Consider the following 123,018-nt stretch of genomic DNA (forward strand, 5'->3'; position numbering starts at 1 on the left):
GGCTAATGAATTACACATGTAACATAAGTACTCACACTGCATTGCCCACAGAAACAAACTTTCCTCAAACATAAGTGTTTTGTATACAAATAAAATTAAGTTCCTTTTCTTATATTTCTTTTGACCAGAAAAAAAGGAAGAATGACATGAAATGACTGACTCATAAAATGTCATGACAATTATAATTTTACAGCTTACATGGAATGCTGAAAAAAAGGATACACAACTCATCCAATGGTGATTTTTGCTTTTTAACAGACCAAAGGCACAATATGTTTTATTTGAACTGACCAAACATTCACATATACCAAATCCTATGGTAAGGCTGAAGCATTTCTGAGTATGAATGTTAAACTAGTGAGCCTGACCAACTACTACGGCCAGTTGAAGACGATACTGAATTGGGAAGCAGCTGAGCTAGTGATGGTACCATTTCATTCAACGATCTACACACTGAGCACGGAGCCTAAAATGCTTCTAAAAATAAACAATATCACAGATTAAAAAGTTAAGAAAAGTCAACCCACAAAACGTATATTGAGCTCAGGTGGAAAGCATGTTTGTGCTATCATTATACCAACTCCTTGTCGCTCAATGTCATGCCAAATGTTTGGTCCCAAATCTGGGACCAGGTTAATAAACCTATATATTCATCTACATGCACTATTCTTGTCTGATTGACTCCTTATTTCCGGGGAGGCCTCGATTGCCCCTGTCTCCATCTCCATCTTCCATCTTCATTTCCTCCATGTCCTTTGCTCTGACAGACAGTCTATGGTCCTAAGGCCCTGAGGTGGGCTGCTCTACAGCAGTGGAGCTGTTTGAGCTGCGGTCGTCAGGTTCAAACGCTTTCCATACAACAATCCCAATGATGATGGCTGCCACGACAAACCCTATACCGGACAGCAACACTTTCATTTTCATGTGTTCCCACCACTTCTGTTGTTTAACTCTTCCAGCAGACTTTGAGAAAGCCTTACTCTGAAAACACATAATAAGATGTTAATATTAAGATAGTAGGATGTTAATACCAAGACTCTATGCATCTATATCTGTCAGAATATGGAGGAGGGGGGGGTCTGCTTTATCCGTGCAATTGAGGTCATGGTGCATTGTACATATTTTAAAATCCAGAAAGAACTATTCTGTCATGATACTTGACATTTTCTGACAATTTGCTAGACAGAAGCCTTTAGTTACAGTGCACACTACTTTCCCAATGATCTTCCAATGAATCGAGACTGTTCGTTTTTCTTGACGCTTCTGTTTTATTTTTCCCAGTAACCGAGTCAGCCAGCCAGTCCTCAGATAACTATGGCTGTGTCCCATGTGGGCTCTAGTCAAAAGTAGTGGGATAGGGAATAAGGTGCCATTTGGGATGCAACCCCAGTCAGCCACCTAGCGAGTCCTCAGAGAACTATGTGGTTGTTGTGATGTAACAGCCTGGCTGGGGAGAAATGTGGGAAAGCTGTGACCTGGTTGGTTGACCCCAGGATGGACCATTACGGACATGCACCCTGTGGCACATCCTGGACACCCCTCTCTCTATACCGAGGGAGACTAGTGGGTTTAATTCATCTTACAACAATAGGAAATACCTTTCTAAAAATATCACCTTAAACCACAACCAGGATGTAAATTGTACATTATTTCCCCTCTCCAATTCCACCTAAAGTGTATTTGTAAACACCAATATGACATTTCCTGCCTATTCTCTGGACTTGTTTTGGACCATGGAACATTGGAAAACACTTTCATGAGACACCAAAGCTGGAGAATCCAAAGGAGAACCCTATTGTGCTATTTGTGTATGATAGCATTGGAATCATCAAAGTAAGACCTTCAAAGTCAGTGTCTTCATATTACGAATGCTTTGTTTTAAGTCATGATTTGGTTCCATTAAAGACATATATTATTACATCTAGGGTACATCCCAAATGGCACCTTATTCCCGATATAGTGGACAATTTTTCACCAGAGCTCTCTGAGAATAGGGCTCCATTTGGAACATAAACTTCAATCACCTTCTCCAGAAGTTCATCGGCCCTGTTCTCCAGTTCTCCCAGCTTGCCTGACCTCTCGTCAGCCTTGTTGAGATTATCTAGCATGATCACCTTCACCTCTTCCACCTCCTTCTGGGCCTGCTGCAGGCGGTTCTTCCCATTCTCCTGAACACACAAAACATTTTTTTGTAGAGATTGATGTATTTCTCGTAAAAGGAATTTCAAAGTGGAAATTATAAACTTTAGAAGCCTTTTTAAACCTCAAATACACTAAATGTTTTACATTTTGCAGGAAGGTTATCCTGCAAAAGGGTGATCAAATTAAGATAATTACAACTGTAGCTCACACATTTTTCTTTATAGATTTGTCCCTATCTTTGTGTCACCATGTTCAAGGTAATATTTTGTATTTACTATGTTGTGTAACCTATGCAATGCTTAACAGTAGTACATTGTTAACACAGTAACATTAATCATTAGTCATATTGGCTGAGATATTACATTTCCATAGAGCAAACAAGACAGAACAGGAATTTGACACCCAACAACTGAAGTGGGGCAGGTTTTCCTGGACATCTGGATTACTCTGTTTTCTGTAGCCTCTGAGTCTGTCTGGAGGAACATGGCGGCACCCTACAGCTCTCCAAACAAATGAAGCACTTTACCCTGGGGCAACGAAGGTTGAACAACCCACTGTGACAATGACACTATTGGAGGCCACCAAAATCTACTATAAACTATAAGGGCCGAATCCTAACTGAGATGTGCACACTTAAATCATGTATTGATATCAACGGAAGACGCAAATCTCAAGTTACTAAAAATGTAAACAGGATATTTAATAATAGGTTGTGCAGAGCTTGATTTATATCCTGATGGGACTGTCCGTGACCTTTTGCCCTCTGAGCCGGGCAGGGAAGTGAGTGATTCAGGAGTCAAGGATGCTGAGTGCTCTAACACTAAAGCTCAGACACACCGGTAGGATTGTCAAACGTTTTCCCGCCGACAGTACTTAGCACTTCTGAACAGAATGTAGGCAGTCAATCTCTTTTGTGTTCATCGTTAGCCACTCAAACCAGATGGTGTCAGTAGCATTGTTTGGCCTTGCATGTCCGTGTGTGTTGCTTAGTTTACGGTCTAGATTCCAACGTTAGCTAGCTAGCTAATATTGTTATTTTGTAAAAAGCCATTGTTGAAACTTTCCAGGTGGCTATAGCTAGATAACGACCTAGCAAGATAACAAAGAAACAATTCAATTCCCTCTCCATAATCCCAAATTGTCAGTGCCAGCCAATAGCCAAATGTTTATCTAGCTAACATTAGCATATCCATTGTGATTTAAATATAATGTCAATACTAGCTAGAGTGGTTAGCTAGCTTTGAGGAAGTATTTAGGTTTGTGTGCATTGCGGATGTATATTTATATTATATTTTTTATTTATATTGGAGAAGCAGTTACTGCCTATCTTCACACTGTACTGTCTTTGGTACCACTTTTGTTCTAGCAAGAGAAGGAATGGCCTCACACTGTGAGTACTTCTCTGCAGTGAGATTCTCTGTTTCATGCAGGAAACCAAGAGACTGAACAAAACAAGTGCAATCTCAGCGAATCTGATGATTTCATATTTCACTGTCATTACTTCCTCGACACCCTTTCATACACACAAACATAGTGGGATATGACGAGGTTAGAACACTAGTTCAGTGCCCCCAGTGACAAGTTAGGACTAGCTGTTATAAGTTACCGGTCAATGCACCATGAGTTATACAAGCTTTAGTAAAAGCTGCTTTTCTTTCCCATTTATATTCACTATTACAGCTGTCATATGGTGAATAATACTACATCTGGATTGTTGTAGTTAAATTGGATATGCATGGCACTGATTTAGTTCGCACCACCAGTTAAGTTTTAATAGCTGAACAATAGTCGGTTTAAAAATCAACTGGCGACAAAGTCTTCACACAGGAACTGTTGCCCCTTCCAGGAAATAGGAAATCTTAAGTCTTATTACATACAGCCGGGAAGAACTAATGGATATAAGAGCAACGTCAATTTACCAACATTACGACTAAGAATGCGACTTTCCCGAAGCGGATCCTCTGTTCGGACCACCACCCAGGACAATGGATCTAATCCCAGTAGCCGACCCAAAACTACGGCGCCGCAGAAGGGGCAGACGGAGCGGCCTCCTGGTCAGGCTCCATAGACGAGTACATCGCTCACCACACCAGACTATACTACTCGCCAATGTCCAGTCTCTTGACAACAAGGTAGACGAAATCCGAGCAAGGGTTGCCTTCCAGAGAGAAATCAGAGACTGTATCATTCTCTGTTTCACAGAAACATGGCTCATGGATATGTTGTCAGACTCAGTTCAGCCACCCGGCTTCTCCATGCATCATGCCAACAGAGATAAACACCGCTCTGGGAAAAAGAAGGGCGAGGGTGTATGCTTTATGATTAACGGCTCATGGTGTAATCCTAACAACATACAGAAACTCAAGTCCTTCTGTTCACCTGACCTAGAAATCCTTACAATCAAATGCCAGTCATTTTACCTACCAAGAGAATTCTCATCAGTTATTGTCACAGCTGTGTACAATCCCCCTCAAGCAGACACCAAGACGGCCCTCAGGGAACTTCACTGGACTCTATGTAAACTGGAAACTATATATCCAGAGGCTGCATTTATTGTAGCTGGGGATTTTAACAAAGCAAATTTGAGAACAAGGCTACCTAAATTCTATCAGCATATTGATTGCACGACACGCAGGGCTAATACTCTCGACCACTACTACTCTAACTTCCCCACCCTCCCTTCGGCAAATCCGACCACGACACCATCTTGCTCGTTCCATCTTACAGGCAGAAACTCAACCAGGATGTACCAGTGACGAGAACCATTCAACGCTGGTCTGACCAATTGAAAGCCACGCTTCAAGATTGTTTTGATCACGCGGACTGGAATATGTTCCGATCAGCCTCAGAGAACAACATTGACCTATACGCTGACTCGATGAGTGTGTTTATAAAGAAGTGCATTGGAGATGTTGTACCCACTGTGACAATTAAAAACTACCATAACCCGAAACCGTGGATGGATGGCGGCATTCGTGCAAAACTGAAAGCGCGATCCACCGCATTTAACCATGGAAATAGGTCTGGAAATATAGCTGAATATGAACAGTGTAGTTATTCCCTCCGCAAGGCAATCAAACAAGCAAAATTCTAGTACAGGGACAAGGTGGAGTCACAATTCAACGGCTCAGAGATGAGACGTATGTGGCAGGGTCTACAGAAAATCCCGGACTACAAAAACAGCCACGTCACGAACACCGACGTCACACTTCCAGACAAACTAAACACCTTCTTTGCCCACTTTGAGGATAATACAGTGCCACTGTCGCGGCTCGCTAACAAAGACTGCGCCCCCCCTCCCTTCTCCGTGGCTGACGTGAGTAAAACATTTACGTTTTTAAACTTGTTAACCCTCGCAAGGCTGCTGGCCCAGACGGCATCCACAGCCGCGTCCTCAGAGCATGCACAGACCAGCTGGCTGGTGTGTTTACGGACATATTCAATAGCTCCCTATCCCAGTCTGTTGTCCCCACATGCTTCAAGATGGCTACCATTGTTCCTATACCCAAGAAGGCAAAGATAACTGAACTAAATGACTACTGCCCCATAGCACTCACTTCTGTCATCATGAAGTGCTTTGAGAGGCTAGTCAAGGATCATATCACCGCCACCTTACCGGCCACCCTAGACCCACTTCAGTTTGCATACCGCCCCAAAAGGTCCACAGATGACGCAATCGCCATCACACTGCATACTGCCCTAACCCATCTGGTCAATAATAATAGCTATGTAAGAATGCTGTTCATTGACTAGAGCTCAGCATTCAACACCATAGTACCCTCCAAGCTCATCATCAAGCTGGAGGCCTTGGATCTCAACCCCACCCTGTGCAACTGGGTCCTGGACTTTCTGACGGTCCACCACCAGGTGGTGAAGGTAGGAAACAACATCTCCGCTTTGCTGACCCTCAACACTGGGGCCCCTTCTGTACTCCCTGTTTATCCACGACTGCATGGCCATGCACTCCTCTACCTCAATCATCAAGTTTGCAGACGACACAATGGTAGTGGGCTTGATCACCAACAACGACGAGACAGCCTACAGGGAGGAAGTGAGGGCACTTGGAGTGTGATGTCAGGAAAACACCCTCTCACTCAAGGTCAACAAAACAAAGGAGATGATCGTGGACTTCAGGAAACAGCAGAGGGAGCATCCCCCTATCCACATCGAAGGGACAGCAATGGAGAAGGTAGAAAGTTTTAAGTTCCTGGGCGTACACATAACAGACAAACTGAAATGGTCCACCCACACAGGCAACGTGGTGAAGAAGGCGCAACAGCGCCTCTTCAATCTCAGGAGGCTGAAGAACTTTGCCTTGTCACCCAAAACTCTAACAAACTTTTACAGATACACAATCGAGAGCATCCTGTCGGGCTGTATCACAGCCTGGTACGGCAACAGCACCACCCTCAACAGCAAGGCTCTCCAGAGGGTGGTGCGGTCTGCACAACGTATCACCGGGGGAAAACTACCTGCCCTCCATAACACCTACAGCACCAGATGTCACAGGAAGATCATCAAGGACAACAACCACCCGAGCCACTGCCTGTTCACACCGCTATCATCCAGAAGGCGAGGTCAGTACAGGTGCATCAAAGCTGGGACCGAGAGATTGAAAAACAGCATCTATCTCAAGGCCATCAGACTGCTAAATAGCAATCATTAACTCAGAGAGGCTGCTGCCTACATTGAGGTCCAATCACTGGACACTTTAATAAATGGATCACTAGTCACTTTAAACAATGCCAGTTTAAATAATGGCACTTGAATAATGTTTAGATATCTTACATTACTCATATCACATGTATACACTGTATTTTATACTATCTATTGCACCTTGCCTATGCCACTCGGCCATCGCTCATCCATATAAATATGTACATATATGTACATATTCTCATTCACCCCTTTAGATTTGTGTGTATTAGCTGGTTGTTGGGGATTTGTTAGATTACTTGTTAGATATTACTGCACTGTCGGAACTAGAAGCACATACACTCACATTAACATCTGCTAACCATGTGTATGAGACCAATAAAATGTAATTTGAGGGATAGTCTGCTTATGGACTTCAGAGATATTTAACAGAGCTGGGTCTATATCTGTTATTAAATAAGAGTAAATATAGTAATGTCATAAACAAACATAAAAATATCTAACCATTTAAATGTGGTTGATTGATAGGTTAATATCCTACACTAAATTATTACCCTGGCCCTCTGATGACATTCACAAACCATTTTCAGGTTTGTATGCAGGTTTGGGGAGTAACGGATTACAAATAACGGTAACTGTAATCAGTTACGTTACCAGCAAAAATGTTGTAAACAAGTCACAGACTACTATGATGACACGCTAAATGTGTTTGATGGATCGCGGGAAAATCAGGCATACGTTTTTGTAGGCTACAGTCCAAGCTATGTCTTCCAATGGTGCAACTGCTGTTGGCATCCAAAGATGATCCAATTTGAATAAACGCTTGGAGGTAAGGACGACAGCAGTGATGTAGTCTATGGCGATACAAATATCACTTTTTATTGATATCCACATAGCGCATTGATGTGAGTCACACTGCTGCTCTCTCATTTAGCTGGTGGTTGTTGTGGATGGCTGTTCACAAATATACATTTGTATTTGAACCCAATAATGGTTTAATTAAAGAATTTTAAGCTGCCTATCAATCATTGTTTTTGAAACCAGTGGACAGCCAGTGGAAAATGCACTCTTGCAACAGCTGAATAGTGCGGATCCCAGCCTATGGAATGAAAGTGGGGCTATGATTGCTCAATCTAATTCATTCTGAGAAGAAAAAATATCCATAGGCCTAATGGACACGTGCTCAAACTCGCACACTTTTGATAGATTTAAGGGGCAATCTGTAATTGCTACATCCATTTTAGAATAATAGTGAAGACAATAGAGTTATGAAATAACACATATGGAATCATGTAGTAACCAAAAAAGTGTTAAACAAATCCAAATATATTTTATATTTGAGAATCTTCAAATAGCCACCCTTTGCCTTGATGACAGATTTGCACACTCTTGGCATTCTCTCAACCAGCTTCACTTGGAATGATTTTCCAACCGTCTTGAAGGACTTCCCTCATATGCTGAGCAGTTGTTGGATGCTTTTCCTTCACTCTGCGGCCTGACTCATCCCAAACCATCTCAATTTGGTTGAGGTCGGGGGATTGTGGAGGCCAGCTCATCTGATGCAGCACTCTGTCACTCTCCATCTTGGTAAAATAGCCCTTACACAGCCTGGAGGTGTGTTGGGTCATTGTCCTGTTGAAAAACAAATGATAGTCCCACTAAGCCCAAACCAGATGGGATGGCGTATCGCTGCAGAATTCTGTGGTAGCCATGCTGGTTAAATGTGCCTTGAATTCTAAATAAATCACAGACAGTGTCATCAGCAAAGCACCCCCACACCATAACATCTCCTACCCCATGCTTTATGGCAGGAACTACACATGCAAAGATCATCCGTTCACCCAGAATGCTTCTCACAAAGACACAGCGGTTGGAACCAAAAATCTCAAATTTGGAATCCACACCAAAGGACAGATTTCCACCAGTCTAATGTCCATTGCTCATGTTTCTTGGCCCAAGCATGTCTCTTCTTATTATTGGTGTCCTTTAGTAGTGGTTTCTTTGCAGCAATTTGACAATGAAGGCCTGATACACAGTCTCCTCTGAACAGTTGATGTTGAGATGTCTGTTACGTGAAGCATTATTTGGTCTGGTAACTCGAATGAATTTATCCTCTGCAGCAGAGGTAACTCTGGGTCTTTCATTCCTGTGGCGGTCCTCATGAGAGCCAGTTTCATCATAGCACTTGATGGTTTTTGTGACTGCAATTTTGTTCCGTATTGACTGACCTTCATGTCTTAAAGTAATGATGGACTGCCGTTTCGCTTTGCTTATTTGAGCTGTTCTTGCCATAATATGGACTTGGTCTTTTATCAAATAGGGCTATCTTCTGTTTTTACCAAAACAAAGGCGGGGTGACAGTTTTGTTATTGTTTCATCTGTTTCATCTGCATATTATCAAGATATTAAAGTGTCACCAACAAAAAGGTAAACAATAGGCCTATAGCAAATGCAGAATATGGCATATATTTTTCACATATAAACAGCACTTTTCAATATGGCTCAAAGCACGTCATTCCATGAGCGCAGCATTATTTTTCAACTCAAATCAATGAGCCCAATCAGTCCGCCATGACAACAAAATCATAAACAACAGAGTAGGGCTGGTGGCTAATAAGTCCTTGATTTTGATATTTCCATATTTCCAAGTCCTATTCTTGAAGATCAAGGGGTATAACATTTATTGGAATGACTGGAATTCTGATAGACTTTGGTTTTTATTAATGTAAAGATATAACTTGTAACTTAATCGTTTTATTATGTGAAGTAGAAGGCGATGGGTTAGAAAAAGCCTAAATAACCAACCCATAAAGTAAAATGTAACATTCATATATGGCCAGCTATGTAAACTTCAACAAGTTAAGTTACTTATTACAATTTTGGACAGGTAACTAGTAACTGTAACGGATTACATTTAGAAAGTAACCTACCCAACCCTGTCTGTATGAAATAATCTATTTGCATGAATTTGTTTGAATTGTGTTTGATCTCTCATAAGTCAAACCCAAATCAAATAAAAACTATAAAAGGGAATATTTAAAAGTATAATTCACTGTATCACACGATGTAGGCTACATAACAGTCAAGTTCAATGTAGGAAAACGGTCTAACGCAATTCAAAGCCAGGCAGTAGCCTAATATAGGCTATACACATACAGTGATAAAGGAACGCTTCTTACAGGTCTGTGCAATATTGAGGTTAATAAACTAAATTATGAATACATAAACATATATAAATATAGTATTTCTTAATCCTTTATTTGTCCAAAAAAATAATAGAAACTTACCATTGCTTTCACGTTACTATCTCTATTCCCGTCGTAAACTGTCACTGAACACAATGCATTGCGTCTTGGCATAAACTTTGTGTTCAAACAAATGTTGTCTTTATCCAAGATGATTTTCCGATATGACAAACTTTTATTTTAACCTTATCTCATTTGCAGTTGGCTACAGTTCGTTGCAATCTTTCTTTTAGTCGATATTCTTTATTTTTCCTGATCTACTCTCTTCCACTTTCACTGAAGTCTACTGGTCGGGTCGGGTGACATCCACCCCTTTTCTGGAAGTCAGCAGAACAGACCCTGTGACGTCGCGGCCGTAATGTCACTGAATTTAAATGCTGATCGGTAATATTAGATGCGTGATACTACATAAGTGAAAGGGCAAAACCGTACACCTTCCCTATCATTTGAAAATCTACAGATTTTACAGGCTTTTGACGAGTGTTATAGTGCCTTCATTATATATTCATATTCAGCCATTGCCTTTCACTTTCACCTAGGCTTACAATGCAGTGGTGTAAAGTACTTACGTAAAAATACTTTAAAGTATTACTTAAGTCATTTTTTGGTCATCCCTACTGCCTCTGATCGGGCGGAATCACTAAACACAAATGCTTTGTTTGTGAATTAATGTCAGAGTGTTGTAGTTTGCCCCTGGCTCTCTGTTAAATAAAAATAAAAACTACAAATAAATTGTGCTGTCTGGTTTGCAGAAAATATTGAATTGGAAATTCTTAATACTTTTACTTTTACTTTTGATACTTAAGTACATTTTAGCAATTCCATTTTCTTTTGATACACAATTATACTTAAAACCAAATACTTTTAGACTTTTACACAAGTAGTATTTTACTGGATGACTTTCACTTTTACTTGAGTCATTTTCTATTAAGGTATCTTTACTTTTACTCAAGTATGACTTTTGAGTACTTTTTCCACCACTGCTACTATGACAGTAGCTAGTCTAATGAGTGGGCTATATGACCATGATTTGCCTTTTTAGTAGAGGGGATTGAAAACAAAAACTGCATTTTATGACAAATTGGCCCACATTCAACAGGCTCCAAAACTTAAACAATGGGTGCTTGTCTGTGTTCACTGTCAGTAACGGTCAGTAGCGTGGCTCTGAAAAAATTTAGTCATGGACTACCAACTTCCATCCCAAATTCCTTGTGCTTCTAGTGTACACCCTGTTCTGTTAATACTGTATTTCAATTATAGTTTAACTCACAGCCTTAATCTGTATTTATTCAGTTATAATACATAATAAATAACGCTCACCATAAGAGTTACAGTTGATGTAAACCTACATTCCACTTATGACAACTGACATAGCACAGTCATAATATGAAACTTTCATGCAAGACATCTAGGAAAGGAAGGGAGGAGTGGGGTGAGAGAGCACAAACCCCACAAAAAAAAAGAAAAAAGAAAATTGAAAGTGAAGTAATACATGCGAGAGGAAGTAAAACTTTTCTCACAGTAAAATAAACTTAAAAATGTATATTCCATTTTGTAGGGAATTCACAAGTTTTCAGTAGGAAAATGCAGTCTGAGTAATTTGATCACTGAGCTGAATGCACATTCTTACATTATTTCATCATTACAACTATTTCCATCAAGGTTTTGTGACATGAAACCAGCACAGAAACATGCATGTGAACGGAAACCACACTTTTTGTCTGAGTGCACTGTGTACCTGTATGCTTAGTATATTTGTAATTAAGGTCATGCAGGAATATCTGTTGTCCTCCATCTTACCAATATGACATTAAACCAACCAACACTAACGTCATGTTTTCATACATTTTCATTAACTGTCCTTTAACTGTAATAAAGAAATCATAAATGGGTTACCTGGGAAGGCAGGATTTTCTCTTTATCGCCTTCATCTGTCAACATTGACTTAATGATAAACATGAATAAGAAGTAAGCTATAACCCTGGTTGCCTGCCTTGGCTTTATCAGAGCATACTAGAGCTGTGCCCAGTGTTGGGGCCCTTAATTGTGTATGGGGGCAGGTATGGACTGGGACCACAAATCGGCTAACACATTGCCCATTTTTTTCCCTTGAGGCCCCTACATTTGGCAAATAATTATCATTCTGCACAAAACCCCCAATTTAGAACGGTCCACTGGGTTAAATATGGACAGGCCCATCCGGCATTTACCCAAACTGCCCCATTTCCAATCCATTTCTGTATGGGGGCAGATGACAGCCACCATGTGAGGCTGTGTCAGGTCGTGTGGTACTAACCAGACTCTCTCAGGCCTAGTTAACAATGGGTCAAGTCTGGGTCCGTTCCACACCAACACAAAGAACATATTCAGTCCACTCGGCCCTCCCTCCTTATCATTATGTAATATGGAGGAATGAGGACTCACATCCACATGACTTCCAATCAGAATCCGGACAGAATGCCTAGATACCATTTCCTGTCCAGTATAAATGGGCTCTTTTAGTTTCTTACATTGGAATCTGTTGTTTCAGGAACACATGGTTGGTCATAAGGATTGCAAATGTAAATTGTTATGTGAGAAGTACCTTGGTAAGATAAGATTAGCATTTTTCATGCTTTGTTAAAAACAATCACATTCATTCTTTGGGATAAACCAGAACTACTCTACTCAGTTTATTGTTTACCATATATCCTGATTCCTAGTCACCTTACCAATATACATATACCTTATATACCTTAACCCCTATACCACAGGAGGTTGGTGGTACCTTCATTGGGAAGGGCGGGCTGGTGGTAATGGCTGGAGCAGAAACAGTGGAATAGTATCAAATACATCAAACACACGGTTTCCATATATTTGATGCCATTCCATTTGCGCTGTTCCAGCTATTATTATGAACCATCCTGCCCTCAGCAGCCTCCACTGCCCTATACATATCTACCTCTATCGATCCAGTATCCCTTCCAATTAGTGGAAAAAATATCAGAATTGGATTTCCTGTGTTAACGCAGCCTAAGGAGATCAGATCCAAACAACCTGGACCCCCTTCCCGTATGTGAGATCTGCGCTGTGAGATATCACACATGGATGGAGATTGAGATGTCTTTGCATGGCGAGTACAAATTGCAAGATGTTAACACTGTTTATGCCCTCTGTGAAACCTAATATACAGTCCAAGTAAATACTGTTAATGCTTCCAAAGATATCAAATATTAGATTAAAACTCTGGGAACCTTGACTGTTCTGGTAATGGCTCAACTGTTCTTTTCTGTTGATTCAAGATAACGCCTTCACAAAGTAAACACTTAATCAAGACCCCCCCATTAGCGTATTGAGAGATCCCAGCAGTTAGAACACAGTAAAACAACCTTTGGGTTTTCCCCATGATCCTTTGAGCAACTACACCAACCTCTTTGTGTTAGTGTGATGTGTCTCCCTCTTGTGACTTTACGATCAAGCAAATATCATTTGAGACAGTACGAAAGAACAAAACTAAATCACTGAGTAGGGTAATACTATTTATTATATAACGAATCAGAAACAACATAGTTGAACTCTATCAATGAATGAAAAACAAATCATTCTCCAGCAATTGTAACTGGCCCAAATTCCCAATACATCCTACTGGTCTAAAATATCATATCTCTGGCCCGGCGCCCCACGGCTACACATATCTGACCTTTATGATCGGACTATAGCAAGGCACATTATGGTGGCAGCCTTATAATTTTTTAAATTTTTTAATATATTTTTTTATGTGCTCATACTTTTAATTAAGGGATTAAGGCAAAATTGTACTTCAATAATTTCCCATTATAAAAGGTGTCAGGCATTTTCTAAGTATGTAGACACTTTTTAATCCAAGCATGTCATATCATACTCCTTCATTGGTATTGTTGATTAAAAATAACATTAATACAGTAATATGAAAAACAAAAGATGTTCAGAAGAGATGACAAATAGCCTTAAATGAACCTCAATGTTACACTACTTGGATGGTTTACAAATGTACTAACAGGTGAAAAAACTAAACATGAACTATATACACGCATGGGAGTTAACCCCTTGACCTCTCCAAAGCTCAGATGGTATTGCACCATTGGAGTGGGCAGTGGGACAAGTTAAAAGGCTAAAGTAGCTAAAGAATACATGTACCAAAAGCTACTCTGCAATTTATCGTTTTAATGGAGTCAAGATTACATTACCAGAATTAATACATTTTGGGGGAATTAAGATTAAAGTGGGCAAAGAAATAAAGGGGAAGAAATAGGTAAGCAATGACTGAATTACAGTACATTACAATTGAAAGATAGTGTCTTCCTAAAACAAGGCAGTAACTAAGCCATGTCGTGACAGCAGTCATAGGAGCTTCAGACATTAGTTTAGACCAGCAGGGGACTTGTTAGCTGTTCAATCATCCCTCTCTCACAGCAGCTTGACTGGAGTTAGCCAGGGTTTCCAAGACCTGGGTGCATGGAACATGATAACAAGCATAGGTCCTGACAAGAGTTCCAGCAGGTTATGTATGATGGAGTATCAGAAGGTCATGGATAGAGGTGTAAAGACCTTTCACTTCTCCAGAGTCTCCCACCATTCTCTCTTTCCCTCTCTCAGTTCCCACCAGCCTGTGTCTCGTCTGTGGCCTCCGATGCTTTCTTTAACTGTAACATTGCAAGTAAGAAAATCTGTTCTCCCATCTTTCAAAACCAAAACACTGTGACAACCGTTCTAGTAACCAGCTCAGCTAAAACCCATTCAAATACGGTGAAAAAGTGAGAAAAGACTAACTATACAAACAATTTAAAATAAATATCAGCAACAATGACCATGACAAACACATCTCTACAGCACAAATCTTTTCATATCTCCCATGTTCACCCATTCAAATCTGTCCTGACCTTCGACCTCTTGGAGGCTTAACTCCTTACCCCTGACTGTGTGTGGATCACATTACATACCCTCAAAACACCAAATTAATAGAAACCATAAATGCCAAATAAATACCAGCATGAATTTAGAAATGTGTCACAAATAACATTATATAGGCTACAATGACAATATCTACCCCTTAATTAGTACTTTGGTCTTCCCTGAAAAATATTTGCGGCCCAGCATTAACAGAGATGGGGGAGTTAGTCGTTTTTTTTCTTCAAATGAACCATATGGTGTTTGAATGGCCAAAGACTGGTTAGATGGAGGGTGTGAAGCAGTACAAGAGTTGAGACTGATGTATTTAAGAAAAAGGGAGAAAATGTGCAAATAAGTGAGGGTTATTCATAAAAGCCAACATGCATCATTTCAAAGTGATGACGCATTGTTGAACTATAGAGTCAACAGTAGCTATTGATCATGAGCCAAGTTGGTCTCGAAGTTGGGCTTCTCTTGAAAGAAATTGCTCAGGTGGTAAGTAAGCTAACAAGTATGTGAGTGTGTATGTGCGTGTGTGTGATGTACTGTAAATATGTGTCTCCGCCATGGGGGGGTTATTGCGCTTTTGTGGGTGTGGGAAGAGGGGGAGCAGGCGAGCTAGTAGGGATGACTCCAGTGGCGAGCAGTACAATGATGAGGATTATGATGAGGACGATGACCACTATCACCACCCACAGCTTCATGTTCTTCCACCAGTAGGAACGAGCCACCTTCTGAGACGTGTGCTTGAAGTTCTGAGCCTAAGGGAGAGATGGGATGCTATTAGAAATATGCTAACAAAAATCATACCATTTGCATTGTTTTGCAGTAACCACTGCTTTGCAAACTGTGTGTGTGTGTGTGTGTATAATGCATTTTGTTTTACTGTAAAGTGTATTGCGAATTTTAAATGCAAGTTTGATTTCAATTGATTTGTACATTTCAATGAAACATGGTGAAGCCCCAAAATTGCCCTTGCTAGAAGCATGTGTTTCAGACATAAGGAAGTGGATGGCTGCAAACTTTCTACTTTTAAACTCAGACAAAACAGAGATGCTTGTTCTAGGTCCCAAGAAACAAAGAGATCTTCTGTTGAATCTGACAATTAATCATAATGGTTGTACAGTCGTCTCAAATAAAACTGTGAAGGACCTCGGCGTTACTCTGGACCCTGATCTCTCTTTTGAAGAACATATCAAGACCATTTCAAGGACAGCTTTTTTCCATCTACGTAACATTGCAAAAATCAGAAACTTTCTGTCCAAAAAATGATGCAGAAAAATTAATCCATGCTTTTGTCACTTCTAGGTTAGACTACTGCAATGCTCTACTTTCCGGCTACCCGGATAAAGCACTAAATAAACCTCAGTTAGTGCTAAATACAGCTGCTAGAATCCTGACTAGAACCAAAAAATTGTATCATATTACTCCAGTGCTAGCCTCCCTACACTGGATTCCTGTTAAGGCAAGAGCTGATTTCAAGGTTTTACTGCTAACCTACAAAGCCTTACATGGGCTTGCTCCTACCTATCTTTCCGATTTGGTCCTGCCGTACATACCTACACGTACGCTACGGTCACAAGACGCAGGCCTCCTAATTGTCCCTAGAATTTCTAAGCAAACAGCTGGAGGCAGGGCTTTCTCCTATAGAGCTCCATTTTTATGGAACGGTCTGCCTACCCATGTCAGAGACGCAAACTCGGTCTCAACCTTTAAGTCTTTACTGAAGACTCATCTCTTCAGTGGGTCATATGATTGAGTGTAGTCTGGCCCAGGATTGGGAAGGTGAATGGAAAGGCTCTGGAGCAACGAACCGCCCTTGCTGTCTCTGTCTGGCCGGTTCCCCTCTTTCCACTGGGATTCTCTGCCTCTAACCCTATTACAGGGGCTGAGTCACTGGCTTACTGGGGCTCTCTCATGCCGTCCCTGGAGGGGGTGCGTCACCTGAGTGGGTTGATTCACTGATGTGGTCATCCTGTCTGGGTTGGCCCCCCCCCCCTTGGGTTGTGCCGTGGCGGAGGTCTTTGTGGGCTATACTCAGCCTTGTCTCAGGATGGTAAGTTGGTGGTTGAAGATATCCCTCTAATGGTGTGGGGGCTGTGCTTTGGCAAAGTGGGTGGGGTTATATCCTTCCTGTTTGGCCCTGTCCGGGGGTGTCCTCGGATGGGGCCACAGTGTCTCCTGACCCCTCCTGTCTCAGCCTCCAGTATTTATGCTGCAGTAGTTTGTGTCGGGGGGCTAGGGTCAGTTTGTTATATCTGGAGTACTTCTCCTGTCCTATTCGGTGTCCTGTGTGAATCTAAGTGTGCGTTCTCTAATTCTCTCCTTCTCTCTTTCTTTCTCTCTCTCGGAGGACCTGAGCCCTAGGACCATGCCCCAGGAATACCTGACATGATGACTCCTTGCTGTCCCCAGTCCACCTGACCGTGCTGCTGCTCCAGTTTCAACTGTTCTGCCTTACTATTATTCGACCATGCTGGTCATTTATGAACATTTGAACATCTTGGCCATGTTCTGTTATAATCTCCACCCTGCACAGCCAGAAGAGGACTGGCCACCCCACATAGCCTGGTTCCTCTCTAGGTTTCTTCCTAGGTTTTGGCCTTTCTAGGGAGTTTTTCCTAGCCACCGTGCATCTACACCTGCATTGCTTGCTGTTTGGGGTTTTAGGCTGGGTTTCTGTACAGCACTTTGAGATATCAGCTGATGTACGAAGGGCTATATAAATAAATTTGATTTTATTTGATTTAATTGGATTTAAACTGAAGTACACTACACAAACCCAAACTGTGGGTCACAAACTCTAAGTCCATAGACTACTTTAAATCCAATTATGGATACCTAATTTGGATTAACTATGAAATATATATTTTTTAAAAACAGTAGAGGAGCACACAATAGGGGAAGAACAGTGTTGTAGGACTGACCCCAGCCTGCAGGTCCTCTGACTTGCCCATCAGGTCATCCAGCCTCTCACCCCGGGCCAGGATCCGGTCCACGTTCTGGGTCATTATGTCCTTCACCCCATCCACCTGAGATTGCAGGGTCTTCACCTTGTCCTGCTCCACCACCTCACCCTTCTCCTGGAGAAAAACAGAGACAGACAGTGATAGAACATGAGAGAAAGAAAGTAATAGAACACGAGAGAGAGAGAAAGAGCATGAGAGAGAGAGAGAAAGAGCATGAGAGAGAGCGAGAGAGGTCAATGAGGATAATACGCTTCTGCACATGTTTTTGGAAACTGGTAATATCTGCGTGAGTTCATTTGTATTCTCTTACAAAAGCTTTATCAAAAATCAATTTACAACAGTAGGCAGGGGACCCTGTGGAGCAGATTTACACCTGTATGTGCTGTATCTTTAGGTCATATCTACAAGTCATAACTGCCTTTTAATGATGACGTAAGACCTGCACACAAAAAACAGGTGTAATCATTGGTCCAAAAAGTTTTGCAAGGGCAACCGTTCACTCCAAATTGAGAACATTTTGCAACGAAAACGAGAGTTTCTATTGGACAAATTCAAATCCATTTGCTTCCGTTTGGAATACACCCAACGATCCAAGTCAGAATCAGGAACATATGCATCTTTCAACTAGGCCTATTTTATTGCCAGGAGGTGTACATGAAAGAAAGGCCCCTGTAACTGCATTGCCAGGAGGCGTATATGAAAGAAAGGCCCCTGTAACTGTTCATCACTCCCCATGTTTTTTTATTTGCATAGTAGTTTGTGCATATGTAATTTCCGTTCATATTTCAGACAGCTTGCTGTGTGAACTTTGACACCTTGAAGTGTAAAAGATGCTATAAGGCGTTGAAGTGTTATGCCAATACTATACGTACAGTGGGGCAAAAAAGTATTTAGTCAGCCACCAATTGTGCAAATTCTCCCACTTAAAAAGATGAGGCCTGTAATTTATCGTATGTACACTTCAACTACGACAGACAAAATGAGGGAAAAAAAATCCTGAAAAATCACATTGTAGGATTTTTTATGAATTTATTTGCAAATTATGGTGGAAAATAAGTATTTGGTCAATAACAAAAGTTTCTCAATACTTTTTCACACACTGTTGCTGGTATTTTGGCCCATTCCTCCATGCAGATCTCCTCTAGAGCAGTGATGTTTTGGGGCTGTTGCTGGGCAACACGGACTTTCAACTCCCTCCAAAGATTTTCTATGGGGTTGAGATCTGGAGACTGGATAGGCCACTCCAGGACCTTGAAATGCTTCTTAGGAAGCCACTCCTTTGTTGCCCGGGCAGTGTGTTTCATCTCCAATGCCCTTGCTGATGGTAGGCTTTGTTACTTTGGTCCCAGCTCTCTGCAGGTCAATCACTTGTTTGTAGGTGACCAGATACTTATTTTTCATCATAATTTGCAAATAAATAAATTTTAAAAATCCTACAATGTGATTTTCTGGATTTTTTTCTTCTAATTTTGTCTGTGTACCTATGATGAAAATTACAGGCCTCTCTCATCTTTTTAAGTGGGAGAACTTGCACAATTGGTGGCTGACTAAATACTTTTTTGCCCCACTATATGTGAGAGAAGGGGGGGGGGGGGGGGGGGTGTTGCACATTTCTTCCAAACCCCGTGAGCCCTCTGGCTCACAAACACAGGAATCTCTTCTTTCTTTCTTTCCACTCGGTGAGTCTCCTCGCTCTCTCCTTCACAACCTGCTCTCTCCCGGCACAGGGCTCTGCCTGCATGAGGCATACTGAATGGCAGACTGCTATCAAATGACAAGTCCCATTGAGAGCGAAACATTACATACTGATGAACAAAGGAAGTTCACTGATGATAGAGACACTAGTAGGCTACATGCAGTATTACACAGAATCTTACTCAAATATACTTGAGAAGCAAGCCCTTTTGAAGCTCGTTGAACATCTAATTATAAAATCATGGGCATTAATATGGAGTTGGTCCCCCCTTTGCTGCTATAACAGCCTCCACTCTTCTGGGAAGGCTTTCCACTAGATGTTGGAGCATTGGTGCGGGGACTTGCTTCCATTCAACCACAAGAGCATTATAATGGTTGCACACTGATGTTGGGCAATTAGGCCTGGTTCGAGGTTTGTATGTGGAGATTGCATGGCTGTGTGCTCGATTTTATACACCTGCCAGCAACCGGTGTGGCTGAAATAGCCAAATCCACTGATTTGAAGTGGTGTCCACATACTTTTGAATATATAGTGTATGTCTGTCTGCTCTGATAGAGAAAGTACATCCAACAGATAATCCCTTCGCTAACATAAATGATTAATTATGGATCTTAGGTCAGTAAATAAGTGCCAGTCTGTGCTATCATGCCAAACATGTTTGACAATTACAGCAACAAACAAATCTGGGACCAGGGCAAGCTATAGATAATAATGATGTTTGACAGCAAACTAATTCCAGTTTCCTTTCTCAGATAACCTTCACTAAATTAATCCCAGTCTGGTCAGAGGTTGCCATCAAATCATAGTAAATCTGTTTCAGAGAGTAGCTCATGTGTACATGAACCTGAACGAACAGTTGTTCATCTGGGATAACTACTGTGAACTAAGAATAAATTAATTTTTGTGTGAGAGTATAGGCTTGAACAGGGCTGAAGAATGTTATGTTCCATTGAACCTCTATCATAGATTGCTCTAAAATGTACTTCTAAATGCCAAGTCATTTCCCTAACATGTTGGTCAATAACATTGTAGCCTATAAGGTTTTAATTTCCCAACCATCACCAAAGATTCTGTTTTAAAATACATCTCAGGGACGTTGTGGATTTATGGAGCTACTGTAAGACATTGATGTTGAGCCTAGAGTGGTCCGTCTACAATGTACCCTTCACGACCATACAGACCTGGCAACTAACACAGTAAAAGTACCTACCAACTTCCTAAACTCCGGCCAAGATTAGACCGTTTGACTTTTTCCACATTTTGTTAGGTTACAGCCTTATTCTAAAATGGATTAAATAGTCCCCCCCTAATTAATCTACACACACAATACCCCAAAAGCAAAAACAGGTTTAGACATTTTAGCAAATACAGTGCCTTGCGAAAGTATTCGGCCCCCTTGAACTTTGCGACCTTTTGACACATTTCAGGCTTCAAACATAAAGATATAAAACTGTATTTTTTTGTGAAGAATCAACAACAAGTGGGACACAATCATGAAGTGGAACGACATTTATTGGATATTTCAAACTTTTTTAACAAATCAAAAACTGAAAAATTGGGCGTGCAAAATTATTCAGCCCCTTTACTTTCAGTGCAGCAAACTCTCTCTAGAAGTTCAGTGAGGATCTCTGAATGATCCAATGTTGACCTAAATGACTAATGATGATAAATACAATCCACCTGTGTGTAATCAAGTCTCCGTATAAATGCACCTGCACTGTGATAGTCTCAGAGGTCCGTTAAAAGCGCAGAGAGCATCATGAAGAACAAGGAACACACCAGGCAGGTCCGAGATACTGTTGTGAAGAAGTTTAAAGCCGGATTTGGATACAAAAAGACTTCCCAAGCTTTAAACATGTCCATAGGACAACAATCAGTCGTATATTGCACAAATCTGGCCTTTATGGAAGAGTGGCAAGAAGAAAGCCATTTCTTAAAGATATCCATAAAAAGTGTTGTTTAAAGTTTGCTACAAGCCACCTGGGAGACACACCAAACATGTGGAAGAAGGTGCTCTGGTCAGATGAAACCAAAATTGAACTTTTTGGCAACAATGCAAAACGTTATGTTTGGCGTAAAAGCAACACAGCTCACACCATCCCCACTGTCAAACATGGTGGTGGCAGCATCATGGTTTGGGCCTGCTTTTCTTCAGCAGGGACAGGGAAGATGGTTAAAATTGATGGGAAGATGGATGGAGCCAAATACAGGACCATTCTGGAAGAAAACCTGATGGAGTCTGCAAAAGACCTGAGACTGGGACGGAGATTTGTCTTCCAACAAGACAATGATCCAAAACATAAAGCAAAATCTACAATGGAATGGTTCAAAAATAAACATATCCAGGTGTTAGAATGGCCAAGTCAAAGTCCAGACGTGAATCCAATCGAGAATCTGTGGAAAGAACTGAAAACTGCTGTTCACAAATGCTCTCCATCCAACCTCACTGAGCTCGAGCTGTTTTGCAAGGAGGAATGGGAAAAAATGTCAGTCTCTCGATGTGCAAAACTGATAGAGACATACTCCAAGCGACTTACAGCTGTAATAGCAGCTAAAGGTGGCGCTACAAAGTATTAACTTAAGGGGGCTGAATAATTTTGCACGCCCAATTTTTCAGTTTTTGATTTGTTAAAAAAGTTTGAAATATCCAATAAATGTCTCCATGTCTCATAAATGTCTTCCACTTCATGATTGTGTCCCACTTGTTGTTGATTCTTCACAAAAAAATACAGTTTTATATCTTTATGTTTGAAGCCTGGAATGTGGCAAAAGGTCGCAAAGTTCAAGGGGGCCGAATACTTTCGCAAGGCACTGTATATATAAAATAAAAAAACTGAAATATCACATTTACATACGTATTCAGACCTTTTACTCAGTACTTTATTGAAGCAGCTTTGGCAGCGATTACAGCATTGAGTCATCTTGGGTATCTCCCAGTCCCTGCTACTGAAAAACATCCCCACAGCATGATGCTGCCACCAGTATGCTTCACAGTTGGGATGGTGCCATGTTTCCTCCAGACATGCCGCTTGACATTCAGGCCAAAGAGTTAAATCTTGGTTTCATCAGACCAGAGAATCTTATTTCTCATGGTCTGAGTCCTTTAGGTGCTTTTGGGCAAACTCCAAGCGGGCTGTCATTTGCCTTTTACTGAGGAGTGGCTTCCGTCTGGCCACTCTACCATAAAGGCCTGATTGGTGGAGTGCTGCAGAGATAGTGGTCTTTCTGGAAGTTCTCCCATCTCCACAGAGGAACTCTGGAGCACTGTCAGAGTGACCCTCGGGTTCTTGGCCATCTCCCTGACCGAGGCCCTTCTTCCCTGATTGCTCAGTTCGGCCGGGCACCCAGCTGTCGAAAGAGTCTTGGTGGTTCCAAACGTGTTTCATTTCTGAATGCTAGAGGCCACTGTGTTCTTGGGGACCTTCAATGCTGCAGAAATGTTTTGGTACCCTTCCCCAGATCTGTGCCTCGACACAATCCAGACTCGGAGCTCTACGGGTAATTCCTTCAACCTCGTGGCTTGGTTTTTGCTCTGACATGCACTGTCAACTGTGGAAACTTATATAGACAGGTGTGTGTCTTTTCAATTAAATTGACCACAGGTGGAATCCAATCAAGTTGTAGAAACATCTCAAGGAGGATCAATGGAAAGAAGGTGCACCTTAGCTCAATTTCTAGTCTCATAGCAAAGGGTCTGAAGTTATTTCTGTTTTTTATTTTAAATTGATTTGCAAACATTTAAAAAAAAAACTTTTCACTTTGTCATTATGGGGTATTGTGTGTAGATTTTAGAATAAGGCTATAATGTAACAACAATCAAGAGCTATGATGAAACTGGCTCTCATGAGGACCGTCACAGGAAAGGAAGACCCTTAGTTACCGCTGCTGCAGAGGATAAGGTCATTAGATTTAACTACATCTCAGATTGCAGCCCAAATAAATGCTTCAAAGAGTTAAAGTAACAGACAACTCAAAATTAACTGTTCAGAGGAGACTGTGTGAATCAGGCCTTCATGGTTGAATTGCTGCAAAGAAACCACTACTAAAGGACACCAATAATAAGAAGAGACTTGCTTGGGCCAAGAAACACGAGCAATGGACATTCGACTGGTGATAATCTGTCTTTGGTCTGATGAGTCCAAATATGAGATTTTTGGTTCCAACTGCTGTGTCTTTGTGAGACGCAGAGTAGGTGAACGGATTATCTCCAAATGTGTGGTTCCCACCGTGAAGCCTGGAGGAGGTGTGATTGTGCTTTGCTGGTGACACTGTGATTTATTTAGAATTCAAGGCACATTAACCAGCATGGCTACCACAGCATTCTGCAGCGATACGCCATCCCATCTGGTTTGCACTTAGTGGCACTATCATTTGTTTTTCAACAGGACAATGACCCAACACACCTCCAGGCTGTGTAAGGCTATTTTTACCAAGAAGGAGAGTGATGGAGTGCTACATCAGATGACCTGGCCTCCACAATCCCCCGACCTCAACCCAATTGAGATGGTTTGGGATGAGTCGGACCGCGGAGTGAAGGAGAAGCATCCAATAAATGCTCAGCATATGTGGGAACTCCTTCAAGACTTCTGGAAAAGCATTCCAGGTGAAGCTGGTTGAGTGAATGCCAAGAGTGTGCAAAGCTGTCATCAAGGCAAAGAGTGGCTACTTTGAAGAATCTAAAATATATTTTGATTTGTTTAACCCTTTTTTGGTTACTACATAATTCCATGTGTTATTTCATAGTAGAGGTCTTCAATATAATTCTACAATGTTGAAAATAGTCCAAATAAAGAAACACCCTTGAATGAGTAGGTGTGTCCAAACTTTTGACTGGTACTGCATATTTGACATTTGTATCTTAAAGCTTAATTGAGGAATAATCAATTGAAGTTGGAACATTTGTAACATTTTGGTCTTACCCAGACATTCTCTAAAGCTGAGATCCGCGATAGGCGCAACAGCGTCACCCCAAGCGCATTTGTTATTGTTTTGAGGGAATGAGCATTCAGCATCATGGTAAAATATGAAATGTGTACTCTGATGTTCTGTTATAGGTGCAATGATGTCCGACGGGGAAAAAAAAACAGTGTTTGTTGTTTGAAGTAGCATCTTATTTGTTGTCATACCGCAAACGGACGTGGCAGTTTCAACGCTATGAATTCCAGATCTAATGTTTCATCTGTAGGTGCTACAAAGCAAAAATTGTTGTCATTTGAATCTTTATTGCTTGCTCTGTAATAGGAGTAGTATTTCATTTCAATAACAATTGTCTTACATTAATTTATGAATACTGAAAAATATACACGTGAATATTGTTGAACATAATAAATTGATCTATGGGCATATCAAAGTTCCAGTGGGATCTCTGCTAGTTTTAAGGTTATGGCCCATTTTATAGAGAAATTGGCATAGTAAGCAATGTAACCAATCACAGCACTTCTTTTACTTGTACCATTGCACACCCTGCAAATAACCAGCAGAGAGCTAGCCTTTTGAATCCATTTATACATTCACTATGTTAGTAACGCTTACAAATTGGACCATAACCCTAAAAGTAGCAGGAATACCACTCAGGAACTTTGATATGCCTGTAGAGTATATTATGTTAAACAATATGTAGAACATTTGCAAAATCATATTTTATCCATGAATATATTTTCAATATTCAATATACTACTAATATTACAGAGTCAGCGGTAAAGCTTCATATGACACACATTTTCGCTTTGTAGCACCTACAGACAAAAAATTATGTAGTCTTAAAGGGTAAAGCCAAAATGTCACAAATATACCTCTTCAATTTATTATTTTTTTCAATTATGCTTTAAGGTACAAATGTCAAATATGTCAACAATCTTTCCTCCAAAAGGACCCTTCTATGGATTATATTTAATGGAAATACAAAAAAAAAATGTTCCTTTTAGGAATCATCCCTTTAGTCAATTGTACACTGAACAAAAATATAAATGCAACATGCAAAAATTTCTAAGATTTTACTTGAGTTACAGTTCATATAAAGAAAATCAGTCCATTTCAAATGACTGGGAATACAGATATGCATCTGTTGGTCATACATACCATAAAAAAAGGGTCATGGATCAGAAAGCCAGTCAGTATCTGGTGTGACCACCATTTGCCTCATGCTGCCCGACACATCTCCTTCGCATAGAGTTGATCGGGTTGTTGATTGTGGCCTGTGGAATGTTGTCCCACTCTTCTTCAATGGCTGTGCGAAGATGCTGGATATTGACGGGAAACGGAACACGCTGTCGTACACGTTGATCCAGAGCACCCCAAACATGCTCAATGGGTGACATATCTGGTGAGTATGCAGGCCATGGAAAAACTGGAACATTTTCAGCTTCCAGGAATCGTGTACAGATCCTTGTGACATGGGGCCGTGCATGAAACATGCTGAAACATGAGGTGATGGCGGCAGTTGAATGGCACGACAATGGGCCTCAGGATCTGGTCACTGTGTCTCTGCGCATTCAAATTGCCATTGATAAAATGCAATTGTGTTCGTTGTCCATAGCTTATGCCTGCCCATACCATAACCCCACTTCCAACATGGGACACTCTGCTCACAACGTTGACATCAACAAACCGCTCGCCCACACAACGCCATTTTCTGCCATCTGCCTGGCCATCTGCCTGGTACAGATGAAACCAGGATTCATCTGTGAAGAGTACACTTCTCCAGTGTGCCAGTGGCCATCAAAGGTGAGAATTTGCCCACTGAAGTCAGTTAGGATGCCCAACTGCAGTCAAGACCCTGGTGAGGACGATGAAACAGTTTCTGACAGTTTGTGCATAAATTCTATGGTTGTGCAAACCCACAGTTTCATTAGCTGTCCAGATGGGTAGTCTCAGACGATCCCACAGGTGAAGAAGCCGGATGTGCAGGTCCTGGGCTGGCGTGGTTACATGTGGTCTGCGATTGTGAGGCCAGTTGGATGTACTGCCAAATTTTCTAAAATGACATTGGAAGTGGCTTATGGTAGAAAAATGAACATTAAATTCTCTGGCAACAGCTCTGGTGGACATTCCTGCAGTCAACATGCCAATTGCACGCTCTCTCAAAACATAAGACATCTGTGGCATTGTGTTGTGTGTGAAAACTGCACATTTTATAGTGGCCTTCTATTATTCCCAGCACAAGCTGCACCTGTGTAATGATCATCACGTTTAATCAGCTTCTTGATATGCCACACCTGTCAGGTGGATGGATTATCTTGGCAAAGGAGAAATGCTCACTAACAAGGATGTAAACAAATGTCTGCACATAATAAGAGAAATAAGCTTTTGTGCACATGGAACATTTCTGAGGTCTTTTATTTCATCTCATGAAACCGACACTTTACATGTTGTGTTTATATTTTTGTTCAGTAAACTTCAAGACTTTATTACATCCTCTCCTGAGGAGGAAGCACAGTAAAGTATTCCACAGTAAGTTCATACGGGGTTTTCCAGTATTCTCCCGTAGAGCCCATAAAGAGTAAGGTGTAGTATTTGAGTTAGCCTTGTATATTTGACTATCATATCCTTCAAATTTACACAGTTGAAGCTTCATGCTGAGGTTGTCTTTGAGGTGTTAACTAATTACAGTTTTCTTGTAATATTGTCCAAGATATTGTTTCAAGCTTTATTGTTATTGTTGTTTTTATTGTTGTCTAATAAATAGATTTGGCTACATTCAAGTGTGATTATCAAATCAAACTATACTACCCAAAAGTAACAACTGTTGCGCAGGCGCCAGTAGAGAAATGTACAATTTTAACACTTTGGTCCATTTCCTCAAAAACGACATTGCCACGACATCTTGGTCAGAAAGAATTTGCGGTGAGGGCAAAACAGAACCTTTTCATTACATAATATGAAGCCCAAACAGGAGACGAAATTATCAACCTGATACATTTAGATTCTCAAGTGAGAAGGATAGACTGTGTGGACTCGACTGAGACGGGTTATAACGCTGTAATGTTTTGTTTTCTATACAAAACAAAATATTTCAAGCACATCAGAAAATAACGACTGGTCCAGCACCTACCATATCATTAGACATGTTGTTGGAAAATGGAGTCCTTTGCCACCCGAGCGATAACTTATTTGATCCTGATGCATTAAATGTGTCGAACTTTTGTATTGAGTTTGTGGTCCCCGTTCAACAGCCGATTACGTTACCTACTTCCTGGGTTGTTGTTTTCTCCCTCAAAGTGAATCGCTTCGCTTTGACCCTGCTCGAATATTTCGCTTCCACTTGCATCCTCGTGAGGGCGTAAAACGCGGCCTTCTAAGGTACACCTGCCGCAAGTAAGAAAAAGTAGACCCAACTCAGGAGAATGTCGTTGATGCTGGTTGACCCACACACTTTCACATCAGCATTCTTGATAATAGTTATGTGTTCATATGCTGGGGCCTGGAGATTACAGTAAAGAACATTTTCCTTTTTACCTGCAATTTATCTGTGTGCATGCACTGTATAATATACAGCAGCAGGTGGATTGACATCTCACCCCTATCAGCTGTCATGCCCATAGGGGGCACAGGGGTACGTGCCCCATCAGATTTGTCCTGTTTCAAAAAATAAAAAAATATGTACATTTTTGCTTGTTTCTCTCAGGGTTTGGAACCAAAAATATTTTTGAGGTTTTGTTCCACTGTTTCAACTAGCAAAATAAAGTTCTGAACTGGTTTCCAAACCCCCAAAAAGTACTGGTTTATATATATATATCCTTCCTTTCTGTTCATTTTTTTACTTGTGAAATCAACAGTTTTTACATTTAGTTCATTAAATTACTTCACCAGTTGGTGAGGATAGAGCAGGCAAGCTAGTTGTTTAAATGCGTAAACAAAAATGTTGTAGGTGTGGAGAGAATGAGTGTTGAGAAGAAAGCTTGAAGCTCTGGGCATCTTGTTATGACATGCATTACATGAATTAGTCAGTGGAGGAAAAAGTACTAAATTGCCATACTTGAGTAAAAGTAAAGATACCTTAATAGAAAATGACTCAAGTAAAAGTGAGTTACCCAGTAAAATACTACTTGAGTAAAAGTCTAAAAGTATTTGGTTTTAAATATACTTAAGGATCAAAAGTAAATAGAATTGCTAAAATGTACTTATGTATCAAAAGTAAAAGTATAAACCATTTCAAATTCTTTATATTAATCAAATCAGATGACATTTTTTATTGGCGGATAGCCAGGGGCACACTCCAACATTCAGACATAATTTACAAACAAAGCATTTGTGTTTAGTGAGTCCGCCAGATCAGAGGCAGTAGGGACGACCAGGGATGTTCTCTTGATAAATGTGTGAATTGGACCATTTTCCTGTCAAAATGAAATTAGTAATTTTGGGTGTCAGGAAAAATGTATGGAGTAATAAGTGCATTATTTTCTTTGGGAATGTAGTGAAGTAAAAGTTGGCAAAAATATGAATAGTAAGGTAAAGTACAAATACCCCCCCAAAAACTACTTAAGTAGTACTTTAAAGTATTTTTGCTTAAGTACTTTACACCACTGATTACAGTGCATTCGGATAAGTATTCAGACCCCTTCACTTTTTCCAGATTTTGTTACGTTACAGCCTTATGGATTAAATAATCCCCCCCACCCCACCCAATCAAACAACACACAATACCCCATAATGACAGAGAAAAAAAATGATTTTACATTTTTTTAGCAAATGTATAAAAATACTAAACTGAAACATCACATTTACATAAGTGTTCAGACATTTTACTCAGTACTTTGTTGAAGTACCTTTGGAAGCTATTACGGCCTCGATTCTTCTTGGGTATGACATTACAAGCTTGGCACACCTGTATTTGGGGAGTTTCTCCCATTCTTCTCTGCAGATCCTCTCAAGCTCTGTCAGGTTGGATGGGGAGCGAAACTGCACCGCTATTTTCAGATCTCTCCAGAGATTTTCGATTGGGTTCAAGTCCGGGCTCTGGCTCAGCCACTCAAGGGCTCACTCAGAGACTTGTCCCGAAGCCACTCCTCCTTTGCTCCGTAAATTTTTCCCTCGATCCTGACTAGTCTCCCAGTCCCTGCCGCTGAAAAACATCCGCACAGCATGATGCTGCAAGCACCATGCTTCACCGTAGGGATGGTGCCAGGTTTCCTCCAGACGTGCCGCTTAGCATTCAGACCAAATAGTTCAATCTTGGCTTCATCAGACCAGAGAATCTTGTTTCTCATGGTCTGTGAGTCCTTTAGGTGCCTAACTAGCATTGAAAAAGTTATTCCATTCTTCTCTAGCTAATGAAAAATCTCTCCCTATCTTCTGAATCAAGCGTAAATGTAATGTCAGTGGCCTATGCTTCAGAGGGGGGAGGGGCAGGTAGCCTAAACACATACCGGCATAGATTTTCAGCTTGCAGGCAGAGACTGGAATACATTTTTGAGTGAGGGCTTTGCAAAGGCAGTTTGTTTGCCGGGAATGTAAAATACAATTATTAACTGTTTCCCATGCTTTTAAAATAAAGGCTATTTTCCGGAACAGTATGGATCACTTTCTTTCAAGGTTCCATTTCTGTTCCTTGAATTAAACATTTATTTATTTTTCAGATTTTCAGTTCTGTTCCATGAACCGGCTTCAAACCCTGGTTTCTCTGTAATACTACGAGCCACCTAGAAATTGTATGGTATTAGGTTCCCAATCTAGGCTAGCTAAAGCTATCTCCCAACTAGCTACCAAGGAGCTATTTCAGGTTATCAATCAAGTTAGAGTAGCTAGCTTGTCTAACTATATTAGATGGCAAGGTTGGTATATTTCAGAAAAGTAAGCAATTACTAAATGTACTAAATAAGACTCACATTCCTTTCAATCTTTTACCCAGATTTTTAGCAGATGCAGAGAAGCATATTTAGTAAAAATAAAACAAAACACCAGTCAGGAGGATACAGACAGCTCAAGAGGTATGCTTAGACATGCAGGTACATTTACATACATATATATATTCTTTACATACAATTAAGCATGATGGTTATGGCTTTAGATTGCAGTTAAACACGGTTTCAGGTGTTTGAAAAAAGCTACATTCTACAATTTACAGACGGAGGGCCTAGCCCTCTGGACCACCCCCCAGTTATACTCACATATTTGTGCCCCCTCTGATTTTCTGGGGTGCATGACTCCCCTCTTAACATCCCAGTGATAAAGATGGATGTTGTCTAACAGGATGGATCTCACATGCTGAGATGGGCTACTATATCTGACGGCGGTTCAGACAAGCTTTTAGGTCGACAGTCTTGTGCTGCTACTGGTAGGCTGTTTGCTGTAAGCTTTTGATGCTTATAGACAAGTGTCAAGCTAAATCTCCTCATACAGCACGTTATGTGATACCCCGTTAATGCTGAGTGGGTCTATGGAAAGCAATTATTGCATTTACATTTGTCCTTTAGCAGAGGCTCTGATCTAGAGTGATTTATAGTAGTCGCATGCATACATTTTTGCAGTGCACTTTCAGTCATTATCTGCTTTTAAATTCCAAATGTAGTGTGTCAGTCAAGGTATGGAATGCGATGCCCTGCATTCATCATTCAGAATGATATATGGAATGATGCATTCATCATTCCATATAGAATCATGTTGAATAGAGTTTGAGGCAGTGTAACATGTATACAAAATATTCTCAGACTATAACCTTGCAAACATCCCTCTACAGCCAGCCATGTGTGCGTGATTGGACCCAGCCCAGTCGCACCTGCTGTACCAGTCATGCTGATGCAGTATCACCCAGCCCATCTGCACTGCTAACCCTGACCAACCGGTTTTAACCATGTGTCTGCGTAACAAATGGCACTTTATTGCCTTAAGGCTCTGGTAAAAGGTAGTGCACTATGTAAGGAAAAGGGTGCCATTTGGGACACAACCTCTCTGTGACAAGGCTGCAGGGAGTTCGCTACAATCCAATGACGTCTGTTTACTGTAGAATAAGGTGCAGCATAAATAACCATTCGCTAAAAAAGGGCTACCCTGCAGTTTGCTTTTGTTTGTACACAGGAAACAGGTCATTTAGAAAACAAATGTTTTATTTGTTTTGGTATGTATGTACATTCCACCGTTGTGAGGAAGGCAGGAGTGAAGGATTTATATTATCTACACACAATAGACGTAGAGGGGGGGGGGAAAAGGACAGATTAAACAAAGTACAGGTAAATGTTTAAAACACTTCAGGTAATAAAATAGATGAGTCATTTTAAAAGGGCCACTTATTATACATTTGAGAAATAACATCTTTCACAGGCTCAAAATCTAAATGTGAGGGTGCCTTTGCTTGACATGAATGGCCCATAATTCATCATATACACATAGAAAAAGTGAAATTGTCCCATTGTCTATCCCTTTTCATTGACCTTGCTTGATGATGATATCTGACATGTCGTCCACCTTGATGAGCTCCAAATTCTGTTGAATGAAACAATGAATGAGTGAGTGCTGTGATGAACTCTTCACACTCAACAAAGTGATAACAGTTGATACCGATGACTATCTGAAATTAAAGACTAATTTCAAGTTTATTTGGCTGCGTTTACACAGGCAGCCCAATAATTGTATTTTTTTTGACCAATCAGATCAGCTCTGAAGAAGATCTGATATGAAAATCTCATGTGATTGGTCACGTGAAGACCAATTAGTGAATATCAGAATTGGGCTGCCTGTGTAAACGCAGCCTATTTAGCACAGCCAAGATCAATTAAAGTACACCATGATTCCTTCCAAAACCCCTCTCAACTAATAAAACCTCTAAATATTTGGTTTGTTTGTTAATAATGTAGCTTTGTACAACTACATGTTATATGTCAACATAATAACCATGTCTAGAACCAAATTATTTTAGGAATGCTATGATGCTGGCAGTCAGAGGAGTAGCTACTCACCTTCTCATTGGCCAAGTGCAGCAGGGCGACGAACGCCAGGGGCACGGACAGGTTCTGAGCCATGTTGGGGGGCAAGCTTAAGTGACAGGAGAGGAAGGAGAAGACATGGGGTTTATTACATTATTTATCAGCACGCATGTCCTATCTACATCCATTTGAGCAAGTGAATGTTTGGACCATCCAAAGGCCCTCAGTTGGCAGCAGTCTAAATAAATTATTCATGTCCATCTAGCTACTAGTTTAAGAAAAAAATAAGAAGCAAATCCACCACAATTTCCAAGTTGTTCTCCAATGGCAGCTGAGAAAGAACACTAGAGCCATTTGAGAATGGGCCCAGTGCTGATATTAAGGCTGGGTACCTTTGACGCAGGGTCTGTGTGGTCTGGCTGAAAAGCTTCTCCCCAGACACTTCTGAAGTCTCCACATTTTCAACCTCCTGCTGAGAACACAACACTGTTAATCACAAGGAAGCAGTCCTGGGTTCAAATACTTTTCAAAATAATTTCAAATACTTCATCTGAGCTTGATTGCGCTTGCCCGTTACAATGGTACCAATAGTAAAATGCAAACACTGCCCACCTGGCACTCCAGGCAGACTTAAGCAAACACTTAAAGTATTTGAACAATTTTAAATAGTATTTGAACCCAGGTCTGTAGGGAAGAGGCATTGAGAAAAAACAACAAAAAACATTTGCAGACCACATAATACAATCAATGAGACCTGGTGGGAAAGAAACACGGAAAGACTTCAAATTAACTAACCTTGGCTGGTTTTTCCAGACTGTCAGTCAGAAGATTCCACATGGTGTTCTTGAGCCTCTTCATGTCCATCTTCTTGGCTGTCTTGGCGTAGTTTATCTCAATCTTGTTCACCTGAAATGAAAAGTAAAGCTAGGCTTAACATTTAAAAGGGATAATTCAGCCAATTTAGAAAACAAGATGTTGGTTCCCATGCCATGTAAGCAGTCTATGGACAAGGTAAGACAGCAAAACATGCTTTGGTCTTGTTTATCTGGCCACGGTCTTCAAATGCAAACTTTTCAAAAACACACTTGCTAAACATTGGCTTCCCCTTCCCTCCAGTCTTACCCTGTATGGCTCGGGCACCAGGTTATCCTCCCCATAGGTGGACACGTCGTCATGGTCTTGTGAGGAGGCGGGTTTACCATCCACAGAAGGCTGGGCGTCATCTGTACCCCCACTGAACCCTTCACCATCATCATCACTTTCACCACCCTTATATATATTATATATATAGATTGATAGAGATGTAGAGAGAGATTACCCCATTATTTGAAGCAGCTACTAAACAATTGAGGGTCCAAAATGTGGCATTTTATGAGGGATAAATAATGCTGTTATAATGGCTACTTATTACAAAGGTGAAATAAAGGTATCCGAGGGAAATGAAACGTTGAAAAAGACAGTGTGAGATTAACAGTCGGGTGGTTTCAGACCTGCAGTCCGGGGCAGAAGTTGGCTGTGTCATTGGCATTGTTGTAGTCATAGTCTCCGATGCCTTCCCCCAGCTCTCCAGACAACCTCTTCTGACCCTCTTTACATAACTGACGTAGAACACACAAGTTAACTGACATAGAGCACATCACGTGTGTGAGTGGCATCACAATTCTCACTTCTAATTGGTCAATGTTCACCATCAAGGTTCTACATTAAATGTGTCATTTTCCCCTCTTTGTGTGTGTGTGTGTGTGTGTAAGAACAGTGAGAGAAAAAGAAAAGGATTGAGGGGGATAGGTCAAAGGGGTAATAAATAGGGCAGAGAGAAAGTGAGAGAAGGCGTGCGAATCAAAACTGTTAATAGTACAATGGACAACATTGTAGCAGCATATCAGTTCCAGTCAGCTACGGTGATGAGGGTCTGATTGGTGGCGGCTGCACATAGTTTTAAGCACACCACTGTCCCCCTGTATCGCCATAGACACGCGCGACAGGGTCAACTGGTGTGGAGTTACATTTATTTCTATGCTGTTTATTCCTTGCTGGTTGTTGGGATAAAGAGAGTGGAAGGGAGACCGTACTGTGCTGGCGGGCTTAAGGCTGAGTTGGGACAGGGTCTCAGGGGGGAACTGGAAGTCTGCAGCCAGAGTGTTCTTCTTGTTTCTTGTGCTGAGGGCTGACTTGGTGTTAGTGGTAGCGGCCTGGGAGAACAGAAAGGAACATAAGACAGAAGTGAGAGAACTGTTTGAGTCCATTTATGAATGGTGGGAAAACTCCATCAGCAACTACAATCACACTTCCTCTGTTGCAGTGACTAACATGAAACTGCCTCACACATAGCCTGGGATTGTTAAGACACTTGACCCACGTATTAGCATCAAAACAAACGTACACAATTGTCACAATGGCAATGCCTCAGAAAACTGGCATTTAGTGAGTGATATTCTTGGGTACGGATCAAACAATGAGGATAAATTGAGAGGGATTGCATCAGCGAACTACAGGGGCAACCAAGGGCTTACTCTAGTGGTGCGGAAGTAGGTGTCAAAGTTGACATCGTCATTAAAGTCGATTTCAAAGGCCTTCTTTGGCTTTCTCTTGCGACCCTCCTTCTCAGGCACGTTGTCCTCTAAACACACAGAGCGAGACAAGAGAGCAAGAAGGGAAGAATTCAGATATATTTGGAGGGCAATGCTGTTAAGGGAATATCCCAAACATAGGTAAACAACATCTACAACATGGCTCTCTGTGTACAACCACCACTCACTTTTGTGCAGAGGTTTGAAGCGCCAGTAGCCAGGGCCTGCCCAGGTAGCCATGGTCCTGGGGCTGAAGTAGGAGTACTCTCTGGGCTGATCGGACAGCTGCAGACACATGGTGGCTATGTCCCCCTCTCCGATGGGAATCACATCCCTGTGAACAGTCATAACATCACAGAACCATGTTCAAATTTATTTGAGATGAATTATAATAAGAACTGATGTTTTGTCTTTTTAAGTCTAGGCTGAAAAAAATGAACGGCCCCATTTGTGTAAAATAACAAATTAACTAACTTACTAACACATCATCAGTTCTGTAAGACAAATTACTTCTGCTCTGATAAGTAACTAAATTCTAAAGCTTTATGTCTGGACTGAAGTTCAAATCAAAGTTAAGTAGCTCATAGCCAGTCGTAGATCTGTTTCTATCCAGAGTCATCCTGACATCTAAACTGGATATTTAAAAGGGGTAACTTTTTTCCCCTTCTTATAAATGAATGATATACACTGAGTGCACAAAACATTAGGAACACTTGCCCATTTCATGACAAACTGACCAGGTGAAAGCTATTATCCATTATTGATGTCACTGGTTAAATCCACTTCAAATCAGTGTAGATGAAGGGGAGGAGACAAGTCAACAACAAAAAAGTTCAGCCTTGAGACATGGATTGTGTGCCATTCAGAGGGTGAATGGGCAAGACAAAATATTTCAGTGCCTTTGAACGGGGTCAGTAGTAGGTTCCAGGCGCACTGGTTTGTGTCAAGAACTGCAAAGCTGTTTTCAAAGCAGTTTTCATGCTCAACAGTTTTCAGTGTGTATCAAGAATGGTCCCACCACCCCAAGGACATCCAGCCAACTTAACACAGCTGTGGGAAGCATTGGAGTCAACATGGGCCAGCATCTCTGTGGAACGCTTTCAACACCTCGTAGAGTCCATGCCCCGATGAATTGAGGCTGTTCTGAGGGGGGGGGGGGGGGGGGGGGGGGGGGGCTGCAACTCAATATTAGGAAGGTGTTCCTAATGCTTTGTACACCCAGTGTATACCCATTGACTCTTGAAGAACGTAACTTATAAATGCCTCATGAGCTAAGTTCAACGGTCATAGCCCATCAGAACATTAAATATACGCTTGTTTTACTCCAATGTCTGTAAACAAAATAGCCTCCAAACATGGTTAAAACAAATGTTTCTGGTCAGTCCCTGCATCCATAGCTCTCTCTATGAATTTGAGAGTGGTTACATTTCTCCAGCCTCATCACTCAGCTTTTTGTTATCGTTTCAACTGCTGACAGACGCTTTACTGGGTCTGAGTGTGTTACTGCCATAAAAAATGTTTTAACACTCAGGAGATCATGGTAAAAACTCAAGACAGATCAAAGTCACTTCAAGCTACCTGACCCATTTAGAAATGGAATAACCCTTGGTGCCTCATGAAACATCCCTGGGATCCTCTACAGGGATAGACAAGCAGAGCACCAAAAAAATAAAAGTACTCAGTACATTACCCCTAGGTTGTTAACACCCTGTAAAAAAAGAAAAGAAAAAAACTCAATATCCTCACCTTCCTCTCCCGGGCCCTCCAGCCTCACAGCGATCCTTGTGTTCCTTGGAGCCGTCGCCACCGTGTTCCTTGGAGCCGTCGCCACCATGGTCCCCCTGACCCTCCTCATAGTCTCCATCAAAATCATCCCCAAAGTCCTGACACTCCTCCTCGTCTGCCTCCGCGTTCACGTCAAACACGTGATCCCCCTGCTTTATCTTCTCCAGCATCTGGTTTATGGTCTGTATAGGACAAGAGTTTATATAGAGACTGTGGTTAAGATACTCTGAGGCTGTATAGCTACCGTTTCAAACTATACATCCAATCTGACCATCTGTATCATTTCCAAACAAAAATAAAGACATGTGTGTCCCAAATGGCACCCTATTCCCTATATAGTGCACTACACTACTTTTGACCAGTGCTCTATAGGCCTTGGTCAAAAGTGGTGCACCATATAGGTAAAAGGATGCCATTTGAGACACAGGCTGTGTATATGTTGCTCTGACCTGGTCAGGGTTCCAGCTGGTGAAAGAGAAGTCTGCCAGGGAAGGGCAGATAGAGCTCTTCTCCTGGATCCGCTGGAGACCACCTGTCAATCACACAACATCTTTACATGCTTGATACTATTATCGGAACATGTAGGCCAACTGCCAATACCTTAGCTTACAGCATCACTCAATGATCAGTAGAACCAGATGTGTCTGCTAAAATCAAGAGATACTATGCTAGTCCATTAGGGGGTAGTACACAACAAAAACAGCCCAGGAGCTGAATTTATCATGCATATAAGATTAGAAGTGCTGATGATATCAGGCTCCCCTTATTCATATTATTTAAAAGGAAAAACTGATCCTAAATCAGCACTTCTACTCTGAGGCGCTTGCTATATATGGCTCAAAGTGTGACGACACGGTCAGTGTTACCTGTGAAGGGCGTTGCAGGGACGTGCTGCGGTGGAGGCTGGGAGTAAGCGGGCCTGGAGTGCAACAGGGTCATGTGGGAGGGAAAGAGGAGCTCACAGCGACTGTCCTCACTGAACAACACTGACAGGAAGACACCTGCCGTGCTGCTCTCATCGAAGGACGACGCCATGCGCTGGAACATGGGGTCCACCTGGAGTTGGAGGGACGATAACGAGGAGGGGGATAATATGTGTGAGTTTACCATGAATGAGCTTTGTAGAAACTCACAACCCAGACTGGATCCATACTCTCAGTAAATATGATAATAAGGCCTCACATTAAATCAAGGCATTCCTAATCAATTCCATCTCTATTCAGTGTCTGGCTATCAATCTCAAAGATTTCCAGGTGAATCCACAATGAACACAAGCGTAGCCTGGGTTGCATCCCAAAGGGCACCCTATTCCTTAAATAGTGCACTACTGTTGACCAGATCCTTCCCTATATTGCAGGTGTAGCATTTTGCTAGACCAGCAATATACAGTATGTGTATGTGAACAATCAAATGTGATATAGGGAAGAGGGTGCCATTTGGGACTCAAGCACCGTTTGGCTACCAGTCTCGAAGACCCTTACCTCACACTTCCTCTCAGACTCAGAGCTGTTGATGTTGCTCAGGTTCTGCTCCACAGTCTTCTTGGGAGGCCTCTTCTTCTTCACCACCTGCTTAGCAGCCAGCTCACCTTCAGCCCCCTCCTCCATCTCTCCTCCTGCCCCTGCTCCATGCTCTACACACAGACAGACAAGGTTCAAACAGAAGCTGTTGATATTTTATTAAATTACAGAAAGTCAGTGTTGCACCCTATTCCCTATATAGTGCACTATCCTATGGACCCTGGATAAATGTAGTGCACTATAGGGGGAATAGTTTGTCATTTGGAAAAAACGGGACAGTTTATAGATGTTATAGTTAAGAGGTGATCACCTTCCCCAGGCTTGGTCTCAGCACCCAGTCCTCCCAGCACTCTGTAGGCATCAGCATGGACAGCATCCACTCTGACCGCGTAAATCTTAGTGCTGGCGTCCAAGGTACCCGCTGCCACCTTGGCAAGGACAGATAGAAATAGTATGAGATGGTTACTCTCTCATACAGCCAACAGACACTAGGCCAGTAAAGTTAAATGAATAGTCTATCATAAGCTTAATTATTTTGGAGTAGGCCTATAAAAACAATGACTATCTTAAGTGGTTGGGCTATAAGTGCATTTCTTCTCTCTCGATTACCAGATTATACTTTCATCTCCTGAACAGTAGCACACATCTGAAGAAAGTCTTGTGTAAAAAGGAAATTCAAAGAGACAAATAAACAGAAACTACAATGGAATAATTTTTGTCTAAAGCAATACCTTGAAATTTGTGAGCTCAGAATCTTTCTGTTTGAGGATGTCAGCCATGTAGTCAATCAGGTGGAGACCAAATGCATTCTTGGTGGTAATTTTCTACAAAAATAGAAGAAGGCTTTGTACATCTGAGATGCCAGTTTCTAATAACTTGCATGGTTGGAGATATGATGTAATTTTTTTATTTATTTTATTTTACCTTTATTTAACCAGGTAGGCAAGTTGAGAACAAGTTCTCATTTACAATTGCGACCTGGCAATAAGACATGAGGAGGGAGAGCAACAACATTTCCTTGGGATGGATTCTGACCCTCTTAGAAGTGGCTGTTAAAGATAGTAAATATGTGAATGGACATTCTGCTTACATTTTCAGTGGAAAGTTTGATGCAGGTGGAGTAATGCTCTGAGATCTGTGCATTTGACAGCTTAGGCACAGCGGCAGGGGTCCCGGTGGTGCTGAATACAAACACGGATTGAATCTTATACAAAGGTCTAACAAATCAATATGACACCTGTAAAGATCGAGTTAACTTGATTACTAGCAAAAAGAGGGTCTGGGGTGCCCTACCTATGAGAGGTAGATTCATTAAACGAAGAGTCAGAAGCGGCTTGCAGATCAATGACCCGGGATCTGCGCCTCTGACGCCGCTCCAGCTCATCATCGTTGCCCGGGAAAGATGCGAGGAGCGGTGTGCTGATGGCGGCAGGAGAGGCGCCCTTGTGCTTCAGGGACGGTGAGGCCCACTGACGCACCCGGGAGATGGGTGTGGAGGATGCGCTCATCGTGACTGTCCGGGGGAGAAACGGACACAGTGATGCACTTTCAGTTCTCTATTCCTCTCTGCTTCCAAAAGTTGCATGTAGACAAGTTATACTGTAACTAGCTACCGTTGCCATTATCTGTTAAATTCAACAGTTAAATGTAGGAACCTAAGCTAACACTACCAATGCAAAGAAGGTTTGATTTGACCATCAAAGCAGTAATAACATTTTGTTGTTGGCAAGTAACCGTAGCTAGTTAGCAGGGCTGCAAGCAAAATCCAGCCTAGCTAGCTAATGTTAGCTAGATAGAGCAAGGTATCGTTTGTTATTGTTGTTACGGTTAGCAGTGATACCATCGTTAACTAACCAACGATGTAGCTTAAAGACATGACACGCTGGATTAGTTTGCTAAATTGCTATAGGTATCTGACATCTTTGAGTGAACTAGCTAACGTTAGCTAACTTGCTATCCTACAAAACATGTTTTAGCTTACGCTAGCTAGCTACGAATGCTGGATGAAAACAAAAAAGCTGTAGCTCGATTTCATACATTACCTCGATTATATCCAACGCTTCTGCAACAGTGAACGTATCTTTCTTAATATAAAGATTAAACTGCCTAAATTAACATAAAGCGTGTTTTACTTTGTACTGATGCACTTTTCTTCCTGAGAACATTTGAATTTTTGCGCCGAACGGTTTACGTAACGACAGTATACGTCACCACGTGGAATCAAGAACGTAAACACTCAACTCCGCCCATACCCACATTTTGGGCAGAGAGGTTTCTTGTGCATGCCGCGACCTACTGTGCTGGCATGTACGATCAATCACGAACTGCCCCTATACTACCATTCTGTACTACCATGAAAATAAATTCAAAACCAAATAAATCCCTAACTTCTACCATACCCTCCCCCAACGCAATTAAACGTTATCTATATCATGCTGAAACACTCCACCCTTAGGATTGCTAAGCATGTCAACAACAATTTCTTTTTTTTTTGTACTTTGTTTATAGATTTTCAGATATAACAACAAAAACAGCACAACCCCAACCCCTCATCCTCCCATCCATCCATCCCCTCCCTCCCACCAAGGCATCTATAAACACAAGTTAAATAGGAATGAAAAACAGAAACAAACAGTAATAGAAACAAAAACAATGGGGAAAAAAGTTAAATAAAAATGCTTTTCTGCACAAATGGCTACTAGAACAGACATTACTGCTTACCAAACTATGCAAGTTACACTAAGTAGAAAACAGACTCTCCACGTATTGTATTAATGGGGACCAGGTTAAGCCAACTCTAAACGGCATGAGAGGACCTTAGTGAGAAAGTTATAATCGCAGCACAAAAGGCTTATAGGGCGGTATGAGCCACAGTCTAGGGGATTCTTGTCTTTTTTAAGCAAAACCGAATTAGTCGCCCGGGTAAGTGTCTGTGACAGTTTCTGACTAGAAAGGATTTCATTGTACATTGAGCTGAGGATAGGGGATAATTTAGAGAATGGTAAAAAAAATGTAATAGGGAAGCCATCAGGCCCAGGGGCTTTACCGCTCTGCATGAACTGAATTGCCAGAGTAGCTTCCTCATCACTTATTGAGGCATCCATGTTGGTTTGTTCATCTGAATTGAGACAGGGGATGTCCAGATGTGTCAGGAAGAGCCTCTGACGAGTAAAGAGCAAAATAGAATTGCTTAAATAAATTATTTTTTACATTTTATTTTATTTCACCTTTATTTAACCAGGTAGGCCAGTTGAGAACAAGTTCTCATTTACAACTGCGACCTGGCCAAGATAAAGCAAAGCAGAGCGACACAAACAACAACACAGAGTTACACATGGAACAGTCAATAATACAATATGGTTCTGCTATCGTCCGAGATCCCTAAAGATTGGAAAGCTGCCGCGGTCATCCTCCTCTTCAAAGGGGGTGACACTCGAGACCCAAACTGTTACTGACCTACAGTTGAAGTTGGACATTTACATACACCTTAGCCAAATACATTTAAACTCAGTTTTTCACAACTCCTGACATTTAATCATAGTAAAAAAATCCCTGTCTTAGGTCAGTTAGGAACACCACTTAATTTTAAGTATTTGAAATGTCAGAATAATAGTAGAGAGAATGATTTATTTCAGCTTTTATTTCCTTCATCACATTCCCAGTGGGTCAGAAGTTTACATACGCTCAATTAGTATTTGGTAGCATTGCCTTTAAATTGTTTAACTTGGGTCAAATGTTTCAGGTAGCCTTCCACAAGCTTCCCACAATAAGTTGGGTGAATTTTGGCCCATTCCTCCTGACAGAGCTGGTGTAACTGAGTCAGGTTCATTGGCCTCCTTGCTCACACACACTTTTTCAGTTCTGCCTTCAAATCTTCTATAGGATTGAGGTCAGGGCTTTGTGATGGCCACTCCAATTTCCTTGACTTTGTTGTCCTTAAGCCATTTTGCTACAACTTTGGAAGTATGCTTGAGGTCATTGTCCATTTGGAAGACCCATTTGCATCCGAGCTTTAACTTCTTGTAACGGCTGAACCCCTAGACAAGACAAAAAAAACACATACATCACCCATGTCACACCCTGACCTAACCAAAATAACAAGGAAAACAAAGAATACTAAGGTCAGGGTGTGACAATACCCCCCCCAGACTCTCGTCCGCACACCTAAACCTATAGGTGAGGGTATGGGTGGGTGCCTGTCCATGGTGGCGGCTCTGGCGTTGGACGTGGACCCCACCATAGTCTTTGTCCGCTTTAGTCTCCTCCTAGGAACGGCGACCTTCGCCGTCAACCTAGGATTGGCAACCCTACTAAATGGCCCCACTGGACTGAGGGGTAGCTCCGGACTGAGGGGCAACTCCGGACATGAGGAGCAGCTCGGGACTGAGGGGCAGCTCGGGACTGAGGGGCAGCTCCGGACTGAATGGCAGCTCCGGACTGAATGGCAGCTCCGGACTGGCTGACGACTCTAGCGGATCCTGGCTGACTGACGACTCTGGCGGATCCTGGCTGACTGGCGACTCTGGCGGATCCTGGCTGACTAGCGGCTCTGGCGGATCCTGGCTGACTGGCGGCTCTGGCGGATCCTGGCTGACTGGCGGATCCTGGCTGACTGGCGGCTCTGGCGGATCCTTGCAGACTGGCGGCTCTGGCGGCTCCTTGCAAACTGCCGGCTCTGGCGGCTCCTTGCAGACTGGCAGCTCTGGCGGCTCCTTGCAGACTCCTTGCCACTCTAGCAGCTCTGGACAGGCGGGAGACTCTAGCAGCTCTGGACAGGCGGGAGACTCTAGCAGCTCTGGACAGGCGGGAGACTCTAGCAGCTCTGGACAGATGGGAGAATCTAGCAGCTCTGGAGAGACGGGAGAATCTGACGGCGCTGGAGAGGAGGAAGGCTCTAGCAGCGCTGGACAGGCGAGGCGCACTGTAGGCCTGGTGCGTGGTGCTGGCACAGGTGGTACTGGGCCGGGGACATGCACCTCAGGGCGAGTGCGGGGAGGAGGAACAGGGAGTACTGGGCTCTGGACACGCACAGGAAGCCTGGTGCGGGGGGCTGCCACCGGAGGGCTGGTGCGTGTAGGTGGCACTGGATAGACCGGCCCGAGAAGGCGTACTGGAGGTCTCGAGCACCGAGCCTGCCCAACCTTACCTGGTTGAATGCTCGCCGTAGCCCGCCCAGTGCGGCAAGGTGGAATAGCCCGCACTGGGCTGTGCAGGCGAACCGGGGACACCATGCGTAAGGCTGGTGCCATGTATGTCGGCCCAAGGAGACGCACTGGAGACCAGATGCGTATTGCCGGCTTCATGGCACCTGGCTCGATGCTCAACCTAGCCCCTCGGTGCCTGACCAGTATGACGCCCTCTCTCACTCCGGTAAGCACGGGAAGCTGGCGCAGGTCTCCTACCTGCCTTAGCCACACTCCCAGTGTGCCTCTCCCCAAGAAATGTTTGGGGCTGCTTCTCGGGCTTCCAGCCCTGCTTCCGTGCTTCCTCTTCAAACCACCGCCTCTCCGCTTTGGCTGCCTCCACCTCTGCCTTGGGGCGGCGATATTCCCCCGGCTGCGTCCAGGGTCCATCTCCATCCAGTGTCTCCTCCCAAGTCCAATAGTACTGATTGCGTTGCTCCTCCTGCCGCTGCCTGTCACCACGCTGCTTGGTCCTGTTTTGGTGGGTGATTCTGTAACGGCTGATTTCCTCCTCTTCGTCTGAAGAGGAGGTGTAGCAGGGATTGGACCAAAATGCAGCGTGGTAGTGTCCATAGTTGTTCTTAATGAAATAAACCAAAACACAAAAAAACAATAAACAAAACGTGGATAACCGAAACAGTACCGTGTGGTGAAACAAACACAGACACGGAAACAATCATCCACAAAGTACCCACAGAATATGTCTGCCTAAATATGGTTCCCAATCAGAGACAACGATAGACAGCTGCCTCTAATTGAGAACCAATCTAGGCAACCATAGACATACAATATACCTAGAAAGGAAACAGCCCATAAACATACAAAACCCCTAGACAAGACAAAAAACACATACATCACCCATGTCACACCTTGACCTTGTCACGTTCTGACCTTTATTTCCTTTGTTTGTATTTATTTAGTATGGTCAGGGCGTGAGTTGGGTGGGCAGTCTATGTTTGTTTTTCTATGATTTGGGTATTTCTATGTTTCGGCCTAGTATGGTTCTCAATCAGAGGCAGGTGTCATTAGTTGTCTCTGATTGAGAATCATACTTAGGTAGCCTGGGTTTCACTGTGTGTTTGTGGGTGATTGTTCCTGTCTTTGTGTTTGTTGTCACCAGATAGGCTGTTTAGGTTTTCTCACATTTATTGTTTTTGTTAGTTTATTCATGTATAGTTATTTTTAATTAAAGAATCATGAATAACCACCACGCTGCATTTTGGTCTGACTCTCCTTCCCGTCTGCCCAGCGCCATCTGAGCCACCCGTATGCCCAGCGCCGCCTGAGCCACCCGTCTGCCCAGTGCCGCCTGAGCCACCCATCTGCCCAGCACCGCCAGTGCCGCCAGTCTGCCCAGCGCCGCCAGTGCCGCCAGTCTGCCCAGCGCCACCAGTGCCGCCAGTCTGCCAGGGGCCGCCAGTGCCGCCAGTCAGCCAGGGGCCGCCAGTGCCGCCAGTCAGCCAGGGGCCGCCAGTGCCGCCAGTCAGCCAGGGGCCGCCAGTGCCGCCAGTCAGCCAGGGGCCGCCAGTGCCGCCAGTCAGCCAGGGGCCGCCAGTCAGCCCAGAGGCGCCAGATCCCCTCAGCCCAGAGGCGCCAGATCCCCTCAGCCCAGAGGCGCCAGATCCCCTCAGCCCAGAGGCGCCAGAGCCCCTCAGCCCAGAGGCGCCAGAGCCCCTCTGTCCCGAGCAGCCGCCAGAGCCCCTCTGTCCCGAGCAGCCGCCCCTCTGTCCCGAGCAGCCGCCCCTCTGTCCCGAGCAGCCGCCCCTCTGTCCCGAGCAGCCGCCCCTCTGTCCCGAGCAGCCCCTCTGTCCCGAGCAGCTGCACCTCTGTCCCAAGCTGCCCCTCTGTCCAGTGGGGTCATTGAGAGGGGTTGCCATGGTTAGAGAGCCACGGAGGCGGACAATGAGGCGGACTAAGACAATAGTGAAGTGGGGTCCGCGTCCCGCGCCAGAGCCGCCACCGCGGACAGACGCCCACCCAGACCCTCCCCTATAGGTCAAGGTTTTGCGGCCGGAGTCCGCACCTTTGGGGGGGGGGGGGGGGGGGTACTGTCACGTTCTGACCTTTATTTCCTTTGTTTTGTATTTATTTAGTATGGTCAGGGCGTGAGTTGGGTGGGCAGTCTATGTTTGTTTTTCTATGATTTGGGTATTTCTATGTTTCGGCCTAGTATGGTTCTCAATCAGAGGCAGGTGTCATTAGTTGTCTCTGATTGAGAATCATACTTAGGTAGCCTGGGTTTCACTGTGTGTTTGTGGGTAATTGTTCCTGTCTTTGTGTTTGTTGTCACCAGATAGGCTGTTTAGGTTTTCTCACGTTTATTGTTTTTGTTAGTTTATTCATTCTTTATTAAAGAATCATGAATAACCACCACGCTGCATTTTGGTCCGACTCTCCCTACTCTTCACCGCAAGAAAACCGTTACAGACCTAACCAAAATGACAAGGAAAACAAAGAATACTAAGGTCAGGGTGTGACACTTCTTGACTGATGTCTTGAGATGTTGCTTCAATATATCAACATAATTTTCCTTCCTCGTGTTGCCATCTATTTTGTGAAGTGCACCAGTTCCTCCTGCAGCAAAGCACCCCAGCTACCCCCGTGCTTCATGTTTGGGATGGTGTTCTTCGGCTTGCAAACCTCTCCCTTTTTCCTCCAAACATAACGATGGTCATTATGGCCAAACAGTTCTATTTTTCTTTCATCAGGCCAGAAGACATTTCTCCAAACAGTACGATCTTTGTCCCCATGTGCAGTTGCAAACCATAGTCTGGATTTTTTATGGCGGTTTTGGAGCAGTGGCTTCTTCCTTGTTGAGCGGCCTTTCAGGTTATGTTGATATAGGACTCGTTTTACTGTGGATATAGATACTTTTGATCCCGTTTCCTCCAGAATCTTCACAAGGTCCTTTGCTGTTGTTCTGGGATTGATTTGCACTTTACGCACCAAAGTATGTTCATCTCTAAGAGACAGAACGCGTCTCCTTCCTGAGCGGTATGATGGCTGCGTGGTCCCATGGTGTTTGTACTTGCATACTATTGTTTGTACAGATGAACGAGGTACCTTCTCGCGTTTGGAAATTGCTCCCAAGGATGAACCAGACTTGTGAAGGTCTACATTTTTTTTCCCCCCACAATGTCAAGCAAAGAGGCACTGCGTTGGAAGGTAGGCCTTGAAATACATCCACAGGTACACCTCCAATTGACTCAAATTATGTCAATTAGCCCATGAGAAGCTTCTAAAGCCATGACATAATTTTCTGGAATTTTCCAAGCTGTTTAAAGGCCCAGTCAACTTAGTGTATGCAAACTTCTGACCCACTGGAATTGTGATACAGTGAATTATAAGTGAAATAATCTGTCTGTAAACAATTTTTGTAAAAATTACTTGTGTCACGCACAAAGTAGATGTCCTAACCGACTTGCCAAAACTATAGTTTGTTAACAAGAAATTTGTGGAGTGGTTGAAAAACAAGTTTTAATGACTCCAACCTAAGTGTATGTAAACTTCCTACTACAACTATAGGTCAGTGGATAATGACTCCACCTTAGCCAGCACAGTCTGTTCAGATTTAATGATAGCCGCCATTACCATGGCTAGTTCAGAGGGATCAGAGTCCGTGTCAGGTGAGCCCGAAGCTTCAGCAGAGACCTGCTCCTTTGTGGCCCGTGGCCATTGTTGTCTCAACATTTTACAATTAAAAGGCCAAACATTTCAGATTAGTAAATTGGGTTTGATTCCAAATGAAATGTTACAAAATTAACACATGGGGAGGTGTTGGTCAAGTATTAATATTAAATTGTTCACCCTGGATCAGAGCACAGAGAAAACGCAGCTTCACATGTTGCTGCTCACCAGCGTCCCCGTCAACAACCATTTATACAGTAACATCTGTTATTCCCAACATCTATTTTGCCGTCTCCACAATAACCTTCAACCTGGCATTTCTGCTTTCCACAAGCCCTTCGTACATCAGCTGATATCTCAAAGTGCTGTACAGAAACCCAGCCTAAAACCCCAAACAGCAAGCAATGCAGGTGAAGAAGCACGGTGGCTAGGAAAAACTCCCTAGAAAGGCCAAAACCTAGGAAGAAACCTAGAGAGGAACCAGGCTATGTGGGGTGGCCAGTCCTCTTCTGGCTGTGCCGGGTGGAGATTATAACAAAACATGGTCAAGATGTTCAAATGTTCATAAATGACCAGCATGGTCGAATAATAATAAGGCAGAATAGTTGAAACTGGAGCAGCAGCACAGTCAGGTGGACTGGGGACAGCAAGGAGTCATCATGTCAGGTATTCCTGGGGCATGGTCCTAGGGCTCAGGTCCTCCGAGAGAGAGAAAGAAAGAGAGAATTAGAGAGAGCATATGTGGGATGGCCAGTCCTCTTCTGGCTGTGCCGGGTGGAGATTATAACAGAACATGGCCAAGATGTTCAAATGTTCATAAATGATCAGCATGGTCGAATAATAATAAGGCAGAACAGTTGAAACTGGAGCAGCAGCACAGCCAGGTGGACTGGGGACAGCAAGGAGTCATCATGTCAGGTAGTCCTGGGGCATGGTCCTAGGGCTCAGGTCCTCCGAGAGAGAGAAAGAGAGAAGGAGAGAATTAGAGAACGCACACTTAGATTCGAATAGGACAGGAGAAGTACTCCAGATATAACAAACTGACCCTAGCCCCCCGACACATAAACTACTGCAGCATAAATACTGGAGGCTGAGACAGGAGGGGTCAGGAGACACTGTGGCCCACTCCGAGGACACCCCCGGACAGGGCCAAACAGGAAGGATATAACCCCACCCACTTTGCCAAAACACAGCCCCCACACCACTAGAGGGATATCTTCAACCACCAACTTACCATCCTGAGACAAGGCTGAGTATAGCCCACAAAGACCTCCGCCACGGCACAACTTAAGGGGGGGGGGGGGGGGGGCAACCCAGACAGGATGACCACATCAGTGACTCAACCCACTCAGGTGACGCACCTCCTCCAGGGACGGCATGAGAGAGCCCCAGTAAAGCCAGTGACTCAGCCCCTGTAATAGGGTTAGAGGCAGAGAATCCCAGTGGAAAGAGGGGAACCGGCCAGGCAGAGACAGCAAGGGTGGTTCGTTGCTCCAGAGCCTTTCCGTTCACCCTCCCACTCCTGGGCCAGACTACTATTGATAACCTTACCAATAAAAGTTATGAAGTCAACTTTATTCATTATCAAAGTGTCCTTTGAAACCACACCTTCATGAGCACAAGATTTCTGAACAGGCCTCGAAACTCTGCCAGGACCATCAGAAGCACCACCTACACTTACTACAGTTACATCTATGTAAGCTCCTCGCTCCTTGCAAACTTAAGTTTTCCTTTTTCATTGGCAATCTGAAGTGCTGCTGTGTTTAGGAAAAATGCAACAAATCCTCATAAAAAGTTGTGAATGGATGAAAACCTTGAGATATCACAAATAAAAAGGGACACGTTACAGTTCTCTAAAGGAAGAGGACTAAACATTTCCCATTGGTCAATGGGAGGGGCAGGTCCATCCTGGCTGTTCTTAATGTTCTTAAAGTGGAAGTTGATCTAAAATGAAAACATTTCCCAAGTGATTCCATACATTGAAACTAGTTAGGTGGAATTTGCCTTTTCCCCCTCTCTCTCCCTTTAGTCTAGAACTGGAAAGCTGCAAAAACAGGGTCACGTGACTCGTGATGTTTCTTTGTGCACTGCTAGCTCTGCTCCATTGTTAGTCAAAGAGTGATTGGGAAATATGCTAATTAGAGACAAATTCTTTGTGTTAATGGCGTACGGCCAAATTCGCTATTTTTATCAAAAGTACTATAGGTCAGGATTTTGTAAACTTTTCCACATAAAACAAATGCAATTATTTTATATCATAATTTTATGTGGCCAACCGCAACAACAGCGGAGATATGTAACAACTGTGCATGTGCGTGCTCGTGGGGAAATCCCTTTACGTAAAAACTGCACGTAAGGCCCTTATTCGAACCATAGGTCGGCTGACGTCGACGGCAAGTCAGAGGAAATGGCGACTGTGCTTGAATTACGAAAGTGCGGCAAGTGAAATGTGTGATGATGAATGGTAAATAGTCAAATCAAAGAATGGAACAAAACAAGAAAAAGTCGTAGTAGAAGACAAGGGTCGGTCCAATAATGCATTTCATATTGGGGTGCGTTTTTTGGACGAGGAGATTCAATTGGGAAATGCATTTGTAATATCGAGGACTGTGAAGAAAGCAGTGGGAAAGATGGATTCAATCAAGGTGATGGGCTTGTTATGGTTAATTGTGTTGATGAAGAACAGAAGAAGCGTGTACTGGATCTGACAAAATTGTTCACTTCGGAAGTAACATGTATTGATTTTCGGAGCAGGGTGCCTGCCAAAGCAGTTATAGCTGGAGTCTTGTTGGATATAGTTGATGAGTACCTTAATCAGAAAATCCCATTAGTGGTCAGTGTACGTCGTAAATGGAAGAAAGGAGAAAAGCCTGTCGATATTATTGTTGTTTGAAGAGACTCTACCTGTGAGGTTTGTGGTGAGAGCATTTGTGTCCAAAACCATTACAGTGTAGACATTCTAAAGGATATGGTCACATGTCAAATGTTTGCAGACGGGAGAAGTATAATATTGAAGAATCTGTGAATGGAAAATGTTGCAACTGTGGTGGGGATCATCCTCCAGACTTCCTTGAGTGCCCTGTTAGGGTGAAGGAGGTCGAGGTGTCAAGGATCAGGGCCACACAGTGGATCTCTTATGTGGAGGCGGTGAAGAGAGTTGAAGGGGCAAGAGGCAACAGTGTTGAAAATATGGTGGTGGATGGATTGCAACCTGTTGATAGTGTTTTAAGTCAATCGGGTGATCTGGATACACTCATTACTTATTAAAAACTTAAAAATAAAAATTATACTCATTGTGAAGGTGGATTTTGTGGCATTTATAGCCACAGTGATTCATTGTACAGCACAAGTGTCTAAGTCAAAGAATCTGGATATCATTATATCTGCAGCCAAGAAGTTTTTGGGACTCCAAGACCTCACGGCAGAAGCAAGGACTTTTGTTGATAGGAAATGGCTTCTGAGGCTATTTTGGGACCTGATTAGAATGAGATTTTTACAGAAAAGCAGGTTGATTTAATATGGGGAGGGGCGCCGATGGTGTCGTCGAACTGTATTTGAGCCTGAGTATTCTGACAAAGAATTTAGGGAAATTGAGCTTCAGATGGCAGCCACTGCTGTAGCCACCGAGACCCCAGCCCCAGGATGAATGCAGATCGGTGGTGCAGTTGTGCTAACTGGGCTCCAATACTGACAGAGAATTTAATTACATGACAGGAACTTATTGATGATGAAGAGCAGTTTGTTTGCTTTCACGACCACAGGGATTTGCCCACATCAACTCTGGTGTCCTGTAAAAAAAAAATCTGTATCCCAAAAAGAAATTGGAGACGTTCCACCATTTGGCCCAATTCCACCTGGGCCAAATGGACAATTATCAGACGACTAAATATCTGAACTTTACTTTATTGAATGATCGCTTATCATAATCCTCCATGAGCTGGACCGTTGTGGGTTTATGTTTTTAGATTAGCCCAAACACTGCCCTGATATGTTTTTGGCATATTTTACTTCAGTAGGATATAGAAAATATAGGCCTACACACTGAACTTGAAATAACAGCAAAATCTAAGAACAGAAAATAAGAACCTAATTTCGTCAAAAAATAAAATGTATGTCTGCTGCCTCAGATTCTCAAATCTTTAATCTACACGGAACAAAATAAAAACGCAACATGTAAAGTGTTGGTCCCATATGTTTCATGAGCTGAAATAAAAGATCCCAGAATTTTTCCATCAAAAGTATTTATCTCAAATTTAGTTTACATCCCTGTTAGTGAGCATTTTTCCTTTGTCAAGATCATGTATCCACTTGACAGGTGTGGCATATCAAGAAGCTGATTAAACAGCATGATCATTACACAGTTGTAATAAAAGGCTACTAAAATGTCACACAACACAATGCCACAGATGTCTCAAGTTTTGAGGAAGCGTGCAATTGGCATGCTAACTGCAGGAATATCCACCAGAGCTGTTTCCAGAGAATTGAATGTTAATTTGTCTACCATAAGCCGTATCCAATGTCGTTAGAGAATTTGATAGTACATCCAACCTGCTACACAACCCCAGACCACGTGTAACGAAGCCAGCACAGGACCTCTATATCCGGCTTCTTCACCTGCGGGATCGTCTGTGACCAGCCACCCGGACAGCTGATGAAACTGTGGGTTTGCACAACTAAAGAATTTCTGCACAAACTGTCAGAAACAGTCTCAGGGAAGATGTCCTCACCAGGGTTTTCACCTGACTGCAGTACGGCGTCGTAACCGTCATCAGTTGGCAAATTCTCACCTTCGATGGCCACTGGCATGCTAGAGAAGTGTGCTCTTCACGGATGAATCCTAGTTTCAACTATACCGGGCAGATGGCAGCGTGTATGGTGTGAGCAAGTATGTGAGCAAGTGGTTTGCTGATGTCAACGTTGTGAACAGAGTGCCCCATGGTGGGGTTATGGTATGGGCAGGCATAAGCTATGGACAACGAACACAAATGCATTTTATCTATGGCAATTTGAATGCATAGAGATACTGTGACGAGATCCTCAGGCCCATTTTCGGGCCTTCATCCGCCATCACCTTATGTTTCAGCATGATAATGCACGGCCCCATGTCGCAAAGATCTGTACACAATTCCTGGAAGCTGAAAATGTTCCAGTTCTTCCATGGCCTGCATACTCACCAGACATGTTTTGGATGCTCTGGATCGATGTGTACGATAGCATGTTCCAGTTCCCGTCAATTTCCAGCAACTTCGCACAGCCATTGAAGAGTGGAACAACATTCCACAGATCACAATCAACAGCTTGATCAACTTTATGTACTGCATATGGCAAATGGCGGTCACACCAGATACTGACTGGTTTTCTGATACACACCCCTAGCTTTTCTTTTAAGGTATCTGTGACAAACAGATGCATATCTGTATTCCCAGTCATGTGAAATCCATAGATTAGGGCCAAATTAATGAATTTCAATTGACTGATTTCCTTACGAAGGGAAATGAAAGGGAGATACCTAGTCAGTTATATATTAACTGTAACTTGGTGAAATCTTTGAAATTGTTGCATTTATTTTTATGTTCAGTGTATAATTGTCATTCCAGACAGTTCTTATACCTCATAATTTTGGAGTGGGTCCTCCGCGGTGAGACACTGGGTCTAGGAGTCAGGATTATTTTCCCATCCTGCGTGGTAAACGCCATCTGAGCCAAATATCCATCACCTACACTTGTTTTCAGGAAGTGGAAGACTCCCAGCACTTGTGAATAGTCAGTTACAGATTTATGCTGCTTCCAGCCTGTGATGTGTCAGTTTAGGTACTGTGACTGCAAAAATAATTAATTCAGAGTGCAGTTAGACATCTTTACATGGCAGACACACATTCTTATTCTCAAATTTTATGTTTCACAAATTACAGTTAATTTATGTTGTATCAGGAAAGGTGGTTCTTAATATTATGATAGACATAATGTATTCAAAGTGTGATGTACATGTCTGATACAGTGCCTTCAGAAAGTATTGACACTCCTTGACTTTAAAAAAATGTGTTACAGCCTGAATTTAAATGGATTAAATTGAGATTTTGTGTCACTGGCCTATACACAATACCCCATAATGTCAAAATGGAGTTACGTTTATTTGACAAATTAATATAAAAAAATATATATATACAAGTATTCAACCCTTTTATTATGGCAAGCCTAAATAAATTCAAGAGCAAAAATGTACTTAACACATAATATAAATCTATTTTTTTCATGTGCTTTATGCTATTTACCTCATGACTCCTGCGGGCTTTGTTGACTATGAACTTGCTTGTTTACCCGACCGTGGGACAGACTATGTTTGCTCCCACACTCGGGACTCTGACTCTCTATTGGTTTCACGGACACTTGGCCTCTCATCCTATTCTAACCACCTCTCGCCGGCTTTGTATTCATGTTACCTGATGAAATTACTGTACAATATGATCTTGTTGCCATCTAATGCACATTCCAATGTCATAAATCAACACTGCAGAGCTCTACCTGTCCTCTGCCGTGCCATGATTGTATTACTGTTGATATCTGGAAATGTGCATGTAGACCCTGGCCCATCTACTGTTGCTAGCCCCAATTCTGACTTGTGCTCGGATATCGGCTTCACTGATTTCTGCCCTCGTAAAAGCCTGGGTTTCTGCACCTTAACACTAGAAACTTATCACCTAAAATTGATCAATTGAAAGTGTGGGGTCACAAATCCAATCCAGATGTGGTGGTCATTACTGAGATGAGGTTATTAAGAAAGAGTGTTTTGAACACTGATGTTAACCTTTCTGGTTATAAACTTTTTCGGCAAGACAGATCTTCCAAAGGTGGTAGATTGGCAATCTTTACCAAGGAACCCCTTCAGTGCTTGGTTGTCTCCACCAAGTCGGTCCCCAAACAATTTGATGGTTTTAAGCATTAAACTTTCAAATAGTTGCAGGGGTGTTATCGGCCACCAGGGTGTTATCGGCCACCATCAGCTCCGGCCTGTACCCTAAATGCCTTAAGCTCTCTCCTGGCCCCTTACACTAAGTCTGAATTTGTCCTGCTAGGTGACCTAAACTGGGACATGCTTAGACCACCTGACCAAATCCTTAAGAAATGGGACTCCATAAATCTTTCTCAGATTATTACCAATCCCACAAGGTATGACTCCAAACACCCAGAAAGGGCTACTCTCCTCGATGTTATGCTCATAAATAATCCTGATAGGTATCAGTCTGGTGTTTTCTGTAATGACCTTGGTGATCACTGTTTTACAGCCTGTGTTCGTAATGGCTGCTCAATGAAATGACCTGTCCTGATTTGTCATATGCTAAAAAACTTTAATGAGCAAGTCTTCCTTCATGACCGGGCCTCTGTAAATTGGTATAGAATCAGCTTGACCCCCTCTGTCGAAGGTCCTTGGACCTTCTTTTTCTATATTTTCAGTGGTATCGAATCCTTGAGGTAAGGTAAAAATCTGTCGTTCTGCCCCTGAACAAGGCAGTTAACCCACTGTTCCCCAGTAGGCCGTCATTGCAAATAGGAATTTGTTCTTAACTGACTTGCCTAGTCAAATAAAAATAAATAAAATTGTTAACAAACACACCCCCATAAAGAAATGAGAATTAATAACAGGTTCAGCCCCTGGTTCGACCGTGATCTTGCAGAGTTACTCCACCTCAGGAATTGCATTTGGCGAAAGGCTCAGCACATGAATACTCAGGCTGACTGGCTCTCGTTCAGGCAAATGAGAAATAAATGCACTCAGGCTATCTATCCGGAAGGCCAAAGTTAGTTACTTTAAGGAGCAGTTCTCGCTATGGGTCTAACTGCTAGAAGTTCTGGAAAAGTGTTAAAGACCTGGAGAATAAACCCTCTTCCTCATAGCTGCCCATGTCCCTTAATGTAGAGGATGTGGTTGTTACTGACAAGGAGCACATGGCTGAGCTCTTTAATCACCACTTCATTAAGTCAGGATTCCTATTTGACTCAGCCATGACTGTCCAATATTTCCTCATCTCCCACCCATTCTAATGCGACTAGCCCCAATGCTCCTCCCTCTTTTTCTATTGCCCCGCTACAAAGTTTCTCCCTGTAGGACTCCCTGAGTCCGAGGTGCTAAAGGAGCTCCTGAAACTTAACCCCCAAAAAACATCTGGGTCAAATGGTTTAGACCCTTTCTTCTTTAAGGTTGCTGCCCCTATCAGCACCAAGCCTATCTCTGACCTTTTTAACCTGTCTCTCCTCTCTGGATATGTTCCTATTGCTTGGAAGGCAGCAACGGTGTGTCCTTTATTTAAAGGGAGAGATCAAGCTGATCCTAACTGTTATAGGCCAATTTATATTTTGCCCTGTTTATCAAAAGTGTTGGAAAAACTTGTCAATAATCAACTGACTGGCTTTCTTGATGTCTATTGTATTCTCTCTGCTATGAAATCTGGTTTCCGCTCAGGTTATGGCTGTATCCCTGCAACCTTAAAGGTCCTAAAATATGTCACCATTTCTCTTGATTCTATTGTGCAATGTTGAGCTGCTATTTTTATTGACTTGGCCAAAGCTTTTGATACGGTAGACCATTCCATTCTTGTGGGCCGGCTAAGGAGTATTGGTATCTCTCTGAGTGGTCTTTGGCCTGGTTTGTTAATGAGTGTTCAACAGGAATCTGTGTGTGTGGCCTCACATGGTGCCCACACTAAGTAGCTGCAGAGTACTTTATGCTGAAAAACATGAACGGACACACGAGGACAAACAATATAGCGTAGTTATAGAAATAATGAAGTGTCTTACTATTCTCCATGGTTGGCCCTCTTGCCTGTTCTTTGAAGGTGGAAGGAGTCACAGTTATACACCTGAGCCTGCTTACTGCACAACACAATCCATCAATCAGATTGATACATGTGTGTGTGGGTTATAGGGTGTCTAATTGTTCTAAATTTTTTCAATATGGGTGACTTAAAATAGCCTATTTTGTTTTTCTACAGACATCACACCCTTATCTAAACAGCACCCTCACCTGAGAAGTAGAACTCAAAGGGAGGGAAACTGGGAATTGAATAACTGCAGTTGACATAGCTAAGTAAATTGAAGAAAATTCTTATTGCAATGTGGATGGCTCTTAAAATAGCCTTTAGTTGTGCATAGTGTAGTCTATGGTGTTGCCTGGGAACAGCACCCTTTTTGAAGAAGTAGGAGGTGAAGATCCCCCGCACACGGATTGCCTCTCATGCTGCGTTGCTGGACCCCAACCTTGAAACATCCCGCAGAGCACCAGACTTCTCCTCTGGCACACTCCGGCAAGCTGCATATCCCCTCCTGGCCCTCGTGTCCATCCTCATGAAGTTATGCAGGACACAGGTAGCCTTCACATGCCTGAATTTCTCCAGGAGGCAGTCCCAGATGGCCCTGGTCACCCAACCTTGCAGTGCCCTACACGGTAACTGTAGGCAATCGTTTTGAAGGAATCTCCAGTTACAAGGTATCTAGGAATATGGAAAATAATGTTATTATTAGACTTTTACATCACCAGGTAATTGTGGATTACTAAAGTATAATATCCCTTATAACAAATCATGATAACATTGGATTGAAAGATGCATTGGCACACATATGTGAATGTGTAGCATGTGACAATAACAGGATCATATCAAGGATAGCATCACAAATGAATACATAAATACCACTTGAAGATTGATGATGAGTTGATCATTTGAATCAGCAGTGCAGTGCTAAGGCAAAAACAAAAATGTGCACCTCTTTGAGTCCACAGGACCAGGACTGAGAACCACTGCTCTTCATTGAGGCCTCTTCATCTGTAGACAGGCTTTCATAACTCTCTTAATCTGAGGACAGAAAACCTCACAAGAAACAGACTTCATTATACTCAAATTACACTGCACTGAATATTATATTACTATTATCTTCCCCACTTCTAGGGACTGGAACTACACAAAAGTACCTGCCCTATCAAAAGTACCTGCCCTAGCAAAGTTTGTCACCAGAACGTTTTAGAGCATATTACTATTGAACTATTTACCTATTTAATAACCAGACCTTCATACAAACTTGCTATGCTGAATTCTTGACGCACAATCAAACATGCATCTATTCTGCCATATGCTGCCAGCACACCCACAAGCGAGTCACAATGGGCGGCCTAAGTGGCACGCTGCAATTTACCGCTTGCTAGTGAACATGCCACGTCACCCGCACTCTCCGCTCCTCACCACTTTCCTCCATTGAAAATGAATGGGAAGCAGTGTTTCACCACGTGCTAGTGTACACGGGGCATCAAAAGGCAAACTCCAACTACATAGTTTCAATGAATGGAATCGCTTGGTAAATTTCGGTACACTTCCCCTTTAACTAACGTCCCCATCAGTCAGATCCTCTGAAGACAGGGATGCTCTATGTCTTATTTGAACAGGCCGAGGGCCGGAGCCCGGAGCACACGCCTAAATATCCTCCTCGTATTATCAAGCAATAATTTGAGGACGTGTTTTGGCTCAACACAGGCAACATGACGTAACACTGCTCTTAGCAACATGCTACTGAATGTGGGGATAAATGTCATACCGAGTCATCTGCTCCAGTTCCTTTCTGACAGGTGCCTTTGTCTGGGTGGCAGAATATTTTTTCTGCGGGACAGGTGCCTTTTTTGGAAGGGCAGAATATTTTTTTCTGAGAGGCAGAAGACCCACTCTGATCTTCTGTTAAATCCTATTTGCCTGCTCCCTTTTCACAATATCTATTAGAAAATAATATAATTGTTGCCCATGTCATGATTAAATGCACTGTAACCTCTCTTTATTTAAACTGAATGAAAGTAAAAACCTATTGTAGAAAGCCAAAGCAGAGAGGTTTCCCTGGCCCCTACCACAGGAAATAATCTGGAAATGCAAGAGCCATGAGTCTGCTCCTCTCTGCAGTCAAATGTCTTATCTGAGGCCACACACTGCATGGAGTGTGTGGCCTCAGATAAGATGTGAGACTACAGAGACGAGCAGGCCATTATGCTGCCCATCATATATTGGATAATGACATTATAGTTTTGAATAACCCATGGTATGTTAGATTTTCATACAGAATACTGAATCAGGCTTTCATGACATTTATTCATTTTACATTTTAGGCAGACAGTCCAGAGCGACTTATAGGAGCAATTTGTCACACCCTGGCCACAGAGAGGTTTTTATTCTCTATTTTGGTTAGACCAGGGTGTGACTAGGATGGGCATCCTATGTTCTTTATTTCTATGTTTTGTGTTTCTATATTTTGGCCGGGTATGGTTCTCAATCAGGGACAGCTGTCTATCGTTGTCTCTGATTGGGAATCATACTTAGGCAGAATGTTTTGCCACCTTTAGGTTGTGGGATGTTGTTTTTTGTTAGCTCTGGGTAGTGTACGGAACGTGACGTTCGTTGGTCTTTTGTTTGGTGTTTGGATTTAATAAAGAATCATGAACACTTACCACGCTGCACCTTGGTTCACTTCTTCCGACGAGCGTTACACAATTAGGGTTAAGTACATTGCTCAAGGGCACATCGACAGAGCCTTGTCGATGTGCCCTCAGTTACTGTCCCAACACTCTAACCGCTAGGCTATCTGCCACCGTACAACATCACATTAGTCTTGTAAGAATTTTCTTGTTAGTTATTTCACAATGTTGTGGGAGACATTATCTTGCACCACCAGACTGTAACATTTAAAAAAAAAAACTTAACAGTACCTGTTAAAAGTTTGGACACACCTACTCATTCAAGGGTTTTTCTATATTTTTACTCTTTTCTACATTGTAGAATAATAGTGAAGACATCAAAACTATGAAATAACACACATGGAATCATGTAGTAACCAAAAAAGTGTTGAACAAATCAAAATATATTTTAGATTTTTTCAAAGTAGCCACCCTTTGCCTTGATGACAGCTTTGCACACTCTTGGCATTCTCTCAACCAGCTTCATGAGGAATGCTTATCCAACAGTCTTGAAGGAGTTCCCACCTATGCTGAGCACTTGTTGGCTGCTTTTCCTTCACTCTGCGGTCCAACTCATCCCAAACCATCTCAATTTGGTTGGGTGATTGTGGAGGTCATCTGATGCAGCCCTCCATCACTCTCCTACTTGGTCAAATAGTCCCTACACAGCCTGGAGGTCAGTTTTGGGTCATTGTCCGGTTGGAAAAAAAATGATAGTCCCACTAAGCACTAAACCAGTGCGAATGGAGTATTGCTGCAAAATGCTGTGGTAGCCATGCTGGTTAAGTGTGCCTTGAATTCTAAATAAATCAGTCTCACCAGCAAAGTACTCCCACACCTCCAACGTCCTCCATGCTTCACGGTGGGAACCACACAGTGAAGGAAAAGCAGCCAACAAGTGCTCAGCATAGGTAGGAACTCCTTCAAGACTGTTGGATAAGCATTCCTCATGAAGCTGGTTGAGAGAATGCCAAGAGTGTGCAAAGCTTTGAAAGGTCTTCCGTTCACCTACTCTGCATCTCGAAAAGGAACTAAAAATCTCAAATTCGGACTCATCAGACCAAAGGACAGATTTCCACCGGTCTAATGTCCATTGCTCATGTTTCTTGACCCAAGCAAGTCTCTTCTTCTTATGGGTGTCCTTTACAGCCAGCAGCATATCATCCTGCATCCCATTGCTGGCTTGCTTCTGAAGCTAAGTATGTTTGGTCCCTGGATGGGAGACTTGGGGCATTGGGCACCCTTTCCCAATGCCCCAGGTCAGTGATTGGGGACATTCCCCTGTGTAGGGTGCCGTCTTTCAGATGGGATGTTAAACGTGTGTCCTGACTCTGTGGTTACTAACGAGCCCATTGAACTTATTGTAAGAGTAGGGGTGTTAACCCTGGTGTCCTGGCTAAATTCCTAATCTGTCCCTCATACCATCATGGTCACCTAATCACCCCCAGCTTACAATTGGCTCATTCCTCTCCCCTGTAACTATTCTCTAGGTTGTTGCTGTAAATGTGTTCTCAGTCAACTTCTGGTTAAATAAGTAGTGGTTTCTTTGCTGCAATTTGACCATGACTGACCTTCATGTCTTAAAGTAATGATGGACTGTCGTTTCTCTTTGGACTTGGTATTTTACCAAATAGGGCTATCTTCTGTATACCACCCCTACCTTGTCACAACACAACTGATTGGCTCAAATGCATTAAGGAAAGAAATTCCACAAATTAACTTTTAACAACACACCTGTTAATTGAAATGCATTCCAGGTGACTATCTCATGATAGTCACCTGGATTTTGATTACTACATGATTCCATATGTGTTATTTCATAGTGTTGATGTCCTCACTATTATTCTACAATGTTGAAAATAGTACAAATAAAGAAAAACCCTGGAATGAGTAGGTGTGTCCACACTTTTGACTGGTACTGTATATATTAATTAAAATCCCATTCACAGAAATGTTTGGTTTCTTGGAAAATAATAGGATAACAATTGAATCAAGGATAAAAGCTAGTTTATTCAAGTTTATATTTCATGTAGTAAGCTATTTGAATGTACAATGTGCAAATGAAAAAAACAAACCATCCCACAGGTAAGACAGTTATCATTTCTAAAAAGACATGGCACATTTTTCAATACTTTTAAAGCCTGAGTGATTGATTCACTACATTATTGCTATCTGAAAGCGTGATTCCCTTTATACTTGATAATTCAGAACATATACAGGTACAACAAATCAATAGCAAGTATTCATATTGCATAATCGTTGCTTAATGCCTGCCTTCCCCCATTAAAAATGCATTCTCTTTGGTCCAACATCATGCCTTTTAGGCCTCCGAGTCCAAGGTATATCGAATCAAACCTTTAGCTTTCTCTTTAAGACTTAACCCAAACAGAATACAAGTATTTAAATTTGTATCCACTTAGAAGTAGTGCTGAGCAATTAGTGCTTTTTGAGGCCGGTTCGGTTTCATTTAAATTCTTAAACAATAATCCCAGTTTTCGATTTCGATAATACATTAAATGCATTATGTGGGTTGAATGCGGTAACACAAAATAAAACAATCATTAAAAGTCCCATGATGGTAGTGACTGCCCATAACTGCTTATCACTTATTAACCATAATTTATTCACATTACTTTAAACAAATATTTGCATTGTGTATATTACATTTGTTTTATTTTGATTACTTATAGAGCTTCTGCCTATGCTGTCTGACAAAATCAAAATGTTAGTAGTTCTTCAAAGTAAATAAGACATAGAGAGCAACTGCTCTCTACCCCTCTCGATCGAGTGTTCTTCTGTCTCAAGTAGGATTCTGGTCATGGTAGTTAATTACCACGTTTTCTGCACTAAACTACGTAGAATTTTGTCCTGTTGGAAACTACAACTCCCTCCTACTTTGCAGTTCGGCATGATCTGGTTTATCTCTAGAGAAAATGTGCATAAAGGGAATTCAAAATATTGAACCGACATAGGTAATTTAGAAATGTTGTGTAAATGCGCAGCACTACTTAGAAGTCCAGTAAACATTGTGCACATAGCTAAAAAGGTCCCACAGGATACACAATCAAGTCATAGTAATGTCTAGACAACAATATCAAATCAATGTGGAAAGTAGAGATCTTTGGTCAACATAGACACAATGCAAGGGATCTGCTTTTTGGCAGTAAAGCCAGGCATGTTGGACATAGACTCGAAGTCAAGTGCCACCATGTGGTTGACACGTGTCATGATCTGCATGATCTCCAGCTGTTTGCCGTACCTTTGTAACATCTCACAGAGGGCCTGCACGAACCAGGAGCCTTTCTGGGTGTTCCTCCAGGAGTAGTAGCCTATGGAGAGGCATGGACGTCACAAACCAATCAGACCAACCAATCACTAATCTCTCTAAAGCACATACATGGTCGTTTTTGTACATGGTACAGTGCAATTACCATACAATGGCTATAGTAGTAGGCTTATAGTCTACTGTCATACCCGTTTGCAGTTTGTGTGTAAAAGTTATAACATATATCAGTACTATGTAACATACCAATGTACCATGTAAATGTAACATATGTAGTATGCACGACTGCAGACGTTTTTTTCTCAATACCAAATAATTTCTTGGTAACAATTAAGTAACTTACTGCGATTGTTTTCAATTAAAATGGTGATGTCACTAGGCTGGCAAAACTCTATCCACCAAAACTTTTCAAACAGCTCTTACACTAAAAAGGCATTATCATTTCCACAATTTCAATTATTACAACCTCAGTGTGGAAATAAATATAAAGAAATCACATTTTTGACTGCCATGGGCCTTTAAAGTATGTCAAAGTGGGGCATTAATAAAACAGGGTTTATTACCTGGAGCTGTAGAATAAGCGTAGAGAAAGTCTGCCTCAACAGGAATCCTCTCTGGAGAGTCATCAGCAACGGAGTCTGTCTCTATGCCACCATCCAGGTCATTGCCACGGCACGCCTACTCACCAGATCCACAGAAAGGATCAGGGGTTAAGGGCCAGGGGACGATAGGCTACTCTTAGCAATGTACCACTGAATATCAGTCACGCAAATACATGTTCATCACTTCAATACAGAAAGTTTGAACAGGCAGCTAAAACCTTACAGTACCTGGATGAAGAAGAGTTTGGGCTTGCCCACCAGCGTTTTGCAGCGGTCGCCCCTAAAGAGACCAGTGAGCTTCTTGAGTTCTACGTTGCCATCTGTGCCATAGAAAACCCCCTCGTCTCCATGGCTCAGCATCACACACACAAAGGAGGCCGACTGGCTGTGGTCGTCTTGAGACACTGAAAATGTCACACGCACGCACACACACAGTGGCTCTTGAAGTCAATCGAACTTAACATTAAAAAGAGATTTCCTTCAGTTGATCAAATTTTGCCAGATGTCACATCACTACTACCAACACTAGTGCAACTTATTTGTAGACAATCAGAAAGAAACTTCTCAAAGGACTCCACAAAGAAAGACAATCTAACTCGGACACTCACATCACAACTGCTGAGCTTACCTTTGCAAAGCAGCTGTTGTATCTGTTGCACAGTCTGGTCATTGGCAACCTTCACTTTGTACCCCAAACTCGAGAACACTTTGATCGCATGTCCTGCATCCACATCTGTTCCATTGCGAAAGCTCATTCCTTTAAAGGGAAACAACCAATGAAGTGTATATAACAAAAATCGGACATTCCATCATAACCTGAACAAGTGAAATGGACAAAAATACATCGTACAAACTTAGGCCTACCTGTGTGCTTGTCAAAGTTCTTGTTGTTGATGATGACACACTGTCCAAGGCTGGGGTAGTTCATCTTATATGTGTACATGTCAGCCGGAGGCTTAGCGTCTACTTCAGGATTCTCTGTCGTAAACCTTTGCACTGAGGGACTGCCCAGCCTGGAGCAAAAGGAAAAAGTTCCTTTTAACACTGAATCGGCTGCGGCACAGTGGGCAGACAATAACACATTGCAGAAGTCCTTGCACAGTGATTAAAACGTCTACATTCACTTTTCACTGTCCATGTTAAACTGGCTCCACAGGTACGTTGAAAATGCATGTTGTTTGGCTAATGAAGCCAGCTGACATGCTTGAAGGCACAATGACAGCAGGTTTTAGCTTATGATCAGACACGCAATGTCACATTGCATTCTAATGCAGATGAGAGGATAATTTGTCCGACCCTATTCAGGGATGAAATTACGTTAAAAGATGCTTTCACAGAATGTGACAGCTGATAGAACTATGTAAAAAGAGGCTCACTCGCCCCGTGCATGCCACCCAAATGGGTATCTAAATAAAAAATCTGAGTGCAAACTAATAGAATAAAATACAGTGCCTTCAGAAACTATTCACACCCCTTGACCTTTTCCACATTTTGTTGTGTTACAGCATGAATTTAAAATAGATTGAATTGAGATGTTTTGTCACTGGCCTACACACAATACCCAATAATGTCAAAATAAAATATGAAAAGCTGAAATGTCTTGAGTCAATAAGTATTAAAAAAATGTGCTTAACAAGTCACATAAGTTGCATGGACTTACTGTGTGCAATAATAGTGTTTAAAATGATTTTTTTTTTTTTAAATGACTGCCTCATCTCTGTACCCCACACATACAATTATCTGTAAGGTCCCTCAGTTGAGCAGTACATTTCAAACACAGATTCAACCACAAAGACCAGGGAGTTTTTCAATGCCTTGCAAAGGGCACCTATTGGTAGATGGGTAAAAAAAAGTAAAAGCAGACGATGAATACAACACATTACTGAGTACCACTCTCCATATCTTCAATCGTAGTGGTGGCTGCATCATGTTATCGGTATGCTTGTAACGTTAAGGACTGGGGAGTTTTTCAGGATAAAAAATAATTGGAATGGAGCTAAGCACAGGCAAAATCCTAGAGGAAAACCTGGTTCATTCTGCTTTCCACCAGACACTGGGAGAAAAATTCACATAATCTACAGTGGAGTTACTTACCAAGAAGACAGTGAATGTTCCTGAGTGGCTGAGTTACACTTGACTAAAATCTGCTTGAAAATCTATGGTAAGACCTGCAAATTGTTGTCTAGCAATTATCATCAATCAATTTGACAGATCTTGAAGAATTTAGAAAATAATAATAGGCATATGTTGCACAATCCAGGTTTGGAAAGTTCTTAAGATGTAGCCAGAAAGATTCACAGCTGTATTTGCTGCTAAAGGTGCTTCTACAAAGTATTGACTCAGGGATGTGAATACATATGCAAATGAGATATTTCTGTATTTCATTTTCAGTAAATTTGCAAACATAAAAAATAAAGTTTTCATTGTAATTTTTGGGGCATTGTGTGTAGATGGGTGACAAAAAATTAAACATTTTAAATTCGGGCTGTAATACAACAAAATGTGGAATAAGTCAAGGTGTATTAATACTTTCTGAAGGTAATGTACATTTGATTTTGATGCCCACCCTCTATTCTTTGGGTAGATGATAGGGTTGACAGGAGAAATGCATTGCCTTACCCTTGTGCAGCTATCCCTTTGGCATCCACCAAATCAGACATGGTATCAGTCTCAGTAGCGCAATCACTCATACAACACCTATAGTTGTACTGAAAGAGAAAATAATAAGTTAATCACACACACACAAGTTCCAAAGTTGAATCCACACAGGAGACAAGCCATAATCTAAGTCAACTAAATTAGTTAACCTACTATCAACTGTGGTTCAATAGTGAATGTAGCTAGCCATTTATTTTTACAGTAGTACTGTTAGATATTATGACATGTAACACCAGCTAAATAACTAGCTAGTATGCTAACGTTAATAGCTAGCTAACGTTAGTTACCAAAGTCTGTTTAGCTAACTTTCAGTTAGCTAGCTAGCTACTCTTATCAAATTTAGCGGATACGGTAGCTAGTACAATATATATATAACGTTATGAAGTAGCAGTAACCTCGTAAATTAATGTTAACGTTACCAAGTTGAATTTGAAAGTGAAACGTCTCCTGTTCTTGTGTATATTACAGTACATTACATAAGGTATCAATGAAAGGTGTAAAAACTTTAAACATAATTACTTCGCATTAAGGCGTTGAAATACACCGGTGAGGGAGTAAACCTGAAGACTTCTCTGCAACTAAACGAGGTTATCTGATACTTGTTCATGTGGTGTCAAAGAAAAAACGTATCATTGTGCAAAGCAGCCAATCAAACACCGTAGTTTATTTCCTGTGTGGGCGGCATAAAGGACACACCTTGACCAAAGCCGGTCATAAAGTTTCCAGAGTAGTGTGACTTTCCTGAGAATGAGGCAGGCAGGTAAAGACAAGCGAAAGATGGCGGTAGCGGATGAGTGGGTTCTGAATAGAATTGTGGTAGAATCAAGGAGAATTGGAGTGTTGTCCAAAAGAATGGAAAACGGAGCAAAGTAGTGTACAGTGATGAGAATGACCTTTCGTATCTAGTAGGAGTACGGTTTGTTAATGAGGAGCAATTGAGCAGAGTACCAATCTTGAAAAAAAACATTTGAGTTATCTAACTGGTGGAGAGAGTGCTGGGTAAAGTGAAGGCTGTAAGGATCTTGAGAGGCGGGCTTGTTTTGATTTTTGTTGAACTTCTGCGGATCAGAAGGAACGTGCCTTTTGTGTCTTTTGATACGTTTAAAATGTCGTGTGTGTCTCTTCGGAACTGGGCACCCCTCAAGGGGGTTATATCTGGCGTCTCGTGGGCTGTCGAGTTTTGAAGAGATTCAAAATATTCCTGGAGTGATTGAAGCACGTCGGGCGAATCGTGTGGTGAATGGTGAAGAGTCTATCTGTTCTGTTCTTTTGTTTTTGGATATGGAGTCTCTCTCTACTCAAGTGCAGTTATCATATATTAACTACAGAGTCCGAGCATTTATCCCAAGACCAATGCAGTGTGATCTGTGTAAAGCTGTTGGCCATGTCGCAAATGTTTACAGAAGGTAGAAGCAGAGATGTCCAAGTTGTGGAAAGGATCATATTATATGTTATAAAAGTGATGAATATGTGACTTGATGCCATGTCTTCTGAATGCCCCATAAGGGTGAAAGAGAATCAGATGGCCAAAGTCAGGGTTTTACAGAGCATTTCATATGTAGCAGCTGTGAAAAGGGTTGAGGGTTTGAATGGCGCACCAGAAGAGTCCATGGTAGTGGATAGGCCTACACTGCAGGATACAGGGGTTGACATTCACCAGCAGGATCCTGACATTTTAAAGATTACGAAGGTGGACTTTGTGGCATTTATAGCTATGGTAGTTAATGGCACTGCCAAGGTGGAGAGAAGGTCCAGGAAGATAGAAATCATTGTGATTGCGACAGAGCGTTTCCTGGAGCTGAAAGATTTCTCAGCGAAGGACTTGCATGCAATATTGGCACAAGCCGTTACCACCCTCTCAGTTCCCACAGCCTGAGAAGGGAGATATGGAGAACTAAAAGTAAGAAGAGGTGGTAGTTTTGTTTGTTTTGGCAATGTACTATTTTTATTAGGGTGGATTAAGTTAGTTTCACTATTACGTATGGATTTATTTATATACCTAACAGCTAATCAAAGGGCTACCCAGACCACTCTTTTACGTTTCTGCTACATGTACATATTACATCAATTACCTCGACTAACCGGTGCCCCCGCACATTGACTCTGTACTGGTACCCCCTGTATATAGCCTCGCTATTGTTATTTTACTGCTGCTGTTTAATTATTTAATTTAAAAACAAATATTATCTATTTTTTACTTTTTCCTCAAACTATGTTGTTGGTTAAGGGCTTGTAAGTAAGCATTTCACTGTAAGGTCTAACTACACCTGTTGTGTATTTGGCTCATGTGACAAATAACATTTGATTTGATTGTAGTGAAGAAAAATTAAAGTACAGATACCTCAAAAACGACAAAAGTATTTTTTACTTAAGTACTTTACACCACTGGATAAGGTACTCATTACTCAAACATATATTTCAAAAACCATAGGCCGACCGTACTTGAGAAATCTTATATACATTCTCAAAAGGACCATTTATAAATGGTGAATAATCACAATTTTTAACAACTGTAGCATAATTCAAATCTGATACAACCAATAAAGTATCTTAAACTTTTATGAACATGCAGTATAACTGGAGAACATAGAGTATCAAACTACTGTACTTGATAAGTGCATTTATATCTACCCCTCTCAAAGTTTCATTGCCAGGATTATTAATTTACACCAGGAATGGACAACTTTGATGAGGGTGGTTGCACAAAATAATCTGAACTCATGAGGGGCTGCAGTGGCCGGAGGATCTGCATACCCACACATGCAGTCAGAGCCGTCCATAGCCTTTTGGGGACTTTAAGCAACATTTTGTTGGGGGGCACCGCACCTTTCAAGCTAAAATGTTAGTCCCCCCACACCTTTGAAAGCGGGAAGAAAAAAATATTTTAGAGTTAATTTCTTGAAATTCTACAAATTTTGCCATGTGGCTTTGATAAAATGTTGTGGTTTTAAAGCAAGTTTGCTGCAATTCTACACATTTTGCCATGGGCTCGGAGAGGAGATTTAGCAATTTTATAACTAATTTCATGCAATTCTACTCATTTTGTATTTGTATTATGGATTCCTATGGATCCTGGGGTCCAGCAAAATGAAGGCAGTTAAATACCATTTTTTTTTAAAATTACTATACATTTCACAACACATTAAGTGTGTCCCTCAGGCCACTACCCTACTACCACATATCTACAACACATAATCCATGTGTACCTGTGTGTATTGTTACGGTGCGTGAATGAGGACCCAAAAGCGAATCAACTTAAACAGAGCTTCTTTAATTACCAAACATAGGTAGGCTCAGATGGACCGGCAGATTCCGACAGGACAGGACAAGGTTACAGCAAACATGACGACAGTCTGGTTCAGGCATGAATGACACAAACAAACAAGAATCCGACAAGGACAGGAGCAGAAACAGAGAGAGATATTGGGACCTAATCAGAGGGAAAAAAGGGAACAGGTGGGGAACGGGGTGAATGGGTAGTTAGAGGAGACAAGGGACAGCTGGGGGAAAGCGGGGGAGAAAAGGTAACCTAACACGACCAGCAGAGGGAGACAGGGTGAAGGGAAAGGACAGAGACAAGACAACATGACAGTACATGACAGTACCCCCCCACTCACCGAGCGCCTCCTGGCGCACTCGAGGAGGAAACCTGGCGGCAACGGAGGAAATCATCAATCAGCGCACGGTCCAGCACGTCCCGAGAGGGAACCCAACTCCTCTCCTCAGGACCGTACCCCTCCCAGTCAACTAGGTACTGATGACCACGGCCCCGAGGACGCATGTCCAAGATTTTACGGACCCTGTAGATAGGTGCGCCCTCGACAAGGATGGGGGGGGGGGGGGAGACGAGCGGGGGCGCGAAGAACGGGCTTAACACAGGAGACATGGAAGACCGGGTGGACGCGACGAAGATATCGCGGAAGAAGAAGTCGCACTGCGACAGGATTAATGACCTGAGAGATACGGAATGGACCAATGAACCGCGGGGTCAACTTGCGAGAAGCCGTCTTAAGGGGAAGGTTCTGAGTGGAGAGCCAAACTCTCTGACCGCGACAATATCTAGGGCTCTTAGTTCTACGCTTATTAGCAGCTCTCACAGTCTGCGCCCTATAACGGCAAAGTGCAGACCTGACCCTCTTCCAGGTGCGCTCGCAACGTTGGACAAAAGCCTGAGCGGAGGGGACGCTGGACTCGGCGAACTGAGATGAGAACAACAGAGGCTGGTACCCGAGGCTACTCTGAAAAGGAGATAGCCCGGTCGCAGACGAAGGAAGCGAGTTGTGGGCGTATTCTGCCCAGGGGAGCTGTTCTGACCAAGACGCAGGGTTGCGAAAAGAAAGACTGCGTAAGATGCGACCAATAGTCTGATTGGCCCGTTCTGCTTGACCGTTAGACTGGGGGTGAAAGCCGGAAGAGAGACTGACGGAAGCCCCAATCAAACGGCAAAACTCCCTCCAAAATTGAGACGTGAATTGCGGACCTCTGTCCGAAACGACGTCTGACGGAAGGCCATGAATTCTGAAAACATTCTCGATGATGATTTGTGCCGTCTCTTTAGCAGAAGGAAGCTTAGCAAGGGGAATGAAATGAGCCGCCTTAGAGAACCTATCGACAACCGTAAGAATAACAGTCTTCCCCGCTGACGAAGGCAGTCCGGTGACAAAATCTAAGGCGATGTGAGACCACGGTCGAGAGGGAATAGGAAGCGGCCTGAGACGGCCGGCAGGAGGAGAGTTACCGGACTTAGTCTGCGCGCAGACCGAACAAGCAGCCACGAAACGACGCGTGTCATGCTCCCGGGTGGGCCACCAGAAACGCTGGCGAATGGAAGCAAGCGTACCCCGAACGCCAGGGTGGCCGGCTAACTTGGCAGAGTGAGCCCACTGAAGAACGGCCAGACGAGTAGGAACGGGAACGAAAAGAAGGTTCCTAGGACAAGCGCGCGGCGACGGAGTTTGAGTGAGTGCTTGCTTTACCTGCCTCTCAATTCCCCAGACAGTCAACCCGACAACACGCCCCTCAGGGAGAATCCCCTCGGGGTCAGTGGAGGCTACTGAAGAACTGAAGAGACGAGACAAAGCATCAGGCTTGGTGTTCTTAGAGCCCGGACGATAAGAAATCACGAACTCGAAACGAGCGAAAAACAGCGCCCAACGCGCCTGACGCGCATTAAGTCGTTTGGCAGAACGGATGTACTCAAGGTTCCTATGGTCAGTCCAAACGACAAAAGGAACGGTCGCCCCCTCCAACCACTGTCGCCATTCGCCTAGGGCTAACCGGATGGCGAGCAGTTCGCGGTTACCCACATCATAGTTACGTTCCGACGGCGACAGGCGATGAGAAAAATACGCGCATGGGTGGACCTTGTCGTCAGAGAGGGAGCGCTGAGAAAGGATGGCTCCCACTCCCACCTCTGACGCGTCAACCTCGACAACGAACTGTCTAGAGACGTCAGGTGTAACAAGGATAGGAGCGGATGTAAAACGATTCTTGAGGAGATCAAAAGCTCCCTGGGCGGAAACGGACCACTTAAAGCACGTCTTGACAGAAGTAAGGGCTGTGAGAGGAGCTGCCACCTGACCGAAATTACGGATGAAACGACGATAGAAGTTCGCGAAGCCGAGAAAGCGCTGCAGCTCGACGCGTGACTTAGGGACGGGCCAATCAATGACAGCTTGGACCTTAGCGGGATCCATCTTAATGCCTTCAGCGGAAATAACAGAACCGAGAAATGTGACGGAGGAGGCATGAAAAGTGCACTTCTCAGCCTTCACAAAAAGACAATTCTCTAAAAGGCGCTGGAGGACACGTCGAACGTGCTGAACATGAATCTGGAGTGACGGTGAAAAAAATCAGGATATCGTCAAGGTAAACGAAAACAAAGATGTTCAGCATGTCTCTCAGGACATCATTGACTAATGCCTGAAAGACAGCTGGAGCGTTAGCGAGGCCGAAAGGAAGAACCCGGTATTCAAAGTGCCCTAACGGAGTGTTAAACGCCGTCTTCCACTCGTCCCCCTCCCTGATGCGCACGAGATGGTAAGCGTTACGAAGGTCCAACTTAGTGAAAAACCTGGCTCCCTGCAGGATCTCGAAGGCTGAAGACATAAGAGGAAGCGGATAACGATTCTTCACTGTTATGTCATTCAGCCCTCGATAATCTATGCAGGGGCGCAGAGACCCGTCCTTCTTCTTGACAAAAAAAAAACCCCGCTCCGGCGGGAGAGGAGGAGGGGACTATGGTACCGGCGTCAAGAGCTACAGACAAATAATCTTCGAGAGCCTTACGTTCGGGAGCCGACAGAGAGTATAGTCTACCCCGGGGGGGGGTGGTTCCCGGAAGGAGATCAATACTACAATCATACGACCGGTGTGGAGGAAGAGAGGTGGCCCTGGACCGACTGAACACCGTGCGCAGATCGTGATATTCCTCCGGCACCCCTGTCAAATCACCAGGCTCCTCCTGTGAAGAAGAGACAGAGGAAACAGGAGGGATAGCAGACATTAAACATTTCACATGACAAGAGACGTTCCAGGAGAGGATAGAATTACTAGACCAATTAATGGAAGGATTATGACAAACTAGCCAGGGATGGCCCAAAACAACAGGTGTAAAAGGTGAACGAAAAATTAAAAAAGAAATGGTTTCACTATGATTACCAGAAACAGTGAGGGTTAAAGGTAGCGTCTCACGCTGAATCCTGGGGAGAGGACTACCATCCAGGGCGAACAAGGCCGTGGGCTCCTTTAACTGTCTGAGAGGAATGTCATGTTCCCGAGCCCAGGTCTCGTCCATAAAACAGCCCTCCGCCCCAGAGTCTATTAAGGCACTGCAGGAAGCTGACGAACCGGTCCAGCGTAGATGGACCGACAAGGTAGTGCAGGATCTTGAAGGAGAGACAGGAGTAGTAGCGCTCACCAGTAGCCCTCCGCTTACTGACGAGCTCTGGCCTTTTACTGGACATGAAGTGACAAAATGACCAGCGGAACCGCAATAGAGACAGAGGCGGTTGGTGATTCTCCGTTCCCTCTCCTCAGTCGAGATGCGGATACCTCCCAGCTGCATGGGCTCAGCACCCGAGCCGGCAGAGGAAGATGGTAGTGATGCGGAGAGGGAGGCGACGGAGAGCGCGAGCTCCTTTCCACGAGCTCGGTGACGAAGATCAACCCGTCGCTCAATGCGAATAGCGAGTTCAATCAAGGAATCCACGCTGGAAGGAACCTCCCGGGAGAGAATCTCATCCTTTACCTCTGCGCGGAAACCCTCCAGAAGACGAGCGAGCAAGGCCGGCTCGTTCCAGCCACTGGAGACAGCAAGAGTGCGAAACTCAATAGAGTAGTCTGTTATGGATCGATTGCCTTGACATAGGGAAGACAGGGCCCTGGAAGCCTCCTCCCCAAAAACAGATCGATCAAAAACCCGTATCATCTCCTCCTTAAAGTCTTGATACTGGTTAGTACACTCAGCCCTTGCCTCCCAGATTGCCGTGCCCCACTCACGAGCCCGTCCAATAAGGAGAGATATGACGTAGGCGACACGAGCAGTGCTCCTGGAGTAAGTGTTGGGCTGGAGAGAAAACACAATATCACACTGGGTGAGGAACGAGCGGCATTCAGTGGGCTCCCCAGAGTAACACGGCGGGTTATTGATTCTGGGCTCCGGAGATTCGAAAGCCCTGGAAGTGGCCGGTGGATCGAGGCGGAGATGGTGAACCTGTTCTGTGAGGTTGGAGACTTGGGTGGCCAGGGTCTCAACGGCATGTCGAGCAGCAGACAATTCCTGCTTGTGTCTGCCTAGCATCGCTCCCTGGATCTCGACGGCTGAGTGGAGAGGATCCGAAGTCGCTGGGTCCATTCTTGGTCGGATTCTTCTGTTACGGTGCGTGAATGAGGACCCAAAAGCGAATCAACTTAAACAGAGCTTCTTTAATTACCAAACATAGGTAGGCTCAGATGGACCGGCAGATTCCGACAGGACAGGACAAGGTTACAGCAAACATGACGACAGTCTGGTTCAGGCATGAATGACACAAACAAACAAGAATCCGACAAGGACAGGAGCAGAAACAGAGAGAGATATTGGGACCTAATCAGAGGGAAAAAAGGGAACAGGTGGGGAACGGGGTGAATGGGTAGTTAGAGGAGACAAGGGACAGCTGGGGGAAAGCGGGGGAGAAAAGGTAACCTAACACGACCAGCAGAGGGAGACAGGGTGAAGGGAAAGGACAGAGACAAGACAACATGACAGTACATGACATGTATAGTGCATATTTTATTATGTTTCTGTGTATGCGTATCTGTGCCTGTGAGTGTCTCTTCACTGTGTGTGAGTCACTTCACAGTCCCCGCTGTTCTTTAAGGTGTATTTTTTATCTGTTTTTTAAATCTGATTTTACTGCTTGCATGAGTTACTTGATGTGCAATAGAGTTCCATGATGTCATGGCTTTATGTAGTATTATGTGCCTCCCATAGTCTATTCTGGACTTGGGGACTGTGAAGAGGCCTCTGGTGGCATGTCTTGTGAGGTATGCATGGGTGTCTGAGCTGTGTGCTAGCAGTTTAAACGGACAGCTCTGTGCATTCAACATGTCAATACTTCTCACAAATACAAGTATTGATGAAGTCAGACTCTCCTCTACTTGGAGCCAGGAGAGATTGACATGCATATTGTTGTTATTATCTCTGTGTACATATAGGGGCTATCCATGCTGCCCTGTTCTGGGCCAATTGTAATTTCCCCAAGTCCCTCTTTGTGACACCTGACCACACGACTGGACAGTAGTCCAAGTGCAACAATACTGGGGCCTGTAGGACAACGTTTTTAGTTTTTGAAATATTTAGGACTAAGTTATTTATTGCCACCCATTCTTAAACTGACTGCATCTCTTTGTTAAGTGTTTCAGTGATTTCTGTGGATGCCAAAGGGGTTACTATGGTAGCTGGCCTGGATATGGTTGAGTCATCAGCATACATAGACACACAGGGTTTAATCAGAGCCAGTGGCAGGTAGTAAATATTGAAAACAGTAAGGAGCCGAGACTCTGACTCTACCCGATTATGTTTGAGAGGCTTCCATTAAAGCACACTCTCTGTGTTTTGTTAGAGAGGTAACTCTCGATCCACAATATAGCAAGGGATGTAAAGCCATAACACATAACACAGCAGCAGATTATGATTCATACTGTCAAAAGCTGCACTGAATTCTAATAAAACAGCACCCACAATCTTTTTATTATACATTTCTCTCAGCCAATCATCAGTCATTTGTGTAAGTGCCGTACATGTCGAATGCCCTTATCTATAAGCGTGCTGAATATCTGTTAATTTATTTACTGTGAAATAGCATTGTATCTGGTCAAACACTGTTTTTTCCTAAAGTTTACTAACTTTTTTACGAGTAAGTTCCAAATATCTATTTTTTCATGCGCGTGATGTCAGAATGCTCTCACTGTTCCAAAATATGAATGTTATGCAACAGGACAGTTACCCACCCTGCCCACAAACCAAGGCACGCTGCCTGCTGATTATCTATAGGCTATGTTTCAACTTGTCAATTTCAAATTATTTTCTAACAAGTTGTATTTTCTAACAGTTTGAATTGAGGTGTGTTCCGCCTCCTCGTTAATTCACGTAAGAAGTAGCCCATTTCACTGTTGTGGATCATATATGTTTGAGGCTTTACTGAGCCAGACAAACTTCGAGAGCCCAAGCACTTCCCTAGTTTTTCCCGAGATCAAGATTGAAGATATTGCGCATCTCTAGTCAGAACAGGCCTTGCACAAAGGTTTTCCCCCTTACAAGTTGGACTTTGGATATATGTGCGTTCCTATCAAAGTAAGTGGCTTATTTTCTGTATATTGTGTTGTCGTTTCTGCTGTAGCAAACCGTATGTATGTATGGATCATAATGTCACGTTCTGTGGCACTCCGCAGAAGGAGCAGTCATCCATGGGAATTAATGGAATTCTACAATATTTCAATGAAATGTTTCAAGGACAAAATTACATATATTTAAAAAAAAAAAATTGTTCTAGAGGGGAAAGTAACTTAAGTACTCTAACATTTCTACTTGATGAAAAATGTTATTGTTATGTTTACCTCACACAATATAATAAGTATGCATTAATGTGTATGTAGTAGAATAAATGTGGCATAAACAAATGTAGACATTAGTAAATGCATTTCTATGGCTTCCAAAATCTTTTATACAATGGAGGAGTAGTACAAAATGGAGGTGCAATGGCTTTAAAACAGTGCCTCTTGACAGCCATCTAGTGTATCATTGGGTTCAACAAAGTTTTTTTTGCTGTGAACTATCTAAATGCTTTGTTGTGAAGAAGTGGTTTGTTTTACCCACATTCATATATGAAGTAAATGTTAATAGAAAACATGAGCTGGCTCAGAGTAATAGCCTATTTTTGAAAATACAAGGTTATGGCCTCTACCCAGGGACCTAACCTATCCTTTGTAGCGAATTGAATTTAGGTTAGCCTATTAAAATAATTTCTCTATTTCCATCATACAAACATATGGTGGTAACCTGTGAAAGAATTGCTCAATTAATTCAAACATTCTCAAATACAGTACTGATATTAAATATTTTATCCATATCTTACACTAGATGGCAGTATTATAAGAGAACAGAATCCATGCATTGCATTGGGTAAGTTTGTGGCCCATTCCAATATGTGTATTTTAGAGTTCCGTATTAAATGGTGATCAGGACTGTGTATTAGGATGCTGTAAGTGTTGTTTGACAGTGAAATTGTCTGCACAGATATTTGGTTTGAACTTTTCTCCGCTTATGAATAAACATACAACCATTTCATATGTGTACTCTTTCAAAAAACTTTTATTTCCTGTCTTTGGGTCTCACCATTATGTAGTCTATTCTAATTTAAATTGTATCTATGCTGACTTGGCCTAGTGCCCATGACCTCTCTTTATGTTTTTCTTTCTCTGCTAAAGCTTACCTATTCCTTAAATACCTGCGTTGAGAACTCTGTTGTTCACTCCCATGTTCAGTCTAAATGCCCTGGCCTGCACTACTTTCCCCCTGTCCTTGCTCCTGTATTGATGTGATGTATCATCTGGCTAATGCTTCTGCAGAGAAGTGCCCCAATGATATATGGTTATGGTCTATAGAGGAAACCGGAAAATAAACACACACACACCATGAGTAGAAAACAGAAAGAGTGCCTGGGAGGATGGATTGAGGGGGAGAAAATAAGCCATTTATCTTTCTAACAGGAGGACCACCAAATTTGAGTCTACCCCTATTGTTATTATTGGGTGTTGTTGTTCTTTGTTGGGAGTTTGTATAGTGATTACATGCAACGATAGGTATGTCGACCATCCCTGTCTGTGTACAACTCTTTCATCACAGTAGTTCATCATTTTGACATCGTTCACTGACTGCCCCCCAAACAGGTTAACCAACAGCAACGGGGACGCTGGCACTTTACTCTATTACTTCCAATCAAATTTAAAAATTGGCCTGGACTATGAATTGGTAATGACTTTGTACTGTGTATGTATTGTAAGTTGAAGGTCTGGGAGCTGTTGTGGGTGTTGTGAGGGCGGCCATAGGAGCAACAGTTTGTTGCGCCCCAAATGTGCACTAATTTTATGGGCCCTGGTAAAACAAGTAATGCAAAATATAGGGAATAGGGTGGCATTTGGCATCTCAGAAATGAAACTGGATAAACATCAGAAATAGAGGAAGGCCAGGACTAAAAACAAACTAAATATAACTATTTTAAAATGGATTGTGTCCGTGAAATGTATAAAGTAGGTATAAGCTGGAAGTAGAAGCCTAAATGTTATTGTTTATTAGTTTACTCCAATTAAGGGAGGGTAGTAGAGTTTGCAGGGATGAATGAAGGAAATACTATTTAAGAAAGATGTGTGTGTGTATATACAGTGGGGCAAAAAAGTATTTAGTCAGCCACCAATTGTGCAAGTTCTCCCACTTAAAAGGATGAGAGAGGCCTGTAATTTTCGTCAATGGTACACTTCAACTATGATAGACAAAATGAGAAAAAAAAAAAATCCAGAAAATCACATTGTAGGATTTTTAATGAATTTATTAGCAAATTATGGTGGGAAATAAGTATATACAGTTGAAGTTTACATACACTTAGGTTGGAGTCATTAAAACTAGTTTTCCAACCACCACAAATTTCTTGTTAACAAACTATAGTTTTGGCAAGTCGGTTAGAAGCTTCTGATATGCTAATTGACATTGTTTGAGTCAATTGGAGGTGTACCTATGGATGTATTTCAAGGCCTACCTTCAAACTCAGTGCCTCTTTGCTTGACATCATGGGAAAATGAAAAGAAATCAGCCAAGACCTCAGAATTTTTTTTAGGTCTCCACAAGTCTGGTTCATCCTTGGGAGCAATTTCCAAACGCCTGAAGGTACCACGTTCATCTGTACAAACAATAGTACGCAAGTACAAACACCATGGGATCACGCAGCCTTCAAACCGCTCAGGAAGGAGACGCGTTCTGTCTCCAAGAGATGAATGTACTTTGGTGCGAAAAGTGCAAATAAATCCCAGAACAACAGCAAAGGACCTTGTGAAGATGCTGGAGGAAACAGGTACAAAAGTATCTATATCCACAGTAAAACGAGTCCTATGTCGACATAACCTGAAAGGCCGCTCAGCAAGGAAGAAGCCACTGCTCCAAAACCGCCATAAAAAGCCAGACTACAGTTTGCAACTGCACATGTGGACAAAGATCATACTTTTTGGAGAAATGTCCTCTGGTCTGATGAAACATAAATATAACTGTTTGGCCGTAATGACCATCGTTATGTTTGGAGGAAAAAGGGGGACACTTGCAAGCCGAAGAACACCATCCCAACTGTGAAGCACAGGAGTGGCAGCATCATGTTATGGGGGTGCTTTGCTGCTGGAAGGACTGGTGCAATTCACAAAATAGATTGCTTATTGAGAATGAAAATTATGTGGATATATTGAAGCAACATCTCAAGACATCAGTTAGGAAGTTAAAGCTTGGTTGCAAATAGGTCATCAAAATGGACAATGACCCCAAGCATACTTCCAAAGTTGTGGCAAAATGGCTTAAGGACAACAAAGTCAAGGTATTGGAGTGGCCATCACAAAGCCCTGACCTCAATCCCATAGAACATTTGTGGGCAGAACTGAGAATTTGGCACCAGAGTGCCAAGTCTTGGACAAAAAGGCTTCTCAACAGTTTTTACCCCCAAGCCATAAGACTCCTGAACAGGTAGTCAAATGGCTACCTGGACTATTTGCATTGTGTGTGTCCCAACCCCTCTTTTTACGCTGCTGCTACTCTCTGTTTATCATATATGCATAGTCACTTTAACTATACATTCATGTACATATTACCTCATTTGGGCCGACCAACCAGAGCTCCCGCACATTGGCTAACCGGTCTATCTGCATTGTGTCCCGCCATCCACCACCCGCCTCTTTTACGCTACTGCTACTCTCTGTTCATCATATATGCATAGTCACTTTAACCATATCTACATGTACATATTACCGAAATCAGCCTGACTAACCGGTGTCTGTATGTAGCCTCGCTACTTTTATAGCCTCGCTACTGTATATAGCCTGTCTTTTTACTGTTGTTTTATTTCTTTACTTACCTATTGTTCACCTAATACCTTTTTTGCACTTTTGGTTAGAGCCTGTAAGTAAGCATTTCACTGTAAGGTCTACTACACCTGTTGTATTCGGCGCACGTGACAAATAAACATAGATATGATTTGAAAAAAGGTGTGCGAGCAAGGAGGCCTAAAAACCTGACTCAGTTACACCAGCTCTGTCAGGTGGAATGGGCCAAAATTCACCCAACTTATTGTGGGAAGCTTGTGGAAGGCTACCCGAAACGTTTGACCCAAGTTAAACAATTTAAAGGCAACGCTACCAAATACTAATTGAGTGTATGTAAACTTCTGACCCACTGGGAATGTGATGAAAGAAATAAAAGCTGAAATAAATCATTCTCTCTACTATTATTCTGACATTTCACATTCTTAAAATAAAGTGGTGATCCTAACTGATCTAAGACAGGGCATTTTTACTAAGATTAAATGTCAGGAATTGTGATACTGAGTTTAAATGTATTTGGCTAAGGTGTATGTAAACTTCTGACTTCAACTGTGTGTATATATATATATATATATATATATATATATTTACCCCAAGTATATAGGAGATTGGAAATTATGCAGACAATTACATTGATGGAAGCTACAATCTATCTGCAATATTAAAGCTGATCCACCCCCCTATACATATGCAACAAAAAAGGTCTCAGTGGAGCTTGGTGAAAACCATGAATTGACTACCAGATACTTGTTATCTCCATTAAATCAATTTCCATCCTCTTCTCTCCTGTCATTGTTTCATCTGTAACAAATTACCCGTGGAACACTCCAATCACCTTTGTTGACCGTGTAAAGGTTGACACACAGATAATATTGGGTATTTTTGTGGCGAATATATGAATACTGATAGCTTTTACTGAGCAGGTGGGACTTGAAATATTGATTTAATTGACAGATTAGTTAACATATGTGTGATTAGCATGACTGACATCCACTTATTTACTATGGGAGCCCAGGAAAGCACACTAGATCTTCCTTATTGGCTATCTCCAGGCTAGAAGATATGGGCCTTCAGGGTGTCAGAGTTGTTGATTTTATGACAGACGTGATAGAAATCAATACTCTATATTGGATATAAAGCCTGTGTCTGTACTCTGTGAGGCTAAATCCTCTTTTAGCCGGAAAGTCCTCAGCGTTGATTGCCTCCAGACCACTCCATCCACACTGACATGTTTAGGTTATCATCGATGTTATCATGTCAACATAATCATGTAGTATCAAAGATAAACAGCTGTTTTACTTAATACTCACATCAGAATGTAGCCTAGCTATCCTGCTACTCTATGTTGCTCTGCTAAGATCCATAATTGCACACTAGGAATCTGACTCCCCTGCCTGTTGGTTTTGGAATTTAACAATGATTGAATGTATTTCACAGCTGAAGAGGAGGTAAAGAGAGAGAGCGAGAGAGAGAGATAAGGAGGAGAGAGAGAGAGCGAGAGAGTGATAAGGAGGAGAGACAGTAAGAGAGGGGGAGAGTGAGCGAGGGAGAGAGGAGATAGGGAGGAGAGAGCAAGAGAGAGAGAGGAGATAAGAAGGGAGGGAGGGAGAGAGAGACATAATGGAACAGCTGGCTTGTGTGGAGCCACAGCCTTGGACAAAAACAATGCCTTTGTCTTGTTCGCCAGAGAGCAGTTTTAATCACAAAAGGGCTTGCAAGCATTGTTGTGTTGCTACCATTACAACTTTTATACTGTGTTTTATTTCTGTAGAGCGGGCTGCAACCACCAAAAACTTGCTCTGTCTTGGCTACCTGCACTAACCTGCGCTGTCTAGACTGCCCCAATAATTACTGTTGTTGTCACGTTCTGTTGCATAATTAAACAAGTGTGTCAACAGCAGGATACCCTCGGATTAAAATTCAACACGCCTGGCGTGTTACACCTATCTATACATATAGACTATATATTACACCTATCTATACATACTTTGCATTGTTTGTGAGATCAGACATAATATCACTATTTCAGCCGATACCCAGTGGTGTAAAGTATGAAAGAAAAGTATGTACTTTTTACTCCATACATTTTCCCTGACACCCAAAAGTTTTTGATTACATTTTAAATGCTTAGCAGGACAGGAAAATTGTCATATTCACACACTTATTAAGAGAACAACCCTGGTCATTCTTATTGCCTGTGATCTGGCGGAGTCACTAAACACACATGCTTCATTAGTAAATTATGTGTTTAAGTGGCTATACATTTGTGCTTTCTAGTTTGCTTAATATAAGGAATTTGGAATGATAACCAGTTACCAGTGAACATATACCCAAAGCCTCCAATGGCAGTTTTGTTTCCATTTAGGTAGTACACCCAGAGAGATTGACAGTCAGGGATGGACTGGCCATCTGGCATTTCAGACAAATGCCAGATGGCCTGGTCCAGTTTTAGCCCAGTGATCCTGTCTCACTTGGGTATTTTATGCAAAATGACCATTATCTAGCTAATAATGGGGGCCTCAGGGGAAAAAATGCGGCAGTGTGTGGGCCTCGAGGGAAAAATTGGCCTCGTGTGTTAGAAATGCCAGGGCCATTTTTGGTCCCAGTCCGCTCCTGTTGACAGTGGTTGATTAAGCTGTGTGTGTGTGTGTGTGTGGTTCCTCAAGTATGGTTTCTTCAAGTATGGTTTCCTCAAGAGAATAAATTACAGCACAAATTGCCTTGTAAATAAGAGTAAATAAGCATCAGCCTCTGTCAGCAGCATCAGCATTCAGTGGGTGTCAGATTAATTCAAAGTGGGATTTCAGGTCTTGATCTTTTAATGGTGCCTTCCCACCTCCAACAATAAGTTTCAACAAATCAAAGGAGCTTTTGCTACAGACATGTTTAACTATGCCATCATAGCTCTATTGAGCTAGGCTACGTCCCAAATGGCACCCTATTCCCTAGTGCACCACTTTTGACCAGGACCCATGAGGTTTTATTTATTTAGTCAACCTCTCGTATTAACTTTGCGACACAACCAAACAAAGCAGTTATTTACAGCGGAGATTCTCTTTGGTCTGTTGTGTAGGTAGGCGACCGTCGGTTTAATGTTCTGCCTGCCATGTATTCATGAAAGAACGTGTCATGTTGTATGTAGCCTATGTGCTATGTCCGCTTGCCTGCGATTCTGTTTTGGAAGGACAGAGTATTTGAAGCCTAGTATGAATATCCCATCCTTCACCTCTAGATCTCAGGCCGTGGTTAATGGATAGACGAACCAGAAGACATCCTTTATACTGTAGAGAGGTCTATTGCTTATAGTTTGAGAGAGGATGAGGATGTTAAATCAAATCAAATCAAATGTTATTGGTCACATACACATATATAGCAAATGTTATTGCGGGTGTAGCGAAATGCTTGTGCTTCTAGTTCCGACAGTGCAGCAATATCTAACAAGTAATCTAACAATTCCACAGCAACTACCTAATACACACAAATCTAAGTAAAGGATTGGAGTAAGAATATATCCATATAAATATATGGATGTGCAATGACCGAGCGGCATAGGCAAATGCAGTATAAACATATGAGATGAGTAATGAAAGATATGTAAACATTATTAAAGTGGCATTATTAAAGTGACTTGTGATCCATTTATTAAAGTGGCCAATGACTTCAAGGCTGTATGTACAGTCAGCAGCCGCTCTGTGTTAGTGATGGCTGTTTAACAGTCTGATGGCCTTGAGATAGAAGGTATTTTGATGCACCTGTACTGCTTTGCACCTGTACTGATGCACCTGTGCTGCTAGCTTTGATGCACCTGTACTGACCTCGCCTTCTGGATGGTAGAACAGGCAGTGGCTCAGGTGGTTGAGGGCAGGTAGTTTGCCCCCGGTGATGCGTTGTGCAGACAGCACCAGCCTTTGGAGAGCCCTGTGGTTATGGGCGGTGCAGTTGCCATACCAGGCGGTGATGCAGCCCGAAAGGATGCTCTCAATTGTGCATCTGTAAGAGTTTGTGAGGGTTGCGCCTTCTTCACCACACTGTCTGTGTGGGTGGACCATTTCAGTTTCTTTCACATACGTCTCGTGTCTGAGCTGTTGAATTGCGACTCCACTTTGTATCTATACTGACATTTCGCTTGTTTGAGTGCCTTGAGGAGGGAATAACTACACGGTTTGTATTCTGTAATATTCCCAGTCACTTTTCCATGCGTAAATGCGGTTGTTCGCGCTTTCAGTTTTGCGCGAATTCCGCCATCTATCCACGGTTTCTGGTTAGGGTACGTTTTAATAGTCACAGTTGTTACAACATCTCCTATGCACTTCCTTATAAACTCACTGACCGAATAAGAGTATAAATTGATATTATTCGCTGAGGCTACCCGAAACATGTCCCATTCCGCGTAATCAAAACAATCTTGAAGCGTGGATTCCGATTGGTCAGACCAGCGTTGCATAGTCCTTATCACGGGTACATCCTATTTAAGTTTCTGCCTATAGGAAGAGAGAAGCAAATGGAGTTGTGGTCAAATTTGCCGAAGGGAGTGTGGGGGAGGGCCTTGTATGCATCGCGGAAGTTATAGTAGCATTGATCCAGTTTTTTGCCAGCGCAAGTGCTACAATCAATATGCTGATAGAATTTAGGTTGCCTTGTTCTCAAATTTGCTTTGTTAAAATCCCCAACTACAATAAATGCAGCCTCAGGATATATAGGTTTGCATAAAGTCCAGTGAAGTTCCTTGAGGGCCGTTGTGGTATCAGCTTGTGGGGCGATATACACGGATGTGAGAATAACCAACGAGGATTCTCTTGGGAGATAATACGGTCGGTATTTGATTGTGAGGAATTCTAGGTTAGGTTAACAAAGGGACTTGAGTTCCTGTATGTTGTTACAATTACACAATGAGTAATTAATCCTGAAACATACACCCCCGCCATTCTTCTTCATGGGGAGATGTTTATTTCTGTCGGCGCGACGCACAAAGAATCCTGGTGGCTGTACCGACTCCGACAGCATATCCCGAGAGAGCCCGAGAGTATGTTACAGACCCTGATGTCTCTCTGGAAAGCAACCCTTGCCCTAAATTTGTCTAGCTTGTCACCTAGAGAATGGACATTAGCGAGTAATATACTCAGAAGCGGTGGGTGGTGTGCGCACCTCCGAAGTCAGAGCAGATGGCCGCTCTGTCTACCTCATCTGCGGCGACGTTGTTTTTGGTCAGCCTCTGGAATCAGCTCAAATGCCTTGGGTGGTTCGCACACAGGATCTGCTTCGTGAAAGTTGTACTCCCGGTCGTAGTGCTGGTAAGTTGACGTCGCTCTGATATCCAATAGTTCTTTCCGGCTGTATGTAGTAACACTTAAGGTTTTCTGGGCTAACAATGTGAGAAATAATACATAAAAAAACAAAATACTGCAAAGTTTCTTGAGGACTAGAAGCGCCATTACACCATAAATGTAATACACACTAATCTAATAGTAAAAGAATGGAATTTAGAAAAATATAAATATTAGATCGAGCAATGTCAGAGTGGCATTGACTAAAATACAGTAGAATAGAATACAGTATATACATACTGTATGAGATGAGTAAAGCAGTATGTCAAATTATTTAAAGACTATTAAAGTAACTCGTGTTCCATTATTAAAGTGGGTAGTGATTCCAAGTCTATGTATATAGGTGAGCAGCCTCTAAGGTGCAGGGTTACGTAACCGGGTGGAAGCCGGCTAGTGATGGCTATTTTAACAGTCTAATGGCCTTAAGATGGAAGCTGTTTTTCAGTCTCTCTGTCCCAGCTTTGATGCACTGTACTGTACTGACCTTGGGTGGTGATGTCCATGATGATCTTTTTGGCCTTCCTGTGACATCGGGTGCTGTAGCTGTCCTGGAGGGCAGGTAGTTTGCCCCCGGTGACTCGTTGGGCAGACTGCACCAACCTCGGGAGAGCCCTGCGGTTGTGGCGGTGCAGTTGCTGTACTAGGTGGTGATACTGCCCGAGAGGATAGTCTCAATTGTGCATCACAAAGTTTGTGAGGGTTTTAGGGGCCAAGCTTTCTTCACCACACTGTCTGTGTGGGTCGACCATTTCAGATCGTCAGTGATATGTACATCGAGGAACTTGAAGTTTTCACCCTTCTCCACTGTGGTCCCATCGATGTGGATAGGGGCGTGCTCCCTCTGCTGTTTCATGAAGTCCATGATCAGCTCCTTTGTTTTGTTGACATTGAGTGATAGGTTATTTTCCTGGCACCACACTCCCAGGGCCCTCACCTCCTCCTTGTAGGCTGTCTTGTCATTGTTGGTAATCTGTTGTGTGGTTTGCTTTCCAATGGTGCCTGGCAGCTTTTTGTGAAGCAGCTGATCAAATCATATCAAAGTTTATTTGTCACGTGCGCCGAATACAACATGCCTTACAGTGAAATGCTTACTTGCAGGCTCTAACTAACAGGGCAATTTTAAAGTAAAAAATATGTATTAGGTGAACAATAGATAAGTAAAGACATACAAGGCTAATAAATAAGAGGCTATAACAGTAGCATGGTTGTATACAGGCACTGGTTAGTTGGGCTAATTGAGGTAGTATGTACATGTAGGTATGGTTAAAGAGACTATGCATATACGATAAACAGAGAGCAGTAGTAGCGTAAAATATGGGTTGGCGGGTGTTCAGTAATTTTGTAATCAATGTTCATAAATTCCAATGATCTTTATCTGTCTGATACCCAGAGGTTGTAAAGTTCTGGTCTTAAATAAAACAGACAGAATTCCCAGCTCACAATTGATCAGATCCAGGTTTATTTGCGAGAGCTCTCACGTGCATACACAAACACATTCCTTTTATACCATCCTAACCTACGCACATACATACACACCAACATAGGGATTTTCTCATGAGTCTCACCACAGTTTATAACCACTCAGCTGACAGTTCCAGTCTCCCCCAGATACTAAAGCTCTGGAGGGGCTCTCCTTGTTCTATCTTATCTCTCCAGAATTACAGCCAGGTCGGTTCAAACATAGGTTAATGCACCTCTTCATTCTCTTTCTACACCCACATACAGTGCCTTGCCAAAGTATTCGGCCCCCTTGAACTTTGCGACCTTTTGCCACATTTCAGGCTTCAAACATAAAGACATAAAACTGTATTTTTTTGTGAAGAATCAACAACATGTGGGACACAATCATGAAGTGGAACGACATTTATTGGATATTTCAAACTTTTTTAACAAATCAAAAACTGAAAAATTGGGTGTGCAAAATTATTCAGCCCCCTTAAGTTAATACTTTGTAGCGCCACCTTTTGCTGCGATTACAGCTGTAAGTCGCTTGGGGTATGTCTCTATCAGTTTTGCACATCGAGAGACTGACATTTTTTCCCATTCCTCCTTGCAAAACAGCTCGAGCTCAGTGAGGTTGGATGGAGAGCATTTGTGAACAGCAGTTTTCAGTTCTTTCCACAGATTCTCGATTGGATTCAGTTCTGGACTTTGACTTGGCCATTCTAACACCTGGATATGTTTATTTTTGAACCATTCCATTGTAGATGTTGCTTTATGTTTTGGATCATTGTCTTGTTGGAAGACAAATCTCTGTCCCAGTCTCAGGTCTTTTGCAGACTCCATCAGGTTCTTCCAGAATGGTCCTGTATTTGGCTCCATCCATCTTCCCATCAATTTTAACCATCTTCCCTGTCCCTGCTGAAGAAAAGCAGGCCCAAACCATGATGCTGCCACCACCATGTTTGGCAGTGGGGATGGTGTGTTCAGCTGTGTTGATTTTACGCCAAACATAACGTTTTGCATTGTTGCCAAAAAGTTCAATTTTGGTTTCATCTGACCAGAGCACCTTCTTCCACATGTTTCGTGTGTCTCCCAGGTGGCTTGTGGCAAACTTTAAACAACACTTTTTATGGATATCTTTAAGAAATGGCTTTCTTCTTGCCACTCTTCCATAAAGCACAGATTTGTGCAATACAGTGCCTTGCGAAAGTATTCGGCCCCCTTGAACTTTGCGACCTTTTGCCACATTTCATGCTTCAAACATAAAGATATAAAACTGTATTTTTTTGTGAAGAATCAACAACAAGTGGGACACAATCATGAAGTGGAACGACATTTATTGGATATTTCAAACTTTTTTAACAAAGCAAAAACTGAAAAATTGGGCGTGCAAAATTATGGTGTTTAGGTGTTTAGTCCCATGGTCCTTAGCTTAGTGATGAGCTTTGAGGGTACTATGGTGTTGAACTCTGAGCTGTAGTCAATGAATAGCATTCTCATGTAGGTGTTCCTGTTGTCCAGGTGGGAAAGGGCAGTGTAGAGTGCAATAGAGATTGCATCATCTGTGGATCTGTTTGGGCAGTATGCAAATTGGAGTGGGTCTAGGTTTTCTGGGATAATGGTGTTGATGTGAGCCATTACCAGCCTTTCAAAGCACTGCAAAAGTCTGACGTGAGTGCTACGGGTCTGTAGTCATTTAGCCATGTTGCCTTAGTGTTCTTGGGCACAGGGACTATGGTGGTCTCCTTGAAACCTGTTGGTATTACAGACTCAATCAGGGACATGTTGAAAATGTCAGTGAAGACACCTGCCAGTTGGTCAGCACATTCCCAGGGCACATGTCCTGGTAATCCGTCTGGCCCCGCGGCCTTGTGAATGTTGACCTGTTTAAAGGTCTTACTCACATCGGCTACGGAGAGCATGATCACACAGTCGTCCGGAACAGCTGATGCTCTCATGCATGCCTCAGTGTTGCTTGCCTTGAAGCGAGCATAGAAGTGATTTAGCTCATCTGGTAGGCCCTTTGTAGTCTGTAACAGTTTGTAAGCCCTGCCACATGAAACGAGCGTCGGAGCCGGTGTAGTACGATTCAATCTTAGCCCTATATTGATGCTTTGCCTGTTTGATGGTTCGTCAGAGGGCATAGCAGGATTTCTTATAAGCTTTCGTGTTAGAGTCCCGCACCTTGAAAGCGGCAGCTCTACCCTTTAGCTCAGTGTGAATTTTGCCTGTAATCCATGGCTTCTGGTTGGGGTATGTACGTACAGTCACTGTGGGGATGACGTCCTCGATGCACTTACTGATAAAGCCAGTGACTGATGTGGTGTAGTGTGGTGTACTCCTCAATGCCATCGGAAGGCATTAAGGAGTACACTGATGGTCTTGCTCTATAAGAGTTGAGGGTCTCAATGAATGAAGAGCAGTCAGTCTCTAGACACTATTCGGAAATGACAGTAAACATTCTTAATAGACAGGTCTGTTACAGTCTGCTCTGTGTGGAGCACCAGACATTTTCTCAGCTTCTTAATCTTTCAATGAGAGATCTTTACTGTCCCAAATGGCATCCTATGCCCTATATAGTACACTACTTTTAACCAGGGCCCATAGAGTGCTCATGTACTGATTAATGAATTTGTGGGAAATAAAATAGTGTGTGTCTCTCGTTTCTTTTTGCTAGCAGCAGGGCTTAATTTTTGTAACTCATCCTCTCTGTTAATAATAACACTCTGTAAGGGAAGAGAGATGGTTGGTCAGAGGACTGCTGTTGCTCTGTACTTTCTGAAACATTCACCTTTGCTTTCTCCTCAAAGATGCTGAGGAGTCTCTCCGTCTCCACATCTGTGTCCCAAGTGGTACCCTCTTCCTTATATAGTGCACAAGTTTTGACCACAGCCCTATGGGTTCTGGTCAAAAGTAGTGCACTACATAGGGAATAGGGTGCCATTTGGGATGCATACCATACCTGCTCATGTAGTTTTCTTTCCAGTTGTGCCTGGCTGGAGGGGAGCTTTTTCAATGTTCTTTGATTACAGTGGGTGTGTGGATAGGCTTCTCACCTCAATCACTCCCATGGTCAGACCAGTGGAATTCTCCGGAATGTGAGCGAATCGAGTGGCAGAGCAGACTGCATTTAGGCCAGAGGTTAGGTATAGAGAGGTCCTCATGCGTGCACCCATCAAGTTCTCCCTACTGCTGAGCTGACCAGTAGATTAAACTTTAGTATGCAATTCTTGAACCTTGGGGTTGCGGGAGCACATACAGAAATCAAGAGAAGGAACAAAGTCCTTCATCAAATCTACATAAGATGTTTTCTTTATAGATCTGAGCTACTTAATGGAGGGCAATGAGCTGAAAAAGACCCTGATTTGAGCTCCAGAGAGCACACGTGATGAGAGATGTGATTATAGAGAGTTGGGGGCTTGTATGGGTTATTGACCAAAGCTAATCATATGATCTGCTCATAATAACACCACTGCCCCCTCTTTGTGTATCTCTCTTACCATAAGGTGCATCCTAAGGATGGCTGCATTTGACTGTCTCATCCTTCTCTCTCTTATCCCTCTCTTGCCCACTACCTACTTATCAGGTATTGGATTCATATTGGGGTCTGGTTATTAATGTGAGAATATCGCGGCCCACCCTGTCGACATTTGTGCTGGCTGCTTGTGAATGCAATCGCTCATCTCTCATTATCCATCACCCTCTTTTTTACTCCCTTTACTCCCTGCGCCTCGGGCTCTGTGGCTGGTTTGTCTTGGCTGATGCATTTATTTGTCAGCGGCCCTACTTTTCATTTGTGAAGGCTGCTCTGTTAGACTGGAGATGGCAGGACAGAGACACCTCACCCTGCTATAATCGCTTCCAGGAGCTGTCAACTTGATCACACAGAAGGAAAAGTGTTCTGTCAAAAGGAAAGATGAGGAGGATTCCACCACTTTTCCCCTGCAGTGATGCCAAATGTTGCCCACTGGGTTTGGATTATTGGCTAATGTGAGTTCACTTTGCAGGGTTACCCTGCTTTGAGGGGAACCATGCCTGTTGCTGTGATAAAGAAAGCTATTGACATGGTTCTTTATACACATAAGCTGCAGACACTCTGATTAGGCAAACTGTTGTACTCTAATCAGAAATTGGCTTGGTTCCCAATGACTTCAACAAACAAATTCACACACTGGCTCTCAAATTCTCCAATGAATTGGCAACCACACATAGTCACTGTGGTGGTCCACTGAATCCTATATCCCTAGATTCTCTGCTGTCCCTTCAGCCTAATGTGCATGTTTTTCATGATATTATCTCTGAGCTATCCTACTATCTTACCATTCGTTCTCATGCTGAGTGTAATTTCTCCCATCCCTTCTGGGTGCTGATGAAATCCGGAGTGGTGTCAGGTGTGCATCCCAAATTCTACTCTATTCCCTACATAGTGCACTATTTTTGACCAGAGCCTTGGTCAAAGGTAATGCGCTACATAGTGAATAGGTTGCTATTTTGGATGTTCACAGGAAGAGTGTATTACACAGATAACAGGGAGAGCCCGTATAAGTAGCCTCTTCACCTGCATCATGACTGACAGGTGCTAAGTGTTATGGATGGCCAAGGCTGATAGAGTCTGATGGATGGCCAGGCTCACGTCAGGCTCATGGAAAAGATTATCTGAAAACAAATTTACCGTTCTCATTCTCTCTCCCTCTCTGTTTCTCTCTCTCTGGTTTTCTCTCTTCTCTCAATATCTGTCATTATGTCACTCACTGTTTCCCTGCCTCCTCTTTCTCTCTCTCTCTCTCTCTCTCTCTCTCTCTCTCTCTCTCTTTTTCTCTCTCTCTCTCTGTCTCTCTCTCTGTCTCTTTCTCTGTCTCTCTCTCTGTCTCTTTCTCTGTCTCTCTGTCTCTCTCTCTTTGTCTCTCTCTTTCTCTGTCTCTCTCTCTCTCTCGCTCGCTCGCTCGCTCGCTCTCACTAATTTGCTCTCCCTCCCACTCATCTTCCACCAGTTAATCTCTGCTGCCCAGACAGCCAGTCCATAACAACGTCAAGATTCTAATCTAGTCATCTTCAGCATCTTGACTGATCCAGCTCATAATGAGAGGTGAATAGCCCATCTCCCAAAGGCAAAGCACATCCATCTTCTCACCAATTTTTGTTTTACCCTACCTGCCCATGTCATGAAGCGACCAGTGGTGTCATTAGGCTTCCGGGGCTTCAGTCCCGGATGTTTTTGGTCCAGCCCAAACATTTTCATGGTCCCCCAAAAAATAACATTATTATTACTTTTATTATATGAATTTTTTTCCGTCTGATATGAGTCTCCGTAACCAAACATCACTCGGTGTGTGCTCAGTGCAAGGCTCCTAGGCACCTGCCCAGAGGGAAATTACAACCCCTTCCCGTTCCTCAGCGGCCTTGGTCACACCTGTTGGTGGACTTCCTGACCGATCTTCCTCCGTCACAGGGCAACACCACGATCCTGGTCGTTGTGGATCAGTTTTCTAAGTCCTGTCATCTCCTCCCTTTGCCCGGTCTCCCTACGGTCCTACAGAGGCCCTGTTTACACATGTGTTCCGGCACTACGGGGTGCCTGAGGATATAGTGTCTGATCGGGGTCCCCAGTTCACGTCCAGGGTTTGCAAGGCGTTCATGGAGCGTCTGGGGGTCTCGGTCAGCCTTACCTCAGGTTTTCCCCCCGAGAGTAATGGGCAGGTGGAGAGAGTAAACCAGGATGTGGGTAGGTTTCTGCGGTCGTCTTGCCAGGACCGGCCAGGGGAGTGGGCGACGTTCATCCCATGGGCAGAGATGGCCCAGAACTCACTCCGCCACTCCTCTACTAACCTATCACCCTTCCAGTGTGTGTTGGGTTATCAGCCGGTTCTGGTACCGTGGCATCAGAGCCAGACCGAGGCTCCTGTGGTGGACGAATGGGTGAGGCGCTCGAAGTAGACCTGAGAGGCCGCCAACGGGCACCTTAAATGGGCCGAAGGGTGGCAGAAGGCGAGCGCTGACCGTCACCGCAGTGAGGTCCCAGTGTTCGCACCGGGGGACCAGGTCTGGCTCTCGACCCGGAACCTGCCCCTCCGCCTGACCTGCCGGAAGCTGGGTCCGCGGTTTGTGGGGCCATTTAAAGTCCTGAGGAGAGTAAACGAGGTGTGTTACAGGTTACAGCTTTCCCCTGATTACCGTATTAACCCCTCGTTTCATGTGTCTCTCCTCAGGCCGGTGGTGGCTGGTACGCTTCAAGAAGCTGAGGTGCGGGAGGTTCCTCCGCCCCCTCTGGACATCGAGGGAGCCCCGGCATATGCAGTTTGGTCCGTACTGGACTCGAGGCGTCGGGTGAAGGGCCTTCAGTACCTCGTGGATTGGGAGGGGTACAGCCCGGAGGAGAGATTCTGGGTACTGGTGGAGGACGCATCGATGCTGAGGGAGTTTCACCGCCTCCATCTGGATCGCCCTGCACCTTGTCATCCGGGTCGTCCTCGATGCCGGCGTCGGTGCGCAAGGAGGGTGCACAAGGAGCGGGTACTGTCACGAGGACCTCTATACCAGGCGGTGTCAGAGGAAGGCCCTAAAAATACCTACATGTACATACTACCTCAACTAAACGGTGCCCCCGCTCATTGACTCTGTATCGATATAGTCTCGCTATTGTTATTTTACTTGTTACTTTTATCTCTTATTCTCATCCGTATTTTTTGGGAACTGCATTGTTGGTTAAGGGCTCGTAAGTAAGCATTTCACTGTAAGGTGACTAATAATATTCTATTCGGGGCATGTGACTAATAATATTTGATTTGATTTGGCTGGACAATAATCAAGATCAGACAAAACATGAGCCTGCAGGACATGCTTTTTGGAGTGTGGTGTCAAAAAAACGGATAATCTCTTTATTATGGACAGAACTCTCCCCATCTTTACAACCATTGAATCTACACAGAACGAAAATATGACCACAACATGTAAAGTGTTGGTCCCAAGTTTCATGAGCTGAAATAAAATATGCCAGAAATTTTACATATGCACAACATGCTTATTTCTCACAATTTTTGTGCACAAATTTGTTAACATCCCTGTTAGTGAGCATATGTCTTTTGCCAAGATAATCCACCCACCTGACAGGTGTGGCATATCAATAAGCTGATTTAAACAGCATGATCATTACACAGGTGCACCCTGTGCTGGGGACAATAAAAAGCCACTCAAAATGTGCAGTTTTGTCACACAACACAATGCCACAAATGTCTGTGGCGGACAAATGTCAGATGTCTGCGGCAAACAAACATCTAGGCAGTAGGTACGCCGACCTCTTCCTCCTGCTCGGGGAAGAGCGGGGACTGATGCCTCAGGGAACACTCAAACGGAGATGAGAAGGGAAGGGTGTTGCGGGCGTATTCGACCCACACCATCTGCTGGCTCCAGGAGGTGGGGTTGTCAGAGACCAGGCAGCGCAGAGTAGTTTCAAGATCCTGGTTGGCTTGCTCCGACTGGTCATTGGAACCCAGAGGACAGGCTGGCCGATGACCCAATGAGGGCGCAGAACGACTTCTAGAACCGGGACGAGAACTGAGGTCCCTGGTCGGAGACCATGTCCACGGGCAGTCCATGGATCCGGAAGACGTGCTGCACCATGAGCTGGGCCGTCTCCTTGGCCGAGGGCAGTTTGGGGAGAGGAATGAAGTGAGAGGCCTTGGAAAACCGGTCGACCACAGTCAGGACGGCAGTGTTGCCCTCAGACGGGGGAAGATCTGTGACAAAATCCTGGGATATGTGGGATGGTGACGGACAGGCAGTGGTTGCAGGCGACCAGCCAGAGCTTGCCGAGGAGTCTTATTCTGAGCACAGACTGTGCAGGCGGAGACAAACACGGCGACATCTGTAACCATCGTAGGCCACCAAAAGGTCTGGGTACGATGAGAGCCTGGGTGGCAGGCAAGTCTGGAGGACTCTACAGGACCGTAGAGCTGACAGCGTTAGGCACAAACATCCGATTATCAGGGCCCCCCCAGGGTTCTGCTGGGACCGCTGTGCCTCCTGGACCTGTTTCCCTATACCCCAGTTGAGTGTCGTCACCAGGCACGAGTTGGGAAGGATGGTCTCGGGCTCCGGGGTGGTACCCCTTGGGCTATAGCGGCTGGACAGTGCATCCGGCTTGACATTCTTGGATCCCAGCCGGTACGAGAGGGGGAAGTTGAACCGTGTGAACAGCAGGGCCCATCTGGCTTGCCTGGAGTTGAGGCGCTTGGCGGGGGGGAGATACTGCAGGTTCTTGTGGTTGGTTCACACGATGAATGGATGTTCATAGTTATTTTCTGGTTGAGGCGGTGGGAGAAGAAGGCACAGGGATGTAGCTTGATGTCCAGGGCAGAACGCTGGGACAGGACAGCCCCCACTCTGACATTCGAAGCATCGGCCTCCACCACAAACTGATGGGAAGGGTCCAGATGAACCAAGATGGGAGCTGTGGTGAAGTGATGTTTGAGGTCCCGGAACGCCCGGTCAGCACCTGGAGACCACGTCAACGGAATCTTGGGCGAGGTGAGTGAGGACATGGGGGGAAGCCAGTTTGCTGTAACCCCGGATTAAGTGGCGATAGAAGTTGGCGAACCCCAGGAAGCATTACGGGGCGGCAGGGTAGCCTAGTGGTTATAGCGTTGGACTAGTAACCGAAAGGTTGCAAGTTCGAATCCCCGAGCTGACAAGGTACAAATCTGTCGTTCTGCCCCTGAACAGGCAGTTAACCCACTGTTCCTAGGCTGTCTTTGAAAATAAGAATTTGTTCTAAACTGACTTGCCTAGTAAAATAAAGGTAAAATAAAAAAATTTAAAAAAAATTACAACTGTACACTGGAAGTAGGCTGGGGCCAATCCACCACCGCTCTCACCTTCCCGGGATCCATTCACTCCCTGCTGCGATGATGAAACCCAGAAAAGGAATGGTAGAACAATGGAACTCGCACTTTTCTGCTTCTCTGCCAGGAGGCGTTGGCGTTGGACATGTTCTTGGGTGGAATGGGAGAAGATGAGGATGTCATCTCGGTAGACAAAGATGAACCGGTTCAACATGTCACGGAGAACATCATTGACCAGAGCCTGGAACACGACAGGGGCATTGGTAAGGCCAAATGGCATGACCAGATACTCGTAGTGAACGTGATGATGAAGGCGGTCTTCTACTTGTCCCCTTCACTTATCCGCACCAGGTGGTAGGCGTTCCGTAGATCCAGCTTGGAAAACACGGTGGCCCCCTGGAGCGGCTCGAAGGCCGAGGAGTTGAGTGGTAGCAGATAGCGGTTCTTCACCATTATGCCGTTGAAACCCCAGTAGTCAATGCATGGGTGCAGGGTTTTGTCCTTCTTCTTCACAAAGAACCCTGTGCCGGTGGGAGAAGAAGAAGAATGGATGAATCCTGCAGGAAGGGAGTCCCCAATGTAGGTATCCATCAGCCTTGGTCTCTGGTCCCGACAGAGTGTACAGTCGTGCTAGAGAGAAGGTCTATCGTGCAGGCATAAGGTCAGTGCTGCAGGAGTGCCCTGGGCCTTGCTGAACACCTCCCCGAGGTCCTGGTACTCCGCAGGAATGGCTGAGCGGTCCAGGGCACCTTCTGAGCCCCCTGGAAGAAGTCCTGGGGCAGGTTGTGCTGACTTCAGGCAATGGGCGTGGCAGAACAGGCTCCAGCCCATGATGGCACCAGTAGACCAGTGAATGAGGGGATTGTGTCGCTGGAGCCAGGAGAATCCCAATGCCATGGGAATCTGAGGGGACTTGATGAGCAGGAACTGGATAGCCTCGCTGTGGTTTCCTGATACATGCAGGTTGATGGGAGTGGTGTTGTGGGTGACCGTCGGGAGCTGACTCGGAGGCAAGGTGGGATCTCTGGGCATGCGAGCGAAATCCAATTTCCTCTCCCACTGTCGTTTCCGTAATCGCCCATCGATACAGATGGTCAAAGCTAATAGAGAATCGAGCTCCTTAACGAACTCCCGGGCAGCGAGCTCGTCCTTGACCTCCTCCGAGATGTCGTGCAGGAACATATCTTGGTTCAAAGCACTCTCTGCTGCCAACGTGCGGAAATCCACCGCATAATCAGCTACACTGCGGATTTCCTGCCAAAGCTGGATTAGCTTCCGGGCGGCCTCTCTCCCAGAGAATGGGGCATCAAAAATCTTCCTCACTTCACCCAAGAACCCCTCCAGACTAGAGCATATGGTCGGCTGTTGTTCCCACACTGCAGTAGCCCAGGTGAAACACCTCCCAGACAGCAGTGTGATGAGGTAGGCCATCTTGGAGTAATCTGACGGGAAGGAGGAGGGCTGAAGCTCGAACGAACCTCCGACAGGTGCTCGGCTCTCCATTGAAGCGTACCGGAGGAGGTAAGTGGGTCTCCCAAGAAGATGAAGTGACCGATGAGACGGCGCTGCTAGCAGCTTAGTCGCTGTGGGGTTATCACCATGGTAGGCGGCCTCCCAGACATCCCGTGGAATTGCTCCAGCAAACTGTCAAACATCCGGTCATGGCATTCAGCAAATGTTTGGACCCCCTCCATATGGCCACGAAGCAATTCCTCGTGCCCACCGATGGTGGCTCCTTGGGTTGAGATGGCGTTGCGCAGCTGGCCCGGGTCTGCTGGGTCAGTCATGGCTAGTTTGTACTATCAGGAATCAAGGTAAGACCCAGATACAGACACGTCGAATTAACAATGGTTTAATAATCCAACAGGGGCGGGCAATGCACAGGTCAAGGCAGGGAGGGGTCTGTAAACCAGAGGTGGGGCAACAGTAATGGATGGCAGGCAGGCTGTGACAGCTTCAGGATTATTTATTGTGTTTTATTGTGATAAGACACTCAATGGTCAGACTTTTGCAGAACACTTCATCAAAATATTGTCATTTCATGGAATTATTTAAAAAACACCACTCACGTGTATGACGGATGCATATTTTGCATATATTTACAGATAAAATTACACTTAAAATCAAAACAACACAAGATATCAAAAAAGCATCTGTAAAAGTCTGACTATAAGACCTAAGAACCTGTGTGTGGAATAATGTGAATGTACGTCCTTTGAAGACTGAGAAAAATGAATTGGTGCACGGGAAACGTCATTTTGAGAAAATGGCAGATTAAAGACAGGCTAATGAAATTCAAATGTATTTTCCATAGATATGACCATTTATGTCACATTAATGAATATCTTATTCACATATCACTTCTAAACTGACAAAGAAACATCAAATATACCTTTTACAAATACATTAGCACATTTAATACATTTATTTCATGCAATAGAGCATATGCTTTATATACTGGTCTGTTAGGCAAATCTGCTGTTTTGGGCAAATTATCATATCACTTTGCTAAATTTTTCACATACAAGGCTTTTGTATGTTGTTGAAATGTGCAGAACATTAATCAGCTATGCCTACCCCATATGTAAGGCCCTCTTTGAGTTGTTGCTGGTGCCGTTTACTTTCTTTTGACTGTGTAGTGGGACCTGCGCCTACGCTTGGCACACTCCATTGAAGCAGCATCAGGTCTCACAACACACCTCGCATCCTTCTCTCTGATTGCTTCCAGTGCCACCAAAGTGCTGTCAAAACCACAATTTGTCCATCACATTTGATATAGCAGTGGCTCCCTCATTGAACGTGGCTACTGCCATACTGACTGCTACAGATACCCCCAAAAACTACTTAAGTAGCACTTTTTTGGTAACTTGCAACATAACCGTGGCCCCGATATGCAATGTCTCCAAACCCCCTCTGATTTTAAATCTACATCTGGTTTTAGTATTTTTCATTTAAATGTACGCAGCCTGTTGTCAAAAATTGACAGGGTTAGGATTTGGGTTAAATCAACTGATGCTGATGTAATTGTGTTTTCTGAAACCTGGCTCAGCAAGTCCGATCTTGATAAGGATATTTGTATAAATGGTTACAATATGTATAGCACTGATTGTGTTAAGAAGAATGGGGGTGTGGCTATATATTTAAAGACTAAATTCCTTGTGAGAGTGGCAAAGTCTGAAACTATTTGTAAACAGTTGGAATTTCTTGCTTTGAATATTAAGGTTTCAAAGGGTCTCTCTATCAAATCAAATCAAATCAAATGTATTTATATAGCCCTTCGTACATCAGCTGATATCTCAAAGTGCTGTACAGAAACCCAGCCTAAAACCTGAAACAGCAAGCAATGCATGTGTAGAAGCACGGTGGCTAGGAAAAACTCCCAAGAAAGGCCAAAACCTAGGAAGAAACCTAGAGAGGAACCAGGCTATGAGGGGTGGCCAGTCCTCTTCTGGCTGTGCCGGGTGGAGATTATAACAGAACATGGCCAAGATGTTCAAATGTTCATAAATGACCAGCATGGTCAAATAATAATAATCACAGGCAGAACAGTTGAAACTGGAGCAGCAGCATGGCCAGGTGGACTGGGGACAGCAAGGAGTCATCATGCCAGGTAGTCCTGAGGCATGGGCCTAGGGCTCAGGTCCTCCGAGAGAGATAAAGAAAAAGAGAATTAGAGAGAGCATGCTTAAATTCACACAGGACACCGGATAAGACAGGAGAAGTACTCCAGATATAGCAAACGGATCCTAGCCCCCCGACACATAAACTACTGCAGCAGAAATAATGGAGGCTGAGACAGGAGGGGTCAGGAGACACTGTGGCCCCATCCGATGGTACCCCCGGACAGGGCCAAACAGGAACTGTTCTATAACTGTGATTGGCTGCTTTAGACCCCACTCTGCTCTCGGTGATGCATTTTCTTCTCTGATGCACCTTATGTCTAAACTTCTTTACAGTGAAATTCTCTTGATTGGTGATCTCAACTGGTGTTGGTTAAAGCCAGTGTCTGATGATTTAAAAATGTTTTGTAATTCTATGAATCTTACCCAGTTGATTAACTCACCCACTCGCCCAAATCTCAAATGTCCAGAGAAATCTACCCTGATTGATTTGATATTGACAGATTTTCCACATAAATATTCTGCGGTTGGTGTTTTTTGTAATGATTTAAGTGACCATTGTGCTGTTGTTGCTATTAGAAATACTAAGGTTCTTAAGACAAACCCACATATGATTCGTAAGAGACATTTGAAGAGTTTCGATGAGCAGGCTTTCTTTCATGATTTGTTTTATTTTGACTGGAGCAAGATTGAGCTTATTCCTGATGTAGAAACTGCCTGAAAATTCTTTCATTATGTTTTTCCCGAATAGTAAACAAACATGCCCAATTCTGCAGGTTCAGAGATAAAGGGCAGGATAATCCATGGTTTTCTTCTGAGCTGTCTTGTATTAACAACAAACGTAATCTAGCCTGGGCTAAAGCTAGGAAATCATGTTCTGACGCTGATTGGCTTATTTTTAGGCAGTTATGAAACAAGTGTTCTTTTCTTCTCAGAAAGGCCGAGTCTGAATATTTTATGTCTGATAATTATCATTCAGATAATCTGAATGATCCTAGAAAGTTTTGGAAGGCCATTAAGTCTATGTCTGGAAACAGTAATGTTAATGAATTACCGTTGTGTGTATTGAAGGACTTTGTTGCTGTGTATGACAAAACTCAAATGCTGAATTGTTTCAATGAGCACTTTGTATCATCTGGTAGGCTGTTTGATTCCGTGTCTTCTGTCTCTGTACAACCCTGTGTGGATGAACCAGCGAGAGCTGGTGCTGGAGCCCTGAAATCCTTAGATCAGAGAAAGCCTGCAGGTCTGGATTTTCTTGATCCCTGCTTTTTAAATCTGGCATCTGATTTCATAGCTGAAACACTTACATGTCTGTTCAATCTAACGCTGGAATGTAATGAATTTCCAAAGATCTGGAAATCAGCATTTGTCCTACCACTTTTAAAAGGGGGAGATCCAATTCTTTGAAATTATTATAGGCCAATCTCAAAGCTGTCAACCCTGGTAAAAATACTTTAAACCCTTTTGAGTGAACAGCTAAAAGGCAACGAGGCAATGTCAATGTAAAGAGACTAGCACGGGAGGAATAAGATCACATTTTTTGGTTCTAGTCAGGATTCTAGCAGCCGTGTTTAGCACTAACTGAAGTTTATTTAGTGCTTCATCCGGGTAGCCGGAGAGTAGAGCATTGCAGTAGTCTAATCTAGAAGTGACAAAGCATAGATTAGTTTTTCTGCATCATATTTGTACAAAAGTTTCAGATTTTTGCAATGGTAGGAAGATGGTAAAAAGCTGTCCTTGAAATATTCTTAATATGTTTGTTAAAAGAGAGATCAGGGTCCAGAGTAACGCCGAGGTCCTTCACAGTTTTATTTGAGACGACTGTGCAACCATCAAGATTAATTGTCAGATCCAACAGTAGATCTCTTTGGTTCTTGGAACCTAGAACTAGAATCTCTGTTTTGTCCGAGTTTAAAAGTAAAAAATGTGCCGTCATCCACTTTCTTATGTCTGAAACACAGGCTTCCAGGGTAGGCAATTTTGGGTCTTCACTATGTTTCATCAAAATGTACAGCGATGTGTCGTCCGCATAGCAGTGAAAGTTGACATTGTGTTTCCAAATGACATCACCAAGAGGTAGAATATATATATAGTGAAAACTATAGTGGTCCTCAAACAGAACCTTGTGGAACGCCGAAACATACAAATGATTTGTCAGAGGACAAACCATCCACAGAGACTAACTGAGTTTTTGGGCTAGAATAACCATCCTCACATTCATATCAAATGGCACATCTCCACTGGAGCACTCCTAGAGCCTGAAGGAAGTGTAAACACTCCTCCTAAATGCATCACTATCATCTTCACAGCATGCACATTCTATCATGACAGAATGCCAGAATCCCTAGTTGGTGGGGTCTATGGTGATTTTCAGTCCAGTGTTTAGATACTTATGGCAAATCAAATCATATACAAGTTGGTTTATTTGTGACATGGAATAAAAGCCACTGTTGGCTGTCTGCTGTCTGGTTGATCGCTGGTAGCTCTCATCTTCATCTCAACTAATTTGCTTCTCGACGCGCTGCTGCCAGCTACCTCATTTTCCTCCTCAACCTGTACTGCCACTGGCTGCCTTGATCAGTAGATCAAGCATTTTTTTGTTTCATTCACTGCTTTTCTCACATTGGCTAACTGAGTTTGCTTATTTTTATTCACATACTGTAGGTATATTCTTCAAGATTTTTCATTTTGTCTCTCTTTACGGGGATTCTTCACAGGAGATATTTTCAAACAAGGAAGTGCATTTGAACCAATCAGGTTGCCGGAAAGGGCCTTTAAATGCCAGTAACCAATCAGATGTCAGGACATTACTAATCATTCAGCACGAAGCACTACATCTACAAATAGCCATGTATGGACTAGCTAACAATATGCTCTGGAAAACAAGCTTTGAATGATATATGATTCAACATGGAGAGTTTTAAAAATAGCGGTTGAAGTTCTACATTAAACATGCTAACAAGAACAAAATGTATGATAGGTGTAGCTGACAGTTGGGATACAATTATACAAATCAAGTATTTATATACATTATTGTTGATTTAATTGTATATTTTATGAAAATAGGGAAGTTATTTTTGCAAAATAGACCAAAATTGAAAAAATTGACAGATGGAAGCAAAATCAAAAATTTTGAATGTGGTGTCTGGCCTTAAAATAAATGGCTACATCAAATGGTTTTGTATTGAATAAGCCATCTGATTGGATGAAAGATGGAGTGTTTCTGCCCATAATTTAATTTAAAGTACTCCAAAGTCCCCCCCCCCCCCCACATTCTTTACATCATTGATCTTGGCTTCATAATATAGTTTCTTCTTCTTTTTGTAGAGTTTAGTCACATCATTTCTCAATTTGCAGTAAGTCAGCCAGTCAGATGTGTAGACAGACTTATTAGCCACTCCTTTTGCCCCATCTCTTTCAACCGTACTGTTGTTCAATTCCTCCTCAATCTATTGAGCCTTAACAATTCTAACACAGTTTCTTAACAGGTGCATATTTATCAGTAATTGGAAAAAGCAATTTCATGAATTCATCAAGTGCAGCATCTAGATGCTCCTTATTAATCACACCAGACAAACAAATATTTGAAACATCATCAACATAAGAGTCACAGCAAAATCTTTTTATACACTATTTTTAGGCCCAGTCTTTGGAACTTTGGCTTTCCTGGATATAGCCACTATATTGTGATCACTGCATCCAATGTATACAGCTTTATAACAAAGTTCTACAGTATTAGTAAAAATGTGATCAATACATGTGTATGATCTTGTTCCTGTAATGTTTGCAAACACCCTGGTAGGTTGATTAATAGCCTGAACCAGATTACAGGCACTGGTTACAGTGAGATGCTGTCAAGGTGTGGGTGTAGCTGGTGCATTGGAAGTCAGGCGCAGGAGAGCATAGGTGAGTGGACAAGGCACTTTACTGAGGCAATATATTAATAGAACGCAACCACATTCTTGTCACAAAAACAAATGGCCACAGAACAAGTGAGGCAGCACTAAGTACAAAAATAACAAGGTACAAAGTATAGGCTGTCAAAAAGCACGGGTGTAAAATATAACCCAACGCAAACCAGCCGGAAGAGTGCCGACCTGACAATAAACAATTACACACACAGACATGGGGGGAACAGAGGGTTAAATACACAACATGTAATGAGGGAATGAATACCAGGTGTGTGGGAAAACAAGACAAAATAAATGGAAAATGAAAGGTGGATCGGCGATGGCTAGAAGACCGGTGACACTGACCGCTGAACGTCGCCCGCACAAGGAGAGGGACCGACTTCGGTGGAAGTAGTGACAGATGATTCCTCTTGAGAGGACAGCTTTATGAGAGTCAGTCAATATTCAGGTCCCAAAGAAAGAATAACTCTGTTTACATCACATGACTGTTAGCACTTGGTGGCCAATAGCAACACCCCAAAATAATAGGCTTTAGATGAGGTAGGTGAACCTGGAACCACAGCACTTCAATAACACTTGACATAAGATCTTCTCTAAGCATTACAGGGACATGGCTGTGAATATCTATAGCAACACCTCTCCCATAAGCAGTCCTGTCTCTTCCATAGGTGTTATATCCTTTTATTGCCACTACTGTATCATCAATGGAAATATCCAAGTGAGTATCATAAATGGCTAATACAGTATATTAATGTTATTTGATGTTAGGAAGTTATTGATTTCATAAACCTTATTGCTAAGGCTACATATATTATTATGAGCTATTTTCAGCCATTTCCTGTAACGACGTTCGTCTGTAGAAGGAGAAGCGGACCAAAAAGCAGCGTGGTGGTTACTCATGTTCTTTAATGGAAAATGAACGATACATGAAATAACTTAAATCTACAAAACAACAAACGGAACGTGAAAAACCTATACAGCCTATCCTGTGACAACAAACACAGTGACAGGAACAATCACCCACAAACACACAGTGAAACCCAGGCTACCTAAGTATGATCATCAATCAGAGACAACTAATGACACCTGCCTCTGATTGAGAACCATACTAGGCCGAAAACATAGAAATGCCCCAAAACATAGAAAAACAAACATAGACTGCCCACCCAACTCACGCCCTGACCATACCAAATAAATACAAAACAACGTAAATCAAGGTCAGAACGTGACATTTCCTGTGTAGCTTCTCAGAGATAGACATACAGTAATATGGAATAGAACAAACAAAGCAAAAACAAAACATTCAGCAGGCCATTAATCAGTTGGTGTGTGTAAGTGTGTGTGAGTGTGTTGCAGGGTTGAAGCTATGAACCCATAGGCTTGGCTTGCTCATCCCTTCCAGGTTTTTGGGCGGGAGGGTGGACAATGAGCCTGGCATAGTGGATGTAAACAACGTCCCCATGCGCTCTGGCAGTTTCATTGCCGGGATAAGTTATTTTCTCTTCTGGCACACATCTTCAGGATAGTCCTTGTTGAGGAAAATATACCTTCCTTTCAAGTTCTTTGCTTTTTCCAGAACAGCTACCTTGTTCTTGAACCTCAGGAACTTGACCACTATTGGCCTGGGCATGTCACCTGGGCCGGTGGTTTGTTTTCCAGTCTTGTGGACACATTCCACCTCAATCTTCCTGTGGTCCATCATTAGTGTTTCCGAGATCATTTCCCTAATTTTGTCCTCACGTCCAGGTATCATGTGGAGATTCTGCAATTCCGTCCTCAGCAATGTTGTTCCGCCTTGATTGTCCCTCAAGATAATTTGATTTATTTTTCATTGCTATAATGGTTTCACATACAGAACTGATGTCCTCTCTCAATGACCTACAGATTGTAAGCTTATCAGATCCTTGGTCGACAGCATCCCTGGACAGAATGCAGCGGTCCCAGCAACTGATGCCAACCGCGTCACATGATCCAAATTTAAAAGTAACCAAACTTTTTCAATAGAACACTTTTTCAGAAACGTTCAAAACATTCCAAAGCAAATAAACCAAGCTCTCGCTCGTTCCGAGTTTAATAGGGTTCCCCAGTGGCGCAGTAGTCTAAGGCACTGCATCTCAGTACTTCAGGTGTCACTACAGCCCCTGGTTCGATTCCAAGCTGTATCACAACCGGCCGTGATTGGGCGGCACACAATTGGCCCAGCGTTGTCCGATTTTGGGTTTGGCCTTAACTGAATTGCCTTGTTAAATAAAAATATGGGATTACATGATATGACAAATAAACAAACTTGAACCTAGAAGGGAACACATGCTAGAAAGGGAGGAGAAAAGATGGCCAGTTTTGTGGTTAGATTGTTATGTAATCTAAAAATATACCATTAGCTGGTAGAACTGATGAAATGAAATTAATCATAGACGTCTTTTAACTTATTCCATTCTACAGGTCCATTTTTTGGGCTCTTGCATCTTCATTTCTGTATAGGCTAGAGGCTATGTATCTTCTTATCTGTGGAGTTGTGTTGCTCTGTTATGAGACAGTTGGATTTTTCTTTACAGTTGAGTTGCCCTGGTCGTGTCAGTGAACAGTAACTTTCAAACTAACTAATGACATGTTGCATGTCGACCCTGCACCAGAACATGTGTTTGTATAGTTCATTGTGTTCTCCTGCGTGCTCCTTGTCCTTTGACCAGGCTTAAAAGAGATAAGTCTGAGCTTTTGACTACTTCTGGTCTGAAGTAGTGCACTATGTAGAGAATTGGGTTCCATTTGGGACATAGATCAGCACAGATCTGCAGAGGACAAAGTTATGATTTGAAAGTTCTGTTTGATTGTTTGAACATTCATTTTATGAGGCTATTTGCATTCTTATTCACCGTTCCAAGCTACTTTGACTTTATCCCATATTACTCACTCTGTATTGCACTCTCTCTCTCTCTCTCTCTCTCTCTCTCTCTCTCTCTCTCTCTCTCTCGCTCTTTCTCTCTCACACACACTCTCGCTCTCTCTCTCCACATAGACATACACAAACACACACCCACACATTATACAAATACGTAATCCAGTTGAGATTTTAACAATGCAGTCTTTTAAACCGAAGAGTAATTGAGCAAAATCTGTTTAATCCATTTTCACTGCACCATTGTGTCAGAGCTAAAACATTGTCATGGGTGTTAAGCCTCATATCTATAAGAGAGCACACAGACAGCGAGACATACACACAGGGGCGGCGGATATCCTAGCGGTTAGTGCATTGGGCCAGTAACAGTCACTAGTTCGAATCTCCAAGCCGACAAAGTGACAAATCGGTCGATGTGCCCTTGGGCAAGGGACATAACTCTTATTGCTCCATGGTCGCAGTTGATAATGGCAGACCCTGGCCGTGACCCAACTCTTTGAGGGTGTCTCAGGGGGGGTTCACACATGTGTATAAACCACACTTGTACATGTGTGAAGTAGAACAAATATAAGCACACACTCAATTATTATTATTATTATTTGTTTATTTATTACAAACACTTGAATCCTTACCTGACTCTTTCGTCTCTGATTAGCAGTTTTTCTTTGCGGCCCAATCTATATATCTAATCTAAAATAAGAACGACTTCATCAGGGGTGGTGTGTATTATTTGGAAATTAGGAGGAGAACACTGTGTAGAAATCACCCCCAGCCGTCAGCACAGGACACCAGGACACCCACCGTGCTGCTCCGCCAGTTCACACCTGCTGCATAGACCACTGAGCAGGCAACATACCAATTTCCCACCTGTCAGTCTAAGAGCAGTACACTGAGTATAGAAATGGTGAGGGACCGGCAGTTACCAAAACCCGCTGTCCCCTTTGCCCCCACAAACTGCTTCTCTTCCCAATCTGTCTCCTATACATACTATGAAGACAGTAGATGGCACCATTTAAATCAAATCAAATCAAATTTATTTATATAGCCCTTCGTACATCAGCTGATATCTCAAAGTGCTGTACAGAAACCCAGCCTAAAACCCCAAACAGCAAGCAATGCAGGTGTAGAAGCACGGTGGCTAGGAAAAACTCCCTAGAAAGGCCAAAACCTAGGAAGAAACCTAGAGAGGAACCAGGCTATGTGGGGTGGCCAGTCCTCTTCTGGCTGTGCCGGGTGGAGATTATAACAGAACATGGCCAAGATGTTCAAATGTTCATAAATGACCAGCATGGTCGAATAATAATAAGGCAGAACAGTTGAAACTGGAGCAGCAGCACGGTCAGGTGGACTGGGGACAGCAAGGAGTCCTCATGTCAGGTAGTCCTGGGCATGGTCCTAGGGCTCAGGTCCTCCGAGAGAGAGAAAGAAAGAGAGAATTAGAGAGAGCATATTTTGGGTGGCCAGTCCTCTTCTGGCTGTGCCGGGTGGAGATTATCAGAACATGGCCAAGATGTTCAAATGTTCATAAATGACCAGCATGGTCGAATAATAATAAGGCAGAACAGTTGAAACTGGAGCAGCAGCACGGCCAGGTGGACTGGGGACAGCAAGGAGTCATCATGTCAGGTAGTCCTGGGGCATGGTCCTAGGGCTCAGGTCCTCCGAGAGAGAGAAAGAAAGAGAGAAGGGGAGAATTAGAGAACGCACACTTAGATTCACACAGGACACCGAATAGGACAGGAGAAGTACTCCAGATATAACAAACTGACCTTAGCCCCCCGACACATAAACTACTGCAGCATAAATACTGGAGGCTGAGACAGGAGGGGTCAGGAGACACTGTGGCCCCATCCGAGGACACCCCCGGACAGGGCCAAACAAGAAGGATATAACCCCACCCACTTTGCCAAAGCACAGCCCCCACACCACTAGAGGGACAGGATGACCACATCAGTGAATCAACCCACTCAGGTGACGCACCCCCTCCAGGGACGGTATGAGAGAGCCCCAGTAAGCCAGTGACTCAGCCCCTGTAATAGGGTTAGAGGCAGAGAATCCCAGTGGAAAGAGGGGAACCGGCCAGGCAGAGACAGCAAGGGCGGTTCGTTGCTCCAGAGCCTTTCCGTTCACCTTCCCACTCCTGGGCCAGACTACACTCAATCATATGACCCACTGAAGAGATGAGTCTTCAGTAAAGACTTAAAGGTTGAGACCGAGTTTGCGTCTCTGACATGGGTAGGCAGACCGTTCCATAAAAATGGAGCTCTATAGGAGAAAGCCCTGCCTCCAGCTGTTTGCTTAGAAATTCTAGGGACAATTAGGAGGCCTGCGTCTTGTGACCGTAGCGTACGTGTAGGTATGTACGGCAGGACCAAATCAGAGAGATAGGTAGGAGCAAGCCCATGTAATGCTTTGTAGGTTAGCAGTAAAACCTTGAAATCAGCCCTTGCTTTGACAGGAAGCCAGTGTAGAGAGGCTAGCACTGGAGTAATATGAGAATTTTTTTTGGTTCTAGTCAGGATTCTAGCAGCCGTATTTAGCACTAACTGAAGTTTATTTAGTGCTTTATCCGGGTAGCCGGAAAGTAGAGCATTGCAGTAGTCTAACCTAGAAGTGACAAAAGCATGGATTAATTTTTCTGCATCATTTTTGGACAGAAAGTTTCTGATTTTTGCAATGTTACGTAGATGGAAAAAAGCTGTCCTTGAAATGGTCTTGATATGTTCTTCAAAAGAGAGATCAGGGTCCAGAGTAACGCCGAGGTCCTTCACAGTTTTATTTGAGACGACTGTACAACCATTAAGATTAATTGTCAGATTCAACAGAAGATCTCTTTGTTCATTTATAGTGCACTATAGGCCCTGGTCAAAGTAGTAAACGACTGTATGTAGGGAATAGGGTGCCATTTGGAATGCAACCAGTGATGACAGTCTGTATCCTTATGCAAATGACTCTATGTGCCATAAGTGTTGTGTTATGAGGTGGTGAGTGAGTGGCACAGGTAGATATGGGTTGGAGGGAGGGAGGGTTAGTGTGAAATTTCCAACCTACTAGGAACTGAGTGAGAGACCTCCTGCGGCTCCCTGACATCTGCACTCCCAATCAAGACCTTTCTCCCCTTCCTGCCTCTCTCTCTCTCCACCCACACACTCTCTCTCCCTTTTCTCTCTCTCTCTCTCTCTCTCTCTCTCTCTCTCTCTCTCTCTCTCTTTCTCTCTTTCTCTCTCTCTCTCTCTCTCTCCACCCAACACATGCTCTCTCCCTTCTCTCTCTCCACCCACACACTCTCTCCCCCTTTTCGCTCTCTCTCTCTCTCTCTCTCTCTCTCTCTCTCCCTTTTCTCTCTCTCCCTTTTCTCTCTCTCTCTCTCACTCTTTCTCTCTTTCTCTCTCTCTCTCTCCACCCAACACATGCTCTCTCCCTTCTCTCTCTCCACCCAACACATGCTCTCTCCCTTCTCTCTCTCCACCCACACACTCTCTCTCCCTTCTCTCGCTCTCTCTCTCTCTCTCTCTCCACCCAACACATGCTCTCTCCCTTCTCTCTCTCCACCCAACACATGCTCTCTCCCTTCTCTCTCTTTCCACCCAACACACTCTCTCCCTTCTCTCTCTTTCCCACATCCCCATTCTCTCACTATCGCTTAATTTTTTTAGCTCTCTCTTTCCCTCTCTCTGACACAAACACACACAACCATTCTTCTGCATACAAACATTCTCCGTCTCGTGACTCCTCTTTGTGCTCACACTAGTCCAACAACAATTACACTAACTCATACACAAATTCATAGTTTTTGTTTGGATGCATCCTCAATACAAATATACTCAGCCCGTGGTTGATGCGATCCTGTAGTTCCAAACCAACTCCCCGTCAGAGTGTAATTGGCTGGGTGACTGATGTTGATGCCTTCCTCTGGCTGGTCACCTAAACCACCGTGCTCTCCCTGTGAGCCTGTTGAGCCTGTCATTATTCTGAGACCCACAGATCCGGGGACAATTAATCGGAGGCCAGTAATGGATAATGACTGGGGCTGCTATGACATTCAATTTGCGTCCCAAATTTCATCCTATTCCCTATATAGTGCACTACCTTTGACCAGAACCCATTGGGTTGAATGATTGATCCTGTAATTTCAATGGCTGACTGATTCTTTCAATACGGTCTCTTTTTTGTTTGAGGCGCGGCTGCCCGGGGGAAGGTGCAGGTAAGAAGGAAGTTTCCATGTGCTGGTTGGTAGTGTTTGACTGTCTGACTAAGTTGAGAGAATGTATTTTATTTATCTTGATTTGAAAATGAAATAATTGTCACAATGTTCGTAATAATGGTCGGACCAATGCGCAGCGTACGCTGAGTTCCACATAATTATTTATTAAAGAAAGTGAAACTTAGAAAAAACCAACACAATCAACGAACCGTGACGACAATGCAGTGCTAACAGGCAACTAAACATAAACAATATCCCATCACCCACAGGTGGAAAAATGCTATTTAAGTATGATCCCCAATTAGAGACAGCGATAACAAGCTGCCTCTAATTGGGAATCATACAAATCACCAAAATAGAAAATCAAACCTAGAACCCCACATAGAAAATATAAACTAAAACAACCCCCCAGTCATGCCCTGACCCACTCTACCATAGAAAATACAGGCTTTCTATGGTCAGGACATGACAGTACACCCCCCCCCCCCCCCCCCCCCCCCCCTCTGCAAAACCCAGACCGCAAAACCTGAAACAAAAAGGGAGGGTTAGGGGGGTGTCTAGTGTCGGTGGCGGCTCTGTTGCGGGGCGATAAACTCGCTCATCCTGCGGATCCAGCCATGGACCCAAGCTGAACACTGTGCCTAGACTGGACCTAGATGCTGAGGAAGGCTCCTGCCTTGGAGCATGACTGGACGCCGTGTCTGGACTGAACATTGGCGCAGGGGAACGCTCCCACCATGGAGCGGGACTGGACGCTGTGCCTGGACTTGGCACCAACGCCGGAGAAGACTCTGGCCTTGGAGCTGGACTGGACGCCGTGCTTAGACTGGGCATCGGTGCAGGGGAAGGCTCCGGCCATGGAGTTGGAGGTTCCGGATCGTGGACCATCGCAGGAGATTCCGGACCGTGGACCGTCTCAGGAGGTTCCGGACCAGGGACCGTCACAGGAGATTCCGGACCGGGGACCATTTCAGGAGGTTCCGGACTGGGGACCGTCTCAGGAGGTTCCCGACCGGGGACCGTCTCAGGAGGTTCAAGACTGGGAACCGTCGCCGGAAGCTCTGGACTGGGAACTGTCGCCGGAAGCTCTGGACTGGGGAGGCCACTGGAGGCCTGTTGCGTGGGGCTGGCACAGGTGGTGCACCTGACTGGAAGCTCTAGACCGGAAGCTCTGGACTGGTGACACGCACTTCAGGGCGAGTGCGAGGAGCAGGCACAGGACGTACCGGGCTGTGGAGACGTACTGGAGACCTTGTGCGTATAGCCGGCATCAATAGTCCCGGATCATTAACACACTTCGCACAGCAAGTGCGAGGAGCTGGCACAGGACGTACTGGGCTGTGTTTGTATATTTCATCGTTTTCTCCTGTGTGCTCCTTGTCTTTTGACCAGGCTTAAAAGAGATAAGTCTGAGGTTTTGGCTAATGGTGGAGAAGGAGAAAATAAAACTTGTAAACTTGCAACCTGTTGTTGACTTCTTTATTTTTCCACTCAACCTAAACTTCAATAAACTGTATGTATGTTAGGCAGAGCTCCTCATGCTCTTGTTTAAACCTGGGGTGGCGTAGGATTTGCTACACTTATTTCTCTACTGCCTTACAATAACCACAAACCTCTAACTGAGAAAATGACTGATTACTGCTAGACACAACAGCAAATAATCCACCAACAAAATGATGATATTAATTCTATATAGTTATTGTCACTGCATGGGGCATAGCTTTAATCTATTTAGCTGCCGTCCCAGAACCCGTATGTCATGTTGAGATAGAGATGGAAAATTGCTTTGCAAACAGACAGTTCCTCTATTTATATAACACTGTGTATATATGTGTGTGTGCATACGTTTGTGCGTGAGTTTACATTGCAAACAAACTTACAGTTCCTCTATTTATACAACACTGTGTGTATATGTGTGTGTGTATGTGTTTGTGCGTGAGTTTACACAGTATGTTCTGACCTGTAGTTAGTTGGCATTGGAGATGTGGGGATGGACGTTTGTGGGGTTTGCAGAGTTTTCTTAGTAATAGGATTGTATAGATTGTTTTGAAATCATTTCTGTTTTTCAAAAATAGACAAGATAGGATTCCTGCAACATTATTTTGTTCAACTATAATTTGATCTCTGCGAAATTCAGCTAATTGATTGCAACCAAATTGGCCATTTTAATGTGTAGGATTCATATAATATTCAATAAATATAGCACCTAACATCTGATTTGGGAATTCTTTAAAAATAATCACCTAATAGCAGGAACAGCACCATCTACTGGTCAGAACCTGGTAATATCAGGATGCAGGATGTAACATAAACCTAACAACTTCAATCACTAATTTCTTTGACAGGGGAGACTAAACATAACCAAATTCAATGAGAAGACATTACATAGGATAAGGAAACAACACTCCGAGCTCCATACAATTTCTGAAACATAGAGAACTGATACTGTATACTTGTTGTTGGGGTTGGATTGTCGTGGGGTGTGGGAGGTTTGTGGATGGATTTTGACCCCTTCTTTGGATTCCTTATGTCTTACTCATTGTTAGAAAAAGGTTTGGTCCAAATCGAATGTTAGGTACTATAATTATTGCATATTATATGAATCCTGTGAATTAAAATGGCCAATTTAGGGGCAGTCATTTCTCAGATAATGTTTCCGGGAATGCTTATCTTATCTGTTTCTAACTACAGGAACTTTTTCATATTAATCTGAGATGGTGGTTGTAATGGCTTGCTGAAATGACATGGAATGACCCTCCTATGTCACTATCCATTAGATTTCGATGAGTCAGCACCGGGAGAAAACACATACAAAACATGACATTGACTTAGTGCTGCCCTGCCAATGCTGTGCCAGTGCCTTGCAGGGCAGAAATAAACTTCTTGGATAGAGCCTGCAGCAGCCATGAACACACAGCACAGCAGCACCAGGCCCTGTCGCTTTCAGGTTGCTCACTCAGACAGACAGACATATTGTAGCCCACCATGCTTTTGTGACTTAATGGATGCATCGCAAATTGCATCCTAATCCCTATTTAATGTAATACTTTTATCCAGGGCCTATATGGCACTGTGTAGGGAATAGGGTGCCATTTGTGAGGCATCCTTTGTGATTCTGATTCATAAGTCAATAGGTCTTTCTTGGGAGGGAGTGCAAAGAACGAACAGCTCTGCTCTGCAGCATGGCTGCTCTGCTCTGTAGCATTGCTGCTCTGTAGCATGACTGCTCTGCTCTGTAGCATGGCTGCTCTGTTGAGCGTGGCTGTTCTGCTGAGCATGGCTGCTCTGTAGCATGGCTGCTCTGTAGCATGGCTGCTCTGTAGCATGGCTGCTCTGTAGCATGGCTGCTCTGCTCTGTAGCATGGCTGCTCTGTAGCATGGCTGCTCTGTAGCATGGCTGCTCTGTAGCATGGCTGTTCTGCTGAGCATGGCTGCTCTGTAGCATGGCTGCTCTGTAGCATGGCTGCTCTGTAGCATGGCTGCTCCGTAGCATGGCGGCTCTGCTCTGTAACATGGCTGCTCTGCTCTGCTCGGTAGCATGGCTAATCTGCTCTGCTGTGCATGGCTGCTCTGCTCTGTAGCATGGCTGCTCTGTAGCATGGCTGCTCTGCTGTGCATGGCTGCTCTGCTCTGTAGCATGGCTGCTCTGTAGCATGGCTGCTCTGTAGCATGGCTGTTCTGCTGAGCATGGCTGCTCTGTAGCATGGCTGCTCTGTAGCATGGCTGCTCTGTAGCATGGCTGCTCTGTAGCATGGCTGCTCCGTAGCATGGCGGCTCTGCTCTGTAGCATGGTTGCTCTGCTTTGCTCTGTAGCATGGCTAATCTGCTCTGCTGTGCATGGCTGCTCTGCTCTGTAGCATGGCTGCTCTGTAGCATGGCTGCTCTGCTGTGCATGGCTGCTCTGTTCTATTGCATGGCTGCTCTGTAGCATGGCTGCTCTGCTGTGCATGGCTGCTCTGCTCTATTGCATGGCTGCTCTGTAGCATGGCTGCTCTGCTCTGCTCTGTAGCATGGGTAATCTGCTCTGCTGTGCATGGCTGCTCTGCTATGTAGCATAGCTGCTCTGTAGCATGGCTGCTTTTCTCTGTAACATGAGCATGGCTACTCTGCTCTGCTGAGCCTGGCTGATCTGCTCTGTAGCATGGGCCAAGTCATCTAGTAGTTATCACTCTAGGTCCCTGAGGTAATTTATCTGGGGACAAGTATGAGGGGGTACTAGAGAAATTATTTTAAACAGAGAATAAAATGGTTGTAATAAGTAATAAGGAAAACTAGTCCCCGGCCCGAAAAGCTAGTTGCTGACAGTGATGCATGTAGATGGGGATAATAAGATACAATGATTCCTAATTAGAGGGTATTACCGTGTTGTAAAAATAGTTTGGAGTGAGGCTGGTGTATGGATACTGATTATGGATACTGACAGTCTCCAAGTTGATGTGGGATATGCTGTTATTTGTATACTGATCTCCATCTCTGTATGGGCACTGATTGGGTGCATCCCAAATGGCCCCCTATTCTCTATATAGAGGGCCCTGGTTAAAAGTAGTGCACTATATAGAGAATCAAGGTTGGGTAGATTGCTTTCTAAACGTTATCCGTTACTAAACTTTGGGACTACCCACAAGTTAACTTTCTGTTACTTTTTGTCATCATAGTGTTCAGACTTGCTCAGGCAGAACTCATTTAAGATTGTGCCTTTTTTCAATGCTGAATATTATGTCATTGAGAAAACAGAAAGGTGTTCATTTATTTTTTCCTCAAAATCCTTCCTGAATTTAAAAGTAATCCAATAAGTAATCATCTAGTTGTTCAAGTGTCTGTACTCTGATTACAATATTTTTGCTGGTAAAGTAACTAATTACAGTGACAGTTAAATTTTTTTTATATCTGATGAATCAGTTACTCCCTAACCCTGTAGGGAATAGGATGCCATTTTGGATGCACTCTCTGTTTCTGTTTGGATAATGATCTGTCTCTGGGATGATGACTTGGAATATGCTAGACCGTTAGGATATTTTATGACGTCAACTGGCTCTGGCAAAACTCTGGCATTGCCATACTAGATTCCAGCAATCCAGTAATTTAATCATAACTATGACTAGTTGTGGCTCTTTGTGTAATATGTTGTGGCTCTTTGTGTCAAAATATTTGAAGGGAAGGTGGATTATTGGCAGCATGTGGACTCACTATGCTCATTGAATTATCCTCTCACCAGGGTATGTTTGTTTCTTTGTTTGTTTGCTACATAGCTTTGATGAAGTTCTTTTGAATGGTTTGATTGAGATTCTGGTCACCGTTGTCTGAATGGAGGAGAACATTGGCTGATGGCTATTCTATGAAATGTTGATTGTGTTTACTTAGTCTGAAAGAAAGAACTTCACTTGACACAGGATTACAAAGCCCTACACACACCCAGAGAGAGAAGTCCAAGTTTAACTCTGAATAGTTAACTGCTGTATAATTTGTCTGTGTGAGTACATGCACGTGTGTGTGTGTGTGTGTGTGTGTGTGTGTGTGTGTGTGTGTGTGTGTGTGTGTGTGTGTGTGTGTGTGTGTGTGTGAGTACATGCACGTGTGTGTGCAAGCGACCCTGTTAGTTTTAATGGGATAGATGCTTCTGCTGGTATTTGCTTGTTCATAAAGTTTGTGCAAGTTTACATGAAGGTATATTTACTTTGCTCTTTCTGCACTTATTGTGCATGCATGTGTTTGTTTAAACACATTTAAACTGCTTTTCTATACTGAACAAAAACTATAAACGCAACATGCAACAATTTCAACTATTTTACTGAGTTACAGTTCATGTAAGGAAATCAGTCAATTTAAATTAATTCCTTAGGCCCTAATCTATGGATTTCACATGACTGTGTAGGGGCGCAGCCATGAATGGGCCTGGGAGGGCATAGGCCCACCCACTGGGAAGCCAGGCCCAGCCAATCAGAATTAGTTTTCCCCCACAAAAGGGCTTTATTACAGACAGAAATTCTCCTCAATTTCATCAGCTGTCCGGGTGGCTGTCCGAGTGGCGTGGTTACACGTGGTCTGTGGTTGTGAGGCCAAATTTTCTAAAATGACGTTGAAGGTGGCTTATGGTAGAGAAATGAACATACAATTATCTGGCAACAGCTCTGGTGGACAATCCTACAGTCTGCATGCCAATTGCACGCTCACTCTAAACTTGAGACATCTGTGGCATTGTGCTGTGTGACAAAACTGCACATTTTAGAGTAGAGAAAGAGAAACAACAAAAAACAAAACAAATATATTGTCACGCCCTGACCTTAGAGAGCCTTTTTATGTCTCTATTTGGTTTGGTCAGGGTGTGATTTGGGGTGGGCATTCTCTGTTTTGTTTTTCTATGATTTTGTATTTCTATGTTTTGGCCGGGTATGGTTCTCAATCAGGGACAGCTGTCTATCGTTTTCTCCGATTGGGAACCATACTTAGGTAGCCCTTTTCCCTCCTTTCTGTGTGGTAGGTTGTCTTTGTTTGTTGGCACTATAGCTTCACGGTTGGTTTTTGGATTGTTTATTGTTTTGTCGACATCATACAAATAAAGGAATATGTACGCTCACAACGCTGCACCTTGGTCCTCTTCATGGCCGTATGTTTGACACCCCTGCTCTAGAGCATCTTATTGCATTTAAAAGGAAAACAGCATGGTATATCAAACTGCATTCCTTTGGTGGCAGAGAAATTGATGGCAGAGAGAATAGACATCACAATCCGCGACCACAACCTCTTATTTTCCTGACAAACATCCCTCATGACCTAAGACTCATTCTGCTTCAAGATGTCTGTCTAAAACACTGCAACTCTGTTGGAATCTGAATATGGGGGAAACAGAGATGGAGTCACACAATATCAACAGACACAGACAGACAGAAACCCTCTAAGACAGAACAAAGAGAGGACAAAATTAGAAATTCAAGAAGAGTAGATCAAGGAGGATGTACAGATGTCGGATATTAATGTGACCCATTTCTTCGTCGTCGGGAAAATAATCCTGCAGCAGGAGGATTCTAATAAATATTTAATCGCCACCAGGGGGCAGCTGGAAGCGGTGTTTGTAGGCTATACAATGCAATACTGTACCTAGGGGGCTATGGTTTGGGCAAGGCTCTGCAAAACAACTGGCCTCATACCATCAAGCAGTGGCGACCCGTCATTCAGGGCCGGTGGGGCACCTGTTTTGAGCCCCACACTTTTAGGTTAATTTATATACTGTATATACATTTATTTATTAATACAAAAAATTGGGGGGGCTTGCCTGTTTTGCTTGTTATCTTGGCATTAATACATGTCACTCATCTCAGTTTGCAAACAATGTAAAAAAATTCAATAAAGCCGCATACAAACATGGTCTCTTTTTTGCTTTCTTGAGTAAGGCAGCTCCAAAATGCAGGTGGTTCAGTGTTTCAGCCTAGCTCAGTGCTTTCTGTGGTGGTGGGGCTAGCCAACAGAAAATACGGAGCATTGCGCCTGATTGGCTAAGTTTTCTGTCATGAATGGCTCAGTTTTCTGTCACTCATGGGACAGTATGTCATCCCCAATTCTAAGGTTAAAGCTCTAAAATTTTAGCCCCTCGGGTTCTGCCATATAATTATTTTAGAAGTGCCCATCCAAGAAGGCTCAAGGTCATTGGCCACATCGATAGAATGACATAAAATGACATTATATGTACAGTAGTTTTGATTGGACTGACATTGGTCAACATCATACTTCAAAATCTTAGCTAGCAAGCTAGCAGTCGTCACCATGAATCATGTCGACAATCAAATCCATTTCAATCCTTGTCATATGAAGAGAAATTAGAGATAAAACGTCTCCGTGCTCATCGGCCATTGGACATAAACATTACACAACAAGTTGGAAATCGCGAAATTCAACAATGAGTGGTTTGGGAAGGAATCAGTGGCTAACTGTGAGTTCAAGACAACTGGGAACGACTGGGAAAATACGTTTTGAGAGGTCATTCAATTTGGAATTGTAAATCCGGCATCTTTCTCTTTGATGACAAAATTTGCCCACGAAGAACCCCCACGCCACTTTTCTGTTCAAGCACATCACAACGTGAGTCCAAAAATGTCTTATGCTGCTTCACAAATTATATAGGATGCCAGAGAGATATGTATACTGTAGATGAAGTAATACTAGTGTATGTTGTGTAGTAAGCTGTTAGTTGCCCATGTGCCTCACCCTGCCTCACCCTAATAATTTGGTTTATTTTCACCAACGCGGTATTGTAAACACATCGTTCGTGGCTTGTTTGCCAATAAACTGTTTTAGAGAAATGTAATCATCGAATATTGTAAGAACTTTCATTGTCTGTTTATATGGAAGAACGGCCCATGTTCTGAATTCTGTTGCTGTACATTTCAAAAGGGCTGAACAAATAGTTATATTGACTACGTCCGTTGTCTCTCGCTCATAAATGTCTTAATCAAAATGACGGATTGCCTCTTATCCGCTTGTCATCCCCTTATGCCATGGTTTGTAGTACATCTCAATTGTTAGTGGAAAGCACATTTGTTTAAGCAAGTCAGCCATATCAGCTATGTTTTTTTGAAAGGCAGTACATGAGGCTGAATGAACTGTAGCATTGGTAAGGTGTTGGGACTGCTGTTGGGCCCTAACAGTTTGTGGGCTCCGTTTGTCACCGTTGTAGTTCAATTAATGTATTGTTTAGTGTTGTGTTGTTGCTTTGCTGGCATGCATCCCACATTTTTTTTGTTTGCCCCACAAAGATTTACATGTTAAAATCGCCACTGCTATCAAGTATCATCAAGCATTCTCACGGCTTGTGAGAGCATTGTGAACTGCTGTAGCACAGTTGTCTGAGTTCGCACCCAGTGTTGGGCAATCGTTTTGTGTGAATGGAAACTAATGTTGGTGTAGCATACTGTTATTATTTAACCAATCCAAAGGCTGCTGCCTACCTGCCTCCAAAGGCTCCTACCTTAGTAGGATGGGATTTGAAAGCAGCATTATGTGATAACGCATTGACATTCCACGCAACTATCCCAAAATGGAAATATCTGACATGAATAACAAGTAACAGAATCGATCTCCTCAGTACTTAATGATGGTGTTAGAGTTGTGTTTGGCCACGCAGTCATGGGTGAACAGGGAGTACAGGATGGGACTAAGCACACACCCCTGAGGGGCCCCAGTGTTGAGGATCAGCGTGGCAGACGTGTTGTTGGCTTCCCTTACCACCTGGGGGCGGCCCGTCAGGAAGTCCAGGATCCAGTTGCAGATGGAGGTGTTTAGTCCCAGAGTCCTTAGCTTAGTGGTGAGCTATGAGAGTACTATGGTGTTTAACGCTGAGCTGTAGTCAATGAACAGCATTCTCACATAGGTGTTCCTTTTGTCCAGGTGGGAAAGGACAGTGTGGAGTGCGATTGAGATTGCGTCATCTATGGATCTGTTGGGGTGGAATGCGAATTGATGTGGATCTAGGGTATCCGGGAGGATGCTGTTGATGTGAGCCATGACCAGCCTTTCAAAGCACTTCATTGCTACCGACTTGAGTGCTATGGGGCGGTAATCATTTAGGCAGGTTACCTTCGCTTCCTTGGGCACTGGGGCTATGGTGTCTGCTTGAAACATGTTGGTATTGCAGACTCGGTCAGGGAGAAGTTGAGTACACGTCCTGGTAATGCTTTGAGTACCCGTCCCGGTACTCCGTCTAGCCCTGCGGTTTTGTGAATGTTGACCTGTTTAAAGGTCTTGCTCACATCGGCTACCGTGAGCGTTATCACACAGAACATCTGTTGCTCTCTTGCATGCTTCCGTGTTGCTTGCCTCGAAGTGAGCATAAAAGGCATTTAGCTCATCTGGTAGGCTTGGGTCACTGGGCAGTGGTGTTTCACGCTAATATTACATTTGAAATGAGTTGGCTTGCATTGTGACTAATTCATAAAACTATCAACCCTGTGCATTTCTTATCAAGATCGGGGGTAAAATAACCCTGGACATATTTGAAATGGGTAACTACATCAAGTCCATTGGAGGATTGAGTTATTTGTGCCTGGAGTCCATAGGTTAGAATCAAACCCATGTCAACACAGTAGGCCTATATGTGCACACTGAAGGCAGCGGCCTTAACTGCTAGACCACGCCAGGCCATGATTGAACTACGAACTAAGGGTCGTAACCTTAGGATACACTAGAAACTTGTATGTCCTAGCCTAGTGCAGACCAATATCTATCTTGCATTATTAAGCTGTATGAAATGACGAGTGGTCAAGTTAAGAGCTGACATCTGTAGAGAGAGCCAAGGAAGGAGAGAGAGGGAGTGGAGTGAAATAAATAATGGTTGAAGAGACAAAGAAACAGACAGAGAAGCACCAGAGAGAGAGGAGAGTACACTTTATTATTCTGCGGGCTTTGCCTACAAGAGGCAATTTAATCTGTCATGTTGAGCATGTTTGCTGTTGGCAGAGAAGAATGCATCATTGTTTTTATTATTCAAGCAGGTCTGCAGAGCTGCTGCTGTTGTTGGAGGAGTGTGTGTGCATGTGTGTGTCTGTGTGTATGTTTGTGGGTGTGTGTGCGTGCATGTGTGCGTGCGCGTGCGTATGTGTGTGTGTGTGAGTGAAGGAGCAGGGGGATGCACGCTCAGTTAAAAAAGAGCAACGGGAGGCTTCGCTTCCCATGCCTCTTCACACTTGGCTCCATCTTTGTTTCTGACATCCACTCTCCCTAGAGCAGAGTTTGGAGGACATTTCCCAAATAGACATTCTAAAACAGTCACTCTCTCTCTGCCACTCATGGGGTTACTTCCTTCCAACTTACTTCTGCTGATAACAACTTAGCACTCCTCTTTCTCTTTGCACTGTAGTAGCTAATTGTCTCCACTGCATAGTATATGTGACCCAACACCTCTATGTAAGCACATTGTCATTTTATGTGAGAAGAATCTGACAGCGTAGGAAATGTTAAGTTTGTCAGACCTCTACCCATTCAGAGGCAGGTGACTGATACATATAGTGTATTATTATGGTGTTACAAATAATAATGTAACCTTTATTTAACTAGGCAAGTCAGTTCAGAACAAATTCTTATTTACAATGACAGCCTACACCAACCAAACCCGGACGACGCTGGGCCAATTGAGTAGCGCCCTATGGGACTCCCAATCACGGCCAGTTGTGATACAGCCTGGATTCGAACCAGGGTGTCTGTAATGACGCCTCTAGCACTGAGACGCAGTGGTCTCTTGGGAGCCCAAGTGGTAGTAGTGAATGTTATATATATATATATATAGTCTAATATTACGGTAGCAGTGAATGAATATATGTCTCTGCATGTTTATGTTAGAGAGGGAGATCAAGAGTCCTTGTATCTGCTTCCTATGCATGCCCTTAGGACAGATGGACATGTGAGTTGGACCTTCTCAGACAACTGCCCGGTGTGACTCACCCTCTCTTTATTCTCCTCTATCCAAAACTGCACTGCCCACTAAGGAAGGGGGACATGTATCTCGGAGAGACCTTGTCAGAATGCTATGGTAATTTCAGTAATAGTGAAAGAGGAAGAGGAAATGCTAATGAAAGCAGAAAGAAAGCAGAAAAAAGAGTATAAATAAATCCTCAATAAGATACAGTATATAAGATCAATAGTCATACTTAATAACAGACACAGTTTCTCTCAACAAAAGGAGCCTTTATTGGTGGTTGTTTCATTTAAATACAGTTTGTACATTGTTTGAGGGAACCACAACAGCACAAACCTTTACGACAATCAGAGCAGAACATCTGAAGAGAGACATACGGTACCGTCTAAGGGCCCTCAGATCAAGTCCCTTCTTATGCACATCAAGATGAGACAGAGAAAGAAAGGAAGAACACAGATACGAACATAGATCCACTTACACTGCATGATCACACGATAATGTATGATAATGAAAGATGTGCTTGATAAGGGAACGAGGGAAAGCGGAACCCCTACCGCTCTCCACCACCTGCCACTCAGGGCTCTAAAGTGAAACCATTTTAGTCGCATATGCTCCTAGATATTTTGCTTTGCGACCTGACATTTAGTTTGCGAGCACCAGTGTGACCACGAAAATAAATCACCCCAGATAATAATTGTTGTGCCCTCGAGAAAAAAGCAAGTGAATATTAGTTCAATCCAAAGCCTACATGTAAAGAATATTAAAGAATGCATCAGCGATTTGTATTTCTTGCAACTTTCTGAAGATGTTAACCGCAAACTAGGCACACCGACACTAATCACTGCACGGACGCTCAGGCCACTAGAGCCACACACACCTGTTCTCTGGGGAAGAATCTAGCTTCTAGTCTGTCTGTTGCCAGCCTCTCTCACATTTCTCTGTGAGTGGGGTGATAGGCTTCTGAGAAGAAGTGAGATAAGTGAATGAGGAAATCAGGATTTATTTACATGAGCTGCAGATCAGTCGGACTTTCGAACAGAGAGGGTGATCCAGACGTGATAATCAGTCTCAGTATGGGTTCCTTTATACTCCCCCGTCGCCTTCTCTCCTCAGTCAGTCTCTCTGTCTCCATCTTCTCTATCACTCTCTTCATGCTGTCAATATCATTTTGTATCTCCTCATTGCCTATTCTGTTCATCTGTCAACTTCACTTCTGTCTCCTAATGCATTCGCAACTGAGGCAATTCAAGGATCGGGCTGCGGTTCGCTCGCTCTACAACCAACACATTCCTCACAAAAACACCATACAATGCTGTAAAAAGTATCATCAGGAACATTCAGGTATATCATATTTTTTATATTTTCCTTGAAATAGGATAGATTGTTACGGTCAGATGATTCTTAAATAGACTGTCTGAGATTTGCACTCTATTCCCTTTATAGAGCTCTGCGTTTGACCAGGGCACATATGGCTGCCATTTGGAACGTATCCCAATTTACAGATAAAGTACATGGCCTGTGAGTCACTGCTGTTCTGGCAGGTCTACAGAGACATGGACAGACGCACTCTGTCCAGACCCATGCAGTTGGACTGGTGTTTAATATGCACAGACTGCCCTCTGCTCTCCTTTTACAGGCAAAAAACAAAGGTCCAGTCCAAACACAAACACGCTTCATCTGACACAGGGCTCTCCGCTCGCCGATCCCTCTCCTCTCCCTCTTCTCTCCTTTTATCTGTCTGGTGAGGTCTCCACTGGAGGTCAGGAATTATCATGAGACCATGCCAATCCCAGAGCGAACTGTTGTCTGTGTTCTTTTAGTAATTCCCCGGCATTATTTAGCACTATTTCTCTGCTGAGTTCTGCAGGGGTGCTCCTCCATTCACTCTATATATTTTAACATGGTTTAGATTCTTTGTTTGAAGTCATACTAAATACTATAGGCTACAATATTCTCGACAAACTGATGTTGGATTAAAATAGTAGCAACAATATGAGCAAACGTATTCAAAACATTAACACAATATTGAGATTTGCATGAAACCAACGAACAACATAGCAATGTGTTAAAAGGCGAAAGAAACCCCAGAAAACACCTGAATATGTACATCAGAGATAGTGGGTTAGTGTAAAGCAATACTAACACTGTAAATACCTTTGCTCTTTCTACATTTTTTTTTTTTTACTGATGAATCCTGCTAAAATAAATATCTTGACACGACTGCAATAAGTGCGTTCACAATGTCGACGCAAATCTCTCAACAAGAGTAACAAATACATATGAAATACACATGTCTGAAATAACACATAATAACACTTATGAAAGCATAACCCGAGAGAGTAAGTGGTGTAACAGAGGTGGTTTGGGATAGTGGCTGATAATGGCCAATGCAGGGGACTCAGTCAGGTAGAGGATGCAATGTGGAAACTGGACAGTAATACATGCTGCTCTGTTGAAAACAGAGATCTTCCACCAGGGATGCTGCATACTGGGCTAATAGTTCAGTCCTTCAGGGTAATTGTCTGACAGAGTGTTCAGAAATGGTCAACAGTGCCTCAGACAAGTCAGCAGCAGGACAAGTGAAGTCCA

The 123,018-nt window shown here is 43.3% G+C and overlaps 4 protein-coding genes across 7 annotated transcripts; all 4 read right to left on the minus strand.

Annotated features, from left to right (window-relative positions):
* Positions 1–286: 286 nt before the first annotated feature.
* On the minus strand, positions 287–10,125 carry vamp5 (vesicle-associated membrane protein 5). Its single transcript, NM_001160626.1, is given in 3 exon segments — positions 287–981; positions 2,025–2,168; positions 10,086–10,125. Coding segments are annotated over 3 exon segments (348 nt in total). The 5' UTR covers positions 10,089–10,125; the 3' UTR covers positions 287–780.
* A 3,423-nt stretch (positions 10,126–13,548) lies between these two features.
* vamp8 (vesicle-associated membrane protein 8 (endobrevin)) lies at positions 13,549–27,878 on the minus strand. Of its 2 annotated transcripts, none has more exons than XM_021606361.2 (3): positions 27,667–27,878; positions 17,879–18,031; positions 13,549–15,712 (listed from the first exon to the last, which is right to left on the minus strand). In XM_021606361.2, exons 1-3 carry the CDS (start codon positions 27,679–27,681, stop codon positions 15,527–15,529), a joined length of 354 nt encoding a protein of 117 aa, XP_021462036.1. In that variant the 5' UTR covers positions 27,682–27,878; the 3' UTR covers positions 13,549–15,526. The 2 variants fall into 2 exon arrangements, with proteins under 2 accessions (XP_021462036.1, XP_021462035.1); XM_021606360.2 differs by having other exon boundaries at positions 17,879–18,034; positions 27,667–27,871.
* A 3,761-nt stretch (positions 27,879–31,639) lies between these two features.
* ncaph (non-SMC condensin I complex, subunit H) lies at positions 31,640–40,563 on the minus strand. 2 transcript variants are annotated; one of them, XM_021606363.2, is made up of 18 exons: positions 40,391–40,563; positions 39,642–39,861; positions 39,439–39,529; positions 39,080–39,172; positions 38,659–38,776; positions 38,310–38,461; positions 37,695–37,884; positions 37,278–37,360; positions 36,790–37,010; positions 35,232–35,377; positions 34,987–35,093; positions 34,546–34,665; positions 33,964–34,071; positions 33,596–33,742; positions 33,269–33,379; positions 32,866–32,942; positions 32,507–32,582; positions 31,640–32,033 (listed from the first exon to the last, which is right to left on the minus strand). In XM_021606363.2, exons 2-18 carry the CDS (start codon positions 39,854–39,856, stop codon positions 31,974–31,976), a joined length of 2,115 nt encoding a protein of 704 aa, XP_021462038.2. In that variant the 5' UTR covers positions 39,857–39,861; positions 40,391–40,563; the 3' UTR covers positions 31,640–31,973. The 2 variants fall into 2 exon arrangements, with proteins under 2 accessions (XP_021462038.2, XP_021462037.2); XM_021606362.2 differs by having other exon boundaries at positions 32,866–32,945.
* A 20,063-nt stretch (positions 40,564–60,626) lies between these two features.
* On the minus strand, positions 60,627–65,842 carry LOC110525880 (caspase-3). 2 transcript variants are annotated; one of them, XM_021606364.2, is made up of 7 exons: positions 65,699–65,842; positions 65,141–65,229; positions 63,386–63,534; positions 63,150–63,278; positions 62,750–62,925; positions 62,483–62,597; positions 60,627–61,965 (listed from the first exon to the last, which is right to left on the minus strand). In XM_021606364.2, exons 2-7 carry the CDS (start codon positions 65,209–65,211, stop codon positions 61,736–61,738), a joined length of 870 nt encoding a protein of 289 aa, XP_021462039.2. In that variant the 5' UTR covers positions 65,212–65,229; positions 65,699–65,842; the 3' UTR covers positions 60,627–61,735. The 2 variants fall into 2 exon arrangements, with proteins under 2 accessions (XP_021462039.2, XP_036835947.1); XM_036980052.1 differs by having other exon boundaries at positions 65,599–65,722.
* Between the last annotated feature and the right edge of the window lie 57,176 nt (positions 65,843–123,018).

Source organism: Oncorhynchus mykiss, chromosome 6 (assembly GCF_013265735.2).
Source record: "Oncorhynchus mykiss isolate Arlee chromosome 6, USDA_OmykA_1.1, whole genome shotgun sequence".
Taxonomy (NCBI): domain Eukaryota; kingdom Metazoa; phylum Chordata; class Actinopteri; order Salmoniformes; family Salmonidae; genus Oncorhynchus; species Oncorhynchus mykiss.

Bases quoted from the DNA above. Each gene is read 5' to 3' on its own strand.
- vamp8 (XM_021606360.2), bottom strand. The intron at 15,713-17,878 runs GTCAGTCCTACA...TCTCTCCCTTAG, and splicing joins CAGAGGACCTGCAGGCTGGG to GCTCAGAACTTCAAGCACAC.
- LOC110525880 (XM_036980052.1), bottom strand. From the start codon at position 65,652: ATGTACTGTAATATACACAAGAACAGGAGACGTTTCACTTTCAAATTC. The intron at 63,535-65,140 runs GTAAGGCAATGC...CTTTTGCTCCAG, and splicing joins AAAGGGATAGCTGCACAAGG to GCTGGGCAGTCCCTCAGTGC. The intron at 63,279-63,385 runs GTAGGCCTAAGT...TTCCCTTTAAAG, and splicing joins GAACTTTGACAAGCACACAG to GAATGAGCTTTCGCAATGGA.
- ncaph (XM_021606362.2), bottom strand. From the start codon at position 39,856: ATGAGCGCATCCTCCACACCCATCTCCCGGGTGCGTCAGTGGGCCTCA. The intron at 37,361-37,694 runs GTAACACTGACC...TGTGATTGACAG, and splicing joins CCCTGCAACGCCCTTCACAG to GTGGTCTCCAGCGGATCCAG. The intron at 35,378-36,789 runs GTGAGGATATTG...GACTGTTCACAG, and splicing joins GGAGGGCCCGGGAGAGGAAG to GGATGTGATTCCCATCGGAG.